Source organism: Lotus japonicus, chromosome 1 (genome assembly GCF_012489685.1).
Source record: "Lotus japonicus ecotype B-129 chromosome 1, LjGifu_v1.2".
NCBI classification, from domain to species: Eukaryota; Viridiplantae; Streptophyta; class Magnoliopsida; order Fabales; family Fabaceae; genus Lotus; species Lotus japonicus.
The window spans coordinates 93,156,661-93,298,676 of NC_080041.1; the positions used below are offsets into that span (position 1 = coordinate 93,156,661).

Sequence of the window (142,016 nt, forward strand, 5' to 3'; positions counted from 1 at the left end):
AGCCTCCCTTCAATTCACCAAGCTTCTTGACATTTCTTCTTCTTCTTCAGTTTCACCTGATTATTCTCATCAAAGCTCAAGGAAAAAATATCAAGAATACCAACCATTTAATTGCACAAGGGACTCAAAACTAATGACAATTAACAAAAGACTCAAAACTATACTAAAATGCAACTAAAGTCCCTATAAAATCATAAAACTACTAAACTAATCCAAATGCACAAATAAAAGTAAAAATGCATGAGAATGCATGAAACACTACATGAGACTCAACAAAAAGACTCAAAACTAGCAAGGAAATGACCCTAAAAACACTACTAAATCCGGGTCATCACACCACTATACTCAACGACAGCTCGCCCTCGAGCGTCACTAAGATTAGCTTGCCCTTAGTGGTGGTGGCAACAGTGGTGGTGGAGGGTGGTGGTGGCGGCGGGGCGGTGGTGGTGAAGGGTGGTGGAGGGTCGCAGTGGTGGCTGCAGTGACGGTGGTGGAGTGTGGTGGTGGGGGTAGTGGAGAAGGTGGTGATAGTGGAGGGTGGTGGTTGCGAGTATATATAGTGGTAGCAGTACTGGTGGTGGAGGATGGTGGTTGCGGTAGGATGTTGGTGGTGATGGAGGATTGTGGTGTCAGCGGTAGCGCGGTGGTTGGGGTGGTGGTGTCGACGAGGTGGTGGTGGCGGCAGTAGGGTGGTGGTGGTTGTGATGGTAGTGGAGGAGGGCGTTGGTTATAGTGGCAGTAGGGTGTTGGTGGTAGTAGGGTGGTGGTGGTGGTGGAGGAGAACGATGGTTCTTATGGCTATGGGGTAATAATGGTGGTGTCGGCAGCGGTAGGGTGGTGGTGTTGATGGTGGTGGCGACAGTGGAAGGTGGCGGTGGGGGTGGAGGATCGATAGTGATGGTATCAGCAGCAATGGCGGTGGTGGTGTCAGCAGTGGAGGGTGGTGGTGGAGGAGGACAGTGGTCATGGTGGCGGTAGGGTGGTGGTGGCAGTGTCAGTGGTGGCGTTGGCGTCGGTGATGGTGCCGGCAATGGTAGTGGTGGTGGAGGGTGGTGCTGGTCGTAGGGTGGTGGTGTTGGCGGTGGTGGCGATGACAGTGGAGGATAGTGGCGATCACGGTAGTGGTGGTGGAGGGCGAATGTGGAAGCAGCGGAGGGTGGTGGTGATGATGGCTTATACGTCAAATCTTATCAGGCTTTATCCATCACCTACATGGTGGATTAAATAATACATCATTTTGATGTATAAGGGTGAGTTGATTGATAAGCTTATACAATACAATGTTAGCACCAAACAGTGAATAAACCCATAATGGATTGCATAAGCTTATACAATCATGCCTAATACAGCATACAAAATGAGCCCTTGGTATTGTGCTTTCAAAAAAAATGTATTAGTATGGTAACAAAAAAAATAAAAATCATATCTTATACTATATAATTTTTCTGAAACAAAAAAGTGGCAACTCCAACAAGTGTCACCCCATAATTCTATGTTTTTCTTCACAAGTTTTTCCTTTCATACTATAATTAGTAGGTAGATGATGTCATATTTATATATTATGATTTTTTAGTAATTTAAGTATTAAATAGTTTCATATATTTTGATAATGTATTAATGTTGCATTTATTTACCCCAAAAAAAATTAATGTTGCATTTAATATTTATTAATGACATTAGAATAATTAACAAAAGTCAATTGTGACTTTTTTCAAAAATAAATATTGTATTAATTTGATATTTAATGAGTTTTAATGACATTATAATAATTAATAATGATCAAATGTGACTTTTCTACCATTAAGATGTATGCTGACGAAGTCTTTTTTTAATGAATATAATTATTTTTTAATAACAAAATAAAATATAAAATTGAATGTAATATCTTACGTTTAAAATGATATCAAATTTGTAATAAACAAATTGATATCAAATAGTTTTAAAGGATTTTTTTTGAAAATTAACTCGAAAATCTTGTATTTTATGTTTTTGTATATACATCTGGAAGATTATAATGATTTTAGTATATTGATTCAAAGCATAACAAGTTAGAAAAAAAATTATAATGTAATTAGGATTAGAATAAAAACTTAAATAAGTAATATACGTATTTAAAAATAAAAACGAGAGAGGAAATATTAAAATGTATGATGAATGCCTACAAAATACTTATATTTCACCCGTGCATAACGCGAAATCAATACTAGTATTAGTATGATACATGTTGTGCAATAATATTTCAGTCCTTTTTAATATAAGAAATTAAATCATATATTTATTAATTTCATTTCCTTTTTTTATTTCCATTAATTCGTAATTGTATATATTATATTTCCTTGAAGTCATTAAACTATAGAACTTTATCCTCAGCTTACCAAAAATGGCTTCAACAATCCAACGACTTAATATTTAAAATTTCCAACAAAGAAATTAATTGTACTATGATAACTAGTAAATACATTTACACTAACTTTTTCTTTTATCATATTCTTACTTACCATTTCTCTTATCTTCACATCACATCATTTATCGTATCTCTCTTTTTATTCTTATCTCTAAATACGGGGTAATACTAAGGTGTTAGTTTAATAACGTAACATAAATGGACAAAACAAAACTGTCTCGATTCGTGTATCCACCCTATTTACTCTTTATCACATATCATATTTATTATTTTTCTCTTTTGTGGTACCGAATCGCCATATAAAATAGAAAGTCCAACGGGTTAGCTAGAGACATAAGAGTTGGGTGGGATGAAGGGTGAAATGTGAAGGGTTCGAACCACGAGAAGGACTAATTTATTAATATTACTAGCAACTAACATTTTCCTATAAAAGAAATTTAAAATTAAATTTTTTCAACAAATAAATTAATTATGTGATAAATAGTTAATATTACACTCACTCATTTTTTCTTTTATTATATATTTATTTACCCTTTCTCTTATCTTCATATCTCTCTCATTTTTTTCCGCTTTTATTCTTATCTCTCTAAATGTGGGGTGAGACTAAAGTGTCAGTGTAATAACATAATATAAATAGACAAAACAAATTCGTTTCAATTCGTGCATCCACCCTGTTTTTTTTTTCTCTTATGTGGTACATGAATCATGATGTAAAACAAAACAAAATCGTCTCGATTCGTGCATCCACCCTGTTTTTTTTTCTTCTCTTATGTGGTACATGAATCATGATGTAAAACAAAACGCTCCAACGGTTTAGTATTTAAAATTTAAGGAAATTAGTGTGTGATAAATTATTAAGGCATTCACCCTCACTTTTTCTTTTTCTCATACTTTTACGGTTTTACACTTTTACTTACCATTTTTCTTATCTTCATGTCATATCACTTTTTATTCTTATCTCTCTAAATGTGGGGTTGGGACTAAAATGTGAGTGTAATAACGTAACATAAATGGACAAAACAAAACCATCTTGATTCGTGTATCCACCCTGTTTTTTTTTTTTCACATCACATCATATTTATTAGTTTTTTCTTGATGCACGAATCGCGATCACGATGCAAAACAAAACAAGGCATTAGTAATCAATCCCTAGGGTGTGTATATATATATATAATCCCAGACACACACACTCGATCACTAGCTACCAAAACTTGAAATACATTGAACAAGTTGAAAATGTTACGGCGCCATGCTCCTGAAATTCATTCGTTGCTATCTGATTCTGAAACTGAATCGGATGATAACTATGAGGTTCGAAAGACTCATGATGTGAATGGATCAAGAAACAAATCAGCTGGAGAGGGTGGTGATGGTAGTTCTAAGAGAAATGAAAAGGGGAAAGCAATTGTACTTTCAGATAGCAATGCTGATGAAGACCAAGGTTAGAAAACCCTAGCTATAAGTCAATAATTTGCTATACATTTGATAATTACTTTTCAGTCGCAATTTTTTTCTTACAGTTTTCTACTCATCAAACGATTTTGATTTCTGAAAAGTAGAATTAGTGTTCAGTTATTATTATTATTTTAGCTGCCATATTTTATGTTTTTTTTTGGAGGGATTTTTTTCCTGAGATCAATCCTGTGACGCATCTGCTATCTTATGTTCATCAACTTTAGATCAAGTAACCCAAATTAATTGTGTAAAAATATATATATTTGTGCACTTCTCAATGTCTAACCCAATACCAAGTAGCTTTTTTTAATTAGATTTTTTTTTGGTTACAAGAGGAAAAAGTTTTTTAATTAAATTGAAATAATTAACAACAATGATATATTAATACATTAAAGATTTAGCCCTAATTGGCAATTGATTCTCTGAGAAAGATATAATCGTATAAGCTTTCGTTAAGTGAGAAAAATCTAATAGATCAAGTGCCCCCATTTCTTCTACTTGTTTTAGTATGAATGAAAGCTTATGTTTTGTACTATATTATTATAACATTTAGTTTTAATCTGCTTCATGTTATTCATCAAATTTAAAATGAGTCAAGATCTTGATTATGACAACTAAGTGCAATTTAACTACAGTGAGTTCTGTCAAAAAAACTACAGTGAGTGATTGTGAATTCAATTGAAAAAATTTGTGATGTAGATGGATCTGAGGTTGATGAAGTTAAGGTTAATTATCAAACCCTAGCCTTATCCAAAAAAAAAATTCTTATCCAAAAAATTATCAAACCCTAGCTATAAAATTTTATATTTAATTTTAATGAATTTTGATTTCGCATGTGAAAAATTAATGTCTAGATTTAACATTTTCTCCTTTCGTTGTTGTTTTTATTTTTATTTAAAAAATAGACTTTTATTTTAGGAAAATTATATTTTTTTTTAAAGAACGAAAGCATACTGTATTGATGAAGCTTGAGAAGAAAACTTTTTCAAGAGAAACAATTACAAAGTCATTCTACAAAATTTCATATGGGTTCCAATCTACCACATCCTAACTTAGCTAAATAATTAGCTATAGAGTTAGTTTCTCAGAAAATATGGAAAAGTACTTATGTGATAAAATTAATTTGCAAAATAAATTATTTTAATTTGTGTGAACCGGTTTTTTCTTGATAAATGATAGATAAAACCCTTTATTTAAACTACAAAGGGACCATAAGAAGCAATTCTTTTTAATGTTTGATAATAAATAGAGACCGGAAAAAGGAAAACTATCCATTTCTCTGAACCAAATAGCGACTCAGATTCGTGCGTGTAGGTCGCCTTAGGTGTGGTTGTAGAATTTTTATTCTTTGTCTGCTGCTGATCATGTTCCTACCTGCAGTGGATATTTGGTTCTACCCTTCTACTTTTCTGGGTTGTTGGCTTGTGGTTCTTTGCTGTGGTGGGTTGTTTTGCTTGGCTGCGGTTGTGTTATTCTAGGATTGTCTCTGTTACGTTGCTGTTGGTTTGTTCTTGGGATTTTTGATTTTATTCCACTATGGGTGCTTTGTGGGGTCAAGTGTTTTTTTTTTTCGGGAGTTCGATCTTGTTTGGAGTCCTATTTTCCTCTAAAGCTGGCTTGTGTGTGTTTTTCTTATTCCTCCGCACATATATACATACATTTTTCTCTAAAAAAGTAACAAATAAAGAGGAAATTGAAGAAATAAAAGCTCACTGATTAGCTTTAGATTTTTTTGGAAGTCCTAAAGAAATCTGGTGTCAAAATCGGGAGGGAGAGAAAATTTCTAAAAAATTTAGAGAGAAAACAGTGCCAATTAAGAATAGTGCGGTGATCGCATGCAACCAATATCTTTAACACACCTAGGAATTGAATAGATATATGTAGTGTGAAGTTTGCAAAGTTATATTTGGCGTACGTATGTAGATGATCCATTTATGGGTAGCCTAATAAACGAATATAAGATAAGTTTTGACACCAAGCAACATTGAGACAAGGAAATACAATACACTTAGAGAATTAAATACTACATTTCCACACAAAACAAGCATTGGGTATATATGTAGCTAGATCTTTAATTTTCTCATACATCATTTTTACCTGTTCTTAAATACAGTTAGACTCCAATATATATATAACATTTCTCTTTCTAATATTATCACCATAAAAGGCATAATTATTCTTTGTTGAGCCAACCCATTGTGTCATGATGACTTTCCATTTCTAACATCCAATTAAGTTTCCTCTGTTAATTGGGTTCTATAGATTGGATCTTCAACATGAAACAGATACTTCAATCTCGTTATATGGGACATCAACAATATATCATTAAATATACTGATTGCATTATTGTCAATCATGTCTCATGATTTTTATATTAAAACTTATAGTTTCACATTTTATCTTCTTAATGTTCCTCTCACTTCTAATGAAAACAATTGATATTTTGCAATGCAGAGAATTTAGAGGAGCTTGCAAAGAAATACCAGAAACAAATCAAGATAATACGTGTTCCCGTAGCTCGTATAGCAAATGGTATATTTTTCACCTGGGAAGAATTGGCCAACAACTTGAGGATCTTGTATGGTCAGCCAATACATTATCTCACTTACAAGCTTTGTAAGCAATGGGATGAGTCCAGGATTGACAATGAAGATGAAAGGAAGGCATTGGTTGCCATGTTCGGCTGTAGCAATGCAGAATCCACTATATGGGGTGTTGAAAAGACCCATAGGCTCACAACTTCCCCTACTCAGCTTGCAAAGCTTTGGCTTGAGGACCCAAATTACCATGCTGCTGTTGCTGAAGTTCTTCCACCTCCTTGAAGATCAATGAAGCAGTAGTGTTGCTGTCCAAGGAACTTTGTTATTCAAGTTCAACCAACGTACTTGAGATGCTTTTTTTCAAATTTATTTATGGAAAAACATGCTTTCAGAAACTATTTCCATGTGTTGTTGATTTTATGGTTTGTTTGCTTTTGATTTGTTTGTGACTTGTGCTCTTAAATTTCCATCTAGTGATATGGTTTTTTGCTATGACATTTTGGATGTTGCATGCTTTCTCTTATGATATATTGCTCTCTACCTTCGAAGAAAATTAATACTATATTTTACAGGGTTTATACGGCTGATGAGATATTGATCCATGAAGGAGTTTTTTACCTTCAAGTTTGATAGCCAGCTGAAATGTGGATATACGATCTTAATCCCATTTCCTGTATTATTTTTGTACGAATTTATAACCAGCCTGTTGTTTGTAATTGTGTTACTATTTTAGAAATTTTTTTAAGGTAGTTAGATAACTTCTTTATAACTCTTGTTGGGATTTAGTGACTTATATCCTAGATGGGGTCTTTCTTTCCCTTTTTCTTTCTCGTCTATTATTCTTTGAAAATTTCTGTTTTTTTGGTATAGCGGTGGCTCCTAATGGCTATTGCTTCTTGTATGGTTGGTTCTCCTTTGTATTTGAGTTCTATCACTATTTGTGGTAGTCTCGAATGTATATTAGCTTATAAAAAAATTGATCTTCTTTTACTTTCGTCCTTGGTATTTCTTTAGCTTAATTTGTCTGAAATCTTTGCTTTAATTTATCGATAGTAAATTAATGAATTGAGAATTGGGTTGTTTTTAAAATAGATTTTCATTTTTCAAATTTTATTTTATCTATTAAAAATCCACCATATTATCAAATATATTTATTTCGTGTAACCAAAAAAAATATTTATTTCGAAAAATAAAAACTCGATTTATTAATCATGGCATCAAGAATATATGAGGACAAACCTATTTGATTGATTATATTGTACAAAAGTCATCCTAATAACACTCCACACCCATTTTTTTAAAAGTACAAGATTCTTTCCTCAGAATTAAGGTTGTCTAAATGACCCATGATAAAATTTGGGTTAAATAACCCATCATCCAATCACATTGGAGATAAGTGAGTTTGAAACAAATTAATAAATAAAATATAGAAATTCAAACTCACTTATCTCCAATGTGATTGGATAATGGGTTATTTAACCCAAACTTTATCATGAGTCATTTAGACAACCCCGAGAATTAAAAGATATAAAAAATACATAAAACCCTCGTATTAAGTATGATAGAATAAGCTTATACAATATCCCCTAAAGCCCACAAATACTTGATTAGAGAGGATTAATTATCTCCCAACCAAAATCCAACATTACAAAGAAAACAAAACTTAGGGCTCATTTGATACGTCGTATTAAGTATGCTAGAATCAGCTTATACAATACATTATGAACTTATTTATTGTTTGATGTTAACATTGTATTGTATAAGCTTATACATCAATCTCATCTTATACATCAAAATGATGTATTATTTAATTCATCATATAGATGATGGATAAAAGTCTGATGAGTGTGATGTATAAGCTACATGAAAATATTTTATCTACCACAACCACTATACTGCCACCACTCTCCACCATCGCCACTATCACCACCATCCCTCATCCCCACCACCGTCTTCGCCGCCTCCACCACCACCTTCCGCCACTGTCATCGCTATCACCACTGCCTCTTCCACCACCACTGTTACCTCCATCATCACCATCACCTTCCACCCCCGCCACCACCCTCCACCACCACCACCATCGCTGCCTTCACCCTCCACCGCCTTAACTTTCTTTCTGCTACCGTTTTTGATAAAATATCATATTTTTTCATTCAACAACTGATTGCAGGTGAAAAAAAGAGGGAAACAATGATCAATGAGAAGAGAAGAGAGAAACAGAAACGAAATCAACTATATAATTTTTCTTACACTTCTGAAGCAAATCATCAAAACACAAAAAATAAAAAACCAAAAAATATTAAAAGACGAAATTACACATAGGCCATTGAAGCTGTGCATGTCACCGATTTGGTCTTGAAACCTCCGATGGCAGTGGAAACCTATGAAGCTATGCATGTCACCAATTTGGACCATTGAAGTTGTGCATGCCACCGATTTGGCCATTGAAGTTGTGCGTGTCACTGATTTGGACTTCTGAACCTCTGATTTTGCTACCTTTGGGTTGGGAACCTCCGATCTGTGTTCTGATCTGGGTGAAATGAAGGTGAAGGAAAGGGATGTGAGTCTAAGAGATCAAAAAGGGACGTGAGTCACAGAAACCCTCTGATTTGAGTGAAGACGAGCACAGTTTGGGATGTGAGTCTGAGAAAGGGAGAACCTTCGATTGAGAGTGAGAGAGATAAGGAAGGGACGTGATGAGTCTGAGAAAGCCTCTAATCTGAGTGAAGAAGACGAAGGAAAGTTGAGGTTGAAGAGGAGAGTGAATGGAGTTGAGAGGAACAGAGGAGCGTGTGAATTAATGGTGATAAGAGAAAGAGAGAAAAAACGACTGAATGAATGAATGGCGAGGATGAGTGGTTATGTGGTTTTAGGCTTTGTTTGGTTGGAGGGAGGGAAGAGGGAAGGAAAGAAAACACAAAATTCGAGGTTTGAATTTGGACTACACCTTAATCTAAATTCATTCATCGGTTTCTGTGTTTTCTTTCCTTCTCTCTTTCCCTCCCTCCAACCAAACAAATCATTAGGTTTAATTTGGGGTGAAAAGAATGGATTTCTTTTGGGGGAGAAATGACTGAATGGACTACTTTTGCTTAATGGCTGAATGGATTTTGGCCCAAATTATAAAAAAAATCAAATCAATTGAAATATATTAAATTTGGTATATTCGGCAAAATTTGTTATATTGTTATAATTTGAGCATGATTTAATTTTTTTTTTCTTGAAAGAAGCATGATTTAAAATCAGGTTAATTAAAAAACCAGATAATATAATTGAAATATTATATTGTTATAAATTCAAATTTAAATCATGCTTAGATTGAAATAAAAAATATAAATATATGATGTATAGTAGGCTTCCAACTAAAAAAAAAAACAACCGTGACTCGAGCGAAATTTGCATGAGTTGCTTAAATCATATGTAGCAGTTTAGGCCCACTAGAAAAATGTTTAAGCAACCCAACTAGCAACCTTGCATTAGATGTGCTCTTATGAAGGTGCCCTATTTTATAGCTTTAGTGTTGAGCTTGACTCCTCTCAGTGCCACTAAAGCCTTGCGTAGATTTTTATGAAGGCTAAACAAACTCCAACGAAGGCTAAACAGATTGCAACATCGCCAAAGTCAGATGAGTTATTAAAGATGGAGTTGCTGATTATAAAAGATTAAATATTTTTGCTCAGATAGTCTGTTTGATTCACGATTAGCCCTACAATGTAGGGACTTTGTTGGGTAGCTAAGTTATTAGCTACTTGTAGTACTATGAGTGTTGCTTTGTTCTTAATGTTTTATCTAATTGCATTTCAGTATCACTCTTTAAGGTTTTACTCGTACGGTTGAAAAAGACAAAAGAGTTATGATATATACACACCTCTCCACTCATTTTCCACCTTCATTTTCTATCTATTTCTCTTTTCTATATCAATCAAATCACCTATCACATCTTTACCTTCTCTCTCCTTTCTTCCTATCTCTCTTCCTCCACCTCTCCACACCTAAAAAATGAGGGAATATGAGATTTGAAGATATAATTATTAAAAAAAAAAAAATCAGGGAATCTTTTCGGGTCCACCATTCCTTTTCTTTTCCACAATATAAATATAATAAGATGAGAACACCATGTGGGTGAAAGACTATAGAGGAGAAGTTCTCACATAAAGCTCTAGGCAGGGCCAACGAAAGCAAAATCCATAATCATCTCTCCCTATCCACAACAAAGAATCAATAATATCTTTGGCCATGAATGAGACAGGTCCACCAATGTCACCATTATATATACCTTGAAAATGAAGGATAGCTGTGGGCTGTGGCACTTGTATGTTATTGTTATGTAGTACCAAGATACAAAGAAAATTAATGTTCTTAAAGAGTTTTGATCAATGGCTGGTTTAGGAACATCATTGAACTAGGCGCAACATGGGAATTTTGACAATGAGATTTGGATTTTGGTCCTCATTCATATGACTCCATGTCCACAAGTGTCTAAGCAGTTGAAGAACTGAAAATGAACAATGTTAACAGTTGACAACTTGGGTGACCATCTATCCTTTTAACCAAGGACCATGAGTAGAAGTGGCCATTTTGATTGAACTGGATCATAATTCTTTTTGGTACTTGAGAGACAGAAAATCATTCTAATAAATTGAAGACAAGGAAATGTTTTATATTTAGAGCTATTCATTCATCAATGTGTGGCCTAGCTATCACTGTCTCATTCAAGAGCCTCTTATTCTGTCCCCAAAGGCTGCTTTAAGGTCCACCATCACGCTCTCTCCAGCATGTTCTGTGTTTTCTTTCTGCTCCATCCAACTAAATGGATAAGGCTTAGCTCATGATATTTTTAGTTTGAGTACTATTACTTATGCAATCATTTGGATATGAAGGGAGTAAATATATATATAGAGGGGTGTCCCTAAGGTATTTTGATGAGTTTTAAAGGGAATATGTTTACTTTGTAAGCGACAGTTGCAAATATAGTACTCACTTAACTAGTTGCAATCACCATACAAGGCATTACATGTTTGATGTTTGTGTCTGCATAAATGTGTAAACATCTGTTAATGGTTTATATTTTCATAAGGAGTATCAAATTCATATCGGTTTCCACTTATACGCAAAAAACTTGATAGAGAAAGAGAGCAGAGAAAAGTTGGATTCCGATCAATCCTACCTATACGTTGTCAAGGAATTTGAACCGTTCGATCAAGATCAATCGGCTAATATATATGTTTCAGTAAATTGGACGGCAAAAGTAAGCTTAAAGTTTGACTTTGATCGAAAGGCTTATTTCTGCGTCAATTTAAGAATTTCTTAAACTACAAGGAATCCAAATTCAGAAAAGTTGCCATTGAGGCCCTCATGCAAATTGGGTTAGTTGCCTGATCTGGTCCCTATCAGGCTACTCATCGTTACTAGGCACTAGCCATCGGCTATATTCTAATTTGAACTTTCAAAGGAATGTGACTGAAGTTAACATGCATTAATATGATTTTATTAATTCATGGAGCAGTATACAAACAATATCTTATATCTAATATATCTGCTATGTACTAGAAAAGAAAAGGATCAATTAATCTTGATAAGAGGCATTTGGAGCGAGTTAATCCAATGAATGGTGATACAATTTCTGGTCTACACCTCCATCTTTAGATTGCTAGCGTCTACTATACCTGCAGAGATGTCAAACAACACTTTTAGAATTTGGATTAGGCAGTCAAACAATACGTTTAAACTTTTCAAAATCACTTCTTTCCCTATAAATAAGCTACTAATTCTCCTAAATGACTTCTCTTGGTAGTGTAAAAATCTACTGAGTTTCCAAAGATAAACTTCCAGACGAGATATTGAACAAAGTCAATTGTGTTATGTACTTCTATAGCAGCCTTCATCATAGACCTTTACATTATCTATGACTAAAAATAGTGGGAAAGAGAATGACATTATTAGAAAACCAGCTGCATAATTGAATGATTTAACAGATGTATTTGAATTTCTTTTATTTTGAATTATTAAAAACATAAAAATGGTCTCTATGCTTGATCAACATCAGTGGGCTCTAACGTCACTATCATCTACTCATTCCACTCTCTTTTGCCTCTACTTTGTACTTTTAAGACACCATGCTAAGAGAAAAAATATGATTTGACAAGACAAAAATTTTAGCTACCTGTAAATGGCTAAGAAGGAATCAAGGAAAGGATGTTGCTCGTGCTTGATCAAAATTCAAGTTGTAAAGGTTTTGAAAATCACTTTCCCATGTTGTGGGGGGTAGAATTTGCTGCAACATTAATAAACAAGATCAAATTGAGAAAGCTAATCAGCAACATAACAAGCAAAACCAGGAACATTCAGGTATAAGAGAGAACCTACAGTGTAACAAGAGGAGTCAATAAATGTCTCAGGTACTGATACCGGGGCACTTATGGTCCTTCGAAGCCCTACATCGGAAGGGTTCATGTTCATCCCGGTATCTAATCCTCCATAAGAAACCATTTGCTGTGGTGGTGAATTGAATTGAAGATAGGTGGCAGGGTTAGTCAAGTTTATAGCTGGAAAAGTTGAATCACAAGAAGGAAACACCTGTGTGGATACATCATATAAAAAAATCTTATCAGAAACAAAAAATGTAATTGAACTATTAGATAAGGATCTGTGATCTGAATATCCCTTACCACTTTGTCAAACAGATCATCACTATTGAATTCAAGGGCTGGGTTGACAGTAGCTAATTTCATTGACAAGAACTGCATATAATTAATACACAAAAGAGTGAGTTGCATTGAAGGGTCTTTATATAAACTTTAGATAAGTCGTAACATTTTATAGCATGTTTGGATCGGCTTATATTTTCCGAGTTAGTCAGTACTCTAGAAGCTACTCAAGAAAGTTTTTTTGCATAGTTGATTTTGAATTTACAATTGTAGAAGGATTTTCAAACATGCACACATAATATGGATCAATGTCATTGTCATAGTTTAAGAATGGAATGGACCTAATAACTCTTAATTACCTCAACTTGTCGTTGAAGAGACTGAACATAGTTGATGATTTCATCAAGCATTCCAGCTTTTCCTGTAATTTTGTTGCAACCGGGAACCAAATCTTGTAAATACTTCATTCTCTCACTAATTTTTTCCCTTCTAACCTGCACAAAAATTGAAACATAAAATGCATTAGAACATGGCACAAGCTAGGTGTATCTTAAGAAAATTATAACAAAGCAAAGACATGTTAACTAGAACTCACTCTTTCAGCTAAGCTATGGCTATCAGTGGCTTGGCCACGACGTGCTCGCACATGAATGTAGTCTAGCTTTTGATCCTCATTTTCCTTTGAATTTGAACTATTTGCACAGGTTCCCCTGTTTTTACTTTTTGTGGCGGTTTTGTTATCCTTGATGCTGATCTTCCCTGTGATATTGGATTCCCCATCTTCAGAATCCACTTTGATCCTCTTGTCTTTACTATCATTTTCTGCAACAATCTAAACAAAAAGCAGTTCAATTTAACCAACTCAAAGAAAGTAATTGCCTTTTCTTTTTTCTCTTGGAACATTATATCAAACACACACACCTTGGGGTTGTGAGGCTTATCAGATTTCCTCTTCTTATAACTCTCTTTCTTAATTGAGAAAAATTCATTGGCTTTAGCTTCTACCAGAGTAGGTGGACAGCTGAAAGTCCTTGAAATTGCAGAATTCAAATCAGGCCCAGAAGCAGGAGAAGGTTCAGGCCCAGCTGGTGGCATATGAAACTTGATGTAGTGAGCCTGAGCAACTACCTCAGCAAGTGAAGAACCAGAATCAGAAGAAGAAGAAGAAGGGAACACACAATTGAACCCGTTTCCTTGTGGCAACTTGATCCGTTGCCTTTCCAACACCGTCATGTCGGAGCAGTTCCCAGCAAGACTTCCCGGTGTATTGAGACAGTGCAACATGTTGTTACTAGGTGATTTGTATTAGTAGTAGTAATAGAGTGTGGGGCAAATTTTGAAGAATACTTCAGAGGAAATGCAGAGGTGCAGGAGATGCAGAGAGGTTGGAGTAGGAGGAGAAAGAGTGAAATGTTGTTAAGGTTCAAGAGGGAAACGAGTGAGGTATATATAAACCGGACAAATTACTTAAAAAATATCAACTTGAGAAATAATAGGGTCATCATTCATTCACACCCGAGTTTATCTTCTATCTCACTTCCTCTAAATTTTTCTTCATTTGTTTCTTATTTTCTTATCACGTCCACATCATGCGACATTGCTCCGTCAAGTATTTGTCCATTGCGAAAAATTTTCCACTGCTACCTCGCATAGTAGTATGGATCGTGACTGAGTCCATATGTGGCTAATCATCATCTCGAACCAGCTACTAATCATCCCTTAGTAAGTTATTGCCTCACCAACTAGCTATATCATACGTGGGGTATTAGCAGCTGTTTTCTATTGTTGTTCCTAATTCTTATTACTAGTGGGAGGAATGTGTTAGTGATCAATGTATTAGTTATTGATTCGTAAGTACTTCTAAAAATGACTTGTAGTTCCCGAAACATCTCATAACTCATGATCGTGTGATCTCACCAAAACTTTATTTTAAAAAACAATATAATGATGAGTAATGATTCACTCACACTTCACTTTATCTTCAATCTCATTTCCACGCGTTTTCCTTTCAATTTTTCTTTGCATTTTTTGTTACATCACAACTCATATCATAATTCGTTTCTCTCTTTTCTCTTCTTAATTTTTTTTAAAAGTTTCATTTATGTTCTTATTTACCTAAGATGAACTTGGAATGAGATTTCATAACATTATTCTACAATGATAACAAGGATTTAACAAATAAGATGAGAGTGTGAAGAGGCAAGAAGTGGGGTGAACTACATTATTAGGAGAGAGAGAGGATTAGATTGGGTTGAGAGATGTGTTGTATCAGTCCAGTGCCATATAACGAATCTGTGGGCTTTGGGCCCCTATTCATATGACGGCCACGTGGTAGTGTCTCTAACGTGGACTCCCTTTGACTCTGTAATACTTTCTCTCTACTTATCATATACTACTAATTATAGTAATCACCATTCCCATGAACTAATCTATTCTATGTCGATTGTTCAAAGCATTCTCATATCAAATCAAAGTTTTCAATTATATAGCACGTCACCCCCAAAAGATATCATTTGATTTACATATTTTATCTAATTAATCATGAATGAATGAGATTGTACGTAATTTTAAAGACAATCAATCCTTCATCATAGTAACATTTTGTTTAGTGAATGAGAGAAATATGGAATGATGTTGGTCATCATGCATGTCATGCCCATGAAAAATGGTAGGAACTGAGTCCAACTTACGCCTCCCCCACATGGGGTTGTTCCACGTGGCATGGTTGAGTGGCTTGGAATCTGACATGTCAGATGATGACACATCACGTGACGTGGAGAAACTCAGAATTGGTCTTGTGATGAGGGAAGTTCCGAGACAAGGATCACTAGCTTATTTCCCAGAGGGACACGTGGCGCGTGGCTTGCACCGTCCTAACAAAGTGAGCGTGCATCCCACGCGCGTGGATATGAAGCCATGAAGGTATGTTTACTGACTCTGATGATTCATTAGCTGCTGAAGAATGAAAGATTCCTTAAGCTATCGTTAGGCTTTCCTAAAATAGCAAGTCCTTTTTCCCGGGATTGTCAATTTGTTCTGTGAATCCTAGGTACTTAGCTTAATTAAGTACTTCATTAATCAATTAATCATTTTTATACTAATCTGCGTTAAATCAATCATAATCAACTTTTAATAATTAAGTACTAGCAACTTATAAGTCATGATAATTAAACTATTGTGGTGATCATGAAAATGTTACTGCTTTAAGGGAAATTTCATCCAACAATAATACCCTGCTACAGTATACCATACAATTAATATTCAGGTCAGCTGCTTTTCTTCCACTTTTTTTCGTTTTTCTCTGTTTTGTATGCAGTCGGTAGAACTATAATATGATATCGTTTTCTGGATTCTGCTGGTTTGGACTATTCAAAGTATAAGAATTCCAAAGGCTTCCAATGATGTGAAATTGAAAATTGTAAGCCCATCTTCATATCTAATATATGAACCAAATTAATAATTGAGGTAGGGAGGGAGATATGGCATTTGCATACACTACAGTGAAGAAGATCGAACAGCAGATTCATTGTATTGAGTGTCCTTTTTTATTTTGCGGCTTTCTCCCTAATACTATAGTAACAAATAGTAATTGTATTTAATATACTAGGACAGACAAGGAATAAGTTTGATGCTTGGAGCATGTTGCTATTTATAACTACGTACGTTGCTCCACTTGCAAGTTTCATCTTTTTTTTAAACCATAAGAGCATCTTTTTTAAAACAAAGATTGAAATATTTTATCCAATTATACTTATATTAAGATATACTCCCTCCGGTCCTATTTATAAGCATGAAAAAGAAGAAAATTTTTTGTCCTTATTATAAGAACCAAATGAAAGTTTGTGCTTTATTAATTATTTTTTTCCAACAATACCCTTATTAATTCTATCTACTAAAATATCTCTCCTTAATTATTTTCTTTCTTCCACTATCAAACATTAATAACTACTTCTCGTAATATGTATTTTTTTAAGAGAAGTTCAATTGATGATAACAATTGTTAATGCTATATTACCAATAGTGTGATTGCCAAGAAGTATTCTTAGTCTTTTGCATTAGATATTGAGAATTTGGAAAGGTTATAAAAATGTAGAATGTGTTACGGCACATATAAGCCTACAATCATCTTCAATTTTAGAATAGGAGTAGTTTATTTTCTTTGTGTTGCAGCAAAGTATCACTAGAAATAATAGCTTCACATTTCTCTCCTCCATGTTCTGCTTCTGAGTGTGTGGCATCAATTTCTGGTGGAGGTGCTGCTACTTCATAAATTCCAGCAGCTTCCGGTTGATTTTCCACATCTTTCTCATATGGTGGCTCATAATTCAAATTAATTTCTAGAGGCATATTAGGTGTATAACAAGACTTAATTTGGTAAGAAAAAGTTGAAGTACAAGAATTGTCTTTGTAAATCACATATTTATAGTATCAGCTTTATGTTGCGCCAAAATATTTCATTTTGTTGCGCCAAAATTTTTACCCTCCAAACTTTTCAGATGCAAAAAGCAGTAGTAGAATAAATCTTTTCTAGATAGTACGCATGAGAAGTTTAAACACTTTTGAGTAAGCAGCAACCGTTAAGGTGGACACACATTGCACTATTGCTGTAGTTATTATGCACCTTGGAAAAAGAATTTAACTTGATTAAGGAGTAAGAGTTTTGAGAAAAGAGATCAATGAAAAAGAATAAAGCTATTAATGATAGAAAGAGGTATAACAAAGGGTGATTTTGGAAGTTTAGTTTAATTTATGACAAATTTAATGCATTTTAACTAGTTTAACTACATTTCTTAAACTATGTGATTATTTTTTTTGCTGCTTATAAATAGGACCGGAGGGAGTAATAATAGTTACTATATCTTTCAAAAAAATTCAGTTACTACTATATCTAGTAGTATAATTATTCTCCAAGTGTAACCAAAAAATTATATCTTAGTAATAATTCAGAAATTATATATCCAAACCTATTTACTCTTCTTCAAGTTCCAACCCTTTGAGCCTGCTCTTAAGTTTGCACCGAAAGTTTCCTTATTTATCAATATCATGGTGGCAGTACATGCAGGTGGTGGATTTTCACCCTCGGGAATGGATGTACTAATAATGTATAATTGCCAAATAGTAAATGAACAACTTGCAACTTGCAAGTACTATGTGCTTCAAATGGGCGCAATGCAACTAGCTCAAGATCTTTGCTTCAAGGCCTAAAGCTCAAATTTCTAGACAAACTATTGCTCTTCTACTAGACTTCGAAAGCTAAGCGATCTATCCTATATGTTTTCGAGGGTTAGGATTTGAGTTTAGGAGAGGAAGGAAAAGGGTAGAGCTTGAATTTAAGAGAATTGGATGAAAATTGAATTCGTTTCTGCGCCACAAATTCACTTACCTTTAAACGATAGTCTTAGCCGACACTAGGGCCTGTTTGGTTTGAGAAAACATTTTCTGTTTTCATTTTCTAATTCTATTTTCTGAAAATGATTTTCATTTTCAATCTTTTGATATTTAAAAAACATGTTTGGTTTAACTTCTTATTTTTCATTTTCTGAAAATGAAAACATAGGAAATGTGTTTAGTTCAACTATTTCCAAAAAATTTATAAAATATATTTTATATAACAAATATATATTTTTACATTATTAGTGAAAAGCTTATGAAATGTTTTTATATAAGTTTCAATATATATATATATATATATATATATATATATATATATATATATATATGTTGAGAACCTAAGCAGAAACTGAAAAACTGAATAGTCTTTGAGCCCTTGGTGATTGTGCGTAACTCCGTTCGAGAATTTGCTCCCAAATCTTCCAGGACTGCTTGCAATTCACCACAGTAGGAAGAACAGAGTCAGAAAGAGACGAAAGAAGCCATGTAAACAACGCTGAATCTTGCTGAATCCAGTTCGTGTAAGCTGGATTCTCAGTAGCACTCACTCGATCTTCTTCAAAGAGAAAACGAGGAGGAATTTCTGGATCTTTCAGAAAGCTCTGCAATCGATGAGAACGAACAACGCCTTCAACAATTTGGCGCCAAGAACGAAAATTCGTATCATCAAGCTTGATCGAAATTTTGTGTGCTAAACCATTGGTAACACTGTGTTGTGCTCCTGGATTTGCTGGAATTTCAGCCATGGTTGAAGAAGAAGAAGAAAATCACAAGAATCGAAGAAGAAAATCACAAGGATCTAACCGTGCTCATGATACCATGTTGAGAACCTAAGCAGAAACTGAAAAACTGAATAGAAATTATCATTGAATCAAAGGTGTGATTACAAGAGTGAGTCTCAGTATTTAAACTTGAGAGAGTAGCTTGCTAAACAAGCTATCTAGCCTAACCATAGTTCTAACTGAACTAACTAGAGTTGACAGCTGGCTAACCAGGGTTAACAACTAACCGCAACTAACTATAACAAACTCATAACAAACATTGAGTTTAACTGCCTTATACTCTAATAATATATATATATATATATATATATATATATATATATATATTAACGAACAATTTGTAACAACAAAATTTGCTCAATAAATTTTTTTTATGTTAAATTGCTCTTGCAACTCCAACCTGGGTGTGGTGAATTTCAAAGGTTATTCCAAAAGTGTGACTTCACATTCTAAAAATTTAAACAGTCACTTTTTACTACTGCGTCTGACACATGTTGGGTTACTTTATAAATCTTTAATGTCATTAAGGATCTATAAGTATATAATATATTTATTTGATAAAAAAAAATATACGTTTGTTTATATATTTTAATTTAATTTATTCTGATGCAGCAAAAATATATTTTAATGTAATATAATTTTCTAGTACCCATCAGATATTTACGTATTTTTATTTTTTTCAAAGAACGTATATGGTTAATATATTTGTTAATACCTTTACAAGTTACAACGTATATTGCTAATATATTTGTCTACAATACCTTTACTAATATATTTATTTATAAAATTATAATACATATTTAATATTAAAAAAACTCTAATGATCTGATCCCATCATGGATGTGAGCGAGTAAAAAAACCAGCACCAATAATTTTATGCAAGATTCTAGATTTCATAGGTTGCACTAAACGACAGCTTTATATGAGAAATAGAAGAAATTCTATTTTGATATGTGCCAGAATCGAACACGCTACGTGGAAGAAGAAAGAAGCTGTTCCTTCACTTATTCACAAAATTGCCACCGTGTTTCTGCCATTTTCATTTCCAAAGTGTTCAACTGAAAACGTAGAAAACAACAATATTTTGTTTTCAAAATTGGACCCGTTTCCGGAAACATTTTCAGTGAAAACATTTTCTCAATTTTGAACAAACGCATTTTCAACTATATTTTCTATTTTCATTTTTATTAGTTTGGTTATAAAACTCCAGTCTTTCATTTGCGGAGGTTGTGGCCTGTGCAAACTAGAAAAAAATCTAATAATAACACCAAATTGGGCACTCGCGTCTTTCTAGCTAGCATATGCGGTATTAAGCGTTAGAAAGGTTAACGCTAAATATTTAGAAGAATAACCTTTATTTTAATGCTTTGTGTCGGTTTCGCGTTGCCGCAAAAATTTGTTGTAGGTGCCACGACCCACGCTATAATGCTCATTTTGTTGTAGTGTATCTACCAAATCCACTTCCACCTAAGCCTGGAAAATGAGAACTCTCGGTCTAAACGAGGTCGAGGAGTACGTTATCCCTTCCCTTCGATGAGCAAGCGCACACCCATACTTTAATAAACTTGGTTAACGATAAAGGAATATGTTTCCTTGCTAAATAACTAATCAGTCGGACCTATCCCACGATTATCAAAAGCTTGGGTCTACTCCCTCTCCATTTCTCATTATGATCAGGAAATTGCGAATAACGCTAGGGGAGGCGACTAATTAGCATAATGATAATGTTTGTAAGTTCAACAATGTTGAGCATGAGAGTGATGATGAGAAGAACAAAAAGGTAGAGGGTTCTTACTTCTCAAGTAGGAACTCTAAAACAATAGGTTCAACAGTTGAGAACCAAATGTTCTAAGGCCGAAGATGCTACACTACTACAAAAATAGGGTTGCGTAGCACTTATGAGGTAGCGGTTAGTGTTAAGTGCTACCCAAATGTTATATAAAATAAAATTATAAGAGATTATTTATCTTTAAATTTAAAATAAAAAATAAAAAATAGGGAACCGCTACCCAATTGGAATTTCGTTGCTGGGTAGCGGTTAGAGTAACCGGTTCCTTATAAGTGGTGCCCAAAGTAAATTAAAGCTTTAATTTTTTTCCCCAAACCCTACCCCGCGCTCCACTTTCCAATTCCCTCTAAAACCCGTATCTCTTCTTTTGCTAGCAGTGTCAGTTTCCTTCTGAAACCCTTGCTGATCTTCAATCTCTGCACCATTGACGTTCTCTGTTGCTCCATCTCTGCGCCATCTCTGTTCACCGAGCCGTAGATCCTTGCAATCGACCCACATCTCTAAGAGCCGTTTCTGCTGCTTCTTCTCCTCAAGGTTGGTCACACTCCTTAACTAATTGTTTGGGTGATTTGGTGGTGAGGGTTAGAATTGAGGAGGGTTGGGGTTTATATTTTTAGCATTTGTACTCTTCAGTATTTTTCTTTGCTGTGTGTGTTTTAGCTTTTCTGGTTTCTTTTGTGGTGTTGGAGCCCCTGTTTTGTTCTGTTTTTGCTATGACTATGTGGATAAGCCTTGTTCCCATGCTTTGATACATATTTCTCATGACTATGGGAATTTGAAAGTCAAAGTGAAACTGCAGTAAAAAACTGACAATTATTTTCTTATGTTTGGAAGATGAAGGAAATATTATTAGATATCAAAGCATGGGAACAAGGCTTATCCAAACCCAGAAACATGGAGCAAACCCAGAAATTGAGTATGGTTGGTTTGGTTGGCCACTATTTGGAGTATTTGGGGTCTTAGGAATGCCAATATATTCAGAGGGACTTCAATTAATCTAGAAAATTTACTAGATGTGATTCAGTTTAAGTCTTGGAGCTGGATGAAGGGTAGACTTAAGGGATTTGCATGTTCCCTCTATGAGTGGCAGTGTCAACCTATGCACTTTATCAATTTGCTGTGAAGTGTTGGTAGCGGGGCTTTGATCTGAATTAGCTTTGGAGCTTCCTATTTGTTATAGATGCATAGCCTCTCCTTGTCTCCTTGTCTCTTTCTTGTTTTTGCCATGGGGTTCTGTTACCTTTGTTGCTGTCCTTGTTGCTACTGCCAGCGTGAGGACATAGGATCTTTTTAGTGTGCTGGTTTTTTGCTACTGTGCTATGTTTTCATTGATCATTGTATATTCCATTTTTTCTTTGTACTTGGGTTGAAATACCCCTAGTATTTCATCTTAATACAATTTTGCTTATCCAAAAAAAAAACCATTTTCTTTTCTTGTCGTCTTTAACATATTTGGGGCTAAAAAAATTAACGCTGCTCATGACGGTTTGAGAGTTCCCATAGACTTATAGTAAGGAAAGGTTAATGCATGTGACAGTGTATACCGTATACCATTGATCTTGGCTTGATTACTGATTGATTGGAGCCTTGATATTTTTTATAGATTGTGCTCAGTTTCCACAACAGTCAAAGGAACCAACATTTTTGCTAGATGTGTTGGCATTTGGGGATATGACAATGAGAACTTATTTTGATAAAAATCCCCATTCTTCTAAATAAACCCTTGAAAGCTGTATTAGAACAATTTTATGATCAAATTGGAAAAGAAATTGGATAGCTTAAAATTTTCTTTTGCTTAAAAAATCCACCATATTCTAAATTTCTTTTGCAGTCACTATATGGCACAACTACCCTGCTGGCTGAAAGGTGTAATCTTCAATCATATAGCAATTGTTATAAATTAGTTAGCTGAATATTAGTTTTGCCCACACTAATTTTTTTCCAACCTCACTTTGTTTTGCTGTTTCTGCTACATTTAGCTGTTACATGTTGAACCTTCTTGCATTAAATTCTTATGATTGTCTTTACTTCAAAAATTAAAGCTGCGGGTAACAAATCAAGGTTTTGTCAAAGTCAAATAGGGTCATTACATTTTCTCTGCCATTAATTCTGTGTAAAGGCAGATTTATCCAATTGCTATTATATAGAATCCTACGTGCTTCAAAAACTGGTTAAGTTCCAAATCTCATACTTCCACAGAGGGGACATTGCATTAGAAATGGGAAGGTTGAGTTCAAGTTGTTATAATTATTCAGAATTGATTCTACTTCCCCTTCTTTTATTCTTCTCTACTTGTTTTGAGCTTGCAAACGTAGAAAGTTGATGCATGTTTAGTACAGTGGATTGCACTAGTAATATACCCCAACATGATTAGAACTTCAGCTCCACATAGTTTGTGATTAAGAAGCCTTTTCTCTGAGTTAGATATTATAATTTCAACCTTGAAGAGCAATGCATTTCCTCTTGAGGATTATCATTAATGTTGTTGGTATTGTTGTTCTCATTGTTAATAATTCATTTTCTTGTTGCAGTTGACATTCCCGTGGAATTTAGCAAATTAATTAAAGTGCAGTGTCTGGTAAGAGCCAAACATTTAACTCTATATGCCCAACATGATAAATTTCATTTTACATTTATCAAGTAAGATGCTATTGATCTTGGGTCCAATTCCAAGTAGCTAGTGATGACTGAAAACGTTAAGTATATTTGGTATTGTAGTCTTAAATCAACTTTGGTGATCATGTTAGTTTATGAATATGCTGAGTTTAGGATTTAGGAACATGCAAGGTAGGAGGAACAAGACAGTACGCTAATTTGGTGAACTTGATTAGTCTAATTTAATTATAAAGCTAAAACTAAGTACTATGAAAGGTGGCTTTGGAAAATATACAGCTTAAATAACAGTAAAAGAGAGACAGCCAGGTAGCCATATAAATAGCATGAGAATGGTGGCATATTGCAGAAGATGAAAGTTAAAAGAGAGACAGCTAGGTAGCTCGACATTTATATTTATTTCATATATATGTGTCATTTTGGTTAGCTCGACATTTATATTTATTTCATATATATGTGTCACTTTAGTGTTTCCTAACTCATCATTTTTGTAGGGGGCATTGGGTGTTGATTGTCATCAACGCCTCGGATGCTTCTATAACATATTATGACTCAATGTGCGGTGATCCAAGAACTTACACAGCCATGAAAAACTTGTTTGATTCGTAAGATATTTGTATATATTCTATTTGTCTCATTTATATAATATAACATTTGCTTATATCAAGTTTTCCTCTATTTTTGGTAGAGGTTTAATGACTTATCGCGCTCAAAGAGAACATGTGTTGCCCAAAAAGAAATCAAACACCATCAACTGGAGCTCTGTTAAGGTATATATAAAACCTAAATTTGTAACTCACATGTGATATCCAAATTCGGCTCACTATCACAATTAGTTAAAAATTCATTTGGTTTTATAGTGCCCGCATCAAATGAATGATGTAGATTGTGGTTATTATGTATTGAGATACATGAGGAGTTTGATCCTTTCTGAACTCCCACATCCTGTAGATAAGATATGCAATTTTAGTCCTAATGTTATTGTAATTATTAAATCTATTGGATAATATAATTCAATTATAACTTTAGTGTTTTATGTTTTTTAATGACTAGGATGCTTATGACTTAAGTTGCAACTTCTTTAGTCAAGATCAAGTGGATGAGATAAGGGAGGAGTGGTCTTCCTATGTTCTTCAGAATTTCATTATGAATAAGTAGCACAATTTTTTATTGGGATGTAAGTTTATCTTGAACCTTTAAGCTTGTGATTGCTGGGTTATAATGTAATAAATTTGTGTTGAAAGTTTGACAATGCGTGATAGGGGTGGTGTTGTCAAGAGCCAATGTTAATTGTTTTGGTGGTAGATGTGGGGTGTGTCTTTAAAGTTCTGATTCAGATTCATGATGTCGGTTGGTTGTGTTGGTGTGGTTGATTGATTGTTTGATTGCTAGTTGGTTTTAATTGTCTAAATACTTTTATGTGTAGACTTTAATATATAAGATAAGATACTGTTGTAATTATCTTAGTCTTTTAAATTATTGTTCTCATGCTTCCTATATGGCTGTCATTTGTATGATATATTGATCCACTGTGCTAGTTTTTTTTGTTAAACTTTGCAATTTATGCACATATTCCAGCTTCTAGAATACAAGTAATGTAACTTAAATGGTGATTATTTTTATATATCTTTATCTAATCTAAATAATTCTAACAGATAAGTTTTTGATGCCAGGAAAAAAGAGGTTTGCTGCTGAATGGAAGTTCTATGTTGCCTTTGCTACTGAGAAGGAAGACTAACTGCAAAGAAACAAGTTCACTGGTTGTTTCATTTGGAGAAATGGTAATAGACTATGCCTACCATGAGAGGAATGCCACTTACAATGTAGTTGTTGGTATCTAGTTTCCGGGATCTTAGATCTATGGAATTTGTTTATGGACAATTTTTAATTAATTCGGTTTCTAAGTGTAGTTTACAATCAATGTCTGTTTATTTAGTTTGTGGGTAGAATTTATTTGAGATCTCAGAACTATATGGAATTTGTTATGGTTTCAGCAAATATATGGATTGAGTATCAACTATGAAATTAGCATTGCTCTAATTTTATTGGTTTATTCCGTCAAAATAAGAATTTATTGGTTTCTGTTAAAAAAAAATGGACTGTCAACAAAAAAACAAAAGAAGAGTAAAGGTGGCAATTATAACCGTTGCTAATGTGTAGGTAGCGATTTAAAAAAAAAAAAAAAGAGTAAGGTAGCGGTTCCTATAAAATATTACCCTACCTGCGTAGCGGATATAACCGCTGCTAATGTGTAGGTAGCGATTGAAAAAAAAAAAAAACGAGTTAGGTAGCGGTTCCAGGAAAAACATTTCACACGTGCGTAGCGGTTGCAAGCGCTGCTAATGTTTAGTGATAGGAATCGGTTCCTGGAACCGCTACCTAAATTTTAATTGAGTAGCGGTTCGGAACCGCTACCCAAATTTAGCAACGCTGAGTTCAGCATCACACACTTAACCGCTACCCAACATTGAAGGGAACCGCTACCCAAGCCCTTTTTTGTGGTAGTGCTACCTCTTCAATCGCTAATTCCTTAAAGGAAAAGGATCAAGAGGTTGCACAACTCCAACAAGAACTCGATTCGTGTTTGGAGAAGCTTAATCTTTCAAACACTGAGAAAGGAAATTTTCCCTGCTCAAGATGAGAAGATAATTAAAGAGCGAGACCCTTAAGACGTTTCTTGACAATGCAAACAACGTGATCCTTATGCGACAAACAATGCTTGTAGATGGTATGACGGTGATTTTTGAGAACTCTATTGCTCAACTTGTCATTCTGAATCCTAACCTTAGAAGAGAAGCTGTTTATTCATTTCATTAGCAGTTTTCCTCTTACTTTAGTCAGTTCTAAAGCACAACCCAATATTAACTACTCAATAGTGTTAATTAAGAGTTTTTGAAGTATTTTATTATGAACCTATATATATATTAAAGGATAAAGTCTCTTTCTAAAACAATTAATCACTTTGATTATGAAATCATTATATTCATTTCTCATACAATCTAGCTACGCGGCTAATTCCTTATGCCATTTATTTGAACCTTTTACGAGATAAAAGTTAAGTGCCTGCATGCTATATGAATATGATACCATTGAGGTCAAATCCTTGACGGATGCCCACGTGACTTCCTAAAGTAATTTCATTGCCATATTGTCTCCCATTTTCTTGTGCAGATTTGACGACTCTGCGTTGGCAATTTTGTTTTCTGTTTCAATATACATGCTCTGCTCAATGTTAGAGTACTACATCTGAACTATAGTACTATATACTATACGATCGATGTGCTGAATTAATTCTGATCCCAGCTAGCCACCAAGCCTAGTTCTGACAACATAATTCAATAATTCTCAATTATGGATGGATTCATGGATATATACTAATCACTATATCTACTTAGCTTGTTCACTAGCTACACTACAACAGTTTAACTGTAATGGAAATTACACACATTTTCTATCTTATTCAAGATCAAAATTTAACAAGTTATTTCATGTCAAACTGTCAAGCAACGGAATCAAATTAAAAGTAAGCTCTTAAATTAACATGGCATTCCTATGTCAATCTATTTCCGATTCACCATTCAACTGTGTGCTCTGCATAGTGTATTACCTAACAAACTCTTTTATTTAGAGTGATCTATAATTTATTCCATTTAATGATATGCTCCCAAAATCATAAACATAGAAGAAGGAAACCCATATTGTTGAAAACGTGTCTAAAGAACAAGTTAATTAGGGAGATATATATGAATTGAAAGAGAGAGACAGTATCACATGAAGGTTTTGGAACAACCATTAACAACAAAGACACAAGAGTCATAGGGTGATAGGACTATACCTTATGTTTGAACAAAGAAAGAATTTTTAAATCGGCACTATTGAGAAGATTATGGACTAATGAAATATGTGATTGGTTGGAGATAGACCATGAGATCTCAAACACTGTTTAGAGTATCTATATTTCTTTCATTTAATTCACAAAACCATATGGATTTGTTCCCTTTTTAAGCACAAAACGACCTCATGTCATTGTATAAGCTTTTTAAGTGCACAAACTCTATGACTTTGTGTTCCCCTCCAAACCCAATTGTGTCTACTACTGATTATACATATCTACCTACACGTGGTCATTACATATATGAATAATTTTGTTTTGATCATTACATACTGTGTTAGTGAATGACAATACAAAGTGTCCTGTGTAGATTAAATAAATGGACAAGTAGCAGACCAAAGTAATGATTCTTCTTTTTCTGATCCTTATTATAAAAACTTTAAAGAAAACAAAAATAATCTAGAGGTTTCATGCACCGCCCATAAAAAAAAAATTAAAACAATTTGAACTGGTCAAGATTGCCTATACCATTTTCCCAAATAGTTTCTTAAGCTTCTTGCACAACTAGGGGTCCTCTAGTACATGTCCAGCAAGTTTAGTTCTGGTGGTGAATGTTTTGTCTGTATATAAGAAAGATAAACTACAGTTTTTAAGATGATTCATAGATTGAAGTTTTCTCTCTCAACTCATATGTTTATCGGCTCTTATCACTTAAGCTGGTTATTCAGGGACAAATAGCATACCAATGTTAGTTATGGTGGTGAATGTAAACACTACTATCATTTGCTACGAGTTAGTTCCTAGAAATAACAAATTCGCAGTTATTTGATAGCTAATCTTTAAGTAATTAATTATTTTTCAATTTTGTTTTTACAAATTTTATTTCATGCCATTATAAATCATAAATCATAAATCATATGCTTATAAGTTATATATAAACGGTGTACCCGTATATCATCCAAACATGTGGTAGACGCTAGAAAGGCGCACAATTAATGGTGGGTTGATTATTCTATTACCATGATTTTTTTTTGGTACATCGGAAAACAAACAAACAAGCAACAGATTAACGAATAGCTAGCCTATCCTTCAAGAGGAGATGCTCTAACTCCAGAGGAGCGACCATCAGCTCTACAACACCTATGGTGGACAAAAAGCCACCCCTACGTGCAAGGAAGTCTGCCGACGCGTTGCTGTCCCTATTGGTCCAATGAACACTGCACCTCCAAGGTCTCTCCATCAACTCACGGATCTCCTGCAGTACCCCGGCGTGGTCATGCAATCTGCACCGATCTTCAAATCGTAAAATATCCGACAGTCCAGCGCAGTCTACTTCACGGATTATCCGTCGATGCCCTTGTACCCAAGCCAAACACAGACCATCGCGCAGCGCAAGCACTTCCGCCAGGAAGGGATTACCAATACTGGTATGGCTCATGAAACCGCCCAACCAAGCTCCTTTCGCATCACGAATGAGCCCGCCACCACCCATGCTACTGGCAGTATCTTGAAAGCTACCATCGGTGTTTAGTTTGACAAACTCAGGGGGAGGAGGCTTCCAAAGGTTGATCAAAAAATGATGTTCATCCAACAGATCACCACTAGAAAATTGGAGCAGCTCATCGTGATCGTGTCTGAGCTTCTGCCAAGCACCATCGAGCGTCCACGGGAGGGGGTCTAGGACAACGTTGTTGCGCCACTTCCACACCCCCCACAAGCCAGCTAGAAACCGAATGTTATTCGAGCCCTGCAACTGAGTTTTGACCTAAGCCTTGAGGTCTGGAAGTCGAAAAGTGCTCCAACCCCACGCTCCCAATTTGCCCCAAAGCTCTTGAGAATGCGGGCAATCTCTCAAGCAATGGATGGTATCTTCCTCAGGACTAGAACATCTTGTGCATCCCGGAGAAACCGCCAATTTGCATCGATATCTGTTAGCATTGGTGGGTAAAGCATCATGTAGCACCAGCCATATGAAGACTCAGAGTTTTTCTGGCGCATGCAATTTTCAAATCCAAAGCCAAGAATCACCATGGACCACGCCGGCCATCTTTTTTTCCCTCAACCACTGATACCCATCGTGTACCGAGGATATGCCATCACTGTTATCCTTCCAGCTCCAACGGTCTATACCATTAGCAACCACCCGAGGCTCCACCCTCGCAAACCAGTCGCGTATGTGAAGTGGAAAAACTGTCATGCACCGGTTGAGATTCCATTGATTATTGTCCACTAACTCATGAAGGCACAACTTCGTGTCTGATATATGAACAAAATCTAAACTCTCAGCAAGCTTGCCCTTTCCCGTCCAATCATGGTACCAAACCGAAGAGGACCCATCACCCATTCTGAATTGGAATCCCTCCTGAAGCTGATCGCGAGCCTTAAGAATCCCTTGCCAAATTGGAGAAGCGTTAGCCCTTCGATGCACACTGAAGATCGACTCCCCGTGGAGATATTTATGGGCCAATACTTGAACCCATAATTTAGAAGAGTTGTTAGCCAGTAGCCACACGACTTTCCCCAGTAAAGAAGTGTTAAAATCACCCATGTCTTTAATAGCCAATCCACCATGCTCTTTAGGTTGAGTTAAAGTCTTCCAGTTTACTCTATGCCAACCTCTTTGCCCACTATTCTTCAACCAAATAAACCTTCTCATTTCCTGATTAATCTTGTGATTGATACTCCGAGGAAGCCAGAAAACTTGCATGGTATACGTTGGAATTGCTGAGATAACCGACTTTGCCAAGCAAACCTGCCCCACCATATTCAAAAGATTTGTCTTCCACGAGGATAGTTTTTTTTTGAATATTATCCAGTAGGTAATGGAATCTACTTCTTGAAATCCATCCTCTAGCCAACGGAAAGCCAAGATACTTGCCAAGGTTTCGCACAAAAGGGATAGGGGCAATACTCCGGATCTCCTCTCTCACATGACTTTGTACTCCCTTGGAAGCAATCGCTTTAGATTTGTTCATATTTATCTTTAACCCCGAACAAGCACAAAATTGTCTAAGAGTCTCCGCCACCAATTGCACTTGAGAAGATGATGCTTGACAGAACAAGAGCACGTCATCTGCAAAAAAGAGATGCAAAATAGGTGGTCCCCTTGGGGAAATTCTAATTGGCTTCCAAGCTCCGGTTTCCACCAACCTATGAATATTAATAGACAATCGCTCCATGCAAACTGCAAAGCACAAAAAGATAAGGGGAGAGAGGGTCACCTTTCCTTAGGCCACGCCCTGGTTTAAAGGAGGGAAGGCGAGATCCATTCCATAACATGGAGAGGTTAGATCCACTCACACATCTCATGATGAGTTGGACCAACCTATTTGGAAAGCCAAACTGCACCAAAGTATCCTCTAGGAATGCCCATGAGACACTGTCATATGCTTTCTCCAGGTCAATTTTGAACGCCAAGGTTCCCTTCTTAGCCATAGAAGCTCCCATATGATGAATTATCTCCTGAGCTAAGAAGGCATTATCCATAATCCCCATTCCGGGAAGAAAACTATTCTGCATCGGACCAATAATTCTATTCAGGAGGGGCCTAATTCTATTAACCACTACCTTTGTGATCAGCTTATAGACCACATTGCAGAGGCTAATGGGGCGGAATTCCTTCACAGTAGATGGGCTGTCTACCTTAGGGATTAACACAATTAACGTTTCCAACAAAGAATCATCGATCATGCCCGTCTCAAAGGCATCACGGACCAATTTCCAGAGATCATCTCCCACTAACTCCCAGTACTTTTTGAAAAAGAAAGGGTGAAACCCGTCGGGCCCCAGGGCAGAATAAGATCTCATCCTCAAGAGCGCTTGGAAGACCTCTTCCTTAATTACTTCAGCTTCGGCTTTGTGTCTCTCTGCTTCTGTTAACCTGGGCATCATTACATGTTGCATATTCACGTCTGTATTGTCTGGATCCGCCGCGAACAAGCTTTGGAAGTAGTTCTGGATTTCCTCAGCTAACAATTGGCGATCGTCGCACCATGAGCCGTCATTCAACTTCAGGCGGTGGATTTTGTTCCTCTTCCGTCTAATGATGGTGTGTGCATGAAAGTACGCTGTGTTCCTGTCATCGAAACACACCCTGTTTTCCCGAGCTTTCTGGAACCAAAGGAGCTCTTCTTGACGAAGGAGGAATCTGTATTCCGCTTGGAGCTCTGTTTCTAACCGGGTCATGTCGAAGGTCACCCGATAATTGAGCTCCCTTTGGACTCCCCTGAGCCTACCTTCCACCCACCGCTTGCGCTGGAAGATACTACCATACACTTCTTTATTAAATTCGCATGATTTCGTTCTGACCTTGTTGAGCTTCCCGGCCACAGTTTCAGTCTCACCAGTCCAAGCTGATTGCACCACTTCCTTATACTGAGGATGCTCAACCCACGATGCTAGGAACCGGAAGGGGCGGTCATGATGCACTATCTCCGGGCCACTGCAGTTGATGAGAAGGGGACAATGGTCGGAGTGAATACGGTGAAGAGCTTCTACGGATGCCTCCGGGAAAGCTATTCTCCACGCGCCATCCCCCATGGCCCGGTCTAACCTCTTGGACATGATTAGTCTGTTATTTTGCTTCCTGAACCACGTATACCTGCCCCCGGACATGCCTAGATCCACCATCCCACATCCTTCCAGGATGGCAGCAAAGCGAGATGCACGAGTAGGCAAGAACTACCCCCCACGGACTTCATTGGGATGGAGGATCTCATTCATATCTCCCACAATCATCCAAGGTAAGACCAAGTTACTGCGAATATGCAGGAGGTGAGACCACAACTCCTCACGTTTGACAGGAATAGGAGATGCGTAAATTGCACTGCAAACCCAAGACAAGTTTTCCCTCCAAACTTCAAAGGTCACAGCTTGCTGGTGTGAATAGAGTAATCGACTTGACAAATTAGTAGCCGTGTTAACAAGTACCCAGATGCCACCACTAAAGCCATTAGCTTCAGAAATAAATAAGGGAGAGAACCTCGTACTATTCCAGAAGTTACTAGCACGACTGAACTGGCAGCGAGTTTCTAGCAGGAACATAATATCCGGCTTTTTACACCTAATTAGATCTTTCAAGAACAACTGACCATGCTCATTAAGAGCACCTCTTACATTCCAAGAAATAATTTTTAAATCCTCAATCCCAATCATAAAACTAATTGGTTGAGAGAGAGGTAAAACCCCATAGTGACCCAGGGGGTCAAGGCTATTCATGTCCAGGCTGAGAGCCCATGGCCATAGAGGTAATTTTCCCCTCTGTGGCACCATCATGACGGAGTTCAACATTCGCAACATCTCCAGGTTTCTCATGCTGGCCAAATTTCAACACTGGAGGGGGATTTGTGGAGTCAATTAATTTTTGATTGGGTGGGGCCCTTTGGAAGCTTTTGAATATGGCCTCATTTCCAATGCCACGAGACCTCTTTTTTGAATTTTCACCTATATTGAATACCATAAATGGCATGTCGGTGGACCCCTCCTTAAATTCACCCTTGGTATCCGTTTTTTGTTTGTCAACCCTTTCCTTGGTTTTCCGCTGCCCATGATTGGGTTTCGAATTTCCAATGATTGCATTAGTGGGATTTGCTCCACTTTTAGTCGCTGGGGCCCGCAAATTTTGATTCCTCTTTTTCTTGACCACCGTCATCCATTCTCCTAGAATTTCGAAATTCTCCTCTAGGATTGGTGCAGTCGGTTCCTTGATTTTCTCCTGTTGGCCCTGTGGGATATTCATGTCTCCCAATTTTTCGCCTAACTCCATGATAGCATCCCCACTTTCCTGTACTGGAATCGCGTCTGTTACGGCCGATGACTCAGCTGGGCTTTCGCTGGTTGGGCTTCCTTGCTCGCTAGGGTTAAGGTTGGCCGTTGTCTCATGTTCCTGACTATGAGTCGTGGCCGGCGCTACCGCCACTGACGGCGTCGGAGCAGTTGTGCACTCCCGGGAACGATGCCCATAACATCCGCATTTGGTACAAATAATATGGAGGCCTTCATACTCTATCTTGTACCAGTATCCCTCAATGCATACCTTGCCTACCACTGCCTGAGTGAGATCCTGTTCAACACAAATTCTTGCGAAACGGCCTCTTTCAGCATGTAGGGTATTCAAGTCCACCTTGATAGGTTTACCAATTGCTCGAGCCACTGAGAGCAGGTAGCTTTCATCATAGAAAACCACATTCAGACCAGGAATCCTAATCCATGCCATGGTGGAGTTGACACGGACGGCGGGTGAGACAAATTCTTTGCTCCAGGTGGATACCGCTAAGTAATGGTCAAAGATCATCCAAGGGCCGTCGTTGATGACTTTCTCCCTATCCTCTTTAATGTCAAACTTAATCATATAAAACCCATTGTCCACGTCAAGCATGTCAAAGTCCCCAGAGAGTTTCCAAACACTTGCCAGTTTGTTTTTCATTACTCTGTAGCCTAATCTTTTCCCCAGCAGGCAAACGATTAGGGCCTCTTTCCAAGGGGCGCACATACCGTCAATCACCGCCACCAGATGAAGATCACCAGATAATTACATTTAAACTAAGAGATTTCAAGTTGATATAACCATGGACATCGACGGCGAAAACCCACCACCACCAGATGACGGCACCCTAAAAAAAGTCTCCTTCAGGGACAAGCTGATGGGGGGACGACGGCCCCTCCACAACAGCAATTCAAGGATCTTGTGGATCAGGGAAAGATGAAGATCAATCTCATCGATGGCAACAGGCTGATACCAGTGGTCACCACGGATATTACCATGATTTATTGACCCATCTAAATTGAAGTATAAATATTACTATACAAATGAAAAAAATAAGATTATGTCTCATCAATCATCATACATTGTTAAATGAATTAATTATACCGGACTGATTGATTATATTAGTATTGTCATTATAATTTAAAAAATAAATAAAAATTATTTTGAATTTGCAGATATTTTCTTTTGTTTGAATTAATTTTTATTTATAAGAATCACATTACTACAAACAAATGTTTGCTTGCTTCAACCGTATGAACTCATTAATGGCTTCCATACATGCTTAATTTTAATGTTCTAATTTTAATGTTCTAATTAATGAAACCCTTTCAAAACAAAACAATGGACCATTATTAAAACCATTGGAGTAAAGAGAAACGGCCCAAATCAATAAATGTGTTTTCATTTTCAAGGTGCAAACAAAAAAAAAAAGGTGCAAACCTAAAACTCAAAGCCCATTTCAATACCTTTTTGGTTGAAAAGGTCCATTTCACTAGCAAGACAGGCCTGTAACAATACTAGCTTTTGTTTTTGGCCCACAGCTATCTCATTGGGCTAGAGTACTCCTCGTTAGAGTTTTATTAAAGAGCTTAGCCTCTAGGTTCCCAGTAATATTCTATTCTTTTCAACAAATAATAATACTGCACACACTCTAGCATCCATTGCTACTAATTTTCCTTCTCAAGTATGGTGGGATGATCCTCCATCGTGTGTTGCTCAAGCTCTGTTTGTAGATGCTTTCCTTTCAGTTTAATATATTGAGAGTTTTACTTTAAGGAAAGAACAAAATGCAAGAATAACTGTCATGGGATAACGACAAAAATGATTGTAATTGTGAGATAAATTCACAATCAAAAAAATTGTGAGATAAATTTGTGTGTGCACATCTAATATTGGTCAAAATTCCATTTTTACCTCACATGAATGTGTCTCACAATATCCATCAATTACTAAAACTCACATGTTGATTCTTGAGTTTCTTGCGTTATTTTAGGCGTACCACTTACCATTCTCGACAAAGAAATCATTGGTCTTGTTTTTCATTTCATAAAGAATAACACTTTTCTTGTTTGTAACCAATAGTCTTTTCTTTTTCTTACCACAAAACATAAGAAAATGCCAGTATAAAAGTAAATAAAAAACAGGGAAAATGAATGGGAATCACCCATGCCCATACATAACCTCAAGGGGTTAGTTTAGTGGAGCATGATAGGATCTCGTACTTGATAGGTCGTCAATTCAAACTCCTACTAGTCCCCTTGGAGTGAGGTAAATATAAGTATTTTATAAATCCTTTTTGAGTTCAGCAGTTTTTCCGGTCTTAGACTGAGGCACCATCTCTTCACCCAAAATTTTAGTAAAAAAAAAACCATGCCCATACATGCATACAGTGCAATAGTACTGAAAATCTAAACTTTCATGGGAAAAGATTTGAAATCTGGAACCAGATTCATTTGAAACTGATTCCCTCATTGGCTTGTAACTGTACCTTACCTTGTCCTGCTTCAAATTGTGGCTCCAAAGTAGTCTTGCCATAAGGCTAGTTGACAATTCAGATTCCCTTATGAGCTAAAACCCACTATCCTCATTCCTCAACCCATTTATAACAACAACTTCCCACATCATTTTCTTGCTCAACCTACCTTCCAAGTAAAACCCCCTCTCTTCTCCACATTTTCTTCCTTAGCTTAAACTCCTACTTAGGTTCTCACCATTCAACAAGTTCATCTTACTTATGGCCTCAAGCTCCATGAGCAAACAAAAGGCTTGTGATTCTTCTACTTGGAGTCCAAAACAGAACAAGTTGTTTGAGAGAGCACTTGCAAAATATGACGAGGACACCCCTGAGCGGTGGCAAAATGTGTCCAAAGCAGTTGGTGGCAAATCAGTGGAGGAAGTCAAGAGACACTATGAGAGACTCTTGGAGGATCTCAAACACATTGAGTCTGGCCATGTTCCCTTTCCCACCTACAAATCCACAACAAGTGGCTAGCATCCATGAAGAAGAGAACAAATTCTGCTTCCTAACTAAAATAAAATAATTTTTTTCTTCTTTCCCGTACTTTAATAGCAATAAATAACTCTATTTTACGAAGCATGTTGATCAAGTAACACATGATTGTTCTAACTTAAGTAGATGTTTCAGATTAGAGTTTCTCTGAATGCAATTGCGCTAATACCGGGTAGAAATAATTTTGCTGAAAAAAAAAAAAACTATTTTCACAGTCGCAATCTCATGATCATCCGCCTCAAATTTAGACACAACCAAATGATGAACATTGACATAGATTGAAATCAAATTGTCAACATAAGAGCATTTCAAACATTTGTTTCAGGTCTTGATCATTGATGCACAGGTCACAGGTCACAGCACTAACAAAGTCAAGCAAGCTCATTTTTAAACTCATGTTCATTTTCAAGGTCAAGTAATAGTACTCTGCTTCAGGATATTATATTACTATTGTAGACATATAAATATATTGGAAAAGTAGGATGCGAGGCACTGCCATGTCAAGTGCAAAAGCTAAATATTGAGTCAAACTGATAGTGAACTGAGTTTCGTACACAAATAATCAAACTTAAATTTGAATAAAATCAACAAGTATCACAAGAAAGGAAAATTTAGCATCCAACATAAAGCAAATGAACTGGACACACAATGAGTCAATGACACTCACATTGTGGACATCTATACTGTGAAGTCATGTTTATATCAACTTTTATTTCCCCATAATCAATTATGTCACTCAAAAGTTACTCATTGAAGTTTCTCTTCAAAATTGATCTTAACTTTAAAATCGATAGTGAAATGATTTCCAAACATTTTATGAAACAACTAAACTAAGGACTCCATTAATTCATTAAGACTTGAAGCTAACTCTCATCAGACCACCTTTTAATTCAACTCAGCTTCTGCCTTCTTGGTCAAGTCTGCAGCATAGTAAGAAGTAATATCTCTATTTTTTGGCCTCATATTCATATTTTGTCTAAGATAATGAAACGTCAAGGTGGTGAAATTTGAAAAACAATGTATGCATAAATGTGGGTGGGGATTGAGAAAATGAAAGGTTTAAGTAATTCAAATGCACAAGTTGTCCAAAATTGATAAAGATTGTGAGTAGTGATGTGTGATATGTGTTAAGCAATGAGGATAGATTATACTGTGTGGTTCCTTTAACCCATCCAATTATTAGAAGTACTATATTTTGTTGGTACTAACATAGATTGGAAGCTCTACTAAGCATCCTCAATTCATTAGTGCCAGGAGTATTCATATGAGCTCAAACATAGTAGACTTTCGTTGAATAAGTTGCTTGCTTTCTAAGTTACTTACGATAGGATCTTGATTAGTAGCCTAAGTTATCGATCTTTTTCACTGCTCAATCACCCTTGAATTGTTTGTCAATATCTAATCAAGGTTAAAAAATTGATTATTTACTTTTGTACCCAAAAGGGGAAACAATTATTAATATCAAACACGTTAAGGCTTGTATATTTCAGGCATGATTTTAGAATATTCAATAGAGGTGCTCTTTTCATAACCTGAGCTGGTAATCAAAATTACCTACCTTCACTAAAATTAGGAACATACATAGTTTTATATCCTCTTCGTTCACGTTCCTTTCAAGAAACGCCAAAGTACTTAATCAATGAGCTGATTTCAAGGTCGTTCTTTTTCAAAGGGCTTCATTTTGATCTCTAGTTGTTTTGTGACATTGGTTGGCTAAAATAACAATAAAGATTTATAGACATATAAATAGTATAGACACCCACAAACACCTTATTTTTCTCTCAATCTTTCACTTCTTATCACATCATATTATGTATTACATCAATTACTTCTCTATCTTCTATTTATTTCTCTCTCGAGATATTTACCACTAATAAATGTCTATAAATCATATCTCTTAAAATAAATTGCATTAGCCGACTAAAAGATGAGGTTCAAACAAAAAAATGTTGGTGTTTACATGCTACAACCCTCAATAAAAGTATACTAGTTGCACACTCGTGCGTTACATATTACATATCTCATTATTATTTTCTCTACATATTTGTGGTAGTTAAAACCACTATTAGTATGCGTGAATGTAGATTGAATGTTAGTAGAAATGATATGTTTGGTCATTATTTATGTTAAATTATTTATAGGCGCAAGATGAAAGTGAATCATAGTTGGTCATCATTTATGTTCAATTATTTATAGGCGCAAGATACGAGTGACTGTAGTTTGACTTGACGATTAATTATAAGAGTCTTTATCATTGACATTGTCCAATACGGAGTAGTGTGTAGAGTATGAGTTAATTTTGGTATGAAAAACTAATTTGCATTTAAATGATAGATTGATCGCTCCTTAAAAAATGTGTATGGACGTATGGTTCAACGGAGGGAGGGAAGGGAAAGAAAAATGAGAGGTTTAATGGATGGAGGGATGAGATGAGAGGGAATAAAAGTGATTTAATTCTTATCATGTTTGGTTAAGAGGAGAAAAGGAGAGGAGAGAGGAGGGGTGATAATTGATGGGCAATAATTGAACCACCTCATCTCATTGAGAGGCCGTTTTATAGGAATATTTTATTTTACATGACGCGCAACTTTTCTCTTCTCTCTCTCTCTCCACACTCACTCACAATAGTATTGCTTTTGTCTCATACAAAGTTCGTGTTTGTTTCCACATTTCACAGCCCAAGGACGCGCGTATTTAGAGAATCTACAATTGGTAGCGTTAGGGAAAATATGGGTATTGGCAGCAAAGGCAAACCACAATGCACTATGCCACTTGACCTAAACTTGATCAAGTAAACTTTTACCACCGACTTTGTGTAGTAAAATCTAAATTGATGTGGAATAATGATGCATAAATACCACTACAGTAGAAACATAAAAAACACATTTTTCCTATGGATTTTCCTTCAGATTTAACGAGGGTTGTTTAGTGGAAAAGATTTTTCCTGTGAAAATTTCTTCAAAAATAATTATATCAAAAACTTTCCTACGGATTTTCTTATGACGGTTTTCTTCAAATATTTCCGAAGCAAAATCCATAGGAAAACGCGAAGGAGAATTAACTTATCATTATTGATTGATGTGGGCACCAATTTTCCAATCAAGTGGTTTGGTCAATTATACTAGTGTTCTTTATCCGTGCGTTGCACGACGATTAAATTTATTGTAAAGATGAATCAGTAGTAATGTGTTTTAACTTAGTTTAGGCTCTTTTCAGTAAGTATAAAAAATATGGAACCGAACATATGTTACAAACATGTAGATGAATGAACCACAATAAATATATTAATTTGATGAGGTTGTAGATATCATACAGTGTCAACACTTGAATAGTAATAAAAACCAAGTTTTTAAGTAATACATTACATTGAAATTGAAATAAGATAAACATAACAATGACAGCAACATAAACACTTATTCGAAATTGTAGTCCATGATTAATGATAAAGACTTCATAATCGAGCTTGTTGTCAATCAAGCACATTTGAGTTATATAACCTAGAAAGGAAAAAAAAAATTATCAGTGTAATAATCAGTAACCAATACAAATATAAACTGTGTGTAATTTGAAAGTGTTAAACTAACCTTATAGAAACGTCAATACACCTTCAAATTAGATGATCAATAAAATGTCTCCGAATGATAGCTCAAGTGGTAAGAGTTAGGGACATAAGGGTTGGGAGCGGTGAAGGGCGAAGGGTCCCGGGTTCGAACCCGGAGGAGGGACTAATTTACTAACATTTCTAACCACTAACATTTGCGTATCAAAAAAAAAAGATGATCAATAAAATGCTTGATATCTTTTTATGTTGTCAATAATAAAGAGAATAACCATATCAATTTTCCTATTTTTAAAATTGAAATTGAAATTACTTGTAAGATAAATAAACACTTACATGTCAAATATTATCGAAGACTTCTTGATACATTACGTTGCGTGTAGTGTTAGATACAACTCCTTCGTCATCTATGATGAGCATCTTCAACCCTTTTCTAGATTTAACTCTAGAAAGTGCTACATATAGCTGCCCGTGAGTAAAGACAGGTCTTGGTAAATACAGTCCAACATGAGATAAAGATTGCCCCTGACTTTTATTTATAGTCATTGCAAAACATAAAGTAACAGGGAATTGTCTGCGCTGGAATTTGAATGGAATGTCAGAATTAGATGGAGTTAAGCTCATCCTTGGAATAAATGTTGTTTCACCCATCTTGTTTCCATTTAAAATAGTAGCAACAATTATATATTTAGTCAAAGCATTGACTATCATTCGAGTGTCATTACACAGCCCTGCAGCTTGGTCTATGTTTCGAATGAGCATGATAGGGACACCAACTTTCAGTTTAATTGCATGGTTTGGAATTTCAGAGCATTTGAAATCATTTAAGAATTCAGATGTAAACCATTCTGCATTGACACCCGAATCTTCGTCTGACTTGCACAGAGTATCATAACTCAAATATTCTGTTTCATCACCAGGAATCATTGCTAACATAAAGTTGTTGATTTCCTCTACACTTTCAAGTGTTGGTGCAAGAATCGCTCTTTCTTGAAAGAATGAATTTTTTTGCAAATTATGCGCAAGTTTCGGATATGCAAAATTAACTAATTCAAGCAACGGTTCCTTACACTGTTCAATAAGAAGATTTGGAGGAATCTCAATAAGTGTTTCTTCCTCATCAATCGTTTTAACTGTACCATCTCCCACTTGAAGCAACCAATCTGCAAATTCTTTTATTTCTGCTGGTGAAGAAGTCGATGTAGCATTTTGCAATATCATATTAACAGTCAACTTCATTACCTTGCAATGCTTCCACAAATATGAAGAATTGATAGCTGAACCGACAATTTCAGAACGACTTCCTTTGGAAATAACTGGAAGTATTTGTCTAAAGTCGCCTCCTAGTACCACAACTATACCTCCGAATGGAATGTCATAACCATGGGTAGACTGAGTCTTTATAATGTCATTAAGAGATCTGTCTAAAGCTTCAAAGCAATGTTTGTTTAACATAGGTGTCTCATCCCAAATAATTAGGCTTGCTTTTTTTCAATAATTCGGCTTTTGGGGAACCGTGACGAAGATTGCTGGTTGATATCTCATTTATTGAAATAGGAATAGAAAATCTTGAATGAGGAGTTCTACCTCCAGGTAACAATAGCGATGCAATTCCGCTAAATGCGACATTTAAGACGATAAGGCCCCTTGAACGCAAAGCAGCAGATAATGTATTCCAAACAAATGTTTGTCTAGTTCCTCCAAAACCATATAGAAAAAAGAATCCACCATTATCAGACAAAACAACATCCAAAACATTCTTATAAACAATCTCTTGCTCTGAGAGTAAGAGAACTGACCAATTCATCATGGATATTTATCATTTCATCCTTATTATAATTCAACTCATCTACAACGAATCTATTTTCAAAATTATGAATTTATGAAAATTTAGGGTATGGTAAACATGGAAATTCCTTTAGTGACCTTCCATTGCCTTGCAATATTTTTTCAATCTCAATCATACATAAGTTATGTAATTCTTCATCCTCTATACGAAGATCTGAAGGAAATTAAATGAAATAAGGCAAATAAATTAAATAAGAAAATTAAATGAGAAATATTGAATTTTTATTTTTTCATGTTGAGAAAGAAAATGCATTTACACAACTTAAATTTTTCCTTCTAATCAGACTCACCGTATTTTGATAATGTCAAATTAGGAATATTTTAAAAAAATGGTAGTAGTTTTAACGTGATACTCATGTATAAAAGTATTTTTTAAAAAAACTTGACACATTTATTTAGACAATAGAAGCTCTGATATAGATTTTTTTTGATATTTTTTTAACATGCAACAAATAATAGTGAGTTTGGTAGGTGAATCTTTGTTTTTTTTATTGGGAAAACTAATTATAGGTTAATTTGAGTCTAAGAAAAAAATATCTCCATAAAAAATTAGAAAATAGATATGGTATGTAATTATGATATAGTAGCTGTCCAAAAAATTATGATAGTACATCGCTTAGGTTGCTGCATAATTTTTAAAGTACGGTAAATACTGTTTGGTTCAATTAACATATGGAAAGAAATAATAATAGCCATGGACAATTATATATGTGAAAAAATAAACGCATACTAATTCTTAAGGGATAAAAAAGAAAATCTTACTAATTGTGGTCAAAAAATTAAAATTGATGAAATACCATCACTTAAAAGAGTCCAAGACTTTCTCCAAATTTATTGTGGCCTGGAAATCAAGTTTGTTATCAGCATTCTGGTAAATAATTTCCTTAGCTGAGATCCGGAACCAAGTTCACTTGCAATTGAAATTCCATCAACATACTCTCGGTCATCCTCCATTAATCCCATCGCTTCGCATGCATCGCAGAATGTGGGATAAACAACACCCTTTACAGTTCTTATGCTTTTAAAACTGTCACAACCTTTTTGCCTAGTTAGTAAAACACGCATGTAGTAATTTTCTCCCATTCCAGGAGCTATAAATTGCAATCGACCAAGAGAAATGCCTCTTTTCCTAGGAAGTCATATTGTTGATTTTTTGTTGTACACAAACTTGGAAGAAAATTCTGCATATGTGAGATTTCTCCCCTCGTGGTACTTCTTGTTGGCATCCATCCATGCCAAGAATTGAGTGCCCTTTTTAGTTGATTTTTCCTTCACAACTTCCAAATCATTCTCTTTGAATAAAACACTTTGTTGGTTTGTAAGATGAAATCATAATCTCAACACTGGAGGTCATCTATCATGAATATCATATTTGAATGTTCTTCATGCGGCTTCACATGGAGTAAGGTACCTGCATTTAATTTCAGGAGTTAAAAAATTCAAATGATATTAATCATAAAATCATCTTATAGGGTAGCTGCATTTTAGGTGCCTGCTAATAATGAACTTGTTTTTTAAAAAAATTACCGTTTTGAACTTAAATATTCACTCCTTAGTTGACGGGTTCCTTTTATTTTTAAATTAAGTTTTTTTATGCGCTATAAAACAAACCACACATATTTCTAAGAATGCAAAAATTTCAATACTCTTCGTTTCCATTCTTAAAATAGGAATTTACATTTGACAAACACTTAATATTGACATTACAATAAATGGAATGATTTTATGATAATAAAGTGAAAATAAATTGACTCCTTAATAATTGACTCCTTAAATTTGGCTGCACATTAATCATCAAATTAATATGGTTTTCTTAATTTTTGTTTGGTTGTACTGAAAAATAGTACAGTAAAAAAACAGCTCAATTTACTAAACAGACTATACAACTATTTTGTAATAATCAATTTAAAGCAACCAATTTTACCATAATTTTGTATTTTTTTTATTTATTTTAAAAATGATTTATAATGACTTTTATGGCAAATCATATAATTTATTTCAAGAATTAATTTCTTTATTTTCGCACAAAAAACAAATAGTGCGTATTTCTTTCAAGAACGGGTCATTAATATGGTTCTCAAAATTAAGTTTTTAAGGTTTGATTGGTAAAGCAGCATTAACATGGTGTGAATGCTTGAAAGAAATTAACCTGTGACTTGCTCAGCGGAATTAACACCATTTTAATTCTTGACTTCTTTTCCTTAATAGAATTAACACCATTAATTCTTCATTCAGTGTAGGTGCTGAATCTCAAATTCAAGGCTCTGAATATCCGTTTTAAAAATAGTTTGAAGATTCAGATTCAAAAACAAAAAAGTTTCCGCAGACTAAACGTTGAATTTGAGAATGTTTTCACCTTACTAAATTACCTTTTTCATGCCTACCAAAAATTCGAATTTTTTTGAAAAATGATAATCAATGGTATAATGGTATATGTATACAACTTTTATGTTAACAATTAATTAGGAGTTATAAAACAATAAAAACAAAATCATCATTTGAATAATGGGCCTCCATAAAAAAATTGAAATTAAAATGGGCTTATACTATTTTGGTCCAAAATAATCAGAAGGTGACACTTGTCATGCAAAGAAGGGGGGTGGGTGAGAGTCATTCTTGGAGTGCTAAATCATGAAAGTGGGGCTCACAACCTTCCTCTTTTCTAAAGTATATAGATTCGAGTTACCTTGCAACTTTATGCACAAAAAAAAAGCTATTTTCATAGAGTCAGAAGAGGAGTGATCAGAAAGTTCCAACAAAGTAGTTACCAAATTTAAACAAGTAAATTACAAAGAGCTTTTCTGATGAGTTAACAATCTTTGAACCAACACTGAACACACACATGATATTAACATTACACTGAACAAGAATAACACGATAATGGAAATAATTACACCCTCCGGTCACATATATAAGCAAAACACACATATTAGTTTCATTCATTTAATGAATGTATCTAGTCATTATTAATGGTTAGATACATTCATTAAATGAATGAACCTAAAATGTGTGTTTTGCTTATATATGAAACCGGAGGGTGTACTACACAACCGTGCACGTTGAAACTTGAAGCAACCTAGGATAAAAACAGAGGATCTAGAACAGAGGACACCACTGATCCCTACTCATTTGAAAGTAAATGCTTGCCAGTTTCAGATAAAGCAAGTTAAGGGCTTGTGAGCGATGAAACCACCACTAAATGCATGTTTGTATACACTATGAAAACTCACTATGAGGGTACAATCACAATGCACAGTCACAAAAGCTAAGAGAAGCTACTATGCTCTTGTCCACTGTGATTTTGGCTTAGAGTAGTTTTTCACCATGTATACAAACATTCACGACAATCTAAACTGGGTACCTATCAATGCAATCTTCCCATGGATTCTTGTTTGAAGGCTTGACATGTCTCATGGCTTCCCACACTGCACTGTTACACTTAAACCCACTTCCAAATGCAATCTGCCAGATTCTATGTCCTTTTCTCATCCTTCCCTTTGCTTCAGTGTAAGCCAATTCATACCAAATTGAACTCGAAGAAGTGTTCCCAAACCTGTGCAGAGTCATCCTCGATGCCTCAACGTGCAATGGAAGAAGCTGGAGATTCTTCTCGAGCTCATCGATCACAGCCCTGCCTCCAGAATGTATGCAGAAATGGTCAAAAGCAAGCTTGAAATCTGGGATGTAAGGCTTCACTTTTGCACTGAAAAATTTCTTCCCCACAAGGGTAACGAAGAATAAGAGTTGCTCGCTTATAGGGAGAACCAGAGGACCCAATGTAGTGATGTTGGTTTTCAGAGCATCACCCGCAATAGCCATCAGATCCTTGGACAGAGACACCCCTGTTTTCCCTGCTTCGTCCTGATCTTGATAAACACACCTGAAAATGTTTATATTTCATAAATTCAAAGATTGAAAATTTCAAAAGAGAAAAAAATAAGTTCTGGTCACATAACAAGAGTAAAAAAATAACTATTTTAGATTCCTCTCAAGTCTCAATATATGATTTTCAACTCATAATTTATAACTAAAATTAATTTCTAAATGTAAAGATCGGAAATCAAGTTTTGCACACAAGTTTATGCGCAATAAGCAAATAAATATTCGTGATCCACAAAAATTAAAGTAGTACTGCAAAAACTATGTCATAGAATTTTTTTTTTAATGAACTTGTGAACTCGCAAGTTTCCCAAGTAATGATATCTGAATTAACGGTTTTTCCCTATACATCCACTAACATTTAATTTCCTGCGGTTTTAGCCGCTGCAAACATTAGCAGCGGTTAAAGATGGTTTTTTAACCGCCTCTAAAGATGTCTGCAAATCATATGTGCCATCATTTCCGAATTATCATGCAATGTAATCCATGCATGATACATTGATAATTCAATTTGATTGCCTAGGAACGTGTACTCTACCATTTTAAAACTAGAGTTTAATAATCATGCTCACCTGAATGCTTTATCATCGGCACCTTTATGCGTCCTCACTACATGAACAAGCTTGTACTTTGCTCGAAACCGATCAGAACCTTTGTTGGAAAGCAAAACTGCAGCCCCGCCAACGCGGAACAAGCAATTGGGTATCAACATTGCTTTCTTGTTCCCAAAGTACCAATTTTGAGTAATGTTCTCTGTGCTAACCACAACAGCATAAGTGTTCTTGTGAACCTGAAGCATGTCTTTCGCAAGATCAACAGCGATCACACCCGCGCTGCAACCCATTCCCCCCAAGTTGAAGCTCCTGATGTTACCCCTGAGCTTGTACTTGTTCACAATCATGGCAGAAAGTGAAGGGGTTGGGTTGAACAAGCTGCAATTCACAACAAGGATTCCAATGTCGGAGAGTTTTACATTGGTGCTGGAAAACAAAGTGTCCAGAGCACCGAACATGACTTGCTCTGCTTCTTCTCTTGCAAAAGCCATTGTAGGCTTTGGAGGGATGAAATGCATTGCCTCAGGAACATAAGTCTCTTCCCCGAGACCAGAACGTTCCAAGATCTTTCGCTGAAATTCTAACGATTCTTCATCGAAATCCCCTGTTAGCTTCGAGTGTTCCATGAATTGGTTGAACTGGACTCGGAGATGGTGAGGGGGTTTGTAACAGGAGTAATCAACGAGGTAAACGGGTGAAGGACGAGTGAAGATGTAGAAGGTGAGTCCCACGACGAATATGATAGAGAAGATGATGAGAGTGTAGTGGAGGTGAATGTTTATGTCCACTGTTTTCAATTGTGATGCTTCGATGATGATGAAGGACATGAGTGGAATCAAGAATAGAGTCCAAATGTGTGTGATTAAGTAATGGTAGCCCAGTTTAACGTATTTGAGCTTCACACTGTTGGAAAAATCAGGTAGTGCTCTGATTCTGGTGGTGGCAGGGAAACTCATGGTGAATTGGGAAATAAAGATCGAGTTTGGGTCAGAAATGGTTATGGAATGAAAGGTGTGGTTATATAGTGATAGTGATAGTGATATACTGATATTGATATGGGTGGATTGTGAGTTAGGAAGGTTAATTGGTAGGGTTGGAGTTGACACAACTGTGACCACAAACAGGGGAAGAACAGAGAGACTAGGTAGGACAGTGTTTTGGTGGAGGAAGGAAACCAACGAGGAGAGAAATTGAAATGTTTGAAACCAGGGAGGAAACTCTGGGTTTTGTAATGGATGCCACTGAGAATGAATGAACGAATGAAGTGTATATATACACGAGAGATGGGTGATGATGGTCATGGGCAAGCTTCAATGTCCCTTCTTTCACACTTTGAGGCTTGACTTTGAAACTCTGTTATCTAGTGGACTAGTACTTTTTGCAGTCTCATGATATATTTATGAGTTATTAGAACATCTCTAATGCAAGGTTTTTTAATTCTTATTTTTTAGTTAAGAACTAAGAACTGAGCTCTTAACTATTGGAGGAGATGACGTGGAGTTCTTAATTCTTAAAAATAAGAACTAGGTTCTTATATAAGAAGTTTTACTTTTTGAGTTCTTAGCATAAAAAATAATTTTTTTCTCTCACATTCATTTACTTTAAGTATTAAATTAGCATTTAAATTTAAATCAAAATTATATGGAAATAAAAAGTATTAATATAATGGTATTGTGGGATCGGATAAATAATGCTAAGAACTAAGAACTCATGGTTGGAGGAAAATCTGCAAAGAGTTGTTTAAACACATGTGGCAATACGGACCCACATGAATAGTGCTAAGAACTAAGAACTAACACATGGTGCTAGTTCTTAGTTCTTAGCATTATTCATGTGGGTCCGTATTGCCACATGTGTTTAAGCAACTCTCAATCAATTTTGCTCCAACCATGAGTTATTAGTTCTTAGTTCTTATTAGGGTTGTCCAACATTTTTTGGCTCGACCGGCCCGTGGCAAAAAAAAAGGCTTTTCGGGCGGGCCGGGTCGGTTCTCGGGTCTTACAATTAAAAAACCGGTTTTAACCGGTCTGGTTCGGTCGGGGTCGGTCTGGGTTCTAAATCGATCGGCCCGACCGATTAGGGATAAAAAAAAAGTTCCTCCAGCGGCCCAGCCCATTGTGTGTGAGTGAGAGGAGGAAAAAAAAAAGGCTTCAGAAACCCTAGCCCATTACCCCACCCACTAAAATTTTTAACCCTCCCAAACCCTAGCCGTCCCAACCTCTTTCTCTCTCTCTCTCAACCTCTCAACTATCATTCTCTTCTTCTCTCAACCTCTGCTCTCTCTCTCATACCCGCCGCCGCCACCACCACCACCACCCTTCTCCTCTCCAAACCCTAGCCGCCACCACTCTTCTCTTTTCAGATCCGCCGCCACCACCCTTCTCCTCCTCTTCTTCTTCTTCTCTCCAAACTCCAAACCCTAGCCGCCACCACCCTTCCTTTTCAAATCCGCCGCCACCACCCTTCTCCTCCTCTTCTTCTTCTCTCCAAACTCCAAACCCTAGCCGCCACCACCCTTCTCTTTTCAGATCCGCCGCCACCACCCCTCCCTGCGTCGCCATACTCTGTGCCGCCACCACCCTAGCCACTCACTCCACCACTGCATCTGCATGGCTTCTTGCCTTCTTCCTTCATGCTTCTCTGGTCCGTAATAGCTTGTTCATCTTCATTTTGCCTCAATTGATTCTGATATCGCAAAATGAAATGAACATGCTATTTCGCATGAGAAAAGCAATTGAAAACTTGTTCTTGACTATGTTGTTCTTGGTTAATTTGTTTGGTAATGGTTCTTCATCTTTCTGTTCTCTGCAAAACCCGGTGGAACCGACCCGACCCGCCCGTTACCCGACCAAACCGAAACCGATCTAAACCGACACATCTCATGGTCGGTTACGGGCCCAATTTTATGTCATGCGGGTTCGGTCAGTGGACCTTTTTGGGCCCGAAACCGACCGAACCCGACCGGTGGACAGCCCCAGTTCTTATCACTATTCATTTGGTCTCACCAACCACATTATTTATATTTTTTATTTTCATAAAGTAATAAAACAAAACTCATAAAGTAATAAAGTAATTTGGATGAGAGAGAAATAATTAATATTCTAAGCTAAGAACTCAAAAGCAAAACTCATTATATAAGAACTGAGTTCTTATTTTTTAAGAACTAAGGAGTCCATGTCAGCACCTCCATTGGTAAAGTTCTTAGTTCTTAGTTTTTAAGTTCAAAATAAGAACTAAGAACCTTGCATTGGAGAAGCTCTTATATGTGTATGTTAGTATTACACATTTTAATGGACATACAAGAGACATACCCATTAGTAACGCTTTTTAACAGACATAACACTTAGCTGTGGTTGGAAGTAGTTCATACGTGCATGTCTTTAAGCTATGAAGCACATACACTTCTTACATATGGCGTGTCGCGGTGTCGGACACTAACACGACACCGACACCCGTACGACACATACACGACACGTGTCAGACGCTTCCTCGCGGTGTCCGATTAAAAAAGTTTTTTTTTGCGACTCGAGCACTTGTGCCGACACTTCTTCTTGGCTGGACACCTCTAAGACAACTGTATTTTTTAAAAACACATAATTTTTAATAGTGAAACATGAACGAAATTGCTAATTTATCACTTGAAGAACCAGAGTCCAGGGCATTTTCAATAATGATGATCAATAAAGGAGTGAAAACCAGCAGATGAGCTCTTTTTATAAACAATTAGTCTTTTTACAAAAAAAACATCAAAACAATTTCTTAAGCTTTAGGACAAGAGTTTTTTTTTTCCGAAAGAAAAAATGTAATGATATAAATATGAGGAGATATACACGATATTCATCCTCCTCAAAAGGATGTGTGTGTGTGTGTGTGTGTGTGTGTGTGTGTGTGTGTGTGTGTGTGTGTGACCATCTGATCTATTCTAACGGTTCAGATCTAATCTTAATTTTGAAGTCTCACGTGACTAGTTCCAAACACGCTCTGCCTTCTCGCTCATCCCTCTCGCACTTTGCCTTCTCTCGCCATTTCAGCCAAACACTTATCGCCGCAGGGGGACCCCTTCCATTCTCGCGTGACGACGACGACCTGGCTTCTCTCCACCCTCTCACACAACGAGGCGCACGACGTGTTGACGTCTTCCAGTGAAGGAGGCCTGTACTCAACCACAAAAGCTAGCTCAAGAGTTGAGATTTGCACAACCATATATAAGCAATTGCTTGACCACATCTCTAGCAAATGTGGAACTCTAACACACCCCCTCACGCGCAGTGTAGAACATCTGGAGCGTGGAATGAAACGAGTGGCCCAAATATGGGAGGTCTCCACAACAAATGAATCTAGGATAGGGGCCCAGGCCCATGGTCAAACAACCATTGGCTCTGATACCATGAAGGAGGTCTATACTCAACCACAAAAGCTAGCTCAAGAGTTGAGGTTTGCACAATCATATATAAGCAATTGTTTGGCCACATCTCTAGCCAATGTGAGATTCTAACATCCAGCCCTATTTCGCTCCACCGTCCACCGTTCTCATCACCACGCCACTAGTTCCAGACCTCTCGTGCGATGACGTCTCCTCCTTCGCCTCTCTATGATGGAGTATGCGGTTATTGCGGGTAATTTCAAAGAGACGATGAACTATATATTTAATCTTTTCTGATTCATAAACAAGTGACAAAAGGAACCAAAGAAATATCACTCCTTTCCATTTCACAGAAGGAGAGAAGAATAATAGTTTCTAAAATTGAAAAGGAACAATCTTACGCCAAATTCCTAAAATCACACAACACTGCCATTTATAAATCAGATGAACTTAGCGTGTGGGTTCTTTTCGTTACAATTAGATGGTGAAATTAGCGTGTGGTTGTCAAGCGCGCAAGAGAAGGGGAAGTTGCTTTGGTGTGCAGGGGACTGGAAAGCGTACGGGCAAAACAAGGAGGAAGGAGGCAACAACACGGTCACGTGAGACTTAAAAATTGAAATTAGATCTGAACCGTTAGAATAGATCAGATGGTCACAATTCAATGCCCCCACCTCTCACATTAAACCACTCCTTAGTCCTCTCACCTAATATCCTCGCTATATATATACTCCCTCTGTTCCTATTTATCTGTCCAGGAAGAGAAGATTCACACAAATTAAGGAAAGTAATTAATTATGTTGATTTTCATAAAAGTATTATTTGTTTTCCTATATAACCCTTTAGAATGTATTTTATCTTTCTTCATTTATTGTTTCTGTAAGGACATTTCTTGGAAAAACATCAATTAATACTCTCTTAAAACTCTAAGTGGACAGATATATAGGAACACAATTTTTTCTTCAAAATGGACAGTTAATAAGGAACGGAGGGAGTATATGGTGTCCCCGTGTCTTGCTTTTTAGATTTTAGCTGTGTCGTAATACCAGTGTCGTGTCCGGTGTTCGTGTCAGAGTCCGTGCTTCATAATCTCTACGTAAAAATGTATGACCATGTTATTATTTATACATTTTTTAGAACTATAGCAGTATACTAGAATCCAAAAAGAAAGGTATACTAATTGATATATTGAAGATATTTGGTAGAGAAGTGAGAGAAATAAATAAAATAGTCAAAACTTATGAATATGATCCAAAATTTATCCATAATTCCAATATGCAGTAATATTTAGAAGGGTTAATGGTCAAATTGGTCCCTGTGTTTGTATTAACTTTTGATTTTGGTCCCTCCCCGGAAAAAACTTGCCGATATCTCCCTGCAGTTGCAATCATTTTGGTTTTAGTCCTCACCGGAGGGCGGAGCTCCGGCGAGCATGCCTAGTGGCAGGCTAGAGCTGACGTGGCATTATCCACGTCATTTTTAAATAAAAATCAAATGACATGGATAATAATTATTAATTACAAAAAATCAAAAATTACAAAAAATTAAAAAAACTTCAATCTCAATTAAAACCCACAAAACATCATTTACTCCCTTTTTCCCAATTTGTCTCATCCTCCTGCAAAATCAAATTTGTCAGTTTCCACGGTGATACAAAACATAGCAGCTTGACCAAAGAAGAACCAACCAAACCCATCAAATAAACACAAAAACGTGTTCTCTTAAATGCTTTAGTTCCTCACTAATCCTCTTTGCCCCCTCTCTTTTTTGGGTTTGGTTTTTGCTGGGAAGAGATTCAGAGGAGTTTCACAAAGGAAGAGATTTGAAATTGTTCAACCTGGGTTTGGTTCTACTTTAGAAAATTGATTCACAGAGAAATAGATCTGAAATTGATTTCACGGTTCTTTTTTCTTCCTCCCATCTCTGTTTCAAAAAGTCGTAGCCTACGAATAGAGCTCTTTCCCACAACAAAAAATGGCAACCACGCAACAAAAGCGGAAGAGAAGATCGACCCGTGAGAGAAGCGAAGTGGGAGAGAGAGGAAAACGCAGAGGAAACAGAGGGGAGAATAGCTCCGACGTTCTGCAGCGGCGACTGCGTTCACGTTCTACACCACTGTGAATGTGGCTGGACGGTGGTTTGATTTCTGAGTTTCTGGGTTTGGATTAGAAGGTTGGGGTTGGAGCTGCGTTGAGGTTTTTGTGGTTTGATGGTGGCTGTAGTTGAAGGCGAGGGACAAGGGATGTGAGGTCTGGTCAAAGATGAGGGTGCTGGGTTTGGGTTTGAACGGATTGTGTTGATGTTACCTGGAAAAATGGTGGAAAAGTGGCTGTGTGGGTTGATTTCGAGATTTCTGGGTTTGATATATGGTGAAGATGCAGATTACCTGGGGTGAGGGATTAGGGGAGGAGGTTCCATGAATTTTTGGACAATTTTCTGAATGATTTAATTGAGTGATTAAAGATTTTGTTTTTATTTTTCGTTAATAATTTCTAATTGATTAATTATTTGAAAATTAAAATTTATTTAAAATGACGTGGATAACACCACGTCAGCTCTAGTCTGCCACTAGGCATGCTCGCCGGAGCTCCACCCTCCGGTGAGGACTAAGACCAAAATGATTGCAACTGCAGGGAGATATCGGCAAGTTTTTTCCGGGGAGGGACTAAAATCAAAAGTTACTACAAACACAGGGACCAATTTGATCATTAACCCATATTATATAAACTCTAAATAAGAAATTTATTTAAATACAACACTTCATTTTTTCATAGTACTAAATTTATTTATTATTATATCAACAAAGATTGGAGGACGAGATATAAGACTAAAAAAATCTTCATTGATTATTATATAAACTCTAAATAAATAAAATTATTTAAATACAACTCTTCATTCTTTCATGGTACTAAATTTATCTATTATTGTATCAACAAAAATTTTTTAGCAATTTTTCTCTTGATATATACAACTAATAAATTTATGAGAAGATCATCTTCAATTTTGTCTTAACAACTTTCATTGAAGAAAAAGATCGTTGTGTATATGTTGTTGAAACAGAGAGTGTTTTAAATAATGAAACTTTGTGATAACTGAGTGACTCGACTAAAATTCTACAACAGCAACAATTTTTTGAGGAGAGGGGGGGGGGGGAGGCGGCACTATGACTACAAAAAAATATCTATAGTCGATGAAAATTTTAAAATTTTTAGGGTGCGATGACTCCTGTCAGCCCCTCCCTATATAGGCCCTTACATGCATGCTACTTCATCCATTGCACAAGTATTAAATGCTTTGCTTATCTCCACCACCACTCTCAAGTAATAAAATTAATTTTGCTTAAACTAATAACCACTTTCTAATGTTATAATGAACTCTGTATCTCTTCTCATTTGTGCATCACCTACCAAGATAATTAGCCATTTCACTATTTCCGTTTCAAAGGGGGCTCATTCATCCATAAACGGAATATTGAATATTATATAAACTCTAAATAATTTTTTTTTAAATACAACTCTTCATTCTTAAGACTAAATTTATTTATTATTGTATCAACAAAGATTGGGGGTTGGCGAGATATAAGACTAAAAAAATCTTCATTGAATATTATATAAACTCTAAATAAAACTCTTCATTCTTTCATAGTACTAAATTTATCTATTATTGTATCGACAAAGTTTGGGGGGAGGGCGAGATATATGACTAAAAAAATCTTCATTTAATATTATATAAACTCTAAATAAAAAAAATTATTTAAATACAACTCTTCGTTCTTTCACAGTACTAAATTTATCTATTATTGTATCGACAAAGATTTTTTTAGTAATTTTTCTCTCGATATATATAACTAATAAATTTCTGAGAAGATCATCTTCAATTTTGTCTTAACAACTTTCATTGCAGAAAAAGATCGTTGTGTATAAGCTGTTGAAATAGGGAGTGTTTTAAATAATGAAACTTTATGATAACTGAGTGACTCGACTAAATTTCTACAACAGCAACAATTTGGGGGGGGGGGGGTGGCACTATGGCTACTAAAAAAATATTTATAGTCGGTGAAATTTTTAAAATTTTTGGGGTGCGATGGCTCCTATCAGTACCTCCCTAAATAGGCCCCTGCGCGCATGCATGTTACTTCCTCCATTGCACAAGTATTAAATGTTTTGCTTATCTCCACCACCACTCTCAAGTACTAAAATTAATTCTGCTTAAACTAATAACCACTTTCTCTAATGCTATAATTAACTATGTATCTCTTCTCATTTGTGCATCACCTACCAAGATAATGAGCCATTGCACTATTTCCATTTCACAAGGTGGCTCAGTCATCCATAAACGGGCATAAAAATTTTGACGGAGGGGCAAAATGGAGATAAAATTATTTCAAATATAAAGAAGGAATTTGAATATTAAACTTCAAAATTTTAACTTAGATGAGGTTAATCGTTTGAGGGGTCAATGAACACCCCTACTGGGGTTTGATTACTTTAATTAATTGTGTTATAAAGTTATAATCATAACATGATATGGTAAACAAAGTAGGAAAACAATGATTCGTGATCGGTAAATACAAGTCACTTTCACATTCTTCACAGCTAATCCACAAGGGATGATACAAGTGGTGAATTTGCATTTTGTTAAGAGATTTCGCCTAGGCTTCTGGCCCAGGCTCAATCCTCTCTGAGATAAAAAATAATACATTTGTTGTGGCCAGAGGCAGACTACCGTATCCCGGGGAAATTAGTCATGTGAGACTCTCTTCTCCGTGGAAAATTGTGACCAAAGAAACAAAAATAAATATGGCATGCATTATTGAGAATTGACACGTAGATAACATCGACGTAGACTTTTTTATATTTTTGTTAGGACACGTACTTATCCAACTCAATCTTAGTTGTATATGGATATATTCATAGTTTTTTTTTTTTTTGAAATTGATATATTCATAGTTAATCATGCTATTCTCTCTATAACTTTGATATAGTCACACCTTTATTCTCTATTCATTTCATTTACACCTATTTTTTTTTTATTTCTCTATTTTTTTCTATTACATCATCTAGCTATCCAATCTTTATTTCTCTCACTTCTCTTATTAATTATCTCCCTTTAAAAGTTGAGGTAAAATAGGTGTCAACATAAAATTATTCATAGTCTCTATCAAATTTTATGAACAAATTTGTAGGAGTAGAAAATATTTTTTATAAAGCTATGGTAGAGTAAATGTTAGAGTTACTCAATCTTATGACTTGGAGTAAAGAAAATTCATTCATACCACTAAATTTGATTTGAGGTGTTCTAGCAACACTAACTTTCAACACTCTAATTTTTATTGATGAAATTATGTGAATCTCGTTAAATTAAAGGTTAGACTCATATTTTTAATTGATTACAAACAAATTTCAATAAAAAAAATATGTTGGTCTTGCTAGCACAGTAGCACTGCTCATTTGATTAATGTCAACTTAAAGCCACTTTTACACAGCAAATATGTAAATCTGGAGATATATCATTCTATCAACACAACACCACAATAGTAATCACTTGCACTATTTTTTGTGTGTGTTAAATTGCTCATAAAATTCAGACTCATAAGTGTAATGAAAGACAAATGCCTCCTTAAAAATGTGACTTCTCGACCTGAGAGTTAAAACTGGTAAAATCATCTTCCTCCAGACTATCAAACAAAGCGTCATTAGCAATTTAGCATGAAAGAAGACCTATTGAAACATACTCTTACGTAAAAGTGTCAGAAAATATCCTTGATGAGTGATAAGGGTTGTCAACTGAGATTTTAATGAACACTAGTTGTATTATGTTAGAGTTAATGGCACTCAATTATATTTTCAGTTATCTTATCAAATCTTTATAGCCTTAATTATATAACCGTTGGATATTCAAAGGCCTTTATGCTGAAATATACGTTGAAATCAATTTGATTTCTGATGTTCAATTGTTTATGGGCCTCCTTGACTACCTTTTATGAGCATTCAATGGAAAAGCAACAAATGGAAGGTAAATGAGTATTCTTGCTTTCCATATAAGAAGAAGAGGGCGTGAACAATGTATATAGGATAAGAAAATAGAATAGTTCTTCCTCTCTTTGAGAATTCTGAGCATTGTTGTAGAGACTCCAACATGTGTAGGTTCTGAGTGCACAGTACCTAGCATGTGGCTGTGTTAACCTTGGGGAACAAACCCGACAATAGATTGCACCAGAGATATGCCGGAATTTTTGCTTTCAAGGCAATGGTTCGTCCACGGCGCAGCTATCTTCCTAATATTTCCAACATATTAACCCAAGTTTACATATTTCTACACTTTCCTCTTGAAAATGCGTGAATGAAGCCTTACATTTTTTTTAGCAAAGAGGAACGTTTTCTTTCTAATTAAGCAAACTAGAAAAGTAACTGCCAATTTGTACGAAAGAAAAATACAAGGGCCGACAGCAATGAGCATGGATGAAGCCTCTTTCTCTTGTTCCTTTTCCTGGATTAAGTTTGGTGCGATTGGGCGGCATTAAAAGATATGGCATGACAGAGCCAATAGGGCCCTGAAAATTGGCATTAAAAAATATGTGAAGGAATGGATAAATGAAAAAAATAATCAGTGCATTGGCTAGACATCATAATTATTGTTGTTTTAAATTTTGTGTGTTTTTTCAAAACTATTGTTTTATAAATTTAAAGTATTTTATCTCATTCTCTTCCTTTGGTAGGGTAGAGAGAGAGAGAGATAGAGAAGAGAGAAGTTGAGTAGAAAGAAATATGTGAGAAATAGAGTAGATTTAAGAGGTTGTTTGGTATGATAAAAATAAAGGATAGAGAGATGCGAAATAATGAGGTGGAATCTCTCTCCTCTAATTTGGTTGAATAGAGAGAGAAGAGATAAGATTGTTTATATGTGAAATGACAATTTTACCATAAAAATATATATTTATAAATTAGTATGATAATGATAGAGGGATAAAAAATGAAAGTGGGTATAAAAGTTATCATCTCCCCTTCTCTCCCCTCAATCTCTGTTCAAATAAATTTTGAAGACCAAGAAAAGCAAGAAAAGCATTATGGGCACCACTTTTAGCACCCTCCCTCATCTCTCTCTCCAACCAAACAAAGGAACTTAAGCTATCTCTCTTCAATCTCTCTCTCTCTCATATCTCTCTCTTGTATCTCCACCCTAACAAATATAGTGTTAATATTGTATCTCTCATCTACCACCTCTTATTTCCATCAATTATAATTCTCACAAATTAGTCGACCAATAATTTTCATTTTTTTCTTTTATATAACTCAAATTAAATAAGGGTGTTTCAGTCAAATTATAACATGAATTAATGAACTCCTGAACTTTGTGCATAACTTTAAACTGCAATAATTTTGAAACAAAGGGAGTACTCATTATTTATTAATTTTATTTTCTTCCATTGTTTTTCTTTTAATAAACTTCTTGTTGTTATTGGGATGTGATGTATGAGCAAGCAAGTTTTGTTTTGTAATGTTTATATACATATGTAGCATTGACGCATAACGCTAGAATAATGTTGTTTTCACACCCCTTTTTGTAGTGGAAAGAGGTGGGTAGATAAGATGGATAGGAAGAAAATAAAAAGTAAAAAAGAGAAAGTATAAGATGTGGTAGATGCGTGGGTGGGTATTTCACATGGTTGAGTTAGGGCTAATTGTAGGTAAAGGGTCAGGATTCGAACCCTGAGGAGAGATAATTTGTACCAATTTACTAACAACTAACATTTGTCTATTAAAAAAAATGTGATTAATATAAGATGAGAGATATAAATAAAAATAAAAATAAGTATAAATAAGGTGTATAAAAAAGGAAGTGTGAATGTATCATTATCATATAACACCATTCATTCATATAGGTGAGAAAATTGGTTGGGTTGGGTTATGCAACCCACCTAGCCCGCTACATTTTTGCCCACTAAACGGTAGGTTGGAGACTGTGTGAGACAAGCTGATTAGCCAGGCCAAAAATATCTCTTTTTTGTTTTTTTTTTTAACTAAATAAATATAAATGACTTGTATATTTTAGACTACTTTTTCAAAATTAGTATGCGAATTGTTATATGTTTAAGTTTTTTAATGTTACTTTTTGTTTTTTTTAAATATTTTTTGATTACTTTTTTATACTTTTATTCTATTTTTTATTATATTTAATTTGTATATAGTGGGTGAGCCCGCCCATGATCGAGGTGGAAGAAGTTTTTGAACTTGCACCTTTAAAAGTTTGTCACTCGCCCCACCTTTTTATCAGCGAATTGAGAGCACGATGTAACGCCCCGATTTCTCGAACGTCACGAAAAGCCAAATAACATAATTTTCGTAAAGAATTTTCGAATTTTATGATGTTTACTCGCATGCAAGTAGAGATTATGATTACTGGAACATAGGTCTGGTTAGGACTATGGACCATGAGAACAGTGGTTCCGTTAGAGACAAAACGGATAACTTGCACGCGAGGGTGAATGCGGTTTGAACTGTGATGTTATGACTTGTGGGTGTCTGACCCATGGTGTGTTGTGGTCGTTCCAAGGAACGCCAAGATGTTGTGAGCTTTGCTCATGGTGTTGTTCATCCGCTGGACGAATGGTGTTGGATCCAAGGTGAAAGGTGGTTGTGTGAAAAGTGAGGACGCATAGACTGACTGAAACTTTGGCTATGTGATTAACCCTATCGATATAATTCCGTTGAATATATTTTTGGGATATCTAGTTGTTCGTAACATGCTTAGACAGGAACTACTTGAGAGTCAGAAGTTGACCCTCGTTTTTTTGTTATTTGTTGTTTGGGCGCTTAACGCCAACAAATGGTGATTCTGGACGAGCTGGTGGATCAGGACTGGGAGATTTATCTCCCTAGTTTTGATGATGACTCAGCCTGGGGCACCGACTACCGCCAGGTGAGGAACACATATGTCGGCGGCGCTATCATCTTCAAGCATGACCCGAGTGGACAGGTTGTGGTGACTCAGCCCCTTAGAGGAAGGATTCAGTTTCCTCATGCACCTTCCCGATTTGGTTTTCCTGTGGAGATCGCTAGCAGTACGGAGTCCGATCCAGAGGAGATTCCGATTTATGAACCAGGCGAGGGAAGCGGGCCTTCGGTGAACTCGGAGTATCGTAACCCTGCGGAGGGACTTCTGATACCAAAGGAGGAGCCTATGAGCCCAGTGGCACCACCCGAGTATGGACTCGATGAGGGACTCAAGGATCTTGCACCCGAGGTACCAGATGTGCCGCCAGGTTTCAAATGGACCATAGAGGAGTTAAAGCAGTGGAATCTGGAAATGCAAGCGAAGATTCAACAGGGAGCAGAAACGCCAGATCCTTCGAATATGTGGGCTGGACACTATGCAGACTGTAATCAGGACCATGGGTGGAAATGAGAGCGTTGATTTATCTTTAAAGTTTAGTTTGCAAGTACTTTATTTGAATTCTTGATGTAATCAATTCGACGAGTATTACAATGTGGTTTATTTACACACCTGGGTGTGGCCACGGATTTTATTTATTTATGAAGTTTTAATTTTGGACATGTCGATTATCTTTGTTAAATGATCCCGCGCGTTTTGAAACTAATGGTTATTGAAGAGTTTTACGTAAAATGAACTTTTACCACTGTGGTCAGACACCCACAGCACACCATGGGTCAGACACCCACAAGTCATAACATCACGGATCAAACTGCATTCACCCTCGCGTGCAAGTTATCTGTTTTGTCTCTAACGGAACCACTGTTCTCATGGTCCATAGTCCTAACCAGACCTATGTTCCAGTAATCATAATCTCTACTTGCATGCGAGCAAACATCATAAAATCATAGTCTCATGTTACTACTTCAAGTAAATAGACAGGCATTTTATCTCATGCTATTGAAATTAAACAACATCATGCATAATTTCATTTAGCAAATAAGGCATACTTGAACTAGCATACATCAACTAACTAGTTATATAGCATACTATGAATTTATCATACTCAATTAATAATAAACCATACACCATATCCTCACTTAGCATAATATTGAATACTAATATTAAGCCTGTTATCAACCACACTCGCATACAACTTTTCACATGCAGGAAAGCAGTAAGACTTCTCTAGACGGAAGTGCCCTCACCTTTGCTATGCTTTCCACGCGAGATCGAGTACGTTCGATCTAACCTTTCCGTGTGCGAACCTGCACGGACCAACAAACTAGGGTTAGAATTTGAAGGAAAAAGGAGCATCATTTCCCCCCTTCACATATTCGAACCCCATCCCCTAAAATCAACCAATATTACATCTTCTTCTTGTAAACAAGAAGAAGAATACTTGAGTTCACTACTTCCCGAAGGAAGCAAAGCTTAGTTACTATAGGAATTATTTCCTATAGAGGTCAAGAAGAACTCTGGAGAGGGAGAGAGAGAGACTCACGAAAATTTGGAGAGCTCTGAGTGATTTCCCATCACCTGAGACTCTTATTTATAGTGGAGGATGTGGAGGTAAAAATACGATAAAACCCTTAATTTTAGCCCAAGCCCAAGGGCAAAAATATAATTTTAATTAATTTTGATTCAAATTAATTTCTTTTCCACTAAGCAAGTAACCAACTTTCCAAGATTTCCCCCCCCCCTTCTAGTTTGTTAGGATATTTATTTATTTTTTTCTTTTAATTAAAACACTAAAATAAATGGAAATAATTTCAAAATTGAAAAAAACAAAACCATCACCCTAACAAGAAGGTTCGGCCACTCCCTTTCCCTCAACCAACTTTTAAATTAAAAAAAAAAAACTTCTCATACATAAATAATAAAAAAAATTGATTTAATTTTTAAAATAACAAATGTCCAAATACATTAAATTTGTTGGGAAAATCAACTCAAATATTTCCCTCTTTCAACCCAAATTTCGGCCAACCCATAGAAGAAAAATATATCTTCAATTTTTTTTTTAAAATCTTATTTTCCAAATAACATTAAATCCAATTAAAATTTTATTTAAATAAAATTCCAAAACACTTTATATTTATTTAACAAATAAATAAATAAATCTCCTCCTCCAATATAATATATACAAGTCTCGAAAATTCCCTTTTATGCATATTCTATGCACTACTCGAATTTCATGCATGTGCATGCATGCATATCGACTACTCGCGCCTCACATAATAATTAATTACGTAATAAATTACTATACAACCGATATAGTAACAATTGATCAGTAATTTCTCCTTACTGAATAAAACATCGTACTTTATATTATTCTTCAATAATACAAAACATAAATAAATCACCGGGTCTTACACACGACGCCAAGACTAGCCATCTTGTTTTGCTATCCTTACTCATTCATGTTTTTCACATGAAATTTGTCTTATTAATGTAAGTGTCATTTGACAGTCATAGTAAAATTAATCTAACATTAAAAAATTCATTCCAAAAGATATTATTTATTAAAAAAAAAACATTAAACTTGATATTTCGTATCTTATGTAAAAGTATGGACTTAGAATATTAAAGAGTAAGAAATGAATTTTCGTTAATTTTCTTTAAACCATATAGAGGTCTTTTAATATTTGGTAAAACTTGTGAATTATTTGTCCTTTAATATTTGGTAAAGCTAGAGGGGGACAGGCGAAAGAGAGCTAGAGGGAGAGTTCTTCTTCAAAGTTGAGTTTCTCCTTTTCTAAAGGAATATTAAAAAGAGAACATTGTGCATATATCTCGAGGAACATAATATCCTATGATAAGATGCAATCTCTTCATGAAAAGTACTTGCTTTTAAATTTTTTCTATCTATATCTAAGTAAAATTCATGACAAATGATATGTTATTTTTTTTTTTTTGATGTTTGTCTCCACATGTTTGGGACACTATATTTTTTATGAGGATCGAACTTGTATTCTTATTTTTTAAGGGTTTAACTTGTTTACCACTAGACCAACATGACAAAATCATCTTGGTAAATGATATGTTATTAATTTTGAAAATTATTTCTTAAAAAATTCTCCAAAATGACTAAATTTTAAATAATTCATATGGTATATAATCAATGATATATATACATTCATATACTAAACAAATAACCTATAATAAAAAGAATTTAGTTAGTGATAAGAAATCTTATCAACATGTAACAAAAAAATGTTAGTGATAGGAAATAAAGAGTAAAAATAAAATATTCTTCTTCTTTTTTGTCAAAAAATATAATTCTTTCACCTTTACGAATTTTTCTTAATGCACCATTCCCATCTTTTTGGTCCATTGCGGCATTGCCCATCTTCTTTGTTGGACTTGTTACAATAAGGCGTTATTCCCATTAAAAATCTTATTTTTATCCCTCTCTTATCTTATGACCAAATTAATTATTTTCTTAAAATATTCTATACTACTTCAAAACTTTCGAAAGAGAATTTTCTTAGTCTCAACCTTTACACTGAGTTTGTTTGCGGGTGCTTTGGGTGGAGAGAGATAGGTGAGAGAGAAGTTGGGGAAAGATGGAGATTCCACCCTCGTTTGGTTGTATTTGACAGGAGGGAAGAGAGAAACAAATTGTGGGCCCAAGACACTTTTCAAGGTCTTCACAAATTGAGCAGAGATTGACACAAGCATAGAAAATTTTCCACTTTATCCATTATACCCTCAACACTTACGAATTTTTCACAAACTAGCACAGACACAATTATTTTCTCTTTTCTATATTCCATTGTATACAAAAGTGTCTTTTACTACGAAACTTTATTTTTTCTCTCTCTTCCACCTCATTATTTCTCATCTCTCTTCTTTATCTCAACCATACCAAACAACCCAATAAATCTACTCTATTTCTCACTTATTTCTCTCTACTTAACTTCTCTCTTCTCTATCTCTCTCTTCTCTACCAAACGAAGCCTTAGCATCCTGCTTACTTTTTTTTTATTCAACCATATGTCCACATCTCTTCATGGAATTGACCAAAAATAAATAAAGGTACCTGCTGGAACCACAGTGCAATGGGATTAGGCCTATGTTCTGTGGGCTCAAAAGTACCTTCAGAATGGATCAATGGCCTATGTTTCGTTGCTCTATTTTCAGCTGGATTATCTGTTGATTTTTAGAGGTTAGGGGATTTTGTTCAATCTAGGATTCTGCTTACTTCATGTTTTACTAATGAGTAAGTTTGTTCTTCATTTTCTTATTTTTGTGCATTGCAGAATCATTTTGGAGATTCTAATAAGGGCCATTCAGCAACCCATTTAGGAGTTTAATCTAAACATCACGGCCAAAAAAATATCCTTATCTTATTCAGCAACCCATTTAGGAGTATTGTACAAGCTGCCAAATTCCTAATAACAGAATAATTTAAACCGTTTTACTTGGTCCATCACGTAGCTTCTACATTCTATCGTTAAATTAAAATGTATTGGAGATGACTTGAAGGGTAATGGTGATTGGATTAATATTATTAACACATTATTTTGTTCATCCAAAAATACTATCAGATGTATGCTACTAGTAACATGAAAGATGAATAATTATAAATAAACTCTGGGGTCATAATTTCTGACTATTTCTTTGTTGGAGAACCAGTACACAAATTCATAGGTCAAAAACGAGAACCACGGAACACGACGAAACCATACCAGACACTTGACTCAAATCATATTGCAAAATATCCCAAAAGCAAACACTAACGCATAACAATATGATAATAAACCACAATTCAATTCAATTCAATTCACTAACTAAAATCTAAATTAACTCCTCCAGTTTCCATCAGAATCGCCACCACCCCTTGAGTAGCGGGAACCACCACCCTCTCCACCACCGTACCCACGGTCTCTCCCACCGCCATAACCGCCACCGCCACCTCCATAGCCACCACCACCATATCCTCCACCTCCACCGTTGCGGTTGTAGCCACCGCCTCCACCACCTTCACGTCGGCCACCGCCTCCATAACCACCTCCACCTCCACCACGGCTGTATCCTCCACCGCCACCGCCATATCCACCACCTCCGCCTCCATATCCTCCACCACCACCGCCATATCTCCCTCCTCCGCCGCTACTTCCACGGGACTGAGCCTCATTCACAGTGATATTCCGGCCATCGAGATTCTGACCGTTCATCGCTTCAATCGCATCTTTCATCGCCTGCTCCGATGCGAACGTCACAAATCCAAATCCCCTCGACCTTCCAGTTTCACGATCATTGATAACCTGCAATTCCAAAAAACAAACAACCGCATCAGATCTAAGAATTCGAATTCGTAATTCGATAATCGAAAATTAAGAATTGAAAACAGGTTAATTAGAACCGATCGATCTTCGTCTCTGGAACAAACAAAGATGAAGATGAACGTACCGATTTGTGTTGTGAGTAATAAAAGAATCAATATAGTAACAGTAACGCAAGTATCATTCATAGATCAAGATCAAGAGTAACGCAAAACAGATCAGAGGGATCGAGAAGAATCCTCATGTCAGATCCGATCCCTTGCAACAACGGACCTTCGATTCGACGATTTCGCCGTAGGGGGAGAAAGCTTTCTCGAGGGCTTCGTTGTCGGTGGCCCAGGCGAGTCCACCAACAAAGCAACGGAACTCAATTTCTGCAGAAGCCATTGATGAAAAAGAGAAGAACCAGAGTTACAGAAGAGAATAAAGGAGGATTAACGAGAATCCACCTTGAATAGTGAGCACGAAGAACACAGGTTTCACCTAGTGCCTTGTTTTATAGTGAAGATTTTTGTAACCATGGTTAGTTATCCTTCACCGAATTTGGGTCCTATTAACCAGGGTTAAACTTAGACCAACCCAAGTAGGATCAGGATTTGCTTTGGTGGGCTGGCAGATAATAACGAAATTAATATCAATTCATATTTTATATATATATATATATATAATAGGTCAAAATAATTTGCTATTATTGTTAATTGGTATTGATTCTTTCCCTTTTTTTTGCTATTGAATTTTAGAAAAAAATTGATTGCGTCATTTGAATTCATTCCTTTCTAACATGGTATTAAAACATTTCAAAAAAAAAAACATGGTATTAATTGATAGGGAATCGAGCAAAATTAGAAGGATATCAATCAATTAATTGTTAATTTTTTTAGGCTATTTTAGCTATCAATCCTAATTCATCTAAAATTAATACTAATAACTTCTGTTTCAAAAAATATACTAAAAACTTCCATATAGATATGCTTGTGAAACAAGATGGTTATTCATTATGTGCTCATCGTGTGCTCATTATGTGCTTAAATTGCCTTGCAAGTTGCAAGGTTTATATTTTTTTTTGAAAAGTTGCAAGGATTTTTTTTTGGTCAATTGCAAGGTTTATATTGAACGTAAAAAAAATTGAGGTTTATATTGGGCTTTTGTTCCTTTAAAAAAACACACTGGGCTATTGTTGGATTCCAAATTAGTTGCTGAAAATAACATTAAAATTTCTTATTATCACTTTATCAACTAAAATGTTGTCGAGTAGGCTGAATATAAAAATTTGAAAAATAGTACAAAATTTGTGGGACAATTTATGGAGTCAACGGAAAAATGCAACATTGATATTTTTATGGCTTCATAAATATCAGATATTGTGACGTAAAAATATATAAAATATCTTGTGGGTACAAGTACACATGTGTCCCCACCTATAAACGAAATCCCTCGCCTATCTCTGAGCTCTAGCCTGCTGTTGTCTACATCTTTTTTAATTATAAATACTAGGGTTGACTATATGTTACTATTTTTTTGTGAATGAGAAATAAATCACACGACTATAGAGCTAAAGCTAAAATATTCATAGACAAGAAGCGAACAATAACATCAGGAAGAGTATTAAGACTAGTATGGTCTTGCGGATTGCCTTGCCGACTTAGGTGCTTGTTTGCAGTGCGACTTCATTAGTCTTCATACTCCTCATGATGTTGTTGTTGTTCTCTTTATTGTCTAGGAATGTTTTAACTTTAACTCTATAGTCGTGTGCTATGTTTCTCATTCACAAAAAAATAGTAACATGTAGTCAACCCTGGAGTAAAAAATATATTAATGTAACACAAATTTTTTTTTAACACAATTTTTGAAAGAGTAAAGAGTTGCAGAATTGCAGATCATTTCTCTGTCTCACCTCACCACCCCTAACCCTGTCTCTTCCTGAAAGGATTTTTCTCTCAAACTCTCGTCTCACTCTCAGACCCGCTCTCCACTTCTCCATCGCCATCTCTCGCGCTGACGACCACGCTCTTCCGCCGTCGAGCGTGTCCGTGAGATTGGACTCCATTACCGACGTAAGTAACCTCCCCTTCTTCCTTTTCTTGTTAATTCATATTCAGCAATATCATTCTTGTTTGCATTGCAATATGCTTCAATTTTTCTGAATGGACTCCCTTAACTTGTGCTTTAAACCTTGTGTGCTCTTTAATTCCCCAATTTCGCTTCCAGAACATTAGAAAATATTGTTATAAATGGTCTCATTGTCAATAATATCCCTGAAAATTTTGGTTTAGTGTGATCTAGATATCCAACCTCACTTAGAGGGATAAGGGTTTTGCTGTCGTTGTTGTTGTTGTATGCATTTTCACTTCCTCTTATTGTTCTGATTGTTAAAATTATTATGTTCTTAGTGGTGTGAGAGTCCTGAGAATTTCTGGAATAGGAGGGTTTCAAATTGTTTAATGCCTCTTTGATGATGAATTATCGCCCCTCAAAACTCACAATTCTTTTATACAGTTATCATCATTATTAAACCTTGTGAGGTCTTAGTCCCTTCATTTTTGTTTATGTATGTTAGTAAAAAGGATTGCCCAGAATTGCAACTTGTGTTCCGCACGTTGTATCCCCCTCATTATAGTTATTTTCTGCAAGTTCTATTTTTCTGCTATATTGACAAGGTATTAAATATATAGAGATAGATGTATCCCCAAGTTCACTAGATCTTAAACAAACTTCTTTTCATAATCAGGGTTCATGGATTATGGTTATGGATAGTATATTTTGAATGATTGGATCATTTCATTTCTATATAAATGAAACAGTGCCTTTATTTATCGAAAATTTTAGTGAGGGTTTAGCTTTTCAGTTTTCTGCACTGCTTTTTTTCGTTCTTGCTATCACACCAAACTGTCATTTATTACTCATGAAACAACCTTTGTGTTTGATTCTGAACTGGGATGATTGCTTTTGTAGCTATACTGGTCTTTATTGAATGTAAGTTAAATTGATTGCAGATAATACAAGAGTATGCATTGATAAATCTGCTGTTCATGTGGCTTTCTGAAATCTGATCATGTTAATGGTTATAAAATCTGAGGCAATGTGAAGGCCATAGGATCGTGACTCATTTGTTTTAAATTTTAATGGATATTGTCAGTTATGTATGAAGTTTAAGGTGATTTAATTTAATAGAAGGTATCTCTGATTTCATTTGTTAACTTATGTGTTGTAAATCAAAAAAGAGTTTACATTTTCCTGGTTATTTGTAGGATAATGGGGCGAAAAGCTGGCGGACTTTATATCAACCCTAAGAGATTTGGTCAACTTCATAAACCTTGCATGAAGGAAATGACAATGTTTCTCAACTGTATGGCTACATGCAATAGTGACATTAATGCATGTGCTCAGCAGAAGGAACTATTAAATGCCTGTATCGATTCGCAGGTAACATAGATATATACTGGCATCTTTTCTCGCCCTCCCTGTTTCTTGGGGTTTCCTTTTTTTTAGTTGTTATCATATTTCGTCAGAACTAAGTAGTGCTAAAAAACTCTACAACTTTGTTTTTTCAGAGTAAAAAGAAAAGAAACTCTTGGGGGAGCATCAATTATCAGCTGCAGAGGCTTAGCCGAGGAAGGAAGTAGTTTGAGATTTTCAGATATGAATGATTTTTACAATTCAAGTTTGTTATTTGGAAAGTTTAGCCTGTTACAGTACCACTTTGGTTGTCCAGCTAAGATGACCTGATAGTAACTTGTATTCTCTCTTGAAATATCCTGATAATTCTTGAGGCTTTCGTTATCTTAACCATTTAACTAAGTTGATAGATTTGGTGGAATTATGTTGAAGAATACGAATGTAATTTCTTTTTTGTATTAATTAAAGCTTTAATATGCTATATATTTGAACATGCTTGTGATATTGATGCTGCCATTCGAATGTTACATTCTTATATAATTGAATGGAGTGTTGATTAGGGATGACTATTGATCATCTGATACTTAAGTAGATTTCGGAAGATGGGAAACACATTCTTCCACAATTGATGAAGGTGATGTATTGACTGTGTTGCTTGTTGTTCTATGATGGAGTGCTGATGACTGATGCTCATCCGATGCTTTATTCAAGCAGATTTTGTAAGAATTGCGTGAACCATTCTATGTGCTAACTCTAGATTCTAACTCTAGATCCAACATGTTTGAAGGGTGGGCTTGTGAGTTGAGTTTTGGTGGGGAGAAGCCTTCCCATTCATGTTGGATCAATTTTCTCACTTTCCAGTTGCCACCACATGCGGAAACTTAAATTGCAGCTCTAAAATTGATAATATGGATGAAGTGCAACTGTTGACTATAGTAATACACTCAGTCATATCAACTGTTTTACCCTCCCACATGCTTTACATTTACAGGTTTATATAATTTTTTAGTGAAAAATACCTAATAGTCTACTTATTTTCTTATCAAAAGGAAAAACACCTACATACAAAGTATACTAGTTTGTAATTTTAAGGATTGTGATGAAGGTCATTTTTTAATTAGGGGCAAAATGGAGATGTAACATTATCTTATTTACTGCAGAATTGCAGAAAGCACAACCAATAATTTAATTTTTAATGTGAATTATACATTTATTATAATTCAAAGTTAATTATAAATATATCTTAATTTCAAATTGTTTCAAGCCCACACCTTCCACCGAGGAGTGGTCTGACGAAGTACCCCTTTCACATTGTCATACGTCCTTGCAGTTTTCAAATTTTATGTGGTTATATACATGGTTATAATTTTCAAGCTCATATCTGGAACTCTGAAGGTTGAATGGAAGACACAAGGTGAGCTAATGGATCGATGCTGGAATATTGTTGTAAACGATCAAATAGGAAAATTTTCATGCCCCAAAAGTTGACATAGAGAGTTTGGCATTTGAGAAGCTAGAGTTTTATGGATAAAGCTTGTTTCCTTTTGATGAAGATGGATGAAGGAGCTTGTGGCCTTTCACATTATGCTTTGAGGGATACCATTTTTGTCTTTTGAGGGTGGCACTTGGTTCATTAATTGTCTAGTCTTTTCTGCGTACTCTTTTTTGCCAAATGTAAAGTCAGGCCAAGCTAAAGCCAACCCTTACCTTATGTCCTATTCTTGAACCCACATAAGGGAAACCATCTTTGAGAAAACACAATACATGACCAAAACCATGAAAATTTCTCCAAATGCGTTACAAATCCTAAATTTGAAAGGAGAAATATTTTATTTGTTTTTAGATTACAATACTCATTTTTCCTCTCGCAACCAAAAATAAAATTGCCATACTCACTCAATAAACAAAATTTAACATATGAATTATATAGCCATATAAGACGTCTAAATACAAAAAGAAATATTTTATAAATTTTATCTCAAAACTCAATTGTCAAAAATATCACGCTGAACTAACTTATAATCTGTATATTTTACAACTGAGTTTTTTCGTGCACCCATGTTTAACTAACATACTAATAATGCCCACTAAAACTTTGTCTTTATATATAACTTATCGTACAAGTTACTAGTGAATATCTAGTTCAAAAAAAAAATACTAGTGAATATCACATTGGTGATGTTTGCACTGTGATCTTCATAAATATTTAAAATATCCAACCTATTTAATAATTCTTTCGTCCCTATTTACAAGACATTTTTTAGAAGTTTTTTTATTGTAATTAAATATTTTATAATATTTATTTATAAAAGGTGTAATTTTTGTTTTTGAAATTTATTCTCGTATTTAATATGAAATCGACTTAACATTTTGGAAAATTATTAAATTAAGAGATAAATTTAATTGAAAATTAAAAAATAAAAAATTAAAGTAGAGAAATAAAGTAATTGAATTATCTATATCTATCTATCTATCTATCTATCTATCTATACTATATATAAAGGGAGAGTTTCTGCAGCTTGGAGGGCAAAATGGGGATTCAATATAACATTAAACATGGTTGAAATTCTTTGTATGGATATTTCTGTAATTTTATTATTTATTTGTATAGATAATCAATCTTGGTCGTCCCTTTAGTCTTTAATTACTTTGATATTGCCCGTCGATTCTTTGATAGAAAGCCAAGTGAAATCCTAATTTGTGTCTCTTTACAGTCTTCGACCAGTCAGTTACCAATTAATCGACCATTCAATTGCCAATCGACCATCAGAACGGTTGTCTTTTGGGTTTCTACAATCATTCGTCTTTAAACTCCTCTCCTCTCCTCATTCGTTCAGTTGGTTGTGTCGCAGGTTCCGTTTCACAGGGGTTCACCACTCTTCCTTCCGCCGGTGGTGTGTACAGGTTGGGTTGTTTTCGCCCCTATCTTTGTCGTGGACATATTTATGGTTGATTGCTGCAATTTTTAGGTTTTCGTTCGTGACACTATCTGCAATACTCCTTACGTTCCACACGTATGCGACTTCTGCTGCCTTTTTCCCTGCTTCCGCTACCAGTGAGTACAAGTTCATTTTGTTACTAGACGTCCAGGCTACTTCTTAGTCGATGGAGTACAAGATGTAAGCTTTAGATTGTATTGGCTTGAAAAATATATTATGCATGTTAAAAAGGAGTTGTTGTTACTGAATTAAAATTTTAGAGCTTTTAGATCATATAAGTTACTCTCACATATTTTCGCTCCCTTGCTCATGAAAAAGGAAAATACAGGTATCTATCAGTCGACAATCCATTGATAAACTTTGGTTCCTATTTTTTGATACGATTTTGAATCAATCTATTTGGTTTATTAGTATTTGGTGTTTTCTTGATACAAGCTTATTCTTTAAGAGGAGGAACATCAAAAGTAGCAGTCTGCCTTTTCTCGGCCTGTGCAAGTGTTAAGCTAAAAACTACGAGGACTACGACTCTCGACATCATGGTGCAAAGGTGGGTTCTCGACAACAAGGGCTATGGCGAAACCGGCAACTCAGCATACGGTGCCCCTCAAAGTCAAGTTAGGAAGAGTTATATCTCGACAAACTCAGCAGATGAAGAAATCTCGATCATCTTAATGGAAGAGGCAGTTACCGAGTAACAAGTAACTACAAGCACGTGCATATACCCACGATGCCACGAATAGCAACGGTTGCCCACGACTCAGAACCACCCACGTGGCAATAGAGTCACGTGCTCGAAAACCAGCGGCTAAACGTGGGGCATGGCGCCAAAGTTCAAAACCCACGAAGCCATCATGCACCCAAGAAAAACCGCCAAGAACGTGGGCAATGACAGCACTATAAATAGAAGAAGCAGCAGTAGAAAGAGAGGTTCCCAACTCAAAACTCCGAAAGTTCACCAAAAAGCTCTAAACGTCTGCATCAATGAGACTCAGAGAGCAAAACGTGATGATGGAGGAGTATGTTGCAGAACCAACGCTTTAGTTTTCTTGCATTTAAGTTTGTTAATTCCCCAGTTCTTCTACGCATTTCCCTGTCGAGATCTTCATCTTTTGTAGTTTTTATGTTATTCTGATGTATGTGATTTCTTTGTAATTGACCCGTGTGTAATGAAATTCAGTTCTGTTTAAACCAACTTGGTGTTATCGAAAAAGCACTCACACACGCAGCACTTTGGCAAAGCGTTTTCTCAAAAGGACCCCGAATCTAAACTTCCTTTAGTCGAACTAAGAGGATATTTGTTTACCAAAAAACCACGTAAACAAATTGGCACGCCCAGTGGGACCGTTTTTGTGAAAACTAAGTTTTACAGAAGCGTTTCGTGTGTTTTGTTTGCTGCATGCTATTTGGTATTTGTTACTTGCCTTGATTGTGATTTATATGCACCTGAGAAGTGGTAAGACTATAAGTATGGCGAGCAATCGAGGAAGAACCTCTCCTCAAGGGTCTAACGTGGGTAATCAGAGCAGCCCTGGGGGAAGTAGTGGTAACAATAATGAAGAAGTGTCTACTGGAATGGGGCATGACACCACTATGCCAACCCAGGATGTAGCAATTTCTGCAGTTGCAGAAATGCCTGTATCTACATCAGTGCAGACACAAATTGTTCCAACAGTTACGAGGGAAAACATGCCTTATGGTATGCCTACGTCCATGATGCAAGGCATACAAGGCACGTATTCGACGTTCCCTGAAAATGTTCCCCCATTCAGCATACCCCCTTTTGGGGCAAATGGAACAATGCTAAATTTGGGGAGTCGAGTTAGCCCTCCTATTCCTGGATCCAGTTCACAAGTTTATTTATCTACAGGTATGAATACTAGTTCACTTCAAGCCATTAGGCAACAGGTAGATGACAGTAACCATGAAATGGTTAACATGTTATCTCGACAGATAGGTGAGCTAATCAACCCTGTGCTCCAAAATAATAATGCCAATAATCAGCATTTGGCACGACAGATGGATCGTTTGGCGACAGCCCTGGGGGCACCAGTCGAAATCCAACCGGCACCAGGGATTAACCAAATCCCGTTGCCTAACCATGTCCCTGCCCCTGTGCGCTACCAGGCGCCGCAACGCCAAGAGATGAGGGCAAACCCTTTGTACGAGGCAGTGCAGCCGCCATTGCAAAATGTATACATAGTAAACAGGGAAGAACACGCTGATGGTGTGCTAGAAAGAATTCGACACCAGAACGCTGGGGGGCAACAAAATGTTGCTGCTGTGGTAGAGCAATTGTTGAACCAACATGGTTTCAACGTGGGTTTCGCGAATAGACCCCATTTTGTGTCAGCCTTTACAGAGGAGGTTCTCGAATCAGAACTTCCTCGAGGCTGGAAGGTCCCCAAATTCACTAAGTTCTCGGGGGATTCAGGAGAATCCACTGTAGAACACATAGCCAGGTACCAAATCGAAGCAGGAGACCTAGCCATCAATGAGAATTTAAAAATGAAGTACTTCCCGAGTTCGTTAACCAAAAATGCATTTACCTGGTTCACCACCCTCGCTCCTAGGTCAGTCCATACATGGGCTCAATTGGAAAGGATTTTCCATGAGCAGTTCTTTAGGGGAGAGTGCAAGGTGAGTTTGAAAGATTTGGCTAGTGTTAAAAGAAAGCCAGCAGAGTCAATTGATGATTACCTAAACAGGTTTAGGATGCTTAAATCTCGATGTTTCACCCATGTCCCTGAACACGAGCTAGTTGTCTTAGCCGCTGGTGGTCTAGAGTATTCCATTAGAAAGAAAATCGACACTCAGTATATTCGCGATATGTCTTTACTCGCAGATAGAGTGAGGCACATCGAAGTGCTAAAGGCCGAAAAGTCTGAGGAAAGGGCCAAGACTACCAAGTGGCCAAAGAAGGAGAAGGTAGCGTACATAGATGCGGATCCAGTATGTCAAAGTCCATGTGTCTATCGAGAAGTTCCTGAAGACGTCGAATTAAATGATGTCAATCTGGCTGAACTTCAGCCAGGGGATCCTTATGTTTGTAAAGCATTGAAACCACGTGAAAAAAAACTTGGGGAGCAAAACCCCAAGAACACGATTCCTGCTGTGAAAACTTATACTTTTGATGTGACCAAATGTGATGCAATTTATGATATACTTGTGTCTGATGGTTTGCTTGTGGTCCCTAAAGACCAAAAACTTCCTTCTCCTGAACAAAGGAAAGGGAAGAAATATTGTAAATATCACAACTTTTTTGGTCATTGGACCTCACAATGTGTTCGTTTCAGGGATCTTGTGCAGGGGGCATTGGATTCGGGAAGGCTCAAGTATGACGAGAAAGCCAAAAGCCAAATGAAGATTGATTCCGACCCACTGCAGGTAGCTGAAGCCAACTACGTGGAACCTTTCTACATTGGCATGGTCGACATTTCTGAGAAGCTAAATCTGGGCCTGACACTCGAGGAAGCAAAGGAGGAAAACATGGCTGTCGAAGAACCAGAGGTCGCGAAAGAGGTGAGCCTAGAGGAGGTTTACCCCAAGGCAGAAGAAACTCTTGTTGAGTTTTTGTCACGAAGCAAAGATGGCGAGAAAGAGGTCATGCTTTGTCCTCGGTGTAGTGCCGTTTTCGACAAGTCAGCAGCTAAAGCCTATCAAGATTCTGAGATGAAGAGGCATTACCAGAGCAAAATGCCTGTGTCCAGAAGGTTGAAATATCCCCACGAGGAGTGGATTGAAAGGGATCAAGAACTCGATGGCAATAGAGGCCAAAAGTCAAGAATCAAGGACAAGACTTATGTCCCTGATGCTGGTTTGCCAAAGAATCAATGGTTCAGGCCAGCACCCCCAAAACCGAAGCATCACCAGAAGTGGTCGAAGATCGATTTGGGCCAGGGGTCTTCCTATATTAACAACTCCCGCGTATCACGGAGCTACTCCTATGGCTCTGGAAACTACTATGCCCCTGAGAAAATGACCAGAACTCAATTCAGACGTTTCCTGAGGAAAAGAAAAGCTGAGAGAGAAAGAGGTGGCAAGTTCCGTTCCTTATGGGACATAAAGCCAGAAGATAACCCTCGCAATGAACCTAGTGTGGCGTCGATTATTAACCAGCTCGACCACGCCATCAAACAAGGAACAGTTGTGCCATCAAACCCGGCCAAAGAAAAAGGGAAAGATGTGGCTGAGGATGAGGATGAAGACATGCTCGACGATTTCGACGACAGTGATGGGGAAGATCTTAACATCATCTGCATAGTGTCTATCTTACCCGCTGAATTCGACAGAATCTCGGAGGTAACCGAAAATGAAGAGGACTACTACGACGAGGAAGAGCCGGATGACAACCCCTTGTGCTACTACGTGATGCAAAGAGGATCCGTCGAAGACGAAAGAGCTATTTTCCAGAGGCCAACGGAGCAGATGAAAAGCCATTTGAAGCCGTTGTTCGTTTGGGCAAAAGTCGACGAAAAAGGAGTCAATAAAGTTCTTGTCGACGGAGGAGCCACAATCAATTTAATGCCTAAGTTCATGCTCAAGAAATTGGGCAAAACTGAAGCAGACCTAATCCCTCACGACATGGTCCTTTCCGACTACGAGGGGAAGACAAGTTCTTCTTTAGGAGCAATTATGTTGAACATAACCGTAGGAACGGTAGCCCGTTCCACATTGTTCATCGTGGTGCCCTCGAAAGCCAACTACAACCTGCTATTGGGGAGATAATGGATCCACGGCGTGGGGGCAGTGCCCTCAACCCTGCACCAACGTATTTCCATTTGGAAAGCAGATGGAGTCGTCGAGAACGTGCAAGCAGATCAGAGCTACTACTTAGCGGAGACAGGCTACGTCAGCAAAAAGAATTTCGACAAAAGTTTAGCCACAATTGCTCCTCTAGACACAGTGGCCTCTCAATATTTCAACCCGTACTCAGAGTACTCAGTGACATTAGATCCTATCAGGGGTTTGAACCTTAATGAAGCATACAAACCTGATGCCATGAGTGGATGGCACAGCGATGAAGAAAAGGATGCCACAACTGAGTGGCAAAATGAGGTTAAAGATGATTAATTCGAGCCTAGCTCGAATTTCGGCTTATGCAGCCGAAAACAGAATAAGGACGGCCTTAGAGGCCACAAGAATAGCCAAAGAATTGGCTACTGAAGAAACCAATGCCTCAATTCTGCCTGTCGAAATGACATCCCAAGGGGAGGCAACATCAAATGAGGATAACACGTGCATAAGAAAGAACGAGCAGAGAGTCGATGAATGCGAATTCGAGGATCTTCGCGATTTGAGACTGGATTGCATCTATGATGACGGTCCATTAGGTTTCGAAAAGCCAGTGGTCGACATTTCCAAGAAAATGGAAGCACAAGACCCTTTGGAAGAAGTGGACCTGGGAGATGGCTTAGAAAAGAGGCCAACATACATCAGTGCTCTCATTGACCCAGAGTTGAAGGACAGGATGGTGAAATTACTCAAGGAATTCAAAGACTGTTTCGCGTGGGATTATGATGAAATGCCTGGCCTCAGTCGAGAATTGGTGGAATTGAAGTTACCCATCAAAGAAGACAAGAAACCGGTCAAGCAATTGCCCAGGAGGTTCCATCCAGATGTGTTGGTGAAAATCAAGGAAGAAATTGAAAGACTCCTCATGTGTAAATTTATCAGAACGGCTCGATACGTGGACTGGCTAGCCAACGTGGTTCCAGTGATCAAGAAGAATGGAAAGATGAGAGTTTGCATCGATTTCCGAGATCTTAACACTGCAGTTGTTTCTTGCTGGTTGGTGGATTTGTGTCGAGAATGGCTTTGGCTTTGTTCTTGTTGATCTCGATGCCCTTTTTATGCACCACAAAACCCAAAAAGATTAACTCAAAGCGTACTTGTCCAGTCCACCTGTAATGGCACCACCTATAGGAGGAAAGCCAATGAAGCTGTATATCTCTACCACAGATGGAACCATTGGAAGCATGTTGGCTCAAGAAGATGAAGATAGCAAGGAGAGAGCCATATTTTACTTAAGTAGGGTGTTGAATGATGCAGAAACTCGATACACCATGATCGAGAAATTGTGCTTATGCTTGTACTTCTCTTGTGTAAAGCTGAAATATTATATAAAGCCAATTGATGTAATGGTTTTTTCTCATTATGATATAATAAAGCACATGTTATCTAAACCGATCTTGCACAGTCGAATTGGCAAATGGGCTTTGGCCCTAACCGAATATTCACTCACTTATGCCCCACTAAAGGCAGTTAAGGGGCAAGCAGTCGCTGATTTCCTAGTAGATCATACTTTGCCTAAAGAAATTGTAACCTATGTGGGTGTCCAACCTTGGAAGCTATTTTTCGACGGTTCTAGCCATAAAAATGGCACCGGAATCGGGATGTTCATAGTATCCCCAGGGGGCATCCCCACGAAGTTCAAGTTTAGGATCAAGAAGAAGTGCTCGAACAATGAGGCCGAGTATGAGGCTTTGATATCAGGCCTCGAGATCCTAATAGCCTTGGGGGCAAGGAACGTTGTCGTAAAAGGAGACTCTGAGTTGGTAATAAAGCAACTCACCAAGGAATACAAATGCATCAGTGAAAATCTAGCTAAGTACTACACGAAAGCTAATAATCTGTTGGCCAAATTCGACGACGCTAGGCTAGGCCATGTTTCCAGAATAGACAATCAAGAGGCCAATGAATTGGCACAAATCGCGTCAGGATATATGGTTGATAAATATAGGCTAAAAGAGCTTATCGAAGTCAAAGAAAAACTAAACCCCTCTGACCTCAACGTCCTAGTCATTGACAACATGGCACCTAATGATTGGAGAAAGCCAATTGTCGATTACTTGCAAAATCCTGTGGGTACCACAGACAGAAAGACGAAATACAGGGCAATGAGCTATGTCATCATGGGAAACGAGCTATTCAAGAAAAACGTCGACGGAACACTACTGAAGTGTTTAAGTGAAGACGACGCGTTCATAGCAATCTCGGCCATTCACGATGGGTTATGTGGTGCCCACCAGGCAGGGATCAAGATGAAATGGATCCTATTTCGACAAGGGATGTATTGGCCTACTATTATGAAAGATTGTATGGAGTATGCCAAGGGGTGCCAAGATTGCCAGAGACACGCAGGGATACAACATGTGCCAGCAAGTGAATTACACTCAATCGTTAAACCTTGGCCATTCAGGGGATGGGCTTTAGACCTAATTGGCGAAATTAACCCATGTTCTTCTAAGCAACACAAGTACATAATAGTGGCTATAGATTACTTTACCAAGTGGGTAGAGGCAATTCCTCTACAAAATGTTACCCAGGACACGGTGATCGATTTCATTCAGAATCACATAGTGTATCGTTTCGGGTTACCTGAGTCACTTACTACAGACCAAGGCACAGTATTTGTAGGCCAAAAAGTGGCATCATTCGCGGAATCTTGGGGCATAAAACTCCTAACCTCGACTCCTTATTACGCTCAAGCGAATGGTCAAGTAGAAGCGGCCAACAAAACATTGATCTCCTTGATTAAAAAACATATTGGTCGAAAACCTAAAAGATGGCATCAAACATTGGGCCAAGTGCTTTGGGCTTACAGGAATTCACCTAAAGAAGCTACCGGGGCAACGCCATTTCGATTAGCGTACGGCCAAGAAGCGGTGTTACCAGCAGAAGTATATTTACAATCATGCAGAATTCAAAGGCAAGAGGAAATTCCAAGTGAAGATTATTGGAATATGATGCTTGATGAATTAGTCAATCTCGACGAAGAAAGACTATTGGCATTGGATACCTTAACCAGGCAAAAGGATCGCGTTGCTAAAGCTTATAATAAAAAGGTTAGAGCTAAATCTTTTATGCCCGGTGATTACGTATGGAAGGTTGTATTACCAGTCGATAAAAGGGATAAACGCTATGGAAAGTGGGCCCCAAACTGGGAAGGCCCTTTCACAGTCGAGAAAATACTTTTACACAACGCTTATTCGATTAAAGAATTAGAAGGTCGAAATCGACAAATAACGGTAAATGGCAAATACTTAAAAACGTATAAGCCAACGTTGTATGAAGTAAACATCGAATAAGGAAGCAAGAATAAGAAAATAAACAAAGTAAATTGCCAAACTCGAATGTTTTATTAATTGGAATAGAGCATTTACAACTATGGCAAAGAAACTTTAAAAAGGGGGATTGGCCCTATAACTATCGTATTTAGCCCTAAGAGGCTCCATGCGCCTCAAGACATCCTCTTGTTGGGATTCCAGTCTCGACTTCTCCTGTCGAAGATCCAGCTCCTCACGGGCAGCGGAAGAAAGCTTGTCCACCAAGGTTTTCAGAGCTCCCACACTCCCCTCAGGGTCCGCTCGGTTCAGAGCAGCCTTCAACTCTTCAAATTCTTCCATCTTCTCCTCAATTTGGTGTTCAGCAAAGAACACTCGAGCAGTAAGCTCCCGGTGTTCTTCATATAGGGGTACAGCTTCATGCAGGAGGCCCAGGAACTCCAGGAGAGGAGTTTTTACAGAGGAAATAATATTCCTCTGCAAAAGCTGGTTAACGAGCCTGGTAAGCTCTTCAGCCAGAGAAAGGGAGGAATGCAATTCCCAAAACAGGTCTTCTTCAAAGGCCAAGCTCCGGATCTGGTTAAGAACACGACGGCTAGCCATGGTTGAAAAGGAAGCAGGGAAAAGAATTCTGAGAAAAAGGCAAGGAAGAGCTTGAAGAAGTTGCTGAAAAGAAGTAACCAAGAATGCTCTATTTATAGTAAAACAACAAAGGAGTGCATTAATTAGTGGCAATCGATTGCCAACTCTTCATCTTATGGTTACCGGCCACATAAATCACCACTACCATCGTGAATAGCTTTGGCCTTTAATGAACAAAGACTTACATTGAATCAAGAAAACGTGGTATAAGATTGCAATAAATGGGTTCATTCCCCAGAAACCAAGCAACGACTACGTAAGGGGGTGCAAGGAAGTTTGAACGGTGCAACAATAAGTGAATAGCCGTCAGAATAAAGGCGTAGTGGAAACTGAAAAGACATGGCAAATTAAACGTCAAATTATATGGCCTACGTGCCAAAACCATTGTCGAAATATTACATGCAAATCGGCATCGAAAGCCATGGTTAAAATAGTGCCATCATTACATATTGATAAGATAAAATTCTAAAGCAGGAATTTAAAGGAATTCAAGCGATCAGCAAAGGTGGCAATCTTGGCATCGAGATCCTTCTTTACGGCCTGGTCAACCTCCAACTCCTTGATAACATCTTTTGTCGAGATGATCAGAGCCTTGGAGTCCTTGGTAAGCACCTCCAACTGAGCCTTCACAGCAGGGCCTTCCTCGACCAAATCAGCTCGCTTTTTCTCCAACTTGGTAATCTCTCGATGCAGCTCCTCAAGTTTAGTGTCGACTTCGGAGATTTCATCTGCAATCAAAACCTTCCTAGCAGTGAATTTCTTGAAGTCCTCTTTCATTGCTGCAACTTGAGCTTTACCAGAAGAGACTTTTGCTTCCTTAAGGCTAACAGCTTGGCCAACATCCTTGGCTTGATGAAAAGTGGCTAAAGCATCCACTAAGAAAGATTGAAGGTTGGCCATAGCAGCAGCCTGGTGAGAATCAAGTTTTTGGCCAAGAAGGAAGACAAGCAACTCCTTGGCAGCATGACTCGCTTGAGGATCAACTCGAATCTGGTCGAGAAACCCACTGGCGAAAACAATAGCCTTTAGCTGACCCATGCTCTCCTCGATTTGCTGAAGGTTGGCCACCCCACTAGATTGAGCAGTCTCAGTAGTGGCATCAGCTCGACGGGGTGGAGAATCTAAGTCTAAGGTGCCATCAAGAAAACCATCCAAAGCTGCCAACGGGTCCTCCTCGAACAAAGTGTCAAGCTTCTCACTAGACACATGAGACGAAGAGCCACCCTTGGCTTGAGGCGAAGGTTGCACAGTGGCAGACGATTTTGGAGGAGGCATAGGGGTATCATCCTTGCCTGGAAGAGTTTCTGCTTCGCGAATGGGAGAGGTTGCACCTTGAGTTTCCTACAAGATAAACCTCTTTAATACCCTTTTCGATAAAGTAAAATGCACAAACCAGCAGAACATGAAGAAATGTAAAGATGCCTGGCAAGCAGATTCCCTAGAAGGGCTTGAGTTGGTGGAGCTTTTGGAACGACGGGGAGATTTATGGACAGGTTTGCTCCTAACCTTCCTCCGCCCCTCAGATGTTGAGGTCTTTTTGGCCGAAGATGCGGCCTTGGGAGGTTTCTCGACACCTTCAGTTTTGGATTTTGTAGGGTTGGGAGCTGGAGAATTCTCGCGAGATGGAGGATTGGGGGTGGAATGCTCATGAACATCAGCCTGAAAATAAAGACAAACACAATCAGATTAAGAAACCACAGGTTAAAAATGTCACAAGGTACCCTCGAGAATGGAAAACGTACTTGAATGGCGGCGTCGCCACCACCTTCTTTATCATCGACTTCGGGTTGAGCATCAGATGCCAACTTAGAAGCCCCACTGGTGGTGGAAACACCAGCCCCCTTGGCCCTCTTCTGACTGGCCGAAGCAACAGGCTTAGGTTTCCTTTTTCGACTCTGTCGAAGAATACGTTAGTTCATAATCCAAAGAGATTGAAAAGAAAGAGGGAAAAGCATGAGGAAAGTACCTTGAGCTTGTCAGCAAGACTGACATCATCGTCCTCATCATCATCATCATCATCCTCAATCACGACTGGCCTGTCCTTGGAAGAATGAGCCACTGGGGAAATAACTTGAGGAGCCGGTCGAGTAATGACTTCGGCTGTAAACAAAAGAAAAATTAAGAAGTAAAACAGGAAAACCAAGGCCAAGTCGAAGTATTACCTTGACCAATACGCATGTTCAGCGATATGTGGTTGAAGATTTCGACGGGCACATGATACGGAAAATTCCATAGGTGGTACTTAGTCCAAGTCACTCGCTTTCGAGGAGGTAGAGCTTGATTGGCCAACACATTTATGTTTACATGGTCAACCCATTTAGGCAAGACCGGTGGAAAGGCCAATGCAAACCTACTCGTAGGCAAAGATGGGAACCTAAAGCCAGTTTTTCGAATAACAAAATATAGACCCTCCTCACCAGGAGGAACAACTAACTTGGATTTCTTGGCTCTAAGTTCCCATTTTTGCCTTAGTACTTGAGCTGCTTTCGCAACCGTATCTCGAAGGCGAAGAGTTGGATAATATACCACACCAAAGAATTCTTGAAAAGATCGAATTTCTGCCAGGTGCATACCTTTGGTCTTCTTCGGATCCTGCTTCTGCAAAAGAAAAGCATCTGTCATGCATTGCAGACAATCGACGAGGGGCTTCGAAATTTGAGCCCAATACTCAGACCACCGGGCTTTGAAAGCATTGGTAGCATAATATGAAGGAGTGTAAGTGAAGGGGCTTAGGTTGAGGAGTTTCTTGTTATAAAATTGAACAGTCGTGTCGAAAGCGGCAGCCCTCTTAATAGCTCCGGGGTACAGGACTAGACTCTTGTCAAATAAAGTGTTGGGTAGAACTTGGCTAAGCCCAAACTGTCGAGAAACCAGTTGAGGGTTGTAGCCACATAGAGTGTAGTCACTGCTAGCAAAGCCCACAGTTAAAACTCTAGGAGATAATAGGGTCCTCCAGAGCGTAATGTGGTGTTCCTTGGGCAATGCAGAATCAGAAGCATTAGGGTAAGAATTCCTCAGCCAGAAAGGGCCACGAACAGCCTTGCTGTAAGGAGAGAAACTGGAACGATAGTGCTTCAGCTCGAGAAACATGGTAAAGTACTTTCTGAAGTCAGCTTCAAAACTCGACGCATCATAAGCAGGGGTCAGGGTCTCGAGCCTGTGGGCATCAATCCTAGTGTTAGAAACAGTCGGAGGATTATCTTGTGCCGGCAGAAGAGATTCGAAAACTGCATTCAACCAAAGTTGAAACAGCCAAAGAGGTCCAGCGGCATTCAGAGAGACGGTCTTGGTATTCCGGATATCCTCGACAGCTTCATTCAGCATTTGGTAGAGGTTGCCAAGGACAAGCCTAGCCATAGCAAGTTGTCGACCCTCGTGAAGCAGATTGGCTAAGGGCAAAAGCTTGGCAGGAATGCGCAAAGACTTGGTGCAAAAAACATAAGCAGACAGCCAATACAGCAAGAAAGGGACATGTTCAGCATCAGATACCTCACCACTCTCGACATAATGGTCCTTAATGAATCGACTAAAAGAAATGTTGTCAGTAGGAATCGAGATGGGTTTAACAGGGGCAGGTGCAGAGTGATAATCATCACCAATGGGCCATAATCCGGTGATAGCAGCAACATCCAAGAGAGTGGGAGTAATCATGCCAAAGGGAACATGAAGGCAATTGGTGGACCTCTCCCAGAAATAGAGTGCACTCAACAACATAGCAGGGTTATACGATATTGGAGATCTCGACAGCTGAATCAAGTCGAGAATCCCGACATCCTTCCAGTGTTGCCTCTTATCTTCCTCAACCCTATCTAACCATTTCAGGTAGGCTTTGTCATTAGCAGAGGGGTTAGGAGGAGCTGAACGAAAGGCTCGTTTTGGGTCAGAAAGAAATGACATACGGTAAGAGGGTTGAAATGCCAAAACAAGCTCCTCCCCCCTAACGCTAGGGTGAAATGATTCATGGTCTTCAGGGAGACTATTGGGCCTATCATGTTTCACTACTTTTAAAGGACCCAAAATGGCACGTAAAGTACCATTAACAGAGAAAGGAATGAGTACCTGGGATTTCCAGATAGCTCTCTTCTCTGCTTCGTTGGGGGGTTCCGGGATTGCCACGCGCTAGGATTCATCCAGCTTAAGCTCAGTGGCCAACGGAATGGTCTGCTCAGGATTGGAAGCCATTGAAGAGATTAGTAGATATTCCAGAGAAAACGGAAGAAGATGAAGTGAGAGAGCTTGGAGACGGAGCTGAAGGTTTGAGAAAAGAGTAAAGCTTGAACGGGGAATACCAAGAGGGTATTTATAAACAGAGGGGCAAACGGAACCCAGGCCGCATTGAGTAATAATTTATAAAATTTTGGGGTCCAAGCGATTATTTTATTAGTTAACTCATGTCACCTCTCAGCTTTTTGGCATAGGTGAAATCATGGCCCTAAAAAGGCTATAACTGTCAGCTAGTGGAGAAGTCATCAGACGTTATGGCTGCTGATTGGACTTGAAGATCGGATGGTCGAGAGCACAAAGTATTTGAATCGTTGGAATCGAACGGCTACGATCAAAAATGCTTGGTGTCTTCAAGCTGAAGCAGTCGACAACCAACATTCTTGGGGGGCAACTGTTAAGCTAAAAACTACGAGGACTACGACTCTCGACATCATGGTGCAAAGGTGGGTTCTCGACAACAAGGGCTATGGCGAAACCGGCAACTCAGCATACGGTGCCCCTCAAAGTCAAGTTAGGAAGAGTTATATCTCGACAAACTCAGCAGATGAAGAAATCTCGATCATCTTAATGGAAGAGGCAGTTACCGAGTAACAAGTAACTACAAGCACGTGCATATACCCACGATGCCACGAATAGCAACGGTTGCCCACGACTCAGAACCACCCACGTGGCAATAGAGTCACGTGCTCGAAAACCAGCGGCTAAACGTGGGGCATGGCGCCAAAGTTCAAAACCCACGAAGCCATCATGCACCCAAGAAAAACCGCCAAGAACGTGGGCAATGACAGCACTATAAATAGAAGAAGCAGCAGTAGAAAGAGAGGTTCCCAACTCAAAACTCCGAAAGTTCACCAAAAAGCTCTAAACGTCCGCATCAATGAGACTCAGAGAGCAAAACGTGATGATGGAGGAGTATGTTGCAGAACCAACGCTTTAGTTTTCTTGCATTTAAGTTTGTTAATTCCCCAGTTCTTCTACGCATTTCCCTGTCGAGATCTTCATCTTTTGTAGTTTTTATGTTATTCTGATGTATGTGATTTCTTTGTAATTGACCCGTGTGTAATGAAATTCAGTTCTGTTTAAACCAATTTGGTGTTATCGAAAAAGCACTCACACACGCAGCACTTTGGCAAAGCGTTTTCTCAAAAGGACCCCGAATCTAAACTTCCTTTAGTCGAACTAAGAGGATATTTGTTTACCAAAAAACCACGTAAACAGCAAGCTTACTCTAATTTCCTATTTATAGACAACACGTCTTATTCAACTTATCCAACCAACTAATTTTATTAGCTTACTTTACCAAACATAATGTAGCTTAAAGAAACATGATTGTGTGATCTACTTTCTATATATTCTAAATTACTGTCTTATTTGGCTCTTTGTTACGCAGATGACACTGGCATTGCTTCAGCATCCTGATCACTATATCTCGGTTTGTAACTTTGATCTCAAGAGCCTTTCATTGGATTTTTTATATTTATCAACTAAGTGATATTGTGTTGATTGTTAACAACTTGAGATTAATTCACCATACCTTATTGGTTGGATATATGAGATCTTCAGGCACAATACCAATTAGTATTCTAGATTGACACTTTAGTTAAAAGACAAAACATTGAAATTGCTAGAGAGCTTCCATTTTAATGCTATTGAAGTTTTTGTACCCGTTTGGTTTTGAGAAAATTCATGCTTTATGTTATAACATGGTAGTAGTTTTTTCCTTCCTTTTGGGTCACAAAATAGAATAATTGCCTTAATGGTAGGTGATGGACAAGTTAATTATACCTGATAAGTGATAAGTGATATCTAAAAGAACACTATTTATGTATTTCTAGAGTTCACCATCAGTTAAAAATCTTCCCGAGCTTATATGTATTTTCAATTGTATGTTATATTGACCTTACCTTAAAGCTCTTCTGCAGTAGAACTAACCAAATTTAAGGGAAATTGAAGTCGTGTATTTCCTGACACTTATGTAGGTGGATGTAAAATCAAGTATAGAAGTTTAATCAAGTATAGAAGTTAACGTGTCTAAGGAAAGGAATTAGACCTACAAGTAATAACTTTAGGTATATAGATTCCCTATACAAATATCCAAGTTTTTTTATATGCTTTAGTCATGTGAAAGCTTCTTTACACAAAATTTGTTAGCATGTTACTGAGATAATGGAAGAACACCATCCGGTGTAAGCAATATTTACTGACCGTTGTTGAGTTATTTTGGATCTTAAGATGTATTTTGGGGAAGCATCATATGGGTCAATGTAAAATGAATGTGGAATGATGTTCGGCCAGATTAATGTTCAGATGACTTCAGTCTTCAGAGCAGTTGAAATACAATCATAACAAGGAAAATGGTAATCATTTGGGTTCAACAAGGGGAGCTATTAGTATTTAGTAGGCCTCATACAGATTTGAGCAAAGGTGAGTTAGCATATCTTCAGCTTGAATATCTTGGTTTTCCATGTCGTGCAAGTTCAAGGAGACTTATCATGGAATGTCTAAGTTGAAGCAGCCCAATTTCAAATTTTGGTGGTGATGATGATTGTTATGCTACTGATCAAGATGACTCTGCAATAATTTTAAGAAAAGGGAGCTCATGTGCCCTTTTTGGGAAGTTTTTTAAAATCGTAGACATTCATCTTTGATTTTGTACATGTTGAAGTTCATCAAAATAGTAAAAGTTGTGATGTAAAAACAACACCCGTTGTTTTACATGTGAAGGTTTACCTTTTGGTTAATTGGTTTGATAGTCTATTTGTCTTCTACCCGGATCGGTTTGATTCTCTATTTGTCAACTCAACTAAAATTATTTTTAATGTATTTATTAACATTAGTTAATATAAGTTATGAAATTTCATAGGACATGATTAATTAGTTTGGATTATAGAATGTATTAATCATTATTAATATTAATTTTTTAAAATTAATGTGGGAGTTTTAATATTAAACAGCGTGGTTGATTGGTTTGGTTGTCTATTTGTCTTCTATGAAATCAGTTTGATTCTTTTTCAACTCAACTAAAACTATTTTTAATGAATTTATTAGTATTTAGTTAGTATGAGTTATGAAATTTCATATAACATGATTAATTAGTTTGAATTTATAGAATACAATCATTATTAATATTAATCTTTAAAAATTAATATTCATATGTTTTTCCTTGATTCCAAATACCCTCATTGGGACACAATACTATTTCAGCTAGGAACATTAATATCATGGTGGTTTTAGGGCAAAATGTATGTTTGAAATCATGAGACATGAGTGATCATCACATCATCACATTGGGGTAAAGAGCAAAAACAAGTATGTCAAACACCATATCTTTCACAAAAAAACCTTAAGACATTGGATGTATGAACCATCTTACTTATAGACAGCTCAAAGTTGTCATTTTCTTTCTATGCGAGACTTACTCACACTTGATAGTGTCTTTTATAATTATTTGAATAAATATAATGACATTAGCACAAACGTTTTTAAAAATTACACACGAGAAAAAATTGAATATCCCCCGTGCATCGCACGGGTAAAAAATACTAGTTAAGTTTATAAATAAGAGTAATTTAGGAAATTTAGTATTCTTTTTTTTACAAAATTATTTCTAGTAATTGACTACTACTGTTGTTATTCTTTTTAAAAAATAGTAACTACTTTTTTTGTCATAAATACTGTTTAAATCCTAAAAATTTGAGTTAAAAATAGCTAGGAATAATTTGTGATGACTGATGAGTGTAACTTTGGAGTTTCTTAAAACCATCGGTTAAAAATGTTCAAAAAAAAAAACCATCGGTTAAAAACTCCGGCTAAATGCTAAAAAAAATGCTCTACGATTTTTTTGTAGTGTTAAATGTGTCTTATAAATAAGAATAATTAATACATACATATATGAAGAGAAATATGAATACAAAATTTTAATGTGAGGAAATACGTGGAAGATTTCACCTTAGAGAGCATTGTGATCCTGGTCTTGCCATATATTTTCTTCAACGACGTTAAAGTACTAAAGTCTTCAAATATGTTTGTCCATCCGAATATAAAAACTATTTTAAGTATGTTTTGAGGTGGGGCTTGGCTAAGTACTATTGTGTTTGGGATACTGATGGAAGCACAGTTTTTACCAAGTGGGAAAACTGGAGCTGTATGGAGGAAAAGGAAGCCGAAAAACAAAAAGGAGCTCGAAACAGGAAAAAGAAAAAGAGAAAGGAGAAAAGGAAAGTGAAAGATGGAGAAAAAATAAAATAAGAGAAAATAAAAGAGAGGGAGAGAAAGCAAGAAAGAAAGAAAGCGAAATGTGAGAAAGGAAGAGAGCATGAGATGAATTCTCTTTTGTTCTCTCTCTCTCGAAATGTAAATTGTGATGGCTGAGTTAACTTTTGCTTTTTCTATCAATGTGAATCTTTTAAAATAGGAATCAATTCATCTCCATGTAACCGAAGGAAAAGCAGAGTAAAATCAGGTGAAGATCAACTTCAACTCATGGATCTTTAAAGTTTAAGATAAAGAATGAAAGGTGAATAAAACATTTACTAAAATGCTGAAAGTTATACTGAAAGTTATATAAATGGAAATAATTGTTTATAATTATAGTAATATACAACTATACAAAGAACCAGGAGCTCAATTGAATTGAAAATTACATATGGGTATTTAAGGGTTGGGTTGGTTTGGGTTAGAAGAAATATAAAATATGAATGGATCAAATTTAATTAGTTGATTGAGAATTATTGGGTAGTTTTATAAATTGAATTAAAGGGATATGCATAATTAGTACAGTCATCCAATTAAATTTCGTAACATCATAAAATATATCATTATTTTAATTAAAATTTAAAATGAAAATTATTATCTCTCATTCGTGGCAAGTTGTGATTGATTGTCAATGTAAAACTCTTTTGTACTGACAGTAAATATCAATTAAACTGTTATAAATTAGACCTATCCAAACTTTTTTTGCCCGTGCGAAATCGTCCGGTTGGTTACAAAAAAAAGGCTTCTCTAGTAGAATGGGTTGGTTCGCGAGTCTGGCAAGTGAAAAAAAATCAACCTGGGTCAGCTCATTATGAATGCTCGATTAGACGTTTAAAAAACCGAAACTGATCAAACCCCTTCTTGGAGCGTTTCCCCTTCCCTAGCTGTTGAATCAATGAGGAAACCTAGTCTCAAAGTACGTCTTTTTTGCAGTTTAAAGTGCGTTACTTAAGCATTTTTAAGATGTGTTACTTACGTACTGTCAAAGTGTTAGTTGCACTTGAAAATGTGTTTCCATCGCAACGCACCTTGAAAGTAAGAAAGAAAAAAAATTAATCCTTTCAAATTTTTATGAACTTAAGGATGACATGAATAGAATAGAGGTGAGGGTGATAATAACAACTCCAAAAAATATTTAGCTGATTCACGTCTGAACGGTAAACTTGATAAGTGGTATTATAGTCTTTTTGGGTTAAAATGCAGCATCCCGTCCAGTGGAGTGAGCAACGTTAACGTTTGCTCAAGTGGGGTCCACGAAGTATTTTCTTTCCTTTCCTTTAAATTACAGAACCAAACAAAGGAAGGATTTTGTTTTGCGTGTTTCCCTTCCTTTATCTTCTCCTCTCTGAAACCAAACACAACCTTATAATCTCAATGAATTCCTGTTAACTTTTGTTATTTAACACATAGTAATAGTAGTAATTAGTATTTACTATATAATATAATATTTACAATAATCTGAATGAATAATATTTGTATATATGTCCTTGTAGGCTGTAGTATCCGTTTTATTTTATAATTTTATATTGTCCTCACTAGTCCAGTCTCATTCTGAGTCCGTCCGTCCCCACTGATGAATCTCTCTCTGTCCGTTGGAACCAAACAGTTCTTTTTCTCTCTCCTTTCCCTGTCATACACAGACACAGACACAGACACAGACAAAGAACGCACACACTTGCACTCCTTTCTCTGCTCTCTCTCTCACTCACATTTCTCCTCCTTCTTCTTCTTTCACCGTAACATGACCACACTCTTCACAACCACCATCACACACTCACGGTTATGAATCCCACCACCCAACCTCAACCTCAACCTCCGCCATTGTTACAACCCCACCGTCCTTCCTTCTCCTGCGACCGCCACCCACAGGAGCAGTTTACCGGCTTCTGCCCCTCATGCCTCTGCGAGCGCCTCGCCGTCCTCGACCCCAACAACGCCAGTACCTCTTCCCGCAAGCCTCCCACCTCCTCCACCGCCCTTAAAGCCATCTTCCGACCCTCCTCCTCCGCCGCCCCACGCGCCAACAACAACAGTAACCACCGTCCTCCAACCTCCACCTCCACCTCCTTCCTCCCTGAGCTCCGCCGCACCAAGTCCTTCTCTGCTTCCAAAAACGAAGCCTACTACTCCTCCACCGCCTTCGAGCCCCAGAGAAAATCCTGCGACGTCAGAGGCCGCTCCACCCTCTATTCACTCTTCTCCCAAGACGACGACCGCAAATTCCCCAAAGCTGAACCTCCCCGCCTCTCTATCTCCGAGGTTGAAACCAGAACCCTCGCTTCCTCCTCCTCCATTGTTCAGGGACCAGTAATCGAGTATAAAGAAGACGAGGAATTCGAAGAAGAAGGGGAAGGGGAAGAAGAAGAAGAAGAAGAAGAAGAAGAAGAAGAGATCACTGTCGTTGACGAAGAAGAAGACAGAGACGAAATTAGGGTTTTGGAAGAACCAGAACCAGAACGACAACGACCCAATGTCGTTTCGGTGTGCAATGTGATTGACGAAAGGGTTCAAGAAATTGTGGAGGAAGAACCGGAACCGGAAGAGCAAGAGGTTGCATTCGAGGAAGAAGAGTCACTGAAACCGATGAAGGAACACATGGATCTGGACTCGCAGGTGAAGAAAAGCTCCGGCCGCGATTTCAAGGAAATCGCCGGGAGTTTCTGGTCTGCGGCGTCGGTTTTCAGCAAGAAGCTTCAGAAATGGAGGCAGAAGCAGAAGGCCAAGAAGCGTGGTCCTCGAAACGGCGCCGTATCAGGCTCGTCGACGCTGCTCCCGGTGGAGAAGCCGATCGGACGGCAGTTCCGGGAGACTCAGTCGGAGATCGCCGACTACGGCTTTGGCCGGCGGTCGTGCGACACTGATCCGAGATTCTCGCTCGACGCGGCGCGCATGTCGTTTGACGACCCTCGCTACTCCTTCGACGAGCCGAGAGCCTCTTGGGATGGTTACCTCATCGGAAAAACATTTCCCAGAATGCCCCTGCCCACGATGCTCTCGGTGGTGGAGGATGCTCCGGTGCAGCATGTTCCCAGAACAGATTCTCTCATCCCGGTGGAAATCAGCGGAGATAACGAGACTCTTCCGTTTCCGGGCGGCAATGCTCAGACCAAGGAGTACTATTCTGATTCTTCCTCAAGAAGAAGGAAGAGCCTTGATAGGTCCAGTTCAATTAGGAAAACTGCAGCTGCTGTTGTTGCTGAGATGGATGAATTGAAGCCTGTTTCTAATACAAAAGTGACCCCTCCTCCTCCTCCCGCTCCAGCTCCAGCTCCAGCTCCAGCTCCAGCTGCTGCTGCAGCTGATGGTGGTGGTGTTGGTGGCGGCGGTGGTGGTTACTTACAAGGGCAGAAGATGGTTTTCCCTGAGAGAGATTTGAGGGATTGTAACTCCAATTCTAATAATTCCTTGAGGGATGATTGCTCAGAGACATTTGAAATGGGATTTAGAGATATTGGGAATAATGGTGGTGACCGAAAAGGGTCTAAGAAGGGTTCTAGCAGGTGGACGAAGTGGAGCATTTGGGGTTTCATACACCGGCGAGGAGGGAATAACAAAGAGGAGGACGAGGATAGAGGTGCCAACGGGAATGGGGTGGAGCGTTCTTTCTCAGAATCATGGCAGGAGTTCAGAGGGGAGAGGAATGGGGATGTTAGAGGGGGTGGTGGTTTCAATAGGAACATGTTCAGGAGCAATAGCAGTGTGAGTTGGAGGAATGCACCAAGCATAGGCGAATCGTTTGTTACTGGGAGGAAGAGTGATGTTCAGGGTAATGGATACCATGGGAGGAAGGGCAGGGATGAGTTTGTCTTGGAGCGGAACCGGAGTGCGAGGTACTCTCCTAGCAGCATGGATAATGGTCTGTTGAGGCTTTATTTGACACCGGGTGGCGGCCGGAGAAATGGTTCCGGCAAAGGTAGGGCGAACCAGGCACATTCAATTGCAAGAAGTGTACTTCGGTTGTATTAAACAAAAAAGAGCAAAATTGAAGTTCCTTAAGGTGTTCTTTGGTTTAATGTTGTTAGATTTGCTGAATTAGTTGTGTAAACCCACACATGCCTATGTATTCTTCATGGTTGGTTAATGGTTGGATAAAGCACCCTGCATTTTTCTTTTACACTGAGTAGCTAGCAGCATGCTTCTTCTTAGATTACTCATCAATAACAAAAATTCTTATTGTTTCTTTTACAATAACCATATGTCGATGATGCTAATTAGGGGTGCACATGGGTTGGGTTGGATGAATTTTGGTCAAAATAAAATCCGAACCGATCAAAATTATTTGGGTTGGGTTGGGTTGGATTTCACGAATTTCTTCTTCGGACCCGATCCGAACCAACCCGACGATGTTCGGATTGGGTTGGATGGATTGATTGGGTCACTATATTAAAATAATAATATATCTGAAATATTAAAAAATCTTGTAAATATTATTATAAATTCAGAAAAAGTTATAAAAAATACTAAATATGTTATAATCCTAAATAACATGAAAATAACACAAAAAGTTATACCAAATAGCATAAAATAATACCACATAAATGACATATAGTCAAATATCATGAAAACATAAAACTTCATTATCAAATGATATGAAACAATCTAACATAAATAGTACCTAAAAAGCGAAAAACAACACTAAATGTCATGCAATGACACCTAGAACTTAGATGTCTCCAACATGCCAAATAATATATATAGACATGTAACAAATAACAATATGACAAATAACTACAAATGCTTAAGTCTCAAAGTTTCAAAAAGTCATCACTGACACTAGCACTCCAAGTATGAGTAAAATTATAAAAAAGTTTATTATTATATGTATGGATTCTGGGTTGGGTTTGATGGATTTGAAGTGAATCCGAAATCCGATCCGAACTTGGTTGGGTTGTAGTAAAATCCATCCGACTAACCCGATTACCCGATCCAACCCGCATTTTTTCTATTGGATCGGATTGGGTTGGATGGATTCATTGGATCTACCCGACCCATGTTCACCCATAATGCTAATGGCGTGAATCGTTTCCGTTTAGTTTTCTGGTTGTGGTGGTTTCTTTTGTTGCCAGAAAAAGGACTTGGTATATGGCACCACTGAAAATTTGTGCTCTGCCTTTGGACACGATGTGTTTTGTTTTTCTGTCTTTATGCTGCAAAAGGTTATAGCTGATTGGTATAATGTTGGGGAGGCTTATAATTTGGGAGCAATTTAACTTGAATTTTTGGCATGTTATGTTTTCCTGCAAAAGTGATAACAAGGTGGGCTCATCCCACCTGGTTTTGCTGCTTGTCATAAGTTGTAGCTTTGAGTACCGCACGATAGTGCTTTTTTCCCTTGATAACAATTAATCAAACTTTATTACATGTGACTTATTCCAGACAATGGTCCCAACAAAACATCACCTTACCTTGCTGGTGTGACCGAAAGCTAAATTTGAAGTTTTGAATAGTTTTAAAGATACTAGTTCTGCAAAGCTTCGATTTCTGCATACCAAATATCTGCAATGTTACTTGGTATTTCTGAGACTTTTGATTTTAAAAGGAGATTAAGCCTCTTTGTTATTTCGCATTCCCTCTTTCGAAGGGATTTGTCTTCTCTAAAGTTATATAGTAATTAGTAAAGTAAGCATCATAACCATTTATGGTGATTACTTACTTTAAAAAATCAATAAAATAACTCAATTAATGGTTCTGATGCTTCATTTACCTTTCACTCACTTTAGAGGAGTCGGACATTTTTTGTGGCATACAAACCGAAGTTAACCCCAACTCAACCATCTTGTTCTGTCTTTTAAACTTTGGTTTTGTGTCTTCCAATTGTAATACAAACAGGCTCCAAATTGTTTCATTGATATCTAGAGTGATGGAGGAAATTGATGGACACTTGTATTTGGCTTTTACCTAGACAATGAACAAGGTCCCTTTAAGAGAATAAATACAAATAAGGATTGAGAAGGGTTGGGCACCTGGCATGACCCACTATGTTTGTAAAAGAACAGTTTGCAGATTCTTTATGTTGGAGCAACTGCATTACTTGAAACTAGAGGAATATTATTGCATCTGGCATATTAGGTTAACATCATTTGGAGCTTCTTATGTTTATCCTTAATGTATAGATCTGTTTGGTATATAGAAAGGGTAGCAGGAACTTACTCCTCTAGCCTTTGTTTCAAAAATGTTGGGAATATCTGTCTAATTATTTACTGTTTTTGTGCTTTCTCTATCTATAAGTTTATTCTCTTGTCATGATTATCAGAAACTCCAAGAGCTCAATTTTAGTTACTCTACTCAGATCTTGTTTACGTGCGATGGAACGAAATTATATATTTGCTTGCGTGTGATTGAACAGGGGATAATTTATTGAATTTTCCATTATTTTTTAATCCCCTTTTAATATTATTATTACTTGGGAGATTTTGATCAATGATTTGTCAGTCAATATTTGGATGGATAACCTATTTCCAAACGTCCAAACTTTGGGTGACGTATATAAAACGGATTGTATGGTATAACATGAATATGTATTTAATTTTAACTAAATATAGAAAGCTGAGGAAATGGTTCTTTGACTTCTTTCTATCTAAGTTTAAGACAGGCTCTTGAGCTATTGAGTACTTGCTTGAAATTGACTTACAAATTCACTATCAAGAAATCATTGGATTTCTTAGAGGAGTGCGCGGGCCCGGATCTACTAGAAGGAAGAAAAAAAATTGTTGTGTTTTATTAGCTTGATCGGTTTGGTTTGGATCGATTTTAGTTTGAGTATTGAATTAGTTGAAAGGAACATATTTTTGCATGAAGTCGTTGCTTGCATTGTGTACTTGTCTAACTTATCCCTACTAAAAGTGTTCATGGATGGCTTCTCATGTTAAAGTATGTGGAAGTATATTATATTATCATTTTCCAAAAACAGATGGGATTGGAGTTAGTAGTTGTTTAAACCAATGAGAAGATTGTAATTAGTAGATATATCGATTTTCATGAAAAACACTCGTGGACGTGAGATGTCTTGAAAAAGGAAGAAAGTATTTCATCTTTTATGCTTGGAGATTTTGCCCAGGTAGGCATGAAGACATTCATACTCCAACATAATCCCCCAATTTTAGAAGAAATGGAAATCCTCCTCAAGACTCATTCGAGGATCTAGAGGAAAAATGAGTATAAGAGACGAGTCCATGAAAATGGTAGAAAATGTAACACTATTATGTCTCTTTTACCACCAATTTGGAGCCACTACACTTTGAAGCTTTACAAGAGAAATGGGGATGTGCAATGGATGAAGAGATTCAAGCAATTCAAAAGAATGTTACATGGAAGCTTTCTACTCTTCCAAAATGGAAAAGGCAATTGGTGTGAGATGAATAAATGTAAAGTCAATTAAAATGCTCAATAACAAGCATTGCCAAGTAGCTGATATTTTCACCAAAAGAATGAAGTTTGAAAAATTCTCTAAGCAGCTTTTGTGGATTGGAGTCACCAAGAAAATTTTCATTAAGGGGATGTTAAAAACGGATTTTTAGTCGAGCAATTATATTAGACTATTAGTGGAGTTTAGTGAAGCATTAATTAAACTTTTTTTTTGAAAGAGCATTTAATTAAACTTGATTCATATGTTTTAAGATTCATAATATTTATTAACGCATTTATCTTGCATTTACTAAGATCTCCATTGTACAAAGATGTGTCTTATGCATATATAAACACACATGTATTAGTCCATTTGTAATCTGAGTCAACAAATCCAAATCAAGTGAGTTTCTTAGATTGTTTGTGATTTTTTTTCTATCTCCCTTAATTATTTCCTTAGGTTATAACTTATTTAGATTGGGCACCATTTTAAAATGGAGGAAATAATAAATTTTCTTTTTGCCAACTATATTTCAATCTTATTTTTCATTTGGGCCAACAAACCTGAGGCAACAAAAGATGTTCAATTTGGCACCACAACCAATCAATTTACATGTTTGATGTAGTAAATGTCTATAATATTCTTGGTGGATTTGCTTTACCGGATTTTCTAAATCTCGAAACACTTTAGAATCAATATATCTGAATTTAAAACTCGAAACACATATACCTTTATGCTTTCATAAACTTGGAACACATTTCAATTCTTAATTTTCGGAATATATTTGACGTTATGGGATTTAAATCCCATAATGTCTGTAGGTAAATAGGTTTCGGTTTTTTTAATTCCATGAAGTCAATTCGATTTTATTCTGGAGAAATCAAATACCAAAGTGATTTTAATGTTTCGGGTTGTAAATCATGAAATTCTCTTCTATGTTCGGATTAAAGAAGTTACGTGGCAATGGCAACTTCATACGTGGGATTTTTAGAATAAAGAAATTGGCGATGGTAGGGACAACTTCCAACAATTTCCCAACTTTTAGAACTAGGAAAAACCTACATTTAAACAATAAACTATTACTTTCGGGTTCTATTTCTCGGAACACCGCATGAAGATAAAATCAATGTTAAGGTGCAGAGATTTATATCCTAGAATGTCGCTAACCTAACGGGTTTCAAAATTCGGAATGACAAAGCTCTGCTTTGGAAGCTTTGTCTAGAACACAATAAAGGGGAAATGAAAACGAAAATGAAGAAGAAGATTGAGATGAAGCTTAGCTCAACAAAGATGAAGATGAAGCTTGATAAAGTTCAAAGGAACAAGAAGAAGATTAAGAGCTTCGACAAGAAGATTTGAGGTTTTCAATGTTAGGGTTGGGTGAGAATTTAGTTGGGTAAAGTGTTAAATTGAACTTATGAAAACATAACCTATTAATTTAACAAATAAAAGAAAGTTTTACAAAAAAAAAACATAAATAAAAGAAAAATAAAAACAAGGTAGTATATTCGACATTAGAGGGAACAACAACGATGTAGAGCCACACGACGGAACAACACGACGCAACGGCCAACGGGACTCTTGCACGGTGGTTTCCGGCGGAAAAGAGATGGCAAAAGCGAGAGACAGAACCGAAGATTTCAAAGATGCAGTGCGCCAGAGTGCTCGCTCTCTCGGCTACGATGAGGTAGGTGTATTATTCACTATCCCCAATTCATTTTCCTCCCAAATTACCACAATCTAGGTCAAAATTGTGTGATCCTCTGATTCGTTTTCCCATCACTTAGGCTAGTAGTAATGCTCACATTCTAGGTACTGAACGATAATTGAACAGGTGATGTCTCATTTTCTGGCTTCTGTGGTTGCAAACTAGTGCTCTACTTGGATCTTGCTTGCCATCTGCATTATGTGAGAGCAGTTTTGTTAATAGCTCATCGCGGAAAATAGCAGAAAGCCCAAAATCCTCTGTTTCAAGTCCTCATAGCGCCAAATAGCCGAATAGCGTTGAGCCCTCAGAGCGCTACGATATAGCGCCGCTATAACCGCTATTTGATATATTGTTATTTGACATCAAGCTTGTGAATTGGCAAAAAGTATTGTCATTTTTTAACCAAGCAGGTGGTGACATGGCAAACTTATAAAATGCTTAGTTAATATTTAAGAACTGTGGTGTACATGATATTCAGTAAAACTCGTAATCAGACACAACAGAAAAAGAAAACCCCTTTTTTTTGTGCAATTATCGTTATGCTCCATTTGGTTTGGTTCTAGGAGGTATCAAGAAAAACAAACTGCAAACTTTCTATAAAAATTGTATTGGATTTTGATTATTAAAATGTAAGTTTTTTTTCTTAGAAAGAAGGAAATTATGAACTATTTCTGAACATAGTTGTGCTGTTGTACCAAGTAATGGTTCATCTCCTTGGGTTATTGTTAATCAATCAAACATACTCTGCTTCTTGGTGCTATTGCATAATGTGTGATTGGCATTTTTAATGTGGTGTGTTGTGATTCTCTTGGCAGGCTAAGTTGGCTTCAATTTTGGCATCTTTCATCATTCATAAACCTCCGCAAAGGTCTCCATTTTACAAAGCTGCATTAAAGACGGTAAGCTCAGGTTTCATATTGTTATTTTTGGCCTTACCCTTATAGACCTCTATGGGAGAATATATCATGTTTGAATCAACTTCTCTTTCCTTTTAATTCTGACACCCAAAAGCTACTCATATAAGTTTCTCCCCATAATTGATTCTGTCTTTAGAATCAATTGTAGAAAGATTTTTAAACATGCACTAAATTAGTTTCTGCATGATGTCCAATAAAACTGTTTGTACTTTGTGTTGAGTTTTATTTTTGCTCTTTCACTTAGCAATGGAAGTAGTGCTTGCTACTTTTGAATAATATGTGTCTCATATTGCTTCTCCTTGTTATTTGCTTATAGCTTGAGAGTATTGGAGAATTGGAACAGTTTCTGTTGAAGCATAGAAAGGACTATACAGATCTTCACCGCACAACTGAACAAGAGAGAGATAGCATTGAGCAAGAAGTAAGCTATGTGACAATACCTGAGAGTTATACACTAATTTTGATAGCATTGCAGTATCTTAAATCTCAGTTAATAATTGAAAAATAGTGATTGGTATTACATTTCTGGTCCGTGCTTTTGATTTATGGCAAAAGCTCGGTGTTCCATTTCATGTATTACTTAATTTTACATTTGCTGCTGACATTGACGGTTTACAACTTTCTCACTACAATGTAATTCATAAGACAAATTTGTTTTCCAGACCAGCCTATCATTTTGCTTGTGAAACCCCCGCCCCCTCTCTTTATATATGTTACTATATTCTGGTCTTTCTCAGGCTGATATTAAGTTATGCCTTGACCGCTATCATTCTTATATCACATCGGTTCTCTCATTTCACCTCCCTCCTGAGGTCCCATAAATCTGTAAAAATTGAATAATGACATACTGCTTGTGCTTGCCGTTGTATCTGCTGACTGCTTCTGACATCAATTCTAGCTCACATCAACATCTAAATACAACTCTTTAAGCCCTCTCTGTTATCAACATGATTTTCTGCCATTGTCGTATCAACTGCTTAGTCCACCTACATATTGTCTCTTTAAGCTCTCTCTGTTATGGGGTGAACAGAATTGTTATCCTTTAATTGTTATATAAATTAGTTAAGCAGCCTTGAGAAGTTGTACAGAGTTTGCTTATGATTTACAATTATTATGTAATTAATTTGGTGCAGGTTAGTGCTTTTATTAAAACATGCCAAGAACAAATCGATGTTCTTAAGAATAGTATAAATAATGTAGAGGAAAATTCAAAAGGTTGGCTTGGTATTGCGACCGCAAAGGCTAATGCCGACACCATTGCCCACAAACATGGAGTGGTATGGACTTCTGCTTGTGCTTATTGATTCTTTCAATTATTAGTGACCTGTGTGGGTCAAATTGTCATATCATTTTCTAATACCTTAAAACAGAAAAGCATTTGAAGCTATTTTCCCAAGTTATCAAAACATAAAAAATATTGTATTTCCTCTATAAGCCACTGGATAACAATTGGACCCTGCTCAAACATTTTCTGAACAGTAAATATTTATCAACCAACCCTTCCTCCCCAAACACTGGCTATGAGACAATCATGATGCCTTATGCACGGCAATGCTTGATAAAGCTATTCTATTGAGCTCCTGGTTCCTCTAATGTTTTTTTACTTTTAGGTTCTAATTTTAAGTGAGAGACTCCATCCAGTTACAGCACAGTTTGATCAGCTCAGAGCTGTACGCTTCCAGGATGCTATTAATAGAGCGACACCACGAAGAAAACTTAGTCGTGTGACCCGGAAAGATTCTACTGAATCAGGTGATATGGAGCTCAGAGAACCTGATGAGTTACGCAGCGAGCCTTTAAGAGTCCAGCAGCAACTCTTGGATGATGAAACACGTGTCCTTCAGGTGATAAAAATGGATGCCCTTGCGAGTTTGTTTTGAATTTTTCTGTCATTTGTTTAATTGAAGGCTTTTAGATTCTCATAGGGAGCACTTTGCCAATGTTCCTTTTCCCGTAGGTTGAATTGACTAATCTTCTAGACACAGTCCAAGAAACTGAAACGAAGATGGTGGAAATGTCTGCATTAAATCACCTCATGTCTACACATGTTCTGCAGCAAGCTCATCAAATTGAGTATCTGTATGAGCAGGTTAGATAACATATCATTCATACTTTTCACCCATGCTCTCCCTTTTTTATTTTGTGAGCCTTTTAAGGCTGTTATCTCTCTATGTTGGAAGAAAGTTAGAGACAAGAGGGAGAAAACAAGAGTAGAGCATGGAGAAATAGATTACATTGGGAGAAGCAGAACAGTGATACTTGATTCATTAATTGAAAGCTTAAAACTGCCAAACCTACTTGATAACCCAGTAACCTAAAATGACTGAAAACCTGAATTAAATTTATTAAAAACACCCTAACCAACATGCTTATATTTCTATAATTCTAATATCCATATTCTATATATTAGTTCATACAATGAAGTCATAATATGCTTCACATGTTTCGGCAATAGTGATGCTCTGGTCTATTTGTTTGTCCAACACAAAAGTAAAATAAGGTGCATTTCCATTTTCTGAGAAATGTAATAGTTCTTTTGCTACCTTTTACAGGCTGTTGAAGCTACTAAGAATGTAGAGTTTGGTAACAAAGAACTATCACAAGCCATTCAGCGTAATAGCAGCAGCAGGACATTTCTTTTACTCTTTCTATTTGTGCTTACTTTTTCGATCATCTTTCTTGATTGGTATAGTTAAGTGTTTCCGCCTTTCCGGTTTGCTTCTAACGATGTATATCCCGTTTTTACCTATTACTGTTAATAACTGTTTTACCGCTTGGAAAGCATTTTTTCTTTAATACCACACACTGTTATTTAGTCGAGAGGGAGAAATGTGGAGACATAAACTCAAATGTTAACGAAGTTCCTCGCCCTTACACACTAGCATGATCACATCTTTTGGAGTAAGTAGTATTTGAGGATCTCAACTTTTTATGATAAATTCAAGAGGTATTTTTTTAATTACCGATTAATAACATTAGCTTTTACCTCTTGCTCTATTTATAAATCATCTTGAAAGCATCACTCATGTGCGAGAGTCTAGCTTGCTTTTCACTAGACCAACAAATCTCTTGTTGTTTGTGTATTTTTTTATATTTCCTAAATTTCAGTCAGCCTCTTTAATATTTGTTCGATATAATATACATTATAATCATCAAAATTGAATTAATAACACATCAAACATGTTAAGTGTATGTTTGATTTTTTTTTTGTCAACAACAGTTACATATTTATGAACACTTTCTTATTCTAAACTTTAATTTCACTTTGAATAAAGAAAAGCTAAAAATTTACATAAGAACTAGTATAAAATATATCTGCATCAATCTTACAAGAACTTTTTGTCCATTTACAAATTGATAGTCTGGGGTACGAATTATTTTTCTATCTTGGGCTGATAGACTTGGAAGTGTCTTATGTGGCCTAACTTTGACTTATTTTATCAGGACAAACTAAAGAGAAATAAATAAATGAAGAAATACAGAGGACAACGAACATATAGTACTGCTTAACAGGGAACGTATCTATCTATGGAATTTGAGGAAAAAGAATCTTTAATTGAATGCAATGGTGAACGCCATGACTTCCGAACGTTATATCAATAGCCAGACTAATTTGATTACTTTGAGAAACAGTGTTGTTATCATGTCCCTTTTAGTTTTGTTTTCTACTTCAGGGTTAAGGTGTTTTTATGTAAAAGTTGTCGATTAAATGTTAAAATTTCTAAACTGAATAATCAATTGGTCTTTATTGTTTGTTTAAGCTTAGCAATAAAATTTGTTAAGTATGTTCCCATAAAAAATAACTTCTTAGACACGTTTATTATAAAAGTGATTTGAATAGAAAAATATCAGAAATATCTTAAAAGAAAAGCTAAAATCATTTGAATACAATTGGTTGATCTTAATAATCTGAAGTGCTTTTACACAAATATGTTGCGATGAAAAACCATGTTAGAGAAAATTAAAAGTACTTATAAGCAATGCATATATGTGAAACCAAACATATACTTAGTCAAGTGAGGCTAGCAAGCAAGGTGGGAAAGTAGAGAGCAAGAAGTCCAAAACAGGAGCACTTTAAACCCCCTACAAAGCTCAAATCCCATCGGCTAGACAGAAATTACAAGTTAATGATTGTTCCTCAACATAATAAGATCATCACAATGTCCCACCAGGATATTGAAAGAATCAAATCCACTTCCATTTCAATTACCAAGTCTGAGATTTGTGCTTTCTCCCATTTCAATACAGTTTGTAAAGCTCCATTATCACCGAGTTTGCCACTAAAGTCAAAAAAGCAAGAGAAAAACATCTCAGCATGTTGCTCTCCAAGGGAGATGATAAGAGATAAAGAAAGTAAGAGATGGAAAAAAAAGAGGCTCGTTATCCAATGCCATCTCTAACTTGACTAGCTAGGCCTCAATTTGATAAGTAGTGGCGATGTAATTATTTGTTTTAAAGGTAGTTTTAGCCGCAGAAAGTCTTATATGTTGGGTGTTAAAGTATACCAATTGAAATTTAACATTAAAATGTCAATATCTACATTCACATAACTAAAAATACACATTAGTGTGCTTGATTATGTGATTTAGTAGCATCATAGTCACTTCTGCTGTCGGTATTGCTGCGTATAGATCTTTCCCACTATGCCTTATACTGACGACTGCCCGCTTCACCACATGCATACACTAATTATCTCATGATAGGCCAAAGCTATTTGATAGCCTTAGCTAGTCGTGCCCCCGAGAAGATCTTGTCTAGACTCGTCACATAAAACAAATCCAGGGATTAGCTCCATGAAAGCGCCAGCTCATGGATGAGCGATCAAAGTGACTAATCGGCAGTGAAGGGTGCTTGATAATATTCCATTCCTTGAAAGCCAGTACATACTCATTCTTAGAGGTGTCCCTTGAGTTCATTTGCTTTTGGTTTAATATGGTATCGATAGAGGTTTGTCAGGGGTGACGCGGAAGCCACCCCGGTGGGGTCTTAAATCCCATAAGAAAAATTATGGATACTGTCACAAAGCCAGGGCTCAATGGAGCAACTCGAGATAAATGCAAGATTCTTTCTCCCCTAAAAGGAAATCCTACACCCTAGGTGAGCAAATATATCCTTCTTGATCTCTTTCTCTCTAACAAATATGTCGCTTTGACTTAGTCCCCCTGGATTCACCACAGGTTGGGTTTGAGAGTCGTGTGATGGGTGACTATCCAGCACGACAGCAACCAGTAGGACAGATGCCGACTCTGATTCCCCCATATTCAAGATAGGGTACGCTTGAAATAAAGCAGGTTTTCCATGAAGAAGATTTGGCTCAGCATGTTCTATCCGCTATAAATTTTACCTTATAAAGTTACTGTATTTTAAATTGACTATTAATCCTATCATAAACCAGTTATTTCAAAAACTTAAACTTTCTGATATTGTTTTCAAAAAAATTAAAGCTGATATTTATGGGCCTAGACACCAAATTGACCCAGTACTTAAATTGTATCTATCATTTCAAAATGGTATCAACTACTGACAAAAAAAAGTCAGCAACGCACCAAAATTGCATCTTCCTTCCAAAACTTGTCTTGCCTGTATTGTCTTTTTTCTACGCTTTTTCTTCTCTTGTCTTCATTTGTATTTATTTTCGCAAGAATGATAGATGGAGGCTCTGTTTGGTTTTACGTTTGAAGCACCAAACGTACGTTTACGTTGCCCCTAACTCTGTGCCATGATGTTTGGGTGCTCCAAAAGCACATTCTCTTAACCCACATTGAGTCCCAAAAGCACATTGAACTCAACGAACCCCCAACCTCACTTCTCCGTTGCGTTGAGATCTTTGGAAGTAATTAATGAGTAATTTAAAATTTTGATCAACATGCAGTTACAACACTGTCCTTGCTTTTCCTTCTCTGAAAATCTGGTACCATTTATGGATTGAAGTTGCCGAAATTGTGGAGTAGGGAGGTCCAAATTCGGCAGTAGAGCGGTGGTGTGAAGAGTTGATGTCTGAGAATTGATGGCTGACGGTGGCTTTGCGGAGCAGTACGGTGGCTTACGTACCATTTCTCTTCAATATTTGAACTCATCCAATTCTGAAGAACATTGATTATCCACACCCTTTTGGTAATTATACAAATTTGAAAGTGCTTTTAACTAATTTAATCCAAACAAGATTAATTTATCAAACTTACTTTTAAAATAAAAGTATCCAAACATAAATCACATTACAATCAACCAACATTCATCTAAACACGGTTTTGCAAACCCACATCCAACCAAACTCTATTTTGCAAACTCAAATCCAAACACACAGGGAATTGTTGGGTCAGCAGTCTATTAGGCCTAAGAGAAATAAAAGCCAATCCGTGTTACTCACAAGCCCATCAGCCCCATTTTTCAAAATTGCTCCTAAATTATTACAGATTTAAAAAGGTAAACAGAAAAAGAACAATTATAATTTGATTTGAGCGGTTACTTGTAAAATACTCTGTCGTAATTCAAGTCTCTTTCAGACGCTTCCTCCACTTCGTGGCCATCTAGTTCTTCTTCCCCAACCTCCTCTGATTCATCAACGAAATATTCATCATCGGAGGTAGGATGGCAATGGGTAGGGTCTGGGTAGGGTACTATAGTACCCATCCCCATACCCGCGTTTTAAAAAATTACCCATACCCGTCCCCATACCCGCGTGGGTAGCAACTTAAATGCCCGTCCCCGTACCCTCTGGGTACCTATATGCCCGTACCCGTGCCCATTACCCGCAATTTACCAAACCAAAATATATTTTTCCCTATTTTTGTTAATAGAAAACAAAAAATACAACTAATTTTTTAAATAAAAAACACTAATATAAATACAAAAGATTATCTACGTAACAAATAAAATCATTCAACTAAGAATATATTTTTTTAGAACGAATAAGCAAGAAAGATATAACTTAATTTTTAATTTTGGATTTATAATATAGTCCTAAAGTTGTAGGTTATTAACTTACTAATTTTAAAAATAAGTGGGAGTAAATTAGCAATGATTATGAATACTTTAAATAGTCACCTATTTTTTAAAATAATTAAGTTTGAAAGCTATAGCTTAAGTTAATTTGTTCATATAATACTAAAAAAAAAAAAAAAAAAAAAAATAATAATAATAATAATAATAATATGTGTGTGCGGGTATGGGGCGGGTTGGGTACTATAGTACCCATACCCGCACCCATACCCATTACTTTTTGCGGGTAATTACCCATACCCAACCCCATACCCATCTAGCGGGTTTTTACCCTACCCATAATGGGTATTTTTTACGGGTACCCTATGGGTCCAATACCCATTGCCATCCCTAATCGGAGGACAATTAGTTGTTCAAGTTAAAATTTAACTGAACTTAGCTTCCATTCATTTCTCCTTCCACAACCTCCTTTGTTTTATGAAGGCTATCTTCATTATCTGAGCACAATGAATTGTTTTAGTCAATATCCAAATTTTGTCATCTTTGATTTGTTTCGTTCTCCATTGTTAGCACTTAGGAAAGGAACATGAGGTTTAAAAAATATTCTCTCAAACATTTTTTTGGTAATTGAATTTTTTTGGGCGGAGTGTTTTATCTTTTCAAGTAGAATTTCCTCGTCTTGTGTAAATTTAACTATTTAAATTGTAGATTTTCGTGGAAATTTAATGTGAATAATGATAGCTCATGTGGTAAAAGCTTGAGACATATGAGTCGGAGATGGGAGGTCTAGGGATTATGAAGCACAGACTCTAACACGTACACCGAACACGACACTCGTACCGCGACACGGCTAAAATTCAAAAAGCAAGACACGAGGACACTAGTATATACTTTTTATAAATACAAGTGTCTTAGAGGTGTCCAGACAAGAAGAGGTGCCGACTCAAGTGTCCGAGCAGTAAAAAAATATGTTTTTTAATCAGACCACGTGAATAAGTGTCTGACACGTGTCATGTATGTATCGTAAGAGTGTCAGTGTCGTGCGGTGTCCGACACTGGGACACTCCGTATGTGAGAGGTGTATGTGTTTCATAGTCCATGAATCAATTATTAAAGAGTGTGATTTATCTTTCCGACATATCAAACATAATATAATGATGAGTGGTGAGAAATAATTTGTATTTTTTTTATACAACTAATACATTAATTAAAATCATTACATATTTTTTAATAAGCGTAATTTATATAAGAACAAGTATAAAAAAAACTGTGTCTTAGCTTTGATGGTACTACCATTTAACCTAGTTTCGCCACCTATAACCGTTCGTAATAACATCAGTACTTGTGAACTGTGATGCCGGCGTCAACTCCGGCATTGTCGTCCATTCCATGGTGGACCTCCCCAAACCCCTCTCTCCCCACCGTCTTCTCAACCTACTCAAGTCCGAGAAGAACCCCCACTCCGCCCTCCAACTCTTTCAACACGCCACGCGCCACCCCGGCTACACCCACTCCTCCGCCGTCCTCCAACACGTCCTCCGCCGCGTCGCATCCGACCCCACCCTCCTCCCCCACGCGCCCCACATCATCGGCGCCATTGAGGCCGCCCAGAACTGCAACTGCTCCGAAGACGTTCCCCTCACCCTCCTCAAAGCCTACGCCAAACGCTCCATGCCCGATGAAGCTCTCAACCTTTTCAGAAAAATGGATCGGGTCTTCGGGTGCCGACCCGGTGTAAGGTCCTTCAACTCGCTCCTCAACGCGTTCGCGGTATCGGAGCAGTGGGAACGCGCTGAGAAGTTCTTCGCGTACTTCGACACCGCCGGTGTGTCGCCGAACGTTGAAACGTACAATGTTCTGATAAAGGTGCTGTGTAAGAAGAGGGAGTTCGAGAAGGCGAAGGGGCTGCTGAGGTGGATGTCGGGTGTGGGATTGAGGCCTGATAAGTTCAGCTATGGGACATTGATCAATGCGGCGGCGAAAAGGGGTGATTTGAATGCTGCATTGGAGGTGTTTGATGAAATGTCTGAACGAGGGGTGGAGCCTGATGTCATGTGTTATAACATGATCATTGATGGGTTTTTTAAAAGTGGAGATTTTTTGAAGGCTAATGAGATGTGGGAGAGGTTGTTGAGGGAGGAAACTGTTTTTCCTAATGTTGTGAGTTATAATGTTATGATTAGAGGGTTGTCTAGGTGTGGGAGGTTTAGTGAGAGTTTGGAGATATGGGAGAGGATGAAGAAGAATGAGAGGAAGCATGATGTTTTTACGTATAGTTCTCTGATTCATGGATTGAGTCAGATGGGGAACTTAGATGGAGCTCAAAGGGTTTATAAGGATATGATTGGGAGAAGGGTCAGCCCTGATGTTGTAACTTGTAATGCGATGCTTAATGGATTGTGTAAATGGGGGAAGGTTGAGGAAAGTTTTGAGTTGTGGGAGGAGATGGGGCAGTCTGGTTCCCGTAATGTAATTAGTTACAACATATTTATCAAGGGGTTGTTTGAAAATGGGAAGGTGGAAGAAGCAATGAATATATGGGAACTCTTGTTGGGTGAGACAGCACTTGCGGTAGATTCCACTACTTATGGAATATTGATTCATGGTTTGTGTAAGAATGGGTATCTGAATAAGGCTTTGCAGGTGCTGGAAGAGGCTGAACATAGGGGTGGTGATGTCGATGTCTTTGCATACTCCTCGATGATAAATGCTTTGTGCAAAGAAAGGAGATTAGATGATGCAGCTGGAGTTGTAAGTTTGATGGATAAGCGAGGCTGTAAATTGAACACTCATGTCTGCAATCCACTGATTGATGGGTTTATTAAAAATTCCAAACTTGACTCTGCTATTCAAGTCTTTAGGGAAATGAGCAACAAAGGTTCTTCACCAACTGTAGTGTCTTATAATATTCTCATAAATGGATTATGTAGAGCAGAAAGATTTCATGAGGCATATCATTGCGTCAAGGAAATGTTGGAGAAAGGGTTGAAGCCTGATATTGTCACGTACAGCACGTTGATAGATGGTCTTTGTCAAAGCAAGATGTTTGAGAGTGACACGGGCCTTAGATTGTGGCATCAGTTTCTGGACATGGGCTTTGAGCCTGATATAACTATGTATAACATTGTAATTCATAGACTTTGTTCTTCTGGCAAAGTGGAGTATGCTCTGCAGCTCTATTCCATGCTGAGACAGAGGAGCTTTGTTAATCTTGTGACCCACAATACCATCATGGAGGGTTTTTACAAAGTTGGGGACTGCCAGAAGGCATCAAAGATTTGGGCTCTTATTGTAAAATATGGAATAAAACCCGACATCATCTCTTATAATATTACTCTTAAGGGACTCTGCTCTTGTGGTAGAGTGACTGACGCAATTAGGTTTCTAGATCATGCTTTGGTGCATGGTGTTCTGCCAACTGCCATTACATGGAACATACTAGTTAGAGCAGTGATTTTTTGTGGGGCTTCAACTGATTCTCTTGGGGCCTCAGATAGAATACATTAATTTTTACAGCACTATTTTTTCCCGAGTTGTGGACATCAATGCAGGAATTATATCAACATACGAGCATTGTGGTAGTTTCCCACCTGATCCAAGGATTAGTGATAAGTTTTGGTTTGAGCCCTAGCAGCATTTGATAGCGTTACCGTTAGGTACTTTGCTACAATACAGCTTGGAGCTGCCTTGAGGGATAGTGCCTACAATTTGATTTGTCTGAACAAAAAAGGTCATGTGTTTTGGTTTGTGGGATATTTAACTGCCTCAGGCTTTACATGAATTGGTTGCTTTCTTCAGGGCCTTGGGATTTTCAGGCAGCAATTACTAGACTTCTCTATTTGATACACCAACTTGTTAAGCTGTACAGAAGGAATTACCCTGTATAATTATTAGCTTCTCATTACTTGTTTATATGATTGGAGATAGGTAGATAAAAGTTAGCTTCTGAATATACATTTCTAAAATCTATAACATAGGATGTCACGAATTTCATCAGCATCACATGGTAATCCAATTACTCAGATTTTGGTGATTGTAGTAATATCACTGAGGCTGTTGTTGATGCCAAAACAAAGCAGCATGATGATATCAGTCCCAAGTTGTAAGCCTATACTTGGGGTTATTACATCATGCAATATGTATAAAAAACTATACTCCCGAGAAACTTGTTCTGTGATTCCCAGTAGAAATTGTACTTCAGTTATTTTTCTCTTCCCTGTTAGTCTTTCTTGTTGTTCCAGTTTCTGATGACATGTTTGTTTCATAGATGAACTGAGAAGTCAAAGCCACCACAATAGCTCCAAGAATTGCTACTTTTCTCCAATCAGCTAATGATGAGGCAATAGAATCCACTATTAGAAAGGTCAGCAGGCCAATGAAGACAAGGTAAATGCTTTTCCTGGTTCTGCTACTAGCCTTTTTTCTAGTTAAATCTTTGATTTTTTCGGTCTCCTCCTTGGCTTTTGCTTTATCAACAGGTATCTTCTTTTTCAGGTTCTTAAAGAATAGCCCTTCGTTTCTGCCGTCTTCCATTTGAACTTCAAACTCCTCTAGTTCAATTTCCCGCTTCTGAATCTCTTGTCTGTTAACTTCTGCAGATTCCTCGAATTCTAGCATCTGGCTCTCAATGTTTGCTGTTATCTGTGAACACAAGTGAATAAAGGGGTCATTATTGGAGTACCTTATTGTCACTCATGGTGTGCAATGGTTTACATGGTTAACTCAAAAGCAAAACATACCCTGGCACCAGCTTCGTCTAATCCTTTGAGGGCATCATCTTCAATCTTGTTGAACTCAGCGTTTGCTTTTTCACCAAACCGGGTTAAATAGGCAGATTTCTCATCTATATAATCTACCAGACGGAATTTTTGAGCTTCAAGCATGACAATTTGGGCTAGCAGTTCTTGTTTACGAATGTCTCCAGGTTGGGGAGATTGAGAGTCCGACTCATTGGACTTGCATAGGCACAGAATAGAACCTCTTGCGTTGAGGATTCTTGTGCAGTGGATGTTATTCTTGATGTTGCTAGGTTTGAAGGAAGGATGAATGGATTTAAGAGCAATCATCTTTTCATAACCGGAGAAGTATATGCATGGAAGGGTGAATGAAAAAATAGTATAACGCGAGAAAGAGGGTGCTGCAGGACCCAGATTCTTTGAAGTTTGAAGGCACAAGACAAAGATGTTCCTATCCTTATTTTTCATAAGATAATGCCCACGAAACGAGGGGTTCAAAACACTTCCAGCCAACACACTTGAAAGGGAAAGCAGAAACCTATTAGTTTGTTTGGGAAAACATGTTCAGCGCCCAATTCCTAAAGAAAACTTGCTCATCTTTTATTTATTTATTAAATTACTCTTGTAATTTCAGTTTAGGTGTGGTGAAGACTAAAGGTCTCTCCAAGAGTGCGATTCTTAGGAACCAAACTACCAAACATTCAACCTAGGGTCTCTCATCCTTTTTTTTGGGGTTAAGTTATGAGTGTTTGGATTAATTTGTTTTGGTAAAATTGATTATGCTAAAATTGAAAATGAAGGTGATTTTGGGTTTGATTGGGACATTGTCAATCTCCTGTGTAGTGCTATTTGGAGCTCATTGTGGTCACACAACCCAAAAGTTTAGGAATTATTTTTATGGGATATATGTGTAGTGAGTATTGTCATAGAAGAGTAGAAAGTCAAAATCTTAGATTTTTCATTTCATATTCCTAAAACTGTCTTATTATAAATTACGAATTTTTATCCAACCCCTTTGTTACCCATTGTTGATGTTGATATTCAGATTTACTGGAAGTCACTACTATTTTTTCATCGAAGGACTCTTGATAGAATAGTTTACTCAATTAGTCTCCATAGTTTTAGGCTATGTTTGGCATGTCATTTCAGCTAACTTATAGCTTATTTGACTAGCTCAAAACTTATTTGACTAGCTTAAAAGCTCTTCAAAAGTGTTTGGTGAAGGAGCTTATTTTAGTAGCTTAAAGTTTTAAGCTATAACTATCTCAGGTAGCTTATAACTTATTAAATTTATTCTCATTTTTATTCTTATTATTTTATTAAAATTCTACCATTATCCTTATATATTTATAAAAACACTAAATCTATTTTCCCCTCACACTTACGTATGCAGTTTCCGCCACCATTCCCGCCACACCGCTGCGCACCACAAGTATTATAAATATTATATTAATAAAAATAAATATTATATTTTTAAGATGATAAATAACTGGAGCTAATAAAAATATTTAAAGTGATAATAATTTTAATATTAATATCATATTGGTATTAGTGTTAAAATAAAGTAATGTTAAATATAAAAATAATTATACAAGGAGTAATGATTCATGAACCACTACACAGTAAAACACCCATTTTTCCTGCGGATTTGGCCAAATAATACACTGAACTAACCACCTAAATACACATGACTAACCATAAAGCACAGAACCGTGTAAGATGACTCATTTCTTGAGGTTGCATTAGTACTGTGATGTTCAGACTTTACTTTTTGAACTCGTTCTTTCTCATTATCATCTACTTTGTGCACATTTTCAACAACTACAAGCCCTTGAACCACATTACGTACCTTACCAACCTCCTCTAACAACACAAGGTCCATGGTTACGATGTCGGAAACAATTGAAAATGTAAAAATCACAAGTTTCCACGCTAAACTGTCAAATCTGTGTTAATTCGCACTTATAAGCGAGAAATGAACACATATTTCGCACTTAAAAGTGAGAAATTTGATAATTGTGTCAATTACTCATTTCGCACTTACAAGTGTGAAAACTGTGTCGATTTCTTACTTTTAAGTGAGAAAATATACCAGATAGTGAAAAAATGTGCGTTTCACACCTTCTACGGGTGCGGAAAAAAGACGATGTACCTAGCAAAAAACACCATGAAGAGATGAGTAATTGTGAGTCCAACCTCGATGGTGAAGATTGGAAGAGACGACGATGATGGTAAAGATGAACAAGATGATTGTCGGTGATGTAGGTGGGGAAGATGAAGAAGATGATTGTGGGAAGAGGATGATGGTGAGGGGATGTTATGATTGATGAAGATAATTTTTTTTATAAGCAAACTAGTTTTAGTAATGTTAGTAAATTAGTTTTCCTCAGGATTCGAACCTTGTACCCTTCATCCCACCCAATTCTTATGTCCCTTATCGCTTGAGCTAACCTTCGGGGATTTGATGAAGATAAGTAAGAGGAAGGAGGGTTGTGACAATGATGGAGATTGAACAAGAAGAAGAAGAGGATGGTGGATGGTGAAGGATAGAAAGAGGATGGTGGTGGTAACCGGTAAGGTGTATCAAAATTAGGAAGAGAATAGGTAAATTTATTAGTGTTGGTTGCTTTTAAAAACACATTAATTGATGTTTATTCACACTTTTTTTTTTTTGTAAATTTGACCGTTAAAATTGGCTCTCATATATAAAAAGAACATTAATGTTTAAATCAGAATTAACAATTGAAGTTCACTTCTCTCTCTTCTCTCTCTCGTCTTGTTCACCACAGACGCACTTGGCCTCAGCTCTCTCCTTCGCAATGAGGACTTCGTCATTGCATTCAATTTTTTGTGGGTTCGTTCCATGACGTTGTGCATCGCAATTGGTTCCATGACGTTGTGCATCGCAATTGGTTCCATGACGTTGTGCTCGCGCTCCGTCGTCGCACTGTTTACATCGCAATTGGTTCCGTCGCGAAAACTCGGTGCAGGGAGGGTTTCATCTCCGTCGACCGTCGCCTTTCCATCTCACAAGATTGCTACGTTCGTGTGGTTCACTGTAATTGCAATTGCTGTGTTGTTTTCTTCTTCTTCTTCCACCACAAACCCCCATTTCTTCCTACCACTAGTTCCGCTGGCAACCCCGACCTCGATTCCACGGCGATTCAGATCAGCCACCTGTTGCAAGGTCGGTCCTTCTTTCTTTTCTTCCAAAGATTTTCTTTCTCTCTTGAATTTTGTGGGTTTGATTGGTTTTTGTTTATTCATTACCCTTTTCATTTCTTGTTGCCTCACTAGGTACAGGGAATGCCACTTTAAATTCTAATTTCTAATTGCGTTCAACTTATTGCTGGATTAGAATACAAGCACTCGCTCAAGACCACATTCACTCCCAGATTTTGTCAAATTGGCTCAAGGAATGTCTACCAGGCCTCATATTTTCACACCTGTGAGTATCTCTCTCATTTTCAAGTCTTGAATTAACATAGTATAGTATGTAGTGCCAATTTTGATTGGATGTCAAATTTGGTGTTCTTTCATGTATGATGTATCAGAAAATTGTTATGTGCTTCTTTTTCTTCCAATAATGAATGCACTTGCCATCTTATTTGCATGTTGTTGGTGTATGAGTAAGCTGCTTACTGCTCTGTCCTTCTTTTCAATGGAATTTTATTTTCATGCTAGATTTTCTCAATTTTTCTTTCTTTCAATTTTTTGAGAATGAAGCTCGCTATGTGATTCATCTCTTGGATAGTGGAAATATTCTTGTGGTGGGATATTTTACCAGAGTTAAAAAAAATATTGTGGTTTGATGTTTGATGATAGTGGATATGGTGTATGTGAGTTGTTTTTTACCTGTCAGTGAGTTTGGGAGAGCAATGGTGTCTCCCCGTATTATTCATTCATTGATTGTATTCAATTCAACACCCTTTCTGAACACACTTTCTGTCATCATGTCACGTTTTTTCTTTTATGTAGTGACTGGAAATTTGAGCCTGAGTTTGTTATTTCAAAAGATAGTTTCAATGTTTTCTCTCCGAGTGGTGCATGTAATGTAAAGCTGAGTATCTACTGGAAAAGTTTTATTGAGCATAATCGCATATGTTAATATATTAAAACTTAAAAGTTATCATGGGATATGGTATAAAATACAACTAAAATTTGTGTTTGCAAATCAACATTAATGTCTTGCGTATCAATATAGGTAGTGAATTGGCAGTAAAATGAAGGGCTTGGATGAAGGTGAACGTGAAGGGAAAAAGCAGAATGCAGCTGATTGTATCCATCTCTTGAGGTGAAGAGGAAGTTGTGTAGTGTTGCATCCACAAACCAGGATTGTAGTTGTTGTTACTATTTCATGCTCATCAGAACATGTCTAGTTGTGTTCAATGTTCACTCTCTAATGAAAATATGCTGCTCTTTTACGGTCATCAAAATGGCGTTTTAACTTTTATTAAATTTGAATAAGTGGTAAAAGCAGTTTCAGTTATGCATTACTTTTATGTCTTTCTGTTCTCTATATGGTCTCTGTTAGGTACCAGAATAACAACACTATGACTGAATGAAACTGAGATTGATGATCACTGAATCCTCTGGAAATACCCAGAAACAGTGTTTAAGGAATTACAAATAACAGAAAGAAAAACAAGATAAGCAAGAGCAATTTCGAGAGTGCTCTTTCTCTCCCAAGTCCTATGCCAAATTCTGCCTACCTCTCTCTCTCTCTATACTAACATATATATCCTTAGCTAATAGTACTGGTCCCCTCCTTATCATTGAGAATCTGCCACCTCACCAGGTGGTGGTTATTTTGGGATCCTAAGCTTCTAGAATGTTGGCCTCCAGCTGTGGCTTGGGCCTCCTAGCATAGACGTTGCCAAACCTGGGCCTGGAGCTTGGGTTTGCAACATCTCTCCCCCCTTGAAGATTCAGCTTGTCCTCAAGCTGATGATTAGGGAACTGGTCCAGCAACTTACTGAAATCCTCCCATGAGTCTTCAAATGTTGGTAGGTCCTTCCACCTGATTAGCACTTCTAAGTCCCCATCCCTGTTTTCCCTGGTGTCCATAATAGCTTCTGGTTCGACCTTGAGTTCCCATTCTTCAGTAAGAGCTGCTGGTAATGGTTGGCTTTGAACTCCTGCATTCACAGCCTTCTTGAGCAGGGAAATATGGAAGACAGGATGCACTTGGCTTCCTTCTGGCAACTGCAGTTTATAGGCAGCTGGGTTGATCTTTGCTATAATTGGATAAGGTCCATAATACCTAGGACTCAACTTCTGATTGCTTCTCTTAGCCAAACTCTTGAGCTTATAGGGTTGAATCTTCAGATAAACCAGATCCCCCACTTCATATTGAACATCCCTTCTGTGCTTGTTGGCCTGCTGCCTCATTCTATTCTGTGCCTTCTCTAGATTACTCTTGAGCTCCTCTAGAATTAGATTCCTCTCAGCAGTCAATTTCTCCACTTCATCTACTGATGTTAAAGAATCATTTCCCTTAAAAATCACAGGTGGTTCTCTCCCATAAAGAGCCTTGAAAGGAGTGGTTTTGATGGCTGAATGGTAATTTGTATTGTACCAGAATTCTGCCCAACTCAGCCATTTGGGCCATTGCTTTGGTTTGGACCCTGTTACACACCTTAGATATGTCTCAACACATCGATTAACCACCTCAGTTTGTCCATCTGTCTGAGGGTGGTATGCAGAGCTGAATTTCAATTTTGTGCCAGCTAGTTTGAACATCTCTGACCAGAATGTGCTGAGAAATACTCTGTCTCTATCAGACACAATGGAGGTGGGAAAACCATGTAGTCTTACCACTTCTTTGATGAATACTTCAGCAATCTCCTTGGCATTGTATGGGTGAGATAAAGCAATGAAGTGTGCATACTTAGTAAACCTGTCTACTACCACTAGTATGGTATCTTTTCCCATGGCTTTAGGGAGACCTCCAATGAAATCCATGGATATATCAGTCCAACCTTGAGAGGGTATAGGGAGTGGTTGAAGAAATCCTGCTGGATTTAGTGCCTCATATTTGTTCCTCTGACACACCTCACACTTTTGTACATAATTTTGAATGTCTAGCTTCATGCCTTCCCAGTAGAATAAAGCTGATATTCTCTTGTAGGTTCTGAAAATTCCAGCATGGCCTCCTAAGGCTGTATCATGAAATTCCTTCAGAACAGTGAGAATTTTGGTAGAGCCCTTAGGGAGAACTATTCTGTCTTTGTATAGCAATCTTCCCCTCTTCAGTTGATAACCAACAGCAGAATTCCCTTGAGTGGCTAACTCCTGCAGAACCTTTCTATATCTTTCATCCTCTAATATCTCAGCTTCCAAATCTGCCCATTCAGCACACTGGACTGAGGATATGGCAGAGAATTGCAACTTCCTGGATAAAGCATCAGCTGCTTTGTTTTCAATCCCAGGCTTGTACTTAATTTCAAAATCATAGCCCATCAACTTGCTCATCCACTTTTGTTGTTCTTCCCCCATTATTCTCTGATCTGCTAGAAATCTCAAGCTTCTCTGATCAGTGTGTATGACAAACTTGCTCCCTAGGAGATAATGTCTCCATTTTTGCACAGCAAGAACCACTGCCATCAATTCTCTTTCATAAACAGATTTGGCTTGAGCCCTATCAGATAAAGTTTTGCTCATATAGGCAACTGGTCTTCCTTCCTGCATAAGGACAGCTCCAAGTCCCTTCCCAGAAGCATCTGTTTCCAGAATGAAAGGTTTGTCAAAATTGGGTGGAACAAGAACTGGAACAGTAGTCATCACTTCCTTCAACTTCACAAAAGCTTGGGTGGCTCCTTCAGTCCACTGGAAGCTATTCTTCTTGAGCAATTGATTTAGAGGTTGTGCTAGTTTGCTGTAATTTTTCACAAATCTTCTGTAGTACCCTGTGAGTCCTAAGAACCCTCTTAATCCTTTCACCTCCTTAGGAATAGGCCAATCTAGCATATCTTTAATCTTGCTAGGATCAGCCGCAACTCCTGCTTGTGATATGACATGTCCTAAATAAATTATCTCAGGTTGACCAAAAGAACATTTCTTCTGGTTTGCAACCAGATTGTTTTCCTTCAACACTTGTAAGACAATCCTTAAGTGGTCCTTGTGCAGCTCTTCATTCTTACTATAAATGAGGATATCATCAAAAAAAACAAGTACAAACTTCCTCAAGTAAGGTCTCAACACTTGGTTCATGAGTGCTTGAAATGTAGATGGTGCATTTGTCAATCCAAAAGGGAGGACCAAGTATTCATAATGCCCTTCATGGGTTCTAAAAGCTGTCTTAGGGATGTCTTCTTCTTTCATCCTAATCTGGTGGTACCCTGATTTTAAATCCAGCTTTGAGAAAACCACAGCAGCCCCAATTTCATCCAAGAGTTCATCAATAATTGGTATAGGGAATTTGTCAGGAATAGTGGCCTTGTTAAGGGCTCTATAATCTACACAAAATCTCCATCCCCCATCTTTCTTTTTTACAAGAATAGCTGGGCTGCTGAAAGGACTAGTACTATGCCTAATTATTCCAGAATTCAGCATTTCTTTCACCAACTTCTCAATTTCATTCTTTTGATAGAAAGGGTACCTGTAAGGTCTGATGTTGGGAATGGAAGCTCCCTCTTGTAATTGAATAGCATGGTCAGTGGTCCTTCTTGGTGGTAGTCCCTTAGGCTCTTGGAACACTTCTGGATATTCTTCCAGAATTTTCCTCATTCCCTTTGGCACTTCAGCTTCTGTCTTTTCTTCTTCCTTCTGATACTCATAAGATAAGTAGTACCCCTCTGCTTCCTGCTGTTCAGTGATCTTAATTGATTTCCAATTAGCAGTCACCCTGCACACTGAGGGTTCCCCTTGCAGAACCATCTTCTGCCCTTGAGAAACCCATTGTATGATGAGTTCCTGGAAATTTGCTTCAATATTTCCCAGACTAGCAAGCCAGTCCATTCCCAGAACCACTTCTGTACCTCCCAATCCTAGTATAAAGAAGTGCTGCATAATGGGAATTCCTTGGACTTCTAGTTTCAAGTTCTTGCATACCCCAGAGTTCCTCTCCTTTGCCCCATTCCCCACTTCTACAACATATTCAGAGGTTGCAATGACTGGAATTTCTAGTTCAACTACAAGGTCTTGGGAGATGAAATTGCTGGTTGCTCCACAATCTATTAAAATCAGAACTTCCCTATTTCCTATCTTCCCTTTCACTTTGAAGGATCGGTTGGAGGTTAACCTTTCCTTGCTGTTCAATGACAACTGGAGAACCTTCCCTTCCAGCACAAATTCCCCATCCTCAGCTTCCTCAAAAATCTCCTCTTCTTCCTCATCCTCCTCTACTTCCATCAGAATGAGTTGGTAGTTTTTCATGGAGCAAATGTGTTCTTTCCCCCATTTGTCTCCACACTTAAAGCATAATCCCTTCCTGCTTCTCTCTTGGAGTTCAGTTTGGGTCAACCTCTGCCCTCCATTCCACTTCTTTTCTGGTTGTTTTCCTTCTGTGTCCTGATTACCAGTGCCTCCTTTGTTCTGGAGACTTTTCCCTTCATTGTCTTGATTTCCTGTACCCCCTTTGCTCTGGAAATTCACATAAGAGTTTGCAATTCTTCCCTTGCTGTCCCCTGTACTGGAATAATACCTTCCCCCAACACCCCCTTTTTCCTTCCATCCCCTTTTGTCTTCCTCCTTAGGTTTGCCTCCTCTCATAGCTGTGTTTTTCTCTTCGAGCAACAACGCTCGATCCATTAATTCTGCTAGATCATCAGCAGGGTACAGCTTCATTTCAGCTTTGATTTCTTCTTGCAACCCGTTTAAGAATACTCCTTTCAGCACCTCTCTGTCAGCGTTCCTCATGGGCGCTGCTAGTAACTCAAAATTCTCCCTGTACTCCATAACGCTTCCTTTCTGTTTCACACTCAACAGAGGACCAAACGGGTTCTGGAGAAGTGCGGGTTGGAAACGGCGAAACAGAGCTTGTTTGAAAGGTTCCCAAGCTCGCTCTAATGTCTGCTCTTCCCACCACTGAAACCACCCAAGAGCACGATCCTCCATGGCGATCATCACCATCTCGATCTTCTCCGCTTCCTCGACCCGGCTGAGTCGGAAAAACCGCTCAACCTTGGTGACCCACCCGTAAGCGTCGTTTCCATTGAACATCGGGATGTCCACTCGTCTTCCTGTGACGGCGCGCAAATGGCTCCGGTGGTGATAGTGCTCGTGGTGTTCTCTGCTGCGCGACGCTGTTCGCGACCCGGTACGCGACCCGGTTCGTGACCCGTCATAAGTTCTCGCTGTTGAGACTGAGTTGTGCTCGCGTGAGCTCCTCCGATGCCGCGGGGTATTAGAACGCCCCCTGGTTCGCCGTCGGTCGCGACTCAGGAAGAGTCGCCGGAGTTCTTCAAACTGTTCGTGAGCCACCTCTTTCATCTCAGTAAGGGAACGCTCCAGATCATCCACTCTTGATTCCATCGCACCGCGGGTCAGCACCATACAGCTCCCTTTTTGGATCGGGAGCTCTGATACCAAATGTTAGGTACCAGAATAACAACACTATGACTGAATGAAACTGAGATTGATGATCACTGAATCCTCTGGAAATACCCAGAAACAGTGTTTAAGGAATTACAAATAACAGAAAGAAAAACAAGATAAGCAAGAGCAATTTCGAGAGTGCTCTTTCTCTCCCAAGTCCTATGCCAAATTCTGCCTACCTCTCTCTCTCTCTATACTAACATATATATCCTTAGCTAATAGTACTGGTCCCCTCCTTATCATTGAGAATCTGCCACCTCACCAGGTGGTGGTTATTTTGGGATCCTAAGCTTCTAGAATGTTGGCCTCCAGCTGTGGCTTGGGCCTCCTAGCATAGACGTTGCCAAACCTGGGCCTGGAGCTTGGGTTTGCAACAGTCTCTCTTGGGTTACAGGTTTGCAGAAGCTTACCACATTAAATGTTGAAGGATGCAATACTAGTACTGCATGTTTAGCGTCTGTTTGTGGTTCAAAAATATCTTATTTTTATCCTTTGAGTTGTCATTTCATTATGTTTTTATTATATTTACACTGAAATTGTGGTTTGCAACTGAAGTATTTGTTTGCTTTTTAAACCAGCATTTAATTGTGAAGCTCAGTATGATTTTTATCATTGTAAGGCACTAGTGTCCTCTGATTCTTAAATTAGTCAAAATTTCATGTCTTTATTATTATTTTTTTGGGCATGCGCTGAGTTATTGTTGTTGGTCAATTTGTTTTGGGCACTCTGTGAAATGCTCAACTCTGCTACATCTGTTCTTGTGTCAAAAGACCTTGAGATTGCATTTCCCCTTGTTTTCTCACTTTAGTGTCTGTCTTCTTCCTCAATTTTAATTAGTTGGCTGATTCTTAAACATAGCTCCTGCATCTTGCAGGTTGCTCTTCCTGAGGAAACCGGTACTGGAAGATGTTTCTGGCAACATCATATTGAATCTATCGTAGCACGTCAAGAAAAAAAAAAGCTTACAAGGTTAGGAATACATATTAGGTGTTGGTTGAGTTTTACGATAATTTTCATATATTAAGAAATTGCATCTAATGTTAAATAGTAGTCACTTGTAGTGTAGGGAGGCTATCTAGTCCCACTTGTATTATAAAAAAAATTCAATTAAATAGAATCTTACACTAAGCTAATTTTATGTGGTGGATTTAAGAATTATTTTCTATGGTGCAAACCTTTTTTTCCTAAGGTGTTTGGGTTATTGCCTTGGGTAGTTCCTTTACTTCAATATGTTCAACTCATTTTCATAATTTACTACTTGTTCTTTGTACTATAAGTAGGGCTCATAAGCTTATACTTTTCTGGATCAGTGGAAAGTTTTACTGAAGACACCTTGTTTATCATGTGGCAAGCATTCTGGGAAATTTATGGCAAGCATCTGTACACCGAAGGTCTAATTCTCTCCTTAATTGCTTGTTAATGAATTGTTTGTAATTATGTGGTTAGTTGTTGTGAAAGTGGCTATTAAACATGTTTCTGGGTTTAATGAGAGTTCCTCCAGATCATTGGGGACTCTACTTGTTTGAATTTCATCATAATTAGCTAACAGCTGATGTGATCAATTTATTGATGGGTTTCATTTTCTTTTTATCTTTTCCTGTTAATTTTTATATGTCTAGCTCCTTGTGTATTCATGACAAAGGTGGGGGTTTCCAAATGAAGCTTAATTTAAGCAGGCTTCAATTCTGCACTCAGAAAACAAGGGTTACATTTGATTATGTGAAAAGATAGAGGAGATATCAAGTACCCCATTTTTGTAGGATTGACAAGTAGCTAGAAGGGGGTCAGGTCAATTTAGTATTTCCCTTTTTTATATTTCATGTACTTAATTTCTTCTAACACAGAAGCAGGGCTACCACAATACATTGTGTCATCATAAATTTTATTGTTTGATTTTTTTAGGTACCAGATTCAAAAAATGTATAATGTACAAATATAATATTGGTAAATTGTTAGGAGTGTCAAGTTTGAAATATTTAGCTGTGAATATCTATCTATGTGATATATGATTTTCCCTTTTCCTTTCTTTGTGTCGTGCTGTTCAAATACAGCCAGGTTTAGGGGTATCAGTTGCAGCAAGAATAATCTCCACATTAAAGCATGTCACCATGAAGATAGCAAGTTACTACTAGCTGGAGGGGAACAAAGGCCAGGTGAGACTTGTGATAATCTTCACGTGACATTGTTGCATTAAAGTAGTCTTGAAGATAGATGTTGATAAAGTATAGCCATTAACTATAAGAAAATAGTTGAGTGGGGGCGGGTGACTCACTCTTCTCTCCCCCACATTGCCACCATTATATCACTAAGTATTGCATAGTGCATACGACATTGAAATTTTCCCTCCTTCCAACTATCTTAGACTGAGTCTGAGACTCAGAAAAGCGTTGTTACAATATTTAGGATAGGGGTACGAACCTACAAAGGTTTCATTCCAATTTTTCCTAAATAATTGTGTTGTGGTTTTGAGCTAGCTATTAGTAATGAGGATTCAACATAAGCTTTCAAGATCACATTTGTATTACGATCCAGTTGTAAGATTGGCTATAGTTTGATAAGGCTGTCTAGGGAGAGCAGGTGGCTGCTGGAATTAGTTATTCTATCTGTGCTTCAGATCAGAAGTTCTATTTTTTACTTAATTGATTTTCTGCAGTATTGAACATTCCTAATTGCTCAAATGCCTATTGTAGTTTGTACTTTAGGACACAAAGCCTTTTGTACTTTGTAGATCTTTAGTAAAAGATATTCATTTGTAATTTTATTTTAATATTGTTGAGAACTTTAGACACTTTACTCTTGGGATACTTTGGTTTATCCCTACTTGGTTGTTTTGTTTTGTTTTGCGTGTGAGGATGAGTCGAGAAGAAATATGATCATTTTGAGTGATCCAATATGCTTGCTTTACTTCTTGCTCTTCATTGCCGTTGCATTTGGGAACTTCCCCTACTTCACTTTTGGGATCTTTTGGTACCCTACTTGGTTGTTTTATTTGTTTGTGTGGGTGAGTTACTTCGGACATTGAATCTTTTAAGTGCTATAAGGTTGATTATTTTTGTACATTTATGTTATGATATTTTGTTGTACTTTTTCTTTTATAGTTTGTAATTTAGAAAACAAAGCCTTGTACTTTTTAGATCTCATGTATAAGATATTCATTTGTAATTTTCTTTTATCTTGTTGAGAGACATTGGACACTTTTTTTTTTATACCTTTGGTTGATTCGTACTTGGTTGTTTTATTTGTTTGTGTGGGTGAGTTACTTTGGACATTAAATCCTTTTGAGTGCTATAGGGTTGATAATTTTTGTACATTTATGTTATGATATTTTGTTGTACTTTTTCTATAGGTTGTAATTTAGAACACAAAGCCTTGTACTTTTTAGATCTCTTGTATAGGATATTCATTTGTAATTTACTTTTATCTTGTTGAGAGACATTGGACACTTTATTTTTTATACCTTTGGTTGATTCGTACTTGGTTGTTTTATTTGTTTGTGTGGGTGAGTTACTTTGGACATTGAATCTTTTTGAGTGCTATAGGGTTGATTTTTTTTTTGTAGTTTGTAATTTAGAGCACAAAGCCTTGTACTTTGTAGATCTCTTGTATAGGATATTCATTTGTAATTTACTTTTATCTTGTTGAGAGACATTGGACACTTTATTTTTTGTACCTTTGGTTGATTCGTACTTGATTGTTTTATTTGTTTGTGTGGGTGAGTTACTTTGGACATTAAATCCTTTTGAGTGCTATAGGGTTGATAATTTTTGTACATTTATGTTATGATATTTTGTTGTACTTTTTCTATAGGTTGTAATTTAGAACACAAAACCTTGTACTTTTTAGATCTCTTGTATAAGATATTCATTTGTAATTTAATTTTATCTTGTTGAGAGACATTGGACACTTTATTTTTTATACCTTTGGTTGATTCGTACTTGGTTATTTTATTTGTTTGTGTGGATGAGTTACTTTGGACATTGAATCTTTTTGAGTGCTATAGGGTTGGTTATTTTTTTTGTAGTTTGTACTTTGTCTCTTGTATAGGATATTCATTTGTAATTAACTTTTATCATGTTGAGAGACATTGGACACTTTATTTTTTTGTACCTTTGGTTGATTCGCACTTGGTTGTTTTATTTGTTTGCGTGGGTGAGTTACTTCAGACATTGAATCCTTTTGTAATTTACTTTTCTAGGGTTGATTATTTTTGTACATTTATGTTATGATATTTTGTTGTACTTTTCTTTTATAGTTTGTAATTTAGAGCACAAAGCCTTGTACTTTGTAGATCTCTTGTCATTTGTAATTTACTTTCATCTTGTTGAGAGACATTGGACATTTTATTTTTTGTACCTTTGGTTGATTCGTATTTGGTTGTTTTATTTGTTTGCGTGGGTGAGTTATTTTGGACATTACTTTGTACATTTATGTTATGATATTTTGTTGTATTTTGTTTCTTTTATACTTTGTTTCATTTGTAATTTACTTTTATCTTGTTGAGAACATTGGACACTTTACTTTTTGTACCTTTGGTTGATTTGTACTTGGTTGTTTTGTTTGTGTGTTTGGAAGAGAGGGAGAGACATGTGGAGGATATTCATTTGTAATTTACTCTATCTTGTTGAGAACATTGGACACTTTACTTTCGTATCCTTTGGTTGGTTCGTACTTGTTTGTTTTGTTTGTGTGTGGAAGAGAGGGAGGGACATGTAAAGTTTCATTGTATTATTTCTCACGTATTGATTGTTTTAGAACATTTGTATTATGATATTTCATTGTACATTTTTTTTGGTAGTTTGTACTTTAGGGCGAAGAGCCTTGTACTTTGTAGATCTTTTGTATAGGATATTCATTTGTAATTTTATTTTTATGTTGCTGAGAACTTTGGACACTAAACTCTTGGGATACTTAGGTTGACCCCTACTTGGTTGTTTTGTTTATGTGTGGATGAGTCGAGAAGAAATATGTTCCTTTGATGAGCCAACCCTAAATATGATCCCTTTGAGTGATCCAATATAAGCTTTGTTTACTTTACTTCTTGCTTTTTGCCTAGATTATTTTCATCATGGCCGATGCATAATTGGTTTAGTACATTTTTACTTTTCTTTATTAGAATATTCTTTTATAATTTTCATTTTATGTCTTGTTTAGATCTTTGCTTTTGGTGTAGGGCTTGTAGGAGCGGGTTAGAAGGGAGGGGGGTATGTAGGGAGTTAAAGGGGTATAAGGGTACGGTTTAGGGGTAGGAGAGGAATAAGGTGTAGGTAGATGAGGAATGGGGGTAGGGTAGATAGTTTAGGGATATAAGAGGCGGTTAGGGTTTAGGATTAGGATTAGGGGTTTATGTTTAGCGTTAGCTAGGTTGGTTTAGGATTATGTTAGGGTTTAGAATAAGGGTGTTTAGGATTGGTTTAGTTTTTAGGATTAGGTTGGTTTAGGGTTTAGGATTAGGGTTTTAGGATTAGGTTTTGGGGTTTGGGTTTTAGGATTAGGTTGGTTGGGGTTAGGGTTTAGGATTAGGTTTGGTTAGGTTTAGGGTTCTAGGTTGGTTTAGGGTGCTCAGGTCAGACATGCTCAGGTCAGTAATTCTCGAGTCATGCATTCTCAGGTCAATAGTTCTCGAGTCAGGCGTTCTCAGGTCAGTAGTGCTCGAGTCAGGCATTCCCAGGTCAATAGTTCTCGAGTCAGGTGTTCTCAGGTCAGTAGTGCTCGAGTCAGTAGTTCTCGAGTCGGGTGTTCTCAGGTCAGTAGTGCTCGAGTCATGCGTTCTCAGGTCAAGCGTTCTCAGGTCAGTAGTGCTCGAGTCAGTAGTGCTCAGGTCAGGCATGCTGAGGTCAGGCGTTCTCAGGTCAGTAGTTCTCGAGTCAGGCATTCTCAGGTCAGTAGTTCTCGAGTCAGACATTCTCAGTGAGGCTTGCTCAGGTCAGTAGTGCTCAATGCTGAGCAGGCGTGTTTAGGTCAGGCGCGTTTAGGTCAGTACTTCCATAGACCTACCCATCTCCTGTACTCCCACCCTCACCTACTATCCACTTCCTACCTCAACCTCTCCTACCCCCCGCCCGACTCCTACCCTACAGATCTACCCATCTACGCTACCCCTACCTCTACCTCTCCTACCCCCTAAACCTTATCCCCCTACCCACCCTTCCTACCTTACCCCTACATCTCCTACCCCCTAAACCTTATCTCTCCACCCACCCTTCCTACCCTCTACCTCTCCTACCCCCTAAACCCTATCATCCCCTACCCTACCTCTCTCCCTTACCCCCTCCCCCCCGCCCGACTCCTACAGACCTACCCATCTACACTACCCCTACATCTACCTCTCCTACCCCCTAAACCATCCCCCTACTCCCACCCGACCCTAACCCTACCTTCTACCTCTACGCCTACTCATCCTTTACTCCTACTCCTACCCGGACCTATCGCCCTTACTCCTATCCTACCCGACATACTTCCTACTCTTTCCTTTCCTACCCTCCCTTAACATGTCTACTACCCTTCTTAAACAAATATCTTATTTTTAATAATGCCCAATGTAAACAAACAAGTGAGTACAAATGATCTAAAAATCACAAGGTTTTTTTTTTTGTCTTATAAAAGAAAAAGGATACCGGAAAAATCCTAATACACAAACAAATGGAAAAAGGTGAAAATAAGATAGACGAATTAGAAAAAAAAAAGCCATAGAAAAAAAAAAGCCATAGCAAATAAAATCGCAAATAAAATCAAGTATGACTATTAGCATGTTTAGCCCGACCAAAATAATAAGATAAAGACATCCTAAAAACAATACATTAAAGCACTCACACCATTGACACTAAAAGTGGATATACATCAAGTTTGATCCATGTTTAGTCGGATCAAAATAATAAGATGCTATTCAGAGCCATATAAATGAGCAATCGGAATAAAAATGTCACATATTCCAGTTTAAATAAGATAAAAGCACTCATACCATTGACCATCATAAAAATATACTAGGTGAAAAAAACAAGAACAAAATAATCAAAACAAGTACCCCAAGAGGATCATTCCAAGGATCCTATTTCTAATAATGTCGTCCAATGTCTCAACGACAAACAAATAATAAGGATCAACAAAAGGACCCCCAAAAAATGTCCGAAGTCTAACCAGAGAGAAAAAGAAAAATTAAAACTTAGAGCCTAAGATAATGATACAAGGCTTTGGTCCTAAATACAATCTATAAAAGAAAAAGTACATTGGAAAAATCCTAAATACAATCTAGTACAAAGGTAACATCCAATACAAATTGAAAAGGTGAAAATAAGATAAAAAAATTAGAGAAAAAAAACACACATATGGATGGATATATATCAAGTTTGACCCTATTTTATCCGGATCAAAAGCTATTTAGAGCCATAATATGCAACTATAAATAATAAGATACCGTCACTCATTGCATCGATCGTCATGAAGATATACTAGGTGAGAAAGCAAGTATGTAGCAAGCAAAGTAATCGCCCCTAGAGTACCACTCCAAATAATCATATTTACAATAGTGTTTAATGTCTCTATTCACCCACACAAACAAACAAAACAATAAGGATGAACCAAAGGATCCAAAACTCCAAAGTCTAAAATTTTACAGCTCAAAACCTGAGACAAATGATTTAAAAATTTCAAGGCTTTTTGGTACTATATAAAATCTATAAAAGAAAATTCCTAATACAGATGTAAGGAAAAGGTGAAAATAAGACACAAAAAAAAACCAAATAAGTGGATATACATACATCAAGTTTGATCCACATTTAGCAATATCAAATTAATAAGCCAAAGGCATTCCGAGTCATAAAAAAAGTCATATACACAAGTTTAAATAATAAGACAGACACTCATAACATCGACCATCATGAAGATATATGAAACACTCAAAGCGCTACCTTTCAACCAAAGGAGCCTATTTCTCGTAGTGTCAAATGTCTCTATTCACGCACACAAACAAACAAAAAGTATCAACCAAAGGATCCTAACAAACTCTAAAGTTAGAGAAAAATTACAACTAAAAGAAAACAAGAAGATAAGGGGATATACATCAAGTTTGATCCCTCTTTAGTCGGATCAAAATAATAAGACAATGGCATTCAGAGTCATATATGAGCAACTGTAAAAAAAATGAGTCATATATATATATTTGTTTAAATAATAAGACAAAATCACTCATAACGTCGGCCGTCATGAAAATATACTAGGCGAGAAAGTAGGTATAAAGTAATGAAGGCAAGCACCCTAAAGGATCACTTCAAAGGATCCTATTTCTAATAGTGTCCAATGTCTCTACTCACCCACACAAACAAATAAGGATCAACCAAAGGATCCAAAAAAAAAGTCCAAACGCTTAACGAGAGGAAAAGAACTATTACAATTCAAAACCTAAAACAAATGATCTAAAAATTACTTTGGTCCTAAGTACAATCTATAAAAGAAAAAGAACATTCGAAAAATCCTAATAGGTGAAAAAGGTGAAAATAATAAAGAAAAATTAGACAAAAAAAGGTGGATACACATAAGTTTGATCTCTGTTTAGTCGGATAAAAATAATAAGCCAAGTGCACTAATAGCATAAAAAAATCATACATCAGTTTAAATAATAAGAAAAGTGCACTAATAGCATTGGTCATCATGAAGATATACTAGGTAAGAAAATAGTTATAAAGCATCCAAAGCAAGAATGCCTGAAGGATCACTCTAAATGATCTTATTTATAATAGTGTACAATGTCTCAACTCACCCACCCAAACAAAGAAAACAAACAATAAAGATCAACCAAAGAATCCAAAAAATAAAGTCCAAAGTCTATCAAGAGAGAAAAAGAAAAATTACAACTCAAAACCTAAGACAAATGATCTAAAATTACAAGGTTTTGTTCCTAAATACAATCTATAAAAGAAAAAGGACATTGGAAAAATTGTAATACAAAGAACTAAAACATACATCAATACAAATGTCAGTTTAAATAATAAGACAAAGACACTAATAGCATCGACTATCATGAAGATATACTAGGCGAGAAAATAACTACAAAGCAACCAAAGCAAGTATTCTTGGAGGATCCCTCTAAAGGATCTTATTTATAATAGTGTACAATGTCTCAACTCACCCACACAAACAAAGAAATCAAACAATAAAGATCAACCAAAGGATCCAAAAAATAAAGTCCAAAGTCTATCAAGAGAGAAAAAGAAAAATTACAACTCAAAACCTAAGACAAATGATCTAAAATTACAAGGTTTTGTTCCTAAATACAATCTTTAAAAGAAAAAGGACATTGGAAAAATTGTAATACAAAGAACTAAAACATACAGCAATACAAATGTCAGTTTAAATAATAAGACAAAGACACTAATAGCATCGACCATCATGAAGATATACTAGGCGAGAAAATAACTATAAAGCAACCAAAGCAAGTATTCTTGGAGGATCACTCTAAAGGATCTTATTTATAATAGTGTACAATTTCTCAACTCACCCACACAAACAAAGAAATCAAACAACATAGATCAACCAAAGGATCCAAAAAAGAAAGTCCAAAGTCTATCAAGAGAGAAAAAGAAAAATTACAACTCAACCTAAGACAAATGATCTAATATTACAAGGTTTTGTTCCTAAATACAATCTATAAAAGAAAAAGGACACTGGAAAAATTGTAATACAAAAAAGGACATGCAGCAATACAAATGGAAAAGGTGAAAATAAGAAAGAAAAATTAGATGTTCCTATTTAATTTTATACCCTGTGTGTCTGTCTACCCAAGGTCAGTTTTGCGACATACTCAATATAGGATTGTGTAATCCAGCGTTTCATAATATTATACTCAAGCTGGGAATGGAGAATGCATCACCTATTCACCAGCATGAAGGGGGAGTTGAAAAAACTGTGCTAGTTTCTTAAGGAAATACTTTGAAACAGATTATATTCCTTGAATTAGTCTTATTTAATTGCATTTTCTATTATAGGAAATCCCAAAATCATGAAACTTGACTCTAGTTTCTTGACTTTTCAATGTGGTAAACAAATCATAAATGCTAAAGATATAAAGTAAACGGAGGGAGGAACCTACCTCTGATGTCCTTAAAGTTAAGTGGAAAATATCAGCAGGTATCTTATGATCCCAGAGCCTTGACAAACGAAGAATTGCCATTGCAGAAGTAAGCCTCAAGTGGGCCTTATCAACTGAGCTGCAAGAGGTTATAAATGAATACACAGTATTTAAACCCATAAACCCAATTTGAAATGATATAGTGAAACAGTGACAACTATCACATAAACTAATTAAAAGAATATAGCTTTGTGAAGCTGATATACCTTGACTTTAGGTCCTTTGATATTTCACCATATGATAGCATGTTTCGCAGGATATCCAGAAGACCATCAATACCAGGACGAACAAGAGCATCTTTGATTGGCAAGTAGCTTTTCACTAGTTTTGATGCCATATATCTGCAGCAAAGAAAGAAAAAGAAGAGAGACAAAGAGAAAAATAAACTATCAGGAAGTAGCTAAATTACAAGCATTATCCAATGTATCAAATTATAGAATACAGAGACTATCCAAAGTGTGGAAAAATAGAAAAGACTATATTCCTACCAACCTTCAACACGCAAAGATCACTTCTATCATCCCATGATGCTGTATGATCCGCTTTCTAAAACCATGAAACAACCATATATAAATGGAAATTAATGTCTTCCATGCTTATCTACTAAAGGAGCAGCATTCCATTCTAAGGAGTTTAAAAGGCTTACACTATCACTTTTCAGAATCTTGTTTATAATAAATTCTTCAATTTCACTCTCTCTAGTTTCAAATAAAGGCATTGCAGTCTGTGCTATACACCCCAGAGACTGCAATACTGCAGGTAGATGTGTTTTCTCCTCAAGCATATCTACAAGCCTCTGCATATAAGATGAGAATAATCAGATAAAAAACATTGTAGAATATTATTATAATACTGAGAAAATCACACTTCACTAGAGGTAAGCGCTAATTACATTTACACCTTTCTTGTTTGGAAAAATACACCTATCACCATTACTTTATATGTACCATCTTCTTACACGTCCCTGCCCTTTATTTTATTTTTCTTAGAAATTACATATACCTCCCAACTTATACCTAAGAACCATAAATAAGTCCCCTTAGAAATAACAAGGGAGGTAAGTATAATCTTTCAAACAAGAGTGTAACTAGTGCTAATCTTAGTGGAGGTCAGTATAACTATCCCCTATAATAAATGAATAAATTATACAAGACCTTGTAAAGAACAGAGAGAGACTTGAGGCCATCATCCTTTGTTATTGCAGCTAGAGCATGCACAGCATACCACCACCCTTAAACATTAAAGTTCAGATGTATGAGCTTAGGTTTTTTTTTTGGTAAGCAAAAGAATGTATTGAAAGGGGTACGAGGGGTACTTCAAACCTTTACAAGTAAGAGAGATTAACAAAGAGAGAAGAAAAGAAAGACATAGCAGGCATAAGCTAGGCTGCTACACTGCTACAGATAGGAACCTTATACATAATTCTAACCATCCCTCCACCCCTTCCAAAGAAAACACTAAGAATATTATTTTTTTTGATAGGCCAATGAAAACACTAAGAATATTACATTGAATTTTAAATGCTTGCTAAACCACCTACTACAGATCCACACAGCACACAAATCGTGGTTGTGCTAAGAGAGATGACTTACTGATTTTTTCATATCTAACATAGACATACCATAATCATCCAACAACCAAGACCATTATCCACAAAACAACAAAAGCAATCCACCACCTTCAGATCCAGCAAAAAACAGGTCTCAGCAACTGCCTACTGTACCATTGGTACTAAAAGTCAATTGAGAAACAAGTGACACAGCAAGATGGCTTTAAGACAGCAGGCACAGACTGAAGACAGAGTGAAGAAATTGAAATAGATCGCACCAGCCAATTAGGAGATACAGGGCAAAAATCCTCAGCCCACACCCAAAATTCAGCAACTAACAGACTGAAGACAGAGTGCAGAAATTGAATTAGAGCGCACCAGCCAATTAAGAGGTGCAGGGCAGCAACAAATTACATCACCAGGAAATGTGCTAGGTCCAAAAAACCAGATTACAGAGATTACAGACACACTATTGGGTTTGAAGACCATTGGAACAAAGAAAAAATGAACCCTTTCACCTTTGATTTTAACCAAATCCAAGACTTGTACTGAATCGAGTCCATGGTAATTGATACGTCCAGATCCTTCCCCTTAAAGATCAACCTGTTTCTGATATTCCAAACACACCAAACAGTGGCCAACCGAACAAAGCCCACCCCACATGTATGAGCTTAGTGCATGTAACTTCTAATGAGCATGCCTAACTCGTTACATCATAAAAGTAAGTACCTGAACTGATCTGACAAGTGACACCATTCTTCATGCCCTATGTAGGAGCATCTCATGGGAAGGTCTATAAACCCTTGACATCTCACTATAATCATGAAAATATTTCCAAAAATAGGCCAGACCTTTATTTTAAGATATAAGTTGCTTATCTTTATTGAATACTTGTGAACATGAAGATATACTCAATGTCCTCTTTGATCAGTACTGGGTAACAGATACATGGATCAGGGTTCCACTTTCCAGTAGTTATTTCCCAGCTAACTAGGCTCCTGAAACATGTATGGGTCTTAGGCCTTTCTAGGTGTTGTAATTAGGCTCTGACTTCCTATATACATATGTTAACATGATAACATCACATGAGGAATGAGGCTAGTTTATGTGTCTTCTTTTTAAGTTTGTGTAAATATCAAAAAATACATAAAAGTAAACTAGGATGGAATTGAGTAACATGAAATCAAATTCACCATATCCTGATATCAGTTTCTAGACAAAGAGAGTAAGGATTGCAAATTGGAAAAGAGGGAAAAGAGTTCATCAATCGGATACATTGAGCAAGAACAAGAACAATTGATCAATCTGATTTCTAAATTAGAAATAACCCTAGAAAATTATTATATGAGAATTGAGAAGAATACTACTTACTCGAAATCATGGTTCCGCTGCTGTTGGTCACGCGACTCGTGCCTCCTTCCACCGTTGCCGTTGCCGTGGAGGTTTCTCCGATCAACGATTATTGGCCAGAAGAGCATGACTGCGACTGAACCAGATAGAGAAGGTTCATGTTCATGTTCATGTGAGATCGAGAAGGAGTATCTATCGGAAACCAAAGAAATGATTCTAGCTCCGGGCTCTCTCGACGGACGCCGGAATGCGGCGGTGAATCGCTCCTCTACTGTAACGAGATCCGAGAAAACACACGAACGAAACGGGTGACAGAGAGAGGAGGCTAGTTACTTCAAACTTCAAACGATGCTTTTGAAATGGATTTATGTTGTGAATTTTATAATAAGACATTTGACAAGTGTTATGGTCAGACGATGAAATCCGTATGGACAATGGATCAATATACATTGTTTTCTTTGATGATTGAGATAGATTCTTCTTCAGACCATCCATGTGTGGAATATGCCAAGAAATGATGATTAGCGATTGAGATAATTTCTTGATTTTGTACACCTTTGTTGATTTCTCTTTAGAGTCTCTTTCTCTTTACTTAGTCACTTGCCTTTACCGTTCCACGTGCTGATCTTCAGAAGTTACTTTCTCGTTTTTCATCATTGAAGCACTCCTTCACCTTATAGTGAGATCTCTCTTAACCTAACAATTGAGAGGTGATGAAGAAGTGAATGAGTGACTCATAGCTTTTGTTTTATGTGTTATCGATGAATGTGAAAAAGAGGATGAACAAGTAAGTGTCTCTTTGGTTTTTAGTTTAGAAGTCTATTTAAAACATTAGAATTCGAGATCACGATTTCCAATGCACATTCACCCAACAGAATCCCCTTAGACCATATACAATGGTCTTCAACACTCAACACCACTTTTTCTGTTCCCAACACTCCACATCATCTTCTCTCTCCAATTCAACACTCATTCAACTTTTACCCACTCCAATAGTTTTTCATTCAACACCCTACCCCACCACTCACCCTACCCCACCACTTTTTTATTTCATATTTTTATTTAATTTTATATTTTTGTTTTTATGATTACATAAAATTACAATTATCGATTTAAATTAAATTAAAACAATAAACATTTAACAATTGTATTTTTTTTAAATATAGAAAATAATATATTGTTGTGATCCATTTCAAAACAAAGACTAATAGAAAGATAATGAGATGGTGAGAAAGATAATAAGATGGTGAAAAACTTAGATTTTTTTCTGTGTCCAAATCTAACAAACCAAGTCTCTATTTATAGAGGAAAAAAAATCATGAATTTTGGTATAAAAATTTTTTACGAAATTTTTTTTTTCAATGAAATAATTGAGTTCAAAAGATTAAGATGATAAAAATTCAGCGACCCAATCAGGAATCGCCACGTGTCAGAAGCAGATTCTCACTCACCTTTCTCTCTCCGCCAAGACCCACTCCCACGCGCCCTGTCGGGCCGTGGTTCTGTGGCCAGGCCGCTCCCCTCTCAACATGTTGAGTTTTCTCAACATCTCTCTCCTCTCTCCTCAAACTCAACTACCCCCTCAACACCATTAAACTACCTATTCAACACTAAACTCCCCACTCAACACCACCATTGTAGGTGGTCTTATTGAGTTGTGTGAATGCGCACATTCACCCAACGAAAATCCAAAATAACCTTATTCAGTTGGTGTATTTGGAAACAAGTTTTTTTTTAAGAAACTAATTAAATTAAGCTCAGCCCAAAAACACACATAATCGAGAGCTGGATTTGACACTCCAACCCTTAGATTTCACACCCCTAATTTTTGGAATTTCGGGTTCCGAATTATTTCGGAATCTTATATTCCGAAATTAATTCATGATTTGTAGTGCAAAATACATGTAACACCCTACTTTTGAGTGAAAAAATACTTCGGAAACCTTATTTCCGAAATATTTCAAAAACTATGTTTCCGAAAATGGACTGACATTTCTAATGAGTGGGGTGTAAAATCTAGCTCTCCACATAATCCCTTTGTTTAGTCTAAGCTCAGCTCCCACAAAAGAGAGGTGTGTAAGTAACATTACTGCTCCCACAAACATCACCTGCACCAATCACAACTGAGCCCCTTTGACCTCTCTCACTTTCATTCTCTCTCTCCCTGTTCTTCTGGTTCCATAGATCGCTGTCTTTCAATCACTACAAACTGCTTACACATTTCTGTTCACTCCTTCCTTCTACTCCTTTACACTGCACTGCTCCTTTCACCCCACCACTTTTACTTCAAATTGTTCTTATAGTTGATGGCTTTTTGCTTTTATCAATTCCCCACTTCACTCATCTTTGTTCTGTCAAGATACTAGTAGCACCTTTCAATTTTTTCACGTTCAGGGGTTGGCTGAAACCTCTGCATATTTTGTAAATTTTGGTGTTTTTTATCTTTTCTATTACCCTTTTGTTTGATGCGTTACTAATTATTATTTCTTCTCCTCCTAGATCTTAATAGTTTATAAAGATTCATACTTTGCATATCATATGTTAAATTTTGGAATTTTCCTTGGGTTTTGGAAAGGAACCCTTATCTAGATTCCAGAGTTTTGTGGATACCTGAAATGGGTAGCAGATTCCTTCCAAGTGTTTGATTATATGCTTCTTTGGGCATAAGAAGCTCCACTCCTCTGCATTTCTTCTGTGTCTTGTCTCTCTCTCTCTCTTTCGTTGAACTTATCTTTGACAGAGAGAGGGGGAGAGAGTTAATTTTGTAATATTTGTTCACATGCTTGGTGTGTTTTGAATTCTTATCAAGAACAATGAATAGGGGAGTTGAAGTTCTCTCTCCAGCCTCCTATCTCCACAATTCCAATTGGTTGTTCCAGGAAAGTAAAGGAGCCAAATGGACTCCACAAGAGAACAAGCTGTTTGAGAATGCTTTGGCTTATTTCGATAAGGACACCCCGGATCGATGGTTGAGGGTGGCATCGATGATTCCAGGGAAAACTGTGGGTGATGTGATCAAACAGTACAAGGAACTTGAAGAGGATGTGTGTGTCATTGAAGCAGGTTTGGTCCCAGTTCCTGGGTATGGTGCTGATTCTTTCACATTGGAGTGGGCTAACAATCATCAGGGCTATGATATTGATGATGGGTTCAAGCAATTTTATAGTGTTGGTGGGAAAAGGGGTGCATCATGTACTCGGCCATCTGAACAGGAAAGGAAAAAAGGAGTGCCATGGACTGAAGAGGAACACAGGTAATTAATTGCATATCATATTTCCTTTTTCATTGATATTGTTTTTTCCACAGTGGTCCCTTTTTGGATCAATGATCAAGTTTCTGGGTGATTCAAATAATGGAGGAAGAATCATTAGTTAGTTGGGATGTTAAAAGCTTTGCAATTAGGATGTTTCTTTATAGGTTTTAACTTTTCAGCTTTGGATTGTTGATTTACGTAGTTGGTTGGATGTTTAAAATCAGGCTGTGCTCATGTTTTTCCTGGACAATATATTGTTTAAGGCAACAACACGGTTAATAATCTCATAAAATTTGGGTTTTGATTGAGCACAATGACGTCGGGTGATCGATCCATCTAATTGACTTCACTTAGTGAGATAAACTTTTGTTGTAGCTGTATATGTACCGTTCCTTCGGTAGTGGTCCCTTTTTTTATCAATGACAAAATTTATGGGATAATCATTAGTTAGCTAGGATGTTAAAAATCTTAGTATTTTAGATGTTTCTTTGTAGATTTTCTCTTTCCAGCTTTGAATTGTTGATTTGTGTAGTTGGTTGAATGTTTAAAACCAGGTTCTGCTTAATTTAATGTCTGTTTTTCCTTGACATATGTTTTTCTTGTTGGTTACTTGCATTTGATATTTGTTTCAAGCCTAGTGTTTTAGCTCTATAGCTCAGGGGCGGAATAAGAAAAAAAAAATTAATAAGGGAGCACAATTTACCGTAACTAATTGAAAGAGATAGTATAATGTTTTTTGGGGGCAAATACAACATTTGAATTCTATTCTATTAAGGGAATTTATTGTCTTGGGGCGACTGCCCCATTTTCTATCACCTAGTTCCAGCTTTAATAATGGATTCTTTGCTTGTGAAACCGCCACAGGCTATTTCTGCTGGGTCTGAAGAAGTATGGTAAAGGGGATTGGAGAAACATCTCTAGGAATTTTGTGACCACAAGAACACCCACTCAGGTTGCGAGTCATGCTCAGAAGTATTTCATCAGGCAGCTTACAGGAGGAAAGGATAAGAGAAGATCCAGTATCCATGATATCACAGTGGTCAATCTCCCCGAAACAAAATCCCCTCCGTCTTCTCCAGATCTCTCAGTGAAGTTTTCAAATCCACAGCAGAATCAGAATCCGTCTACCATGGTTAAACAGGAATATGACTGGAATTTACCAGACGAGGGCACGCCGATCGTTTTCCATTCAGCAAAGGGAAACATGTTCATGACACCATCGCGCGACATTTCATCACATGAATCTAAACCACAGGAGCACGATTTACTCAGAGGCACTCTCCAGGGGTGCCAGTTTATACCTTACGATACTGTTTTGCAAATGCCATGGATGCAACATCAATGAAACTACATAGGTGATGATGCAAGGTTTAGAGTTTTGAAGGTACTAAAATTTTAGACCTTTTTCAGTGATGCTGGGTTGCTTTATAGATGAATTATGTGAATATGTTAGGAGGGCTTCAGTTAGAATTTATGAAGATACTAGTTCATCTCTTTTTGTTATGTCAAAATTATTGGACTAGTCTGTTAAATAGAAGCTGATTTGGGGCATGTGTAATATGATTTTCTGATTACATGTTTGATAATCTGATTGTAATTAGATTGCAGATTTGTAAGCATGCATCTGATGTGCATCTTCCTCGATATAAGCTGGAGTGAGAGAATTGTCTCTCAACTTTTGCAGTTGCAAGTTCACTTGTGGAATTTAATAAAATAAAGGCATCAATTGTTTTGATGTACCAATGGTGTAATTTGCAGAAAATATGTATTTTTTGGGGTTACTTTTGTTAGCCTACATTGGTGTGTTTTTATGTTTCATCCTCTGTATGATTAGACCAGAAAGCCTTTTTCAAATATGATTAGGAATTGGTAAATGATTTTGGTCCTCATGTACTAAAAAGAAATGTGAATTAACATGAACCATTTTGATTGAAACATAGTGCATCTTTGGAACCGCGTTCAAAAACCATGGTAAAACCAAAATCATGGTGGACACAAGTAAAAGTTAAGAGATAATGCTTCTAATCGCCTTGAGAAATTGCTTCTGTTCACCATGATTTTGATTTCACTGTGGTTTTTTAATGTGAAAAAATGCACATTATTGCTTGAAACCATTAGTTCTATCATCTGGTGGACATTAAGATCCTAGATGAAAGTCCAAGATTAATAGTTTATTGTTATGTGTGCTGTCATAGTTAAGTCCACGAGTTACTTTTGATTATATATATGTTCAGTTAGCCGACAATTGGTAATATTGAGCCGACATGGAGAGTATTGACAATGAAGAAGAATTTTAATGCGTGGAATGATCAAAGTAAAGAATCACTCACTAACGTGCTTTTTTGGGCAAGTGGAAGCAGTTGATTTGGACACTAGTCCATGTCATCTTATGCTTGGTCTGGGGTTGCTGAGTCACAAGGCATTTCTTCAAAGTGACATATGAAAGTAATTAGTTTCCTTTGAGTTCAATTTGTTAGAGTTTGCTGAAGTGTACTTGTCTTAGAGCATCTCCAATAGTAAGATCTTATTTTGGGACTTAACTCACTTTTTGTGGGTTCAGGCTGTCACATAAGATTTAAGACACTCATAAGGTCCATATGCACATTTCACTCTAGTGATTGAGATCTTATTTTATTTTTGACTGGACCCACGGTACCCAATATGTTTATATTATTTATTTCCCTTCCTATTTTTCACTTTGATTCTTATATTGAAGGAGAGAGAAAAAATATTATTTTATTTAAGATCCCACATTTGAGAGTACCTGAGCTAAGACACGGATCTTAGCAAAAGCTAAGATTTCATGTCATGTAAGCTAGCTCCAATGGTGAGATCTAATAAGATCCGAATCTTATTTTAAGATTCCAAAATAAGGACACTATTGGAGATGCTCTTAATTTTAATAGATTAATAGCATGTCTGGATCAACATCTTTATCATTAGAATCAATTATAAAATGCACGAGCTATTTAGGTAAATTCTCCCCGTAAGATTCTTCTGGTTTCAGAATCAATTATGGAGGAACAAGCATTCAGGTTATAGTAATTTAAATTAAATTAGTAGTTAGGTCCAAACCGAGTTTGAAGTGGAATCTTGACTATATGTGAAACTGAGGGCCACAAATTGAGCATCTCATGCTGTATGCTGTGCACTTTTCACTTTGTTCTAACTTGAAGAATCGAAGCACTTTTTTTCTCATTCTTTTCTTCGTGACTGTATGTCGATCTACGTTTATTTTACCTATAATGTGTAGTGCGCAAGTGTCATTGTTGGAAAATGTTTGGTACACACCTCTCCACCTCTTGAAATTTAAGAATGAAATAAAGTGAAATGAGTGATATGATAAGTGATTTGATAAAATGCAAGAGAAAGATAAAAAGAAAAACAAGGTGAAAATGATTTGTAAGAGAGAGAAGTTGTGAGACTATCATACCTCATCATTGTTTCTATGTTTTCTTTGCTTACTAAGCCATAACTTTTTTTAATTGGAATTTTTTAAATCACCTCAACTAAATATGAGGTAAAATGACCTTAACTTGGTGATTCAATCATATTTTGACACGTGTCTTAAGAAATTCCAGCTCATAACACATGTTAGGCAACCTAAGACTGTGGTGATATTAACCCATATTTACTTGGGTTGATTTAGCTTGACGATTTTTTCCTTGCATTAATCACCAGTTACCCTCATTACTCAGAGAACCATATTCCATTCTCTTACGGAGAGGGTGATATCAGGAATATATAGAAGGGAGGACATTTTTATACTTTAGCAAAGGTCCATGGATGGACCACTATTTTACCTGGTCTATGCTAGATTCCGCCAATATTAATCGGCTAGATTCATGCTTTTATGTATATAGTGAACCTTGAACTTCTTATATGAAATGATTTTTTTCTTTTCTTTTCTTTTTGTTTCACAAATGAGGTGTTGGCTTCTTATTTATCATGCTTGAGGCAGGGTGTAGACAAATTGGGCTAGTTCGACCAACCAGAACTGATCCAATCACAAAAAGTCAGGTTAGTTCGGATTAACAGGTTGACTTGGATTTTAACGGAAAACGTTCAATTGGTCCCAGTATTGGGTCCATGGTTTCGTTAATCGAACACACCCGAACTGACCCAAAATGATACTCTGCAACGATTATAATTATAAATTAATAAACCTGCAATCTGCAGATCATCAAATGGTACAGATCATCAAATAGTAAACCATTCCAAGTTGATATACATTTCAGCCAAAAAAGAATAATATCATGATCAAAACTGACTTTGCAGTTTGCACAATGTATCCAAATGTGTGATATTTTTACTTTTTATTTATCAGCAAAATTTCCCCTCTAGGGATCAATCTCTGGACCTTCATGTCCCCAACTCATGTCTCATAAGTTTTACTACTTGAGTTATCCTTAAGGGACGCGTGGTATTCTTACTGATGTTTATTGCCCAGGTTGTGCTGCCTGCAGCCTACGCATGGTGAAAGTGATTTTTCAATTTGGGTAGTAAAAGAACATAGATTCAAGGGAAAAATGAAAACTTAAACATGTCCCCTAGTCTCGTTGGCTGCGTTGATGAGACAAGTCACAACTCACAAGGTATTTTCCATTGCTAATAGATTCATTTTGTCATCATTTCAATATACTTTTAGATTAGGCTTAATTGCAGTTTTGGTCCCTGATCTAACATGATTGTGCAAAAGTGATCCCACATATTTAAAACGAGCGGTCAATGTCCCTAACGTTTGTGCCGTGAGCGATTTAAGTCCTTCCGTCCACTTATGTTAGTTGACTAACGGAATTGCTGACGTGTCCTTCATTAATTGACATGGCCATGTTGTGTCCCCCTGCCACATAGATAAATAATTATTAAAATATTTTTTCCCAAATTAAAAATTTCATCTTTAACCTTCATATTCCATCTTCTTTAACCAGAAAATCATCTTCAACCTCCATTTTTCACCTTCTTCAAAGGCACAAAAGGAAACTTAATCTAAAATCAAAACCAAACGGCTCTTGCACCTTTGAAAGAACTGTTATATTTTTCTTCTCATAACTGGAACTAGACCTCAACCCCCAAGACCCCCACCCCAAACCCCAACCACACCACGCCACCACCACTTAACTAGACGCACCCACCTTTGTCCCCTCTCTCACCAATCCCTATAATGAAACCATTTTGGGCGAGAGGCAAGAACCCAACCCCAGCAACGGCAGCAATATCAACAACAACAACAGATCGAGTGATGGAGTCATAGATCTATGGGAGAATAATGGAGTCCCAGATCCGTTTGCGTGGGTGTGAGAGGAGGAAGATGATGGCTAGGGCGAGGATATGGAGGAGCGATGTGAAGGTTCGGTGGGTAAAATTAATTTTCTGGATTTGTGTTTGATTTCTGGAAGGAGAGGGAGTTGGGTGAAGGATTTTGTGGTCTCAATCTCTCAATCTGGGTTTCTGGAAGTACAAATTTTATGTGTTATGCGTGAATGTTGGTGATTTACTTTGCAGGTTGTGCTATTGTGTTTCTTAACCGGTTTCTGGTTTTAAACGATGAACGAATAAGTTTCTGAGTCTGAACGAACAGGTTTCTGGGAACTCAATTGATTTTTCGAGAGGTTTGGAGCGATGGGGGGTATTGCCAAGGACATGGATTCTGGTACTTTCTGAGTGTGTATGGGTTTCTGGATTTTCCCCTTTGTTTGTATACTGGGCGTATATGGGTTTTTGGTTTCTTTATTGTAATAATTCCTAACATATATTGAAGCAAATCGTAGCCAGCCTCTTGTCTGTTTTAGATCATCGGCTTCTTATCTTTAACATTTCGCCATTTTAATGTAAAAGCCCCCTGTATGATTGGAAAGCCATGGAGAATGAATGATACTCATGGTGGATATTGGATAAGTTGCATAAATTATGGGTGTGTTTGAATTTATTAGTGTTTCTGTTTTTTTCTTTTTCTAAAGATCAAGATGAATGAGTATGATGATGATGAAGATGAAGATGAAGATTTAAAGACAGTTATGATTTGCTGGGATGAAGAAGAGGTTGGGAAAATTTGAATTCATAATAATATTTTAATTATTTATCTATGTGGCAGGGTGACACAACATGACATGTCAATTAATGAAGCACACGTCAGCAATTCCGTTAGTCAACTAACAGAAGTGGACGGAATGACTTAAATTGCTCACGGTACAAACATTAGGGACATTGACCGCTCGTTTTAAACATGTGGGATCACTTTTGCACAATCATGTTAGATCAGGGACCAAAACTGCAATTAAGCCTTTAGATTAAGCTACACCCCTTACATGAGCAAAATCAAAGTGGCTTCAGGCAAAATCGACTAAACTAAGCCACCTGGGTTTATGATTTGGTACAAACTCTTCAATTCAGATTGT

General features: G+C 37.1%; 16 protein-coding genes and 1 long non-coding RNA gene across 27 annotated transcripts in view; 8 read left to right on the plus strand and 9 right to left on the minus strand.

The window, feature by feature from the left end:
- Positions 1-629: 629 nt before the first annotated feature.
- On the minus strand, positions 630-3,339 carry LOC130712442 (formin-like protein 20). The gene is made up of 2 exons (XM_057562279.1): positions 3,322-3,339; positions 630-1,172 (listed from the first exon to the last, which is right to left on the minus strand). The coding sequence occupies exons 1-2, from the start codon at positions 3,337-3,339 to the stop codon at positions 630-632; spliced, it is 561 nt and encodes a 186-aa protein (XP_057418262.1).
- Positions 3,340-11,751: 8,412 nt separating this feature from the next.
- LOC130727897 (transcription factor bHLH63-like) lies at positions 11,752-14,489 on the minus strand. Its single transcript, XM_057579182.1, has 7 exons — positions 13,968-14,489; positions 13,642-13,878; positions 13,406-13,540; positions 13,068-13,139; positions 12,766-12,975; positions 12,563-12,673; positions 11,752-12,065 (listed from the first exon to the last, which is right to left on the minus strand). Exons 1-6 carry the CDS (start codon positions 14,328-14,330, stop codon positions 12,584-12,586), a joined length of 1,107 nt encoding a protein of 368 aa, XP_057435165.1. The 5' UTR covers positions 14,331-14,489; the 3' UTR covers positions 11,752-12,065; positions 12,563-12,583.
- A 6,815-nt stretch (positions 14,490-21,304) lies between these two features.
- Positions 21,305-25,646, plus strand: LOC130727898 (uncharacterized). Its single transcript, XR_009015459.1, has 6 exons — positions 21,305-21,542; positions 23,540-23,586; positions 24,116-24,226; positions 24,310-24,391; positions 24,675-24,798; positions 25,295-25,646. It is a non-coding gene; the product is annotated as an uncharacterized LOC130727898 (long non-coding RNA).
- A 7,016-nt stretch (positions 25,647-32,662) lies between these two features.
- On the minus strand, positions 32,663-33,877 carry LOC130712459 (uncharacterized). The gene has a single exon (XM_057562294.1). The coding sequence runs from the start codon at positions 33,875-33,877 to the stop codon at positions 32,663-32,665; it is 1,215 nt and encodes a 404-aa protein (XP_057418277.1).
- Positions 33,878-35,800: 1,923 nt separating this feature from the next.
- On the plus strand, positions 35,801-36,249 carry LOC130727908 (protein RADIALIS-like 1). The gene has a single exon (XM_057579197.1). It carries the CDS (start codon positions 35,952-35,954, stop codon positions 36,207-36,209), a length of 258 nt encoding a protein of 85 aa, XP_057435180.1. The 5' UTR covers positions 35,801-35,951; the 3' UTR covers positions 36,210-36,249.
- A 3,876-nt stretch (positions 36,250-40,125) lies between these two features.
- Positions 40,126-41,593, minus strand: LOC130712470 (ATP-dependent DNA helicase PIF1-like). Its single transcript, XM_057562303.1, has 2 exons — positions 41,302-41,593; positions 40,126-41,216 (listed from the first exon to the last, which is right to left on the minus strand). The coding sequence occupies exons 1-2, from the start codon at positions 41,591-41,593 to the stop codon at positions 40,126-40,128; spliced, it is 1,383 nt and encodes a 460-aa protein (XP_057418286.1).
- A 3,228-nt stretch (positions 41,594-44,821) lies between these two features.
- Positions 44,822-47,388, minus strand: LOC130727901 (3-ketoacyl-CoA synthase 4-like). Its single transcript, XM_057579186.1, has 2 exons — positions 46,086-47,388; positions 44,822-45,514 (listed from the first exon to the last, which is right to left on the minus strand). The coding sequence occupies exons 1-2, from the start codon at positions 47,366-47,368 to the stop codon at positions 44,983-44,985; spliced, it is 1,815 nt and encodes a 604-aa protein (XP_057435169.1). The 5' UTR covers positions 47,369-47,388; the 3' UTR covers positions 44,822-44,982.
- A 16,553-nt stretch (positions 47,389-63,941) lies between these two features.
- LOC130727905 (glycine-rich RNA-binding protein 7-like) lies at positions 63,942-65,126 on the minus strand. Its single transcript, XM_057579192.1, has 2 exons — positions 64,920-65,126; positions 63,942-64,628 (listed from the first exon to the last, which is right to left on the minus strand). Exons 1-2 carry the CDS (start codon positions 65,031-65,033, stop codon positions 64,164-64,166), a joined length of 579 nt encoding a protein of 192 aa, XP_057435175.1. The 5' UTR covers positions 65,034-65,126; the 3' UTR covers positions 63,942-64,163.
- A 1,373-nt stretch (positions 65,127-66,499) lies between these two features.
- Positions 66,500-68,546, plus strand: LOC130727909 (uncharacterized). 2 transcript variants are annotated; one of them, XM_057579198.1, is made up of 3 exons: positions 66,500-66,700; positions 67,895-68,069; positions 68,198-68,546. In XM_057579198.1, exons 2-3 carry the CDS (start codon positions 67,899-67,901, stop codon positions 68,267-68,269), a joined length of 243 nt encoding a protein of 80 aa, XP_057435181.1. In that variant the 5' UTR covers positions 66,500-66,700; positions 67,895-67,898; the 3' UTR covers positions 68,270-68,546. The 2 variants fall into 2 exon arrangements, with proteins under 2 accessions (XP_057435181.1, XP_057435182.1); XM_057579199.1 differs by lacking the exon at positions 66,500-66,700 and adding an exon at positions 66,813-67,800.
- Positions 68,547-89,718: 21,172 nt separating this feature from the next.
- On the plus strand, positions 89,719-92,278 carry LOC130727899 (protein OCTOPUS-like). The gene has a single exon (XM_057579183.1). The coding sequence runs from the start codon at positions 89,947-89,949 to the stop codon at positions 92,128-92,130; it is 2,184 nt and encodes a 727-aa protein (XP_057435166.1). The 5' UTR covers positions 89,719-89,946; the 3' UTR covers positions 92,131-92,278.
- Positions 92,279-96,995: 4,717 nt separating this feature from the next.
- Positions 96,996-100,954, plus strand: LOC130727902 (syntaxin-81-like). 2 transcript variants are annotated; one of them, XM_057579187.1, is made up of 7 exons: positions 96,998-97,196; positions 98,033-98,116; positions 98,451-98,555; positions 99,268-99,411; positions 99,745-99,978; positions 100,092-100,223; positions 100,687-100,954. In XM_057579187.1, exons 1-7 carry the CDS (start codon positions 97,119-97,121, stop codon positions 100,828-100,830), a joined length of 921 nt encoding a protein of 306 aa, XP_057435170.1. In that variant the 5' UTR covers positions 96,998-97,118; the 3' UTR covers positions 100,831-100,954. The 2 variants fall into 2 exon arrangements, with proteins under 2 accessions (XP_057435171.1, XP_057435170.1); XM_057579188.1 differs by lacking the exon at positions 99,268-99,411 and having other exon boundaries at positions 96,996-97,196.
- A 5,391-nt stretch (positions 100,955-106,345) lies between these two features.
- LOC130727900 (pentatricopeptide repeat-containing protein At3g09060) lies at positions 106,346-110,631 on the plus strand. 2 transcript variants are annotated; one of them, XM_057579185.1, is made up of 3 exons: positions 106,346-108,954; positions 109,341-109,459; positions 109,672-109,692. In XM_057579185.1, exon 1 carries the CDS (start codon positions 106,463-106,465, stop codon positions 108,578-108,580), a length of 2,118 nt encoding a protein of 705 aa, XP_057435168.1. In that variant the 5' UTR covers positions 106,346-106,462; the 3' UTR covers positions 108,581-108,954; positions 109,341-109,459; positions 109,672-109,692. The 2 variants fall into 2 exon arrangements, with proteins under 2 accessions (XP_057435168.1, XP_057435167.1); XM_057579184.1 differs by having other exon boundaries at positions 106,346-109,459; positions 109,672-110,631.
- LOC130727904 (uncharacterized) lies at positions 109,271-110,277 on the minus strand. Its single transcript, XM_057579191.1, has 2 exons — positions 109,813-110,277; positions 109,271-109,714 (listed from the first exon to the last, which is right to left on the minus strand). Exons 1-2 carry the CDS (start codon positions 110,275-110,277, stop codon positions 109,271-109,273), a joined length of 909 nt encoding a protein of 302 aa, XP_057435174.1.
- A 1,930-nt stretch (positions 110,632-112,561) lies between the features above and the next one.
- On the plus strand, positions 112,562-123,789 carry LOC130727906 (uncharacterized). 5 transcript variants are annotated; one of them, XR_009015461.1, is made up of 6 exons: positions 112,562-112,996; positions 113,107-113,257; positions 114,014-114,103; positions 120,221-120,315; positions 120,627-120,737; positions 121,398-123,787. XR_009015461.1 is itself a non-coding variant. In XM_057579193.1 (5 exons), the coding sequence occupies exons 1-4, from the start codon at positions 112,673-112,675 to the stop codon at positions 120,670-120,672; spliced, it is 555 nt and encodes a 184-aa protein (XP_057435176.1). In that variant the 5' UTR covers positions 112,562-112,672; the 3' UTR covers positions 120,673-120,737; positions 121,398-123,789. The 5 variants fall into 5 exon arrangements, 2 of the variants coding, with proteins under 2 accessions (XP_057435176.1, XP_057435177.1); XR_009015460.1 differs by having other exon boundaries at positions 120,657-120,737; positions 121,398-123,785; XR_009015462.1 differs by lacking the exon at positions 114,014-114,103 and having other exon boundaries at positions 120,657-120,737; positions 121,398-123,789.
- Positions 123,790-128,016: 4,227 nt separating this feature from the next.
- Positions 128,017-133,096, minus strand: LOC130727907 (sister chromatid cohesion protein PDS5 homolog A-like). 3 transcript variants are annotated; one of them, XM_057579196.1, is made up of 7 exons: positions 132,387-133,096; positions 130,621-130,697; positions 130,113-130,262; positions 129,959-130,012; positions 129,673-129,807; positions 129,428-129,545; positions 128,017-129,208 (listed from the first exon to the last, which is right to left on the minus strand). In XM_057579196.1, exons 1-5 carry the CDS (start codon positions 132,394-132,396, stop codon positions 129,739-129,741), a joined length of 360 nt encoding a protein of 119 aa, XP_057435179.1. In that variant the 5' UTR covers positions 132,397-133,096; the 3' UTR covers positions 128,017-129,208; positions 129,428-129,545; positions 129,673-129,738. The 3 variants fall into 3 exon arrangements, 2 of the variants coding, with proteins under 2 accessions (XP_057435179.1, XP_057435178.1); XM_057579195.1 differs by having other exon boundaries at positions 128,017-129,545; XR_009015463.1 differs by lacking the exon at positions 130,621-130,697 and having other exon boundaries at positions 128,017-129,545; positions 132,387-133,083.
- A 1,365-nt stretch (positions 133,097-134,461) lies between these two features.
- On the plus strand, positions 134,462-137,361 carry LOC130727903 (transcription factor DIVARICATA-like). Of its 2 annotated transcripts, XM_057579190.1 has the most exons (3): positions 134,462-135,618; positions 136,483-137,002; positions 137,220-137,361. In XM_057579190.1, exons 1-2 carry the CDS (start codon positions 135,179-135,181, stop codon positions 136,961-136,963), a joined length of 921 nt encoding a protein of 306 aa, XP_057435173.1. In that variant the 5' UTR covers positions 134,462-135,178; the 3' UTR covers positions 136,964-137,002; positions 137,220-137,361. The 2 variants fall into 2 exon arrangements, with proteins under 2 accessions (XP_057435173.1, XP_057435172.1); XM_057579189.1 differs by having other exon boundaries at positions 136,483-137,361.
- A 4,529-nt stretch (positions 137,362-141,890) lies between these two features.
- LOC130727910 (sulfoquinovosyl transferase SQD2-like) overlaps positions 141,891-142,016 on the minus strand; it is a 7,825-nt gene continuing 7,699 nt past the window's right edge. The window contains exon 11 of the mRNA XM_057579200.1: positions 141,891-142,016. This exon is cut by the window's right edge and continues 817 nt beyond it. The gene's annotated coding sequence lies outside the window, so the exon portion shown is untranslated.

Coding starts and splice junctions, on each gene's coding strand:
- LOC130727899 (XM_057579183.1), top strand. CDS start 89,947: ATGAATCCCACCACCCAACCTCAACCTCAACCTCCGCCATTGTTACAA.
- LOC130727905 (XM_057579192.1), bottom strand. CDS start 65,033: ATGGCTTCTGCAGAAATTGAGTTCCGTTGCTTTGTTGGTGGACTCGCC. Junction 64,629..64,919: donor GCGAAATCGTCGAATCGAAG/GTCCGTTGTTGC, acceptor TTGGAATTGCAG/GTTATCAATGATCGTGAAAC.
- LOC130727901 (XM_057579186.1), bottom strand. CDS start 47,368: ATGACCATCATCACCCATCTCTCGTGTATATATACACTTCATTCGTTC. Junction 45,515..46,085: donor GCCGATGATAAAGCATTCAG/GTGAGCATGATT, acceptor AAACATTTTCAG/GTGTGTTTATCAAGATCAGG.
- LOC130712470 (XM_057562303.1), bottom strand. CDS start 41,593: ATGAATTGGTCAGTTCTCTTACTCTCAGAGCAAGAGATTGTTTATAAG. Junction 41,217..41,301: donor AACCAGCAATCTTCGTCACG/GTTCCCCAAAAG, acceptor ATTGCTTTGAAG/CTTTAGACAGATCTCTTAAT.
- LOC130727908 (XM_057579197.1), top strand. CDS start 35,952: ATGGCCTCAAGCTCCATGAGCAAACAAAAGGCTTGTGATTCTTCTACT.
- LOC130727903 (XM_057579189.1), top strand. CDS start 135,179: ATGAATAGGGGAGTTGAAGTTCTCTCTCCAGCCTCCTATCTCCACAAT. Junction 135,619..136,482: donor TGGACTGAAGAGGAACACAG/GTAATTAATTGC, acceptor AAACCGCCACAG/GCTATTTCTGCTGGGTCTGA.
- LOC130727906 (XM_057579193.1), top strand. CDS start 112,673: ATGACGTTGTGCATCGCAATTGGTTCCATGACGTTGTGCATCGCAATT. Junction 112,997..113,167: donor GATCAGCCACCTGTTGCAAG/GTCGGTCCTTCT, acceptor TTGCTGGATTAG/AATACAAGCACTCGCTCAAG. Junction 120,316..120,626: donor GAAAAAAAAAAGCTTACAAG/GTTAGGAATACA, acceptor TACTATAAGTAG/GGCTCATAAGCTTATACTTT.
- LOC130727907 (XM_057579196.1), bottom strand. Junction 130,013..130,112: donor AGATTCTGAAAAGTGATAGT/GTAAGCCTTTTA, acceptor TCATGGTTTTAG/AAAGCGGATCATACAGCATC. Junction 129,808..129,958: donor GTGATCTTTGCGTGTTGAAG/GTTGGTAGGAAT, acceptor TCTTTGCTGCAG/ATATATGGCATCAAAACTAG.
- LOC130727909 (XM_057579198.1), top strand. CDS start 67,899: ATGGGGCGAAAAGCTGGCGGACTTTATATCAACCCTAAGAGATTTGGT. Junction 68,070..68,197: donor ATGCCTGTATCGATTCGCAG/GTAACATAGATA, acceptor TTGTTTTTTCAG/AGTAAAAAGAAAAGAAACTC.
- LOC130727897 (XM_057579182.1), bottom strand. CDS start 14,330: ATGTTGCACTGTCTCAATACACCGGGAAGTCTTGCTGGGAACTGCTCC. Junction 13,541..13,641: donor GCCATAGCTTAGCTGAAAGA/GTGAGTTCTAGT, acceptor ATTTTTGTGCAG/GTTAGAAGGGAAAAAATTAG. Junction 12,674..12,765: donor TTGACTCCTCTTGTTACACT/GTAGGTTCTCTC, acceptor TTAATGTTGCAG/CAAATTCTACCCCCCACAAC.
- LOC130727900 (XM_057579184.1), top strand. CDS start 106,463: ATGGTGGACCTCCCCAAACCCCTCTCTCCCCACCGTCTTCTCAACCTA.
- LOC130727902 (XM_057579187.1), top strand. CDS start 97,119: ATGGCAAAAGCGAGAGACAGAACCGAAGATTTCAAAGATGCAGTGCGC. Junction 98,117..98,450: donor ACAAAGCTGCATTAAAGACG/GTAAGCTCAGGT, acceptor ATTTGCTTATAG/CTTGAGAGTATTGGAGAATT. Junction 99,412..99,744: donor TTGCCCACAAACATGGAGTG/GTATGGACTTCT, acceptor TTTTACTTTTAG/GTTCTAATTTTAAGTGAGAG.
- LOC130712459 (XM_057562294.1), bottom strand. CDS start 33,877: ATGAAAAACAAACTGGCAAGTGTTTGGAAACTCTCTGGGGACTTTGAC.
- LOC130727904 (XM_057579191.1), bottom strand. CDS start 110,277: ATGAAAAATAAGGATAGGAACATCTTTGTCTTGTGCCTTCAAACTTCA. Junction 109,715..109,812: donor TAGACGAAGCTGGTGCCAGG/GTATGTTTTGCT, acceptor TTGTGTTCACAG/ATAACAGCAAACATTGAGAG.